At 40.7% G+C, this 144,179-nt stretch overlaps 2 protein-coding genes across 5 annotated transcripts in view; both read right to left on the bottom strand.

The window, feature by feature from the left end:
* The window catches only part of IRAK1 (interleukin 1 receptor associated kinase 1), a 41,126-nt gene extending 24,854 nt beyond the window's left edge, over nt 1-16,272 (bottom strand). The window contains exons 1-2 of the mRNA XM_042447644.1: nt 15,902-16,272; nt 9,293-9,460 (exon numbers count right to left, since the gene is read on the bottom strand). Coding sequence (XP_042303578.1) covers nt 9,293-9,460; nt 15,902-16,010 — 277 coding nt within the window. The 5' untranslated portion in view covers nt 16,011-16,272. The remainder of the gene's footprint in view (nt 1-9,292; nt 9,461-15,901) is intronic.
* A 6,578-nt stretch (nt 16,273-22,850) lies between these two features.
* On the bottom strand, nt 22,851-118,786 carry MECP2 (methyl-CpG binding protein 2). 4 transcript variants are annotated; one of them, XR_006102030.1, is made up of 4 exons: nt 118,509-118,641; nt 38,631-38,963; nt 27,004-34,987; nt 22,851-24,239 (listed from the first exon to the last, which is right to left on the bottom strand). XR_006102030.1 is itself a non-coding variant. In XM_042450189.1 (4 exons), the coding sequence occupies exons 3-4, from the start codon at nt 38,816-38,818 to the stop codon at nt 33,925-33,927; spliced, it is 1,251 nt and encodes a 416-aa protein (XP_042306123.1). In that variant the 5' UTR covers nt 38,819-38,963; nt 86,605-86,825; nt 118,509-118,541; the 3' UTR covers nt 25,377-33,924. The 4 variants fall into 4 exon arrangements, 3 of the variants coding, with proteins under 3 accessions (XP_042306123.1, XP_042306124.1, XP_042306122.1); XM_042450189.1 differs by lacking the exon at nt 22,851-24,239 and adding an exon at nt 86,605-86,825 and having other exon boundaries at nt 25,377-34,987; nt 118,509-118,541; XM_042450190.1 differs by lacking the exons at nt 22,851-24,239; nt 118,509-118,641 and adding an exon at nt 118,665-118,786 and having other exon boundaries at nt 25,377-34,987.
* Nucleotides 118,787-144,179: the final 25,393 nt, after the last annotated feature.

The raw sequence follows: 144,179 nt of genomic DNA, 5'->3' as shown, positions 1-144,179 counted from the left end.
TGGCGGGATCCAGGGAGGTCTTTTTCAGTAAGGGCTTCACCACAACTTCCTTTAGGCAGGATGGAAATTTGCCTTGCTGCAGTGAAGCATTCACCACTCCTTTTACCCACTCGGCCAGCCCCCCTTTAGCTGATTTCAAGAGCCAGGAAGGGCAAGGGTCCAGTACACACGTGATTGCTCTCACTTCTCTAAGGATCCTATCCACATCCTCAGGCTGCACAAATTGAAATGTATCCAATAATATGAGAAAAGCAGGCACTATGGTTACATCCACTGGACTACCTCAACTACAGCATCCAAGTCAGACTGAATCCGAGTGACTTTGTCTGCAAAGTGCCTTGCGAATTCCTCACAGCGAGCTGTCGAGTGGTCTTTGTTTTCTTCTTGGGGACCAGAATGTAAAAGGCCCCTGACAACCTATATGAATCAGGCTATTGGTTTGGCTAGCCCAATACGGGTTGAGTTTCCCTTATCTGGAATTCCAAAATACTTCAAAACTAAGCTTTTTTTCCTGGCTGACTGAGATAGCAACACCTTTGCTTTCTGATGATTCAGTGTTCACAAACTTTATTTCATGCACAAAATTATTAAAAAATATTGTATAAAATTACATTCAAGCTATGTGTATAAGGTGTATATGAAACCTAAATTATGTTTAGACTTGGGTCCCATCTTCAAAATATTTCATTGTGCATGTATATAGAAATACAGATATTCCAAAATCCGAATAAAATAAATAAATAAACAAACAAACAAACCCAAATATGTCCCAAGCATTTCGGACAAAGGAGACTCAACCTGTACTGCCCATTCTGGCTTCAACCTATAGTTTTGGTCAGAACTTTTTCTTGGCTATGGAAGTCTTTTTTTGCTAGAAATGAACAAGGCTTGAACCTGTCACTTGCTGTATTCAAAGCTTGTGAACTAGCTCTGAATTGTGAATTCTCCCCTTGAGAACTTTGTTGGTACTGGCTTATCTATTACTGCATGAATTAAATGATTTGCAGATTTTGGAAAGGTTACTGCTTTGGACTACAAATCCCAGGGGATTCCGATAGTTATAGTCACACATGTTCCTCAACATACAAAAGATAACATTTCCAAACTCTTTTCATGTGCCACTAATCAGTGCTGCATATTTCTAGAACACTTTCTCCCTGTAGTGGCACTAGGGAAGAGGCATACAGACAAGATAACCTAGACAATAATCTAATGAGGGTCTGAGTGCCCCTTACATTTTAGAGTCTAATAGCCTATCTCTATATTTTTTTTCCTAGGGCATCCACCATCACACCCAAAAAAGTCTATAGTGGTGTCTTGTCCACATCGATCTGTTTCTCCTGACCCCCCACCTTCTCTGCCTGCCCCAGATCCTGGTGGTAAAGTTGGTAGTGCAAGCAACAGAGTGAAGATAGCAACGTGGGAGCCCAAAAAAGGACCTTCCTCACCTGCCCCAGGTAAACTGGTCTGCTTGCCACACCATGTGCAATGGAGGTATTTATAGCATACAGTGATGACATGTTTGTCTTTTATTTTATTGTTACATACTATATTTGTAAATTCTTAACATTCTAAAGTAGCTAAGTGTTGCACAAAGTTAAAATATCAATAAAAATATAATAAGACAATGGTACTCAAACATTTTACCCTTGTCAACATTGTACTCTGCACTCAAAGTAGTACAGTCATCCTTCCATACCCATGGATTTGTTATCCATGGATTCAACCATCCATGGTCTTGAAACTATTCCCCCAAAAAATATAAATTCCAAAAAAGCAAACCTTGATAATGCCATTTCATATAAGGGACACCATTTTACAGTGCCATTGTATTTAATAGGACTTGAGCATCTACAGGTTTTGGTATCCATGGGACCAAATCCCAGCGGATACCAAGAGCCCACTGTTTATGAATAGATGAACTTGTTTATTCAATGTGCATATTTTCATTTGCAGATTCATATTTTCATGTGAAAATATTTTCATATTATCATATTCTATAAGGTGATAACATTGTTCAAATTAGAAAAGTAAGTTCAATTTTTAACTCAACACATTTGTAAATTTTACACATAAAACGTTTGAGAAGAGGATCCTCCAAGTCTCATCCCCCGCAAGGTTCTGCCCAACTGTTTGAAAACCACTGCAATGTGACAGTAAGAGAGAACTCAGATATCTTACTTGTTTCTAATATGAAACATAAATCAAAGACGAAACACACTATCTGATGGTCAACTTATGTTGTTGATGTTGTTCTGTGTTTTCAAGTTGTTTCTGACTAAAACAAACCTATCATAGGGGCTAAGCGGGTGTGGCTTGCCCAAAGTCACCCAGCGGGTTTCCATGACTGAGCAGTGAATCAAACCCCAATTTCCAGAGACCTACTCCTACACTCAAACCACTAGACCATGCTGGCTGTCCAACAGTATATACAGCATAGTAATATAGTCACATGCATAGCTAATACCAAATCTTTGGAACTAGAGTAATCTAAATTGGCATGATTTTTTTAAAAAAAGGTTTTCATGTATGTCTAAACCCCAATATAGTTGCCTTCTGAATACAGGAAGAGGATTCCATCAAGCTAGGCTACTGTACTATAAACCTTGCTGTTCACAGAGTAATCTGATCCCAACTTGTTTTGGGCTTTATGTGTTTAAATTTGATCTGGTGACAGACAGGCACCCAGTGTAGTTCCTTCAATGAAGGAGCTATATGATGTCTATTGGCCATGTCCACTGTCATTTAAGCCACTGCATTCTACACTTGCTACAGTTACTAGAACAAAGTTAAAGGGTAGCCTTACATAGAGTAATTTGCAATATCCAGTTTCAGGGTTACTGATGCCTGGACCATGGTTGCCAGACTGTCCTCCAGGACCAGCTGTAGCTGACACATCTAGTCAGAGCTGCCATCCACTGAGGTCAGTGGCACTGCGGGTGATAAAGATGAATCTGCTCCATTCTGCTCTCTATTGAAGATGCTTAGTGACCTTTGCCCCTGTTGGTCTGAAGTGCAAAATATATTTTGCCTTCAAACTAAAATAGGAGTGGGCAGGTGTGTTCTTCCAGATGATTTTGGACTGCCTTTCGAATAATCCCACAACACTGGCTATGTGGGCTATGTCTGATGGCAGATGTACATGAAAACATCTCCCATCAGACCCAGGGATAGGCCTGATCACCCTGATCTAAAGCTTCCTTTTGGGTGGGGGGACAGGTGAGCAATAGAAGGATTCAAAGTACATTCGTAGCCTGTTGGCATCTTTTTTCTGTTTCTTAGACTCCTTGGTAAGATGAGGTATTTTGTAGTTCTTCCGTTCTGTCTTTTCTGTGCAGAAATTGGCATTGGCTGCTGAGTTTGGCTTCCCGAGAGACACAAAGCAATACATATTTCTAGCCTTTAAGGCAGAGAAATCTATGTCCTTCTATTGGACTGCAGTTCCCACCATCCTTTACTGGCATTGCTATGTAGAGCTGCTGAGAGAGACAGTCTAACTGCATCTGGAGGAACACACATTCCCCCCCCCCCACCTTCTTGAAAGCTATGACGGAGGGCCTGATAATGCATTATCAATGCCTGATGAAATTGGCACCCAGCATGAAGTAGGTATCCAGTATGTACTGGTACATTCCCTCTGAACAACCAGATTTGATTTAGCTGTCATGCTTAATAACCATCAATAGCTCTCTCCTACACATATTTGCCTAATCACCTTTTGTAAAGTTACCCAAATCAGTGGCAGAGAATTCTGCACTTTGTGTTGCAGAGGTATGGCAGGTAGAGTAGAGACAGAACAATAGCGCTTAACACTTAATATTTATGTAGCACTCCCTAAGCAGTTTATAATGTGTAAGCCAGTTGCCCCCAACAAGCTGGGTACTCATGTTACTGAATTCCCAATATTGTGACTGCAGTACTGGCATTTAACTACTGTGCCACCAGGGCTCATCATACTTTTGTCAATTGACATCCCCTTGTTAATTGACATCCTTTGGAGCTATAGCTCAGGGGATAGGCTTGGCCAGAGAGCCCTGTTCACCTCTTTCTGACCCTCCGTGAGCTGCACTTGTTGTTTTCCTGCCTCCCCCTTTCCCCATAACAGTGACATTGCTCCTCTCCTAATGGTTGTGGGGTGAAAAGAAGAAGAGGATGAGGGAGGCAGTGACATTGCTCTTCTCCTAATGGTTGTGGGGTGAAAAGGAGAAGAGGATGAGGGAGGCAGTGGTGGCCACAGTATTGGCATTGGCTGTAGCATCCCCCCACATGCTGCCAAAACAGGAGGTGTCAGAGCATTCAGTCCATTGGCCCTTTTTAAAATATTATGCTTGCTTTCAGGACACCTGAGAGCAAAGGCACTTGGCAGGGGTGTCTGGGAAAACTGCCTGTGTTATCTTCCTTGTCTTCTCCATTTCTTTCTGGAGCTGATGGAAAGAAGAGCATTCCCCCACAAAATTAGGCATGCAGGAAAGGAGAGGAGGAAGAAGCCTATCTTGTTGTGGGGTTGTTGCCAAAGCAGCTTTTTGTGGGCATTACAATTTGCTGCCAGACTGGTGCAGCCAAAAAACCAGGCAGTTAAAATGGGTGGGCTTTTGTTGGGGTGGAGAACATCGGGGAGACCTTGGGGGTTGCAAAAAAGGACTTGGGGAAGTTGCACACAGCCCAGGGGCTGCCAAGCTCCAACTCTGCTAATGTTTGCCAATTTCATTGAGCTGCTCCAGGTGTTTTTATATGAGAGAATTGTCACATGTGAAACTGAACCACTCATCTGTTTCTGTCATGGAATCAGGAGTTCTGCTGCTGTCATTTAGATCCTGACTACATGAAGGGACTAAGATAGAATCGCAGTTTGGAACTCAGAAAGTTGTAAGTTCTAGTCTTCAGGTGTGTAAGAAAGCGTGGAGGAGGATCGAATTTGTGGTAGTTCCACAAGTATTGGGAATTGCCCTGTGAAGTCCATCTAGCATGTTTACTTTTAACTTCTAGCATATAGTCAGGGCCTGAAATTCTGGCCACAGATATAGTCATGATCACTCTGCCTGTGGGAGAGTGTAATTTAATTTATACAATATTTTTTAATAATTTTGTGCATGAAATAAAGTTTGTGAACACTGAATCATCAGAAAGCAAAGGTGTTGCTATCTCAGTCAGCCAGGAAAAAAGCTTAGTTTTGAAGTATTTTGGAATTCCAGATAAGGGAAACTCAACCCGTATTGGGCTAGCCAAACCAATAGCCTGATTCATATAGGTTGTCAGGGGCCTTTTACATTCTGGTCCCCAAGAAGAAAACAAAGACCACTCGACAGCTCGCTGTGAGGAATTCGCAAGGCACTTTGCAGACACTCGGATTCAGTCTGACTTGGATGCTGTAGTTGAGGTAGTCCAGTGGATGTAATCATAGTGCCTGCTTTTCTCATATTATTGGATACATTTCAATTTGTGCAGCCTGAGGATGTGGATAGGATCCTTAGAGAAGTGAGAGCAATCACGTGTGTACTGGACCCTTGCCCTTCCTGGCTCTTGAAATCAGCTAAAGGGGGGCTGGCCGAGTGGGTAAAAGGAGTGGTGAATGCTTCACTGCAGCAAGGCAAATTTCCATCCTGCCTAAAGGAAGTTGTGGTGAAGCCCTTACTGAAAAAGACCTCCCTGGATCCCGCCATTCTTGACAGCTATTGGTCAGTCTCTAAGGCCTGTTACAGACTGCCAAAATAAAGCTGCTTCGGGTCTCTTTGGAGTTATGCTGTTTAAATGATGCATGCATCCTAAGAATCCGGAAGCTGCACCAAATCTGCACTCCAGTGCTTAGGAATGGAGTGTGGCTTTGGTGTGACCTCCGGACTCTTAGGATGCATGCATCATTTAAATAGCATACCTCCAAAGAGACCCGAAGCAGCTTTATTTTGGCAGTCTGTAACAGGCCTAATATTCCATTCCTGGGCAAGGTTCTGGAACGAGTGGTGGCCTCCCAGCTCCAGGGATTATCTAGATCCATTTCAATCTGGCTTCAGGTCTGGCTATGGCACAGAGATGGCTTTGGTCGCCTTGGTGTGTGGCCTTCGCAGGGAACTGGACAGGGGGGAGTGTGTCCCTGTTGGTTCTGTTAGCTCTCTCAGCAGCTTTCGATACCATCAACCATGGTATCCTTCTGAGCCACCTCTCTGGAATGGGGTTTGGGGGCACTGTGATGTAGTGGTTCCAGTCTTTCTTGGAAGGGCGGACCCAGAAGATGGTGCTGGGGGACTCCAGTTCGACTCCTTGGCCAGTGGCCTACAGGGTCCCACAGGGTTCTGTTTTGTCCCCCATGTTGTTTAACATCTACATGAAACCGCTGGGACAGGTCATCTGGAGTTTTGGGGTGTGGTAACATCAGTATACAGATGACACCCAACTCTATGGACTCTCCTTTCTATCTGATTCCAAGGAAGCTGTCTCTGTGCTGGTGTCTGCTGTGAGTAATGGACTGGATGAGGGCAAACAAACTGAAGCTTAATCCAGGCAAGATAGAGGTGCTCCTGGTCAGTCATAAGGCAGATCAGGGAATGTCTGAGCTGGATGGGATTACACTCCCCCTGAAATCTCAGGCTCGCAGCTTGGGTGTGCTCCTGGACTCCACTCTGAGCCTGGATGCCCAGGTTTCAGCAGTGGCCAGGAGTGCATTTGCACAATTAAAACTTGTACGCCAGCTGCACCTGTTCCTTGAAACATCAGATCTAGCTACAGTGACACATGCTTTGGTTACATCCCATTTGGACTACTGTAATGCGCTCTATGTGGGGCTGCCTTTGGAAACTGTTCGGAAACTTCAGCGAGTCCAAAATGCTGCGGCTAGAATGCTGACCAGAGCCAGTTACAGAGAGCATATAACTCTTGTATTGAAACAGCTTCACTGGCTACCGGTTCGTTTCCGAGCACAATTAAAAGTATAAAGCCCTACACGGCTTAGGTCCAGATTATTTGAGAGACCATATCTCCCCATACGAACCACCTAGAGCCCTAAGATCCTCAGAAGGCTTTCTCTCAGTCCCATCACCATGTCAGGTTCGCCAGGTGAGGACACGAGAGAGAGCCTTCTCAGTGGCTGCTCCCACCCTGTGGAACTCCCTTCAATGGGAGACTAGGCTGGCCCCCTCACTGCTGGCCTTTCGCAGGTAGGCAAAGACATTTTTATTTAAAGAAGCCTTTTGAGATTTGGCAGGTTTGGTTTTATTGGGGGATGAGAGGGATGGTCTTGGATTGTTAATTTTAACTTTGTATATTTTAAATTTTATATTTTTAATTTTTTATATTTTTACAATTTTAATTGTACAATTTTAACTGTTGTGGTTTTTGTATGTTTGATGCATTGGGTCCCACTTTGGGAGAAAGGTGGGATAAAAACAAACAAACAAACAAACAAACAAACAAACGACAGCTTTCCATTTATATGCACAGAGGACCTTCAATGCTACCTGTAACAATTCCCACCTATGTTTGAACTGTACAGAAGATGGAGGTGTTATACATACACTGACATAGAGGTGTCAGTGTTCACTGACTCCTTTTTGTCCATTGAATTGTTCACCTCTGCTGTCTTTTAATTTGATATCATAGCTGAAGAATGCTGCCTGCAGGAGTTTACTGCAGGAGTAACAGCAAGCAAAAAACACAGTGTCAAAAGGTCTGGGAAAGGCTCCAGTGCAGGTACTTCAGATAAGACCAAACAAGTCAAACAAGGAAGCAATGCTTATCACAAAGGTGCATAAGATGGGCACTGCTTGATTCACAGGATGCTTACATCCCTAGCACAGCTTGTAAAACTGCTTTTTTGGACTATGAGTGACTCCGCACATTTCTTAATTTCCTCTCAGACTGAAGGATTCTAGGGTTGAAATCTAAAAAGTAACTTTCCCAAGTCTGAAGTCCTTAGTTTTATCCATGTGCTCTGTATCCTCAAGAAATGCATATTTTTGGAAACAAGGAATATGGGCATTCCAGTGGGTAACACCTCCCTCTTATATAGGGTGCATGCTTCCACCTAACTGATGTAACTTCTCAAAATGGTGAAAGGAATAGAAGAATAACAACTAAAATTGTTACAGTCAAAGAATCTTTGGCTTTCCAGATGTTTTGAGCCACAATTCCCACACTCCCTCAAGAAGGATAGCAAATAAGTCCTGCTAACTGGAGAGTAATGAAGTGCAACCCATTTGTAAAACACAAAGGGCTCATTCCCACTGGAGTTTGCTCCGAAGCAGGATTTGGGGCAAATGACTCTCATTCACATTTGAACCCACTTCTGATCCTCACTGGATCGATTCCAGGAAGAAAGAAGCAGGGCAAACACAAATAACCCGAGGTTCCTTGATACTGTTTTTTTTGTGGTTCTTTTCACAGGAATCGATCCTGAAGCGAGTCAAATAGGTGGGAATGACAGACTGGAATCACAGCTTTCAGGAGGGGAGGGACAAATGGCAGAGGGGTGTTTACCATTCCTCCTCAGTTTATGACAGATCCACCATTTCTCCCCCCTGTCAGTGCTGCGTTTGTATTTGGGTTTTTAAAAAAATTAAACTGAGCACATATTCGATTGATCGCTTTTGCAACTACGTACTTGCAAAGGCCTGTAGTTGCTAAAGCAATCAATTGCATATGTGCTCAGTTTAATTTTTAAAAAAACATTGTCCTCCGTTTCTCCCTTCCCAGGATGCCCCAGTAGTCCCCTGTTTCTCTCCCTTTCTGCTCCCAGAAGTCCCCCATTTGCCTTGCCTTTGCCAGAGTCCTCCGTTTCTGACCCTCTCTGCTCCCAGAAGTCCCCGGTTTCTCTCCCTTCCCAGGATGTCCCAGAAGTCCTCCGTTTGCCTTGCCTTTGCCAGAGTCTTCCGTTTCTCTCCCTCCCTGCTCCCAGAAGTCCCCCATTTCTCCCTTCTTCCCAGGCCTTCTTCCCCCCCTCCATCCTCAACTTGGGGGCTTCTCTTTCCCTCCCTTCCCCCTCCAGTCCTGCCGTCAAATGACTGACACTCGGAGCACAAATGGGAACAAGAATCATGCCAAAAAAAACCCTGTGCTTACTCTGGAGTAAGGTAAATCTTGTTTGTAGTGGGGACGAGGGACCTTTTGGGATTGATTTCTGACACGCAGCCAAGCCGGATCAAAAATCGAGTCATTCCTCCAATGGGAATGAGCCCTAGGTTGGGGAATAGTGTCACTGAAGAAGGCCCATAATTTGCCAAAGGGTGTTATATCAGAGAGAATGTGTGTGTGTGTGTGTGTGCGTGAGAGAGAGAGAGAGAGAAGACAGAATGTCAGGGCTCACATGAGGCGATGATATCACGTGCCCGGTAAAGCTGCAAGTCATCAAGGATCTGTAGTAAGTCAACCACATGGGCATTGCGATTCATCCAGGCCCACATAACGCTGTGTGTTGGTGCCTCCATCTTCTCATAGAGACGCAGCTCCACCTGATCTCGGACAATCCTGGAAGCTGTGGTGTAAGAGAGAAAGGCTTGTCATTATTGAGGCACATCATTTGCTTTACTTGAAATTATGTGCTGTATTAGAATGACAGTCACCTCCTATACCAAACAAAGGGGGAAAGTCTTCCTCCTGTACCCTCTTTCCTACCTGATGAGCACAGGAGTACTGAATTTGCTATACAGTATACTATGTGAAATGACCTGTTCATCTAGCTCATTCTATCTGTTGTGACGCGCATTGCATCTCCAGACTTTCAGACCAATGTTTTTCCAACAACCAGGTTCCTGATCCTTTAACAACAACAACAACAACAACAACAACAACAATAAATTTTATTTGTATTTCCTGCCTCTCCCTGTGGATCGAGGTGGAATTACAGCAAAGAATAAAAACCACAATATAATACAAAATATAGTATTATCTAAAAATACAGTCAGTAAAACAACAACAATATTACTACCAATCACTAAAAAGGCCAAATCATTGTCAATTTTCTGTGCTATCAAGTCAGAGTGGGAATGTTCCATAAAATCAGCTGTAAAAGGTTAGGTGGATAGGCCCGCCGGAAGAGATCCATCTTAAGTGCCTTTTTAAAGGCTTCTAAGGTGGTAATGAGACGGATCTCTTCCGGTAAGTTGTTTCATAATTTAGGGGCCGCGGCTGTAAATGCTTTATGGGAAATTGTAGTTAGTCTAGTTTTCACATGTTCCAATAGTTTCTTCCCTGATTTTCTAAGAAGGGTGGATCGTGTGGTTCCTCTGGGCCAGGTAGGGATGCAGTTGGCGTATCAACCGAAGTTGGTACCAAGCACTCCTGGCCTCCACATGAGATGACAGCTGTAGAGACGAGTCCAGGAGTACTCCCAAACTGAGAACTTCATCCTTTAGGGGAAATGTGACCCCGTCCAGGACTGGTTGGTAAATCTCCATCAATGGATCAGGTATCATGAGCACCTCTGTTTTCTCTGGATTCAGCTTGAGTTTGTTTTCCCTCATCCAGCCCATTCCCGACTCAAGACAGGCATTTAGAGGAGACATACTTGGTCAATGCAACAGTTGGAGACATAGAGAAATGGATTTGGGTGTCATCAGTGTACTGATAACACCACGCTCCATGTCTCCAGGTGATCTCTCCCAGTGGCTTCGTGTAAATGTTAAACAGCATGGGAGACAGAATGGTGCCTTGAGGGACGCCAGATGTCAGCTCTCTTTTATGAGAGCAACTGTCTCCCAGCATCACCATCTGGAATCTGCCTGAGAGGTAGGACTGGAACCACTGTAACACAGAGCCCCCGATTCCCAACTCTCTCAGGCGTTCCAGAAGGATGCTTTGGCCTATGGTATCGAAGGCTGCTGAGAAGTCCAAGAGCACCAGCAGGGTCACACTTCCCCTGTCGATGCCCAGACGGAGATCACTGACCAAGGCGACCATGGCAGTCTCAACTCCGTATCCTGTCCTGAAGCCAGTTTTAAATCAGAGCTGGGGAATATATAGCCCTCCAGACATTGGTGGCCTACACATTCCATTACCACTTACCACTGGCTAGGAACTGCAACCCAATAAAACTGAGAGCTACAAGTTGCCCCTTTTGCTTTGCAGCAACATATGCTCTCTCAGCCTTTTTCATGTAGCACTTTAGCTGCTTAAGCGTCTTGGGAAGCCAAGGCCCAAGTAATTGGGAACATGAAGCAAAAGTGCACAAAAGGTTCTGCCCAAAGCTCTGCGTCTGACTCAAGAGGTGAGAGAGTCCATGCTGCTGGCTTTCAGCCCTGATTCAATGCAAAGTTAAGACACCCATTCAAAATTAATGACTGGAAAGGGAAAGCAATGCCTGCCCCCTTGTCCAAGAGAACAAGCACTTCCCAATTTAGCCCTGCCTTGGATCTGACCATTTGTTCTGCCTGATTCAGGTTTTAGGCTGTACAGTCAGAACATGCCAGGTGCTGCTGTTCTGACAGACTGCACACTGATCAAGAAGTCTCAATAACACGCTTCCAACTGCATTACAGTATTTAAAATCTACACTAGACAAAGAATACCCTGCTCTTTTCCTTCCTCATCCATTTTCTTCTTCTTCTGAGTCATGTCTTTTTAGTCTACAAGCTTCCCTGGGCAGGGACTATCTTGTAGTGACAGTGCATAATTTTTTTTATCTAGCGTATAAGATCCTCTAGGAGGCTTTTTGGATGTGCCAGACTAGACGTTTTGACTGTGATTCAACTCTCCTGTCTTACTGGTGCTCTCACATCAAACTGTCACTGTCATTACTACCATCATTATTACTACTACTGTCATCACTACTCTTGCTGGAACTTGCGTCATGTTTGATCTTGGTGCCCTGCTGTCTTGATTAGTGTATGTATCCATAGAATCTTAGAGTTGGGCCATCCACAAGGGCCATCGAGACCATCTTGTCACCATGCAGGAATACACAACTAAAACACACTCAAAAGATGCTCATCCAACCTCTGCTTAAAGACCTCCAAGACAGTCCATTCTACTATCACACAGTAAAGGCATTCTTCCTAGTGTTTAAGTGGAGTTTCTTTTCTTGTGATCTGAATCCATGTTCTATGCCTCAGAGCAGCAGAAAACAAGCTCACTCCATCTTTTACATGACATTCCTTCAAATATTTAAAGACAGCTATCACTTCATTTCTCTGATTTCTCCAAGCTTAACAAAAATTTTGCTTCATTTCAGCTGCAGGAAAATTCAAAAGCGTTTGGACCAAAGGTGAGGAACATTTGGCTCTCAGGCTTTGGAATTATGTTCTCAGCTAGTATGGCTAATGTTAAAGGATTATGGGGAATTATAGCCCAAAACATATGGAAGGCTAAAGGTTACCCACCCTTAGTTTCAGGAGGCTTAGTTTTCAGTCAGAAAAAAAAGTTATAGTTTAAAACATAGGGTTTTATCCAATTGTTAGCCTAAACTAGAACCAACTGGGCTTAAATAGGTGTTGAATCAACATCCTCCCTTCATTCCATGAACCAAAAATAGCTGGGACTACCAAGTGGGTTTAACCATACGATTCGTCAGAAAAGAAAACTATCCATGAAATAAGATATAATGATGATGATGATGAAAACTATCCTATCTGAATTAGGTTACTGTTTCACAGCTTAGCTAATTTACAAGCAACTATTTTTTATTTATTTAAAAGAAACTATAACTAGTTTATAACTATAACTAGTCTTTATTTATCTGTTTGATCGGTATCCTGCTTCTCTCTCCAAAGTGGGACCCAAGGCAGCTCCTAACAAAATTAAACATACTGGCAGAAATAACACATCAAGTTGTAACCAAAGCAAATTAAAAGCCATTTCAAAATCACATCAATTGAAAAGGATAGTGTGTTGCCATCGAAAACCGCTTCTTAAGCAGCCAGCCAGTTCCCTTGTAAATAAAAATATTTTGTGCGATATTGTCAAAAGTTATGTAACACTGTCCAAAGTCTTTCAGAAGAAATTCATGTTGGCTTCTGAGTCAAGTGGCTTCCAAATGAAGGCTACATTCTCCCCCCCATTCATTGCAAACATAGAGCCCCAACTGGTATGTTTTAAAGCTGTGTATGATTTTTTATGGCAGAAGACCACACTGCTGCCTGGCAGGTTTTTTGGCCCAATATAAACTCTGTGGGGGCACTATGGGATGAACCAGCACTTCCTTACAGGGCTGCAAATGAACTCCCATTTTCACATCTGCCAACTCCACCAAATGCAGTTTAAACTGTACAGTTGGCAGGAGCAAGAGGGACAGCCCCCAGCAGTGGTTCATTTGACTGGGCACTTCCACCCAATTCCCACTGGACTGCATGGTCTCACAGGTGGCTATTATATGTGTGTTTGTGTGCGCGCGTGTATGTATTTAAACAACACAGAATTTTCTGTCAAAACCACACTTGTTTTTATTTTTATTTCAAAATTCCAATTCTGCTATTTATAGTTAAAGGTAAAAGGAAAAGGTTTTCCTTTGACATGATTGGGAATGTCAAACCAACTGTACGGGGCAGTGTTCATCTCCATTTCTAAGATGAAGAACCAGCATTGTCTGAGGACTGCTCTGGTGGTCATATGGCCAGGATGACTGCAGGGAACGTAGTTACCTTCCCACCAAAGTGGTTCCTATTTATTTACTTGCAATTTTACATGCTTTTGAACTGCTAGGTTGGCAGAAGATGGCATAGTGATGGGAGCTCACTCCCTCATGTGGCACTTGGGCCTCGAACTGCCAACTTGCAGACCCTGCGATCATCAGAACTGGTGTCTTAACCACTAAGATACCGCATCCCTTATGGCCACTGAATCCCATAATCCATGAAATTATCCATTAAATTATAATCCATTAAATTCACCCAAAGCTCATGTAGGCCAGTGCCCACAAAGATTTCGGTTGCAGTAAACCATTCAGTCTACAAAACCCCCCTTCACAGCATCCTATTACAGGTTGAGTCTCCCTCATCTGAGATGCTTGGGACCAGAAACATTTTAGATTTTGGGTTATGGAATATTTGCATATACATAATGAGATATCTTGGGGATGGGACCGAAGTACCACCCTAATCTTATCACCCTATTTGTTCAACTTGTATTTGGAACATATTATAAGAAAAGCAGGTTTAGACTCAGAAGTAGGAGGAGTGAAGATAGGAGGAAGGAATATCAACAATCATTCTAAGATATGTGAATAGCACCATGCGACTAGCAGAAAACATCACAGACTTGGAACAAATATTAAGGAAGATCAAAGAAGAAAGCGCAAAGGCAGGCTTGTTGCTGAACATAAAGAGAAGAAAAATAATGATTACAGAGGTTCAACCTAGACAATGAGGAAACGAAACAAGAAGACTAGGAATGGGAAGGGCAGCGGTGGGAGAACTAGACAAAATCCTAAAGTGTAAAGAGAGGAAGACCACATGCCAGATGGATAGACTCAATCAGGGAGGACACAGATATGAGTTTACAGACTGGAGATGTCTCATCTACAGGATTGATATGAGCTGAGATTAACAACACTCACAGAGAGAGAGAGAGAGGTGTAGTGCTCTGAGTATTGGACTATGACTCTGAGACCAGGGTTTGAATGCCAGCTTGGCCATGTAAACCCACTGGGTAACCTTTGGCAAGTCATACTCGCTCAGCCACAGAAAATGGCAATGGCAAACCCTCTCTGAAGAAATCTTGCCAAGATAACTCTGTGATAGATTCACCTGCAGGTTGCCGTAAGTCAAAAATGGCTTGGGAGGCATATACAACAACAAACAACAACGAGGCACCCGCGCTCTTTGACAGAGAAGGCTGAAGACCTTGTGAAACTACAAATCCCAGGATTGTATAGGATGGGGCTGCGGAACATAAAGTGGTGTCAAACTGCAAATTATTTCCATAGTGTAGATGTAGTGGTTTGGGTGTTGGACTCCGACTCTGGAGACCAGGCTTCAATTCCCGGCTCAGAGATGAAGCCCCCCGGGTGACCTTGGCCAAGTCATACTCTCTCAGCCTCAGAAGATAGCTGGCCATGGCAAGCCTCCTCCGAAGAAATCTCTCCAAAAACAAACAAGCAAACCATGACAGGTTTGCCATAAGTTGGAAAACGACTTGAAGGCACAAGAGCAAATCTCTATGGTGGTGGAGTGGTTTGAGCACTGGGCTATGGGAAGAAGAAACGTACGAAGAGGAACCCCAGATCATGGAAAGCCAAGTGAAGGCCATATGGCATAGTGGACTGCGAGTGTTGGACTATGACTCTGGGGACCAGGGTTTGTTCGATTCCTGGCGCAGCCATGAGCCTCCAGCCCCCAATACCTGGAGTCATGCTGCTCCTTGCTGGGACCAGGTTCCCTTCCATCTTCACAGCTCAGAACCAACAACAGTCTTGAGCTCCTTTTAACCCAACGAGGCAGTTCTTATAAAACCAGGCCCTGGTTTTATAAGAACTTATAATCTTAAGCTAGGCTGCATCCACACTACAGAAATAATCCAGTTTGAGACCGCTTTAGCTGCCCTGGCTCAATGCTGTGGAATCCTGGGAACATTTAGCCTTCTCTCTCAGAGAGAGCTCTGGGGCCACAATAAACTACAGCTCCCAGGGTTTCCTAGCACTGAGCCAGGGCAGTGAAAGCGGTGCGAGACTGGGTTATTTCTCGAGTGCGGATGCAGCCCAGGAGAGGGAGGCCGAGATCACAGCCTGCTTCAGCCCACTGCCAGCCTCCCTCCCCTCCTTCCTTATCGGCCTAGTTATAATTGAACTACTGGGTGTTGGACTGTGGCTCTGGAGGCCAGGGCCATGTCAGCCCAGGGGGGACCTCGGGCAACAAGTCACACTCTCTCAGCCTCCTCCTCCTCCTCCTCCTCAGGGGACACAGCAGCAGCAGCAGCAGCATATTACTATTATTATCATCATCGCCCTCTGCCCTCCCTTCCCCCGAGAGAGCGAGCGAGGACTGACCGAATCTGAGCCACTCTGGGCGTCCGAGGGCGTCCATGACTTCGTAGAAGCGGCACATGACGGAGGCCGGGAGCTCGTGGAGGAAGCGGGAGGACCGGGAGCCGGCCATCCCCCGATGGGCCTCCCTCCTGAGGCGCCTCCTGCTCCTGCTCCTGCTGCTAGTCCTGCTTCTGGTGGTGCTGGTGCCACTTTCTTCCCCGCCTTCCTCCCCCTCCTCCTGCTCCTGCTCCCAGGCCAGGCCATAGGAGAGGCTGGACCGAGGGGCGGGAAGACGGAGGGAGAAGGAGAAGAAGACTGGGCCAAGGAGGGAGGCAGGCAGACAGCAAGACTAATAGTACTAAGTGGGCCACTTCCTCTTTAAATGGACGCCAGCACGCCTCCTCCTCTTTCTCCGCCTCCTATTCTCGCGCCGCTCTGCGCCTGCGCAGCGGACATCTTGAGTGTGGCAATGCACGAAGCGGCCACCCAGATCTCGCCGCCATCTTGAGTGTGGCAAAGGAGGAGCGCTCCAGACAGAGGAGCAACTCAGCGCCGCCTGTTTAAAAAGCGTCTGTGCTCTTTATTATCTCAGCGTCTCTCTGCCTCCCCCTAGCGTCGCAAATGGGAGCTCACCGTGTAAGGGAGTGTTTGGAGGAGGCAGCTGTTGTTCTTGGTGGGTGGGTTATTTATTTAGTTTATAGTATTATTATTATTATTATTATTATTATTATTATTATTATTATGTAATATATCATGATATATATTATATTATAATATATATATATATAATGTATATATATTACATATATATATATATATATGTTATATATTTACTTATTTATTATTATTTTTAAAAGCAGCGTATTCTTTTATTTCCTTTTGTCTTCTTCATGTTTCTTCCTTTCTTCTTGACTTCTTACAGTTCCTGTTAACTTCCATATTACACCACTCTGGGTCCCTCTAATTTCAAATTATATTCAAATCCTCCCATTAAAAGCCTTATTTTTAATCCAAAATTAAGCAGTCTCCCATTATCTGTAGAAAAATAAGCACAGTATTCAAGTCTATAGAAATTATCGATTTCCTCTCAGAAAATAAAGCCTTGAATACAAAGGTTTCATTTTCTCTCTTTTTTTCCTGTTTTGTTTCTTTATATATTTATTTATTTACAACATCGGGTAAACACGGTGTAAAATACAACATGCAGTTAAAATACGCCCCAATAATTCCCTAAATTAAAAATTAAGAATCAAAAGAATTACAATAGTCAACAATCAATAATTATTTAACTTCTATGCTGCCTTCCTCCCAAGGCGGCTCACAAGATATTATTAAAATGTCACAATAAATGTCACGACTTGGCTTTGAGTCTTTTTCCTGGCAAGGTTTGTTTTAGATGAGGTTTTGGCATTCATTGCCTTCCTCTGAGGCTGAGAGAGTGTGACTTGGCCAGGGTCACCCAGTGGGTTTCCATGGCCGAAACGGGATTCGAACTCTGGACTCCAGTCATAGTCCAATGCTCACATCACTATGCCACGCTGGCCTCACAAAACAACAAATCCTAGGATTTTATAGGAGGGAGCCATGGCATTTAAAGTGGCACCAAACTGCATTATTTCTACCGTGTAGATGCACCCTGAGTTAGAATTGCATGTGATACGCCTTGGATTTTATTCAGAGACATAGTCTGGAAAATCAGGCTGCAGAGGAATCTTGTAGCACCTTTGAGATTAACTGAAAGAAGTTGGTATTGTGAACTGTGGTGGACTTCAGTCTACTTCCTCAGATGCATTTGGAAGCAGGTTCAAGTCTACAGAAGCTCACGCTACTAACTTCTCTCTTTCAGTTAGCTCAAAGCTGCTGCAAGATCCCCTTGCACTTGGATTTTATGTATACTAAATTTATAAATACAGTCAGCCCTCCTTATCCACGGATTGTTTATCCATGGATTCAAGCATCCGCGGATTTAAAATATTTTAAAAAAGTATAAATTCCAAATAGCAAACCTTGATTTTCCATTTTTTATAAGGGACACCATTTTGCTCTGCCATTATATTTAATGGGACTTGAGCCTCCACGGATTTTGTTATACATGGAGGATCCTGTTATCCCAGCGTATAACGAGTACCCACTTTAAATAGTAATATAAAAGATCGTGTACATTTATGAACGAAAGGAATGAAGTCGACTCAAGGGCAACTAACAACAACAATGAACTAAAGGAATGCTGTCAATTGGTGAAGCCATGGACTTCAAATGGAGGGTTGGCTATATCATATTCCCACCAATTAATGCATTTTGGGGCGCTTTGTGGCTTTATGACTCTACTTTTGGTCTCTACCCATTAATAAGTATTTCTGAGAATGCAACTTGTGGGTCTAAATGTTTACAACTGTGTTGTTAAAAAAAGCATCTAGGGGTAGCTGTGCTGGCCATATAGCAAATCCAATAACATCCAAACAATGAAACCCTTATGGGGCCAATCAAAATGCACAGTGACATGTTGCAGGCTTTCAAAGTCGCACTGCCTTCTTCATCAGGCAAACAGGAGAAAGAAGTTGAAGATCTTAGTCCTAGGCCTGCATTTTCTGTCTCTGGTCTTAGTTCAGATGGTAGGAAGGGCTAGAACCTCTCCCTTTTTTTGACCATGTGGTCACTGGGAGATTTTCAAAGTCAAGGAACTGTGTTGTTACTTAGCAGTAAATCTCACTGTGTATGTTGCATTTCTTGACCAATAGGCACAGTATTGGGTCACACAGGTAAGAAGTGAGATTGTAGCACCTTATAGTTGGAAGGGTCTTTGTGGGCCATCAAGTCATAACCACTGTGCAGCATTTGCAAAACTTTACAGGAGAGTCTAGAGGGTGTCTGTCATTTTCCCACATTTTCCCTCCAGATGTGCTGGACTACAACTCAGTTGCTTTGATTGTGAATTCCTGCACGGCAGAAGGGGGGTTGGACTGGATGGCCCTTGAGGTCTCTTCCACCTCTAATAATAGCAAGGAGCGAGTAAAGCAAAAGGGGTCTAATGAGGATGGGTCTTGGAAGGACCTTCAGTATACTTAAGGTCTGCAGGGACTGTCTGAAAGAATGGTGAACAGAAGACCAGATACTTTAAAAGATGTGGGGCAAAGCAAGCAGTGATTCAGCGCCGTGGACACACCATGGGGTGCTGTCCTGTTACAAAGCCACAACTCATCATTTCCTCGGGAGCTTGCAGGCAACTGCATTTATTTCCTGTCAAGTGGCTAGGGTGGCAGCTTTACAGCCTAGTTCCTCCACCCCGGAAGCCCTTTTAGCCCTTTCAGTATGACCCACTTCTAAAAATAAAGCTGTAGTATATGGAACCTGGTATGAATCATGTGTCTAAACCACTGGCGAGGGACGTGTAGCTCTCCAGATGTCGCTGGATTACAACTCCTGTCATCCTTCCCTGCCTGCTATGCTATCTGTTGCTGCCAGGAATTGAGGTCCAACATTTAGAGGAACATGTTGCATTCCCTATTCCTAGGCTAAACTCTTTATGTACCTTGTGTACCTTCACTGAACTCGTGTGAGTGATCTTGGGCCTCATTTGGAGAGCAGCAAGATATTAAGTCCACACACAGATAAACAGGGCAGAACATTAACGTGGCTTATACTGCAGCTTGTTTCAAACAGACTTTATCTTCAAGCATGGACAAATACAGTGGGCCCTTGGTATCTGCTAGGGTTTGCTTCCAGGATACCCCCCCCCTCTGAATCTGGCTCCCCTTCCTTTAAAGGATTATTCAGATGATGAAAACAATCCAGGCAGAATCTGGGTTGAATATTTGTTCTTCACATGCATTTTGAATGCATCTGATTAAGTTTCAGGGTATGTGTATATGCGGGTTGCCTAAAGCCTATTATTGATGTCTGGGTTTTTTTGCCCCATGTTTTACAGAAAGATTCGAATTGTCAGCTGCGTAAATAACTGAGGCAAATAGACCCGGGATAAACTGGGATAAAACTCTGCAGGTCTTGAACATGCTTTAAATACATCCACATCAGTGACTCCCAACTTTGAGTGCTGACAAATGTGAGCAATCAAACCCGCAGAGATGTGCTTCCACAGTGTACACAACAAACCAAGAATGTGAGATTATTTGCATAGTCATGCTAAAAAAACCTCCACAAATGACTTGCCTATGATGCAATCCTGAATTGAAAGGGCATTTTATGTAAACTTGGGTAGGATTGTGCTCTTCCATGATGAAAGTGTGCCTAACTGGATTTCTGTGCCAGTATGAATTATAGAACTAGTACTGGTGTACTGGCATTATTCTCTCTGTCCTATTCTCTCCTGACAATCAGCAAGACAGCTGCCAAGAACAGCACATTCTGAATACCATTAATGGGTATCAAATTACCAGTTCCTTAATTTAAGGTTGAACTCTCTCATTTGAAGAGACAGGTGCCGTTTGGATTTTCTAATGGCACAATCACATTTAGAAGTAGTTTAGTGACTTGTTAGTGACCAATACCCACCCTCAGTTTCTATCTACCACACTGACTCCCTCGCACTTATATCAGAGACATTCTTTCAGTGCCAGTCTCTGAGAACTAATCCTCATTTTTGAAAGCCATTAGTCTAGGTTTAAGAATGAGAGACCCTGTGGTTCCCAAGAATTACTTTCTTTTTCCAAGGCATACCACGAGGGGGAAAGGAGTGTGTGCGACAGATATCTGGCACTGTGATAGGGACACTGGTCAGCTGAAATAAATCCATGGAGAACATGTTTGTGGCCATGGTATCTTACCTTTTTAATACATCATGGGGTTATGCCATCTCAAGAGCAGGTCTCACACACCTCATTTGGGAGCAGATATGCATATATATGATCTGCAACTCTCTCTGCACATTGCAGTCTCCTGTAATGGCATGCATCTTTTAATAGGATCAGGGCATGAGTCCCATAAACAACTAAAATTATATCAGAGGTTTAGAGTAGCTTGCCTGTTTGCCAGATTTTTGCCCTGTTCCTCAAGATTAGAGACAAAGCCAGAAGACTAGTACCAATATAATAATCCATGTGCATATGTGTACTGGACATAGTCCATATGCACACAGAGGCACTGTACACATGTGGTGCACACATATTCTGCAAATCTACTGTATGTACAGTCATTCTCCCCACAGCTGTGCCCTTTAAAAGAACCATGGAATAACTGGAACCATTTGACAGTCCTGCACATGCTTTGGTCTTCTAAATACATATATATATATATATGTAGAACCAACAAGCTGGGAACAGAGGCCAAGCCATTCAGCAGAATGATTATCTACAGTCCCAGGGGAGGTCATGTTTCCAATGAACAGTTGCTGCAAGACTGCCAGCTTGAGGTCCCACAACTATGACATCTGCGAGTGGTATATCATTTGACAAGAACATGGCAGGGTCTTCTTGGTGGAATTCCCTTTCATGACAGCCTTGCCCCCTCTTTAGTTTCCTTCTGCCAGCAGGCAAATACTTTTTATTATTATTTAAATAGGCTTCTGGCTAGTATTGCTGTCAAATAATTGAATCATACAGTTGGAAAAGACCTCAAGGGACATCCAGTCAACCCCCCCCTGCCATGCAGGAACTCACAACCAAAGCACCTCCAACAGATGGCCTAGCCAGCTTGTTTAAAAACCTCCAAAGGAAGAGACCCCACCGCTTTCCGAGGGAGCATCTTCCACTGCAGAACAACTTTTACTGCCAAGAAATTTTTCCTAATGTTTAGGCAGAATCTTTCCCCCGTAGTTTGAAGGGTTTTTATTATAGGGAGTGCTATATTTTTATCATTACATTTTAAACTCTTTTAAATCACTGCTGTTTTTAACAGAAAACCTTTTTTAAAATCTGATTTTGTTATGAACTTTAGCTGCATTTTGTTTCAATCTGTGTAGGTCGTCTTGGGTCTCACGTTGGGAGAAGGGTGGCATATAAATAAAAGGAAGCAAGCAGATTGTGTTCTCAGTCACACTCCATAGTTAGCCAGGAACACTTTTGAATCCAGGTGTGTTTCAGAAACTGTCCTTTTGCATTATAAGAATTTCAGTGGTTGGCAGAGAGCACCTGTAGCTGTCAGACTATAACCTAACCCACAGCATTTGCTCTGAGAAAGAGGGGCCATCTTGTCATCTTTTTAGTTTTTTTCAGAAGTGCTTGGAGGTGGGCTTTGGTCTGATCTGGGAAGATGCTTTCTAAGTGAAGCAAAAGAGTCACCACAGTCATTAAGTGCATACTTGTTATGCCAGAACCTTTTTGGAATGTACTGTTCTGTGTATTTAAAATGTGTAAATGGGTTTGTAGGGGAGGAAGGAGGCTGGAACAAATAATTGTCCACTCCATAAAAATTCTCATTAATGTAAGAGTCCCTATCACCAAGGATCCTTCTTGGCACGTAGCTCACGGGTCTCTGAAGTACACAGGACGGAGTCCTCCTTCTGTATGGATTTTGTTTCAGGAGGTTAGTGCTTCAAATGTTTGCCAATATCTGATCAGTTCGTTCTCAAGTTCATTCCCTCCCGCAATAGCTCTCCACACTTTCACAGTATTCTAGATAGCATCCAAGAGTCTTGCTGCAGTTTCAGTTCCACTAGAGCTGAAGCAGGTAAGTAGTAAGTAGTGGTGCTTTTTTTCAAAAGGTAATGTACAGTTGGCCCTCTGTTTTCGCAGAGTCCCTTCTGACCTGCAAAAACAGAGGTCTGCACATATTCAAGCCCCATAGGCTTGAATGGGGCATGGGGCATGCACGCCATTCAAAATAGTGGACGTCGCCCTTCTGTGGATATTCAAGGGCACGGATCTCAGATCTACAAGTTAGGAGGGACGACTATATTATTTTATATTTTTTATTAGTACATGTACATTTGCCTTGGTTATTGTTGCTGTGTACTTTCAAGTTGTTTCCGACTTATGGTGACCGTATCATGGAGTTTTCTTGGCAAGATTTGTTGAGGTTTGCCATTACCTTCCCCTGAGAACAAATGACTTGCCCAAGGTCACTCCAGTGGGCTTCAAGGCCAAGCTGGGAACTGAACCCTGGTTTCCAGAGTCAGTCTGACACTCAAATCACTATGCCAGGCTGACTCTCCAAATTTGTCTTAAGCAAACTGGAAATGTGTTAAAATTCCTCCCAAGATTTCCCTCATGTTACAAAGTAAACAAGGGCCATAATACCCTGAATACATCAAATCCTATCTGATCTTGGAAGCTATGCAGGGTCAGCCCTGGTTAGTATTTGGATGAGAGACTACCAAGGAATACCAGGTGCTGTAGGCTATATTTTAGAGGAAGAAACTGGTATTCCTTGCCTGAGAAAATCCAACGAAACTCATGGGGGTCACTGTAAATCGACAGACTTGAAGGCACATAGACACACGCAGAAAGTAAACCCACACATTTGACTTCTCACTGGTTCCCACTGAGCAGTATTGACTGCAGCCTGGAAAAGGCTTGAGCAGTGAAAAAAGAATTCTGGCCCTTATTTACGATACTGGCACTTCAAAAGAAAGGCCCACATTAGTATTTCAGAACACCTGTTTCTTTCTCTTGTGCATTGTTTGCTAATTATTTGCATGACTACAGATTTGCACAATGGTGAGAAAGGGAATTTACTCCCTCATACATGATAATGTGGGCTCTGGTCTGCACTACCAACAGGACAACTACATAGAGGCATTTTCTTTCTCCTCTGCATCAAGAGGCCTTCCCCAAGTTGGACTACAGTTCCCATCACCCCCCACCATTGGCGCTGCTGGTTACGACTGTTGGGAACTGTAGTCCAACCCCTGGATAGCTACATGATTCCTACTGCTGCTTTAAATGTCAACCAACTAACAAGATTTTATAAGTATAGACTAGTCTTTTAACAGGCATGATAAACCAATGCTAGTAACTGTTGGGGAAGAACAATTCATTGATCTATATGAAAAAAGGATACATTAAATGTTGCCGATTTTCAAAACAAACCCTTTCAGTTGGATCTGACTGGGCTGTGCCCCTAGCCTAAAACATTTGTTCCCATAACTATGTTCCTGGAAATTGTGATGTTCTTCAGAAGTGTAGCGGTGGTAGTATTGGACAAGCTTCCCTTAAGGACTACACTGAACTCGAACTGAATCATTGCCCATCTGCCACACTTTTTGCAGGTGGCAAAGTGTTTGTCTTGATGGAATGGAACATTTCAGAAGCTCCTGAAATGAAACCTATCACAAGCTGCAGCGTAGGGGTCGTGTTGCTTAACGCAGATCTCACATTGTTTATGTGATGTCCCATCAAGTAGCATCGTCGCAGGGAAAAACAGTAGTTTTTGTGCCTCTTTGGTCATGTTTGATTTCACAGAATCCCTGTATAGGCAGAGAAAATGAGCAAAGCTGGAGAAATATCAACTGAAGAAAAAACATTTGAGAGTGCTTCCAAGAGGTCAGTCACCTTTCATAAGATCAAGGGCTGACATCTCAGCATTATGCAGGCATTTAGGTAACACTTGTCTTTGGCTTTTTCTTCTTGCTCCTCTTTGAAGTTATAGTACTGTTAGTATACAACGTGGCAGCAATGACCTTCCATATCACCCCAATTCTCCAAAGCACTTCAGCCTTTATCTAACTCACTTTAAAAATCCCCCAAAACCCCTAGGCTACGGTTTCTCAGATACAGCCCACTAGTGACATGGCAACCAAGGCTGGGTTGACGTCTGTGATACTGTCACATCTTCATTCTACTTAGCTTTATTTGGCTATTGCAATGGACAACAACCAGTTTGAGAATTGCTTTGGTATACAGTTTTGTAAGAAAGGTTTCCTTTAAGAATAAGTAGGTAACGGTTACCACACTGTTATCCATAGCACATGAAGTATTGTCGCATGCCTGTGAGTGTTCAGCATTTTGGACAGAGATCTTAAGGTGACAAATGCTTGTGTTAATATGTAATCTGGCACATTTGCAAACTGGCCAGTCCAAAGTTCAGCGTAACTGAAAGCTTGCATTCTATCTTGGGGGAAACGGTTTCAAAGGGCAGTATATTAATTCCTAAAATAAATCCTGGTGCACCACTAAAAACTGGCCCAGCCAACAAGAGGGACACTTTTTGACTGACTCAAAAACTCTAAAAAGACATCCTCGGCCACAACAGAGAAAAAAAATATTATATTTTAATGGCAGGGCAGAACATTTCTACCTTGGTAATGAAAGGCTCAAAACAAATCTGTAACATTTACATAAGTTTATAATCCAATTCTAGCACAGAATACAGTACTTACCAACATGAGATGCAACTAGATTACTGTGTAGAATGCATGCTGAGTGCTAAGACTGGGCCTGAACCTAATTTTTTTAACATAAAAATATAGTTTCTTTAAATGACCATACATATATAAAAATGCAATTGCCACAGCATCTTTGTTGCCAAAGGGAGAAAAAAATTAAATCAAAATTAAAAAAAAAAAAAAAGATGAGACACCCATAAAGAAAGGACTGTTTTCTTGTAAATTTATAAGGCAAACTTTTTATATAATAAATAGGATACAGGGGTAGGGAGGGGGATTGGTGGATTTCTTTTGAACATATACATGTACATTCAGACGGATTTTGTTATTTTCTTACTGAAATTATACAAATTTTCCTTTAATAAATTTCTTTTTTTTCTTTTCTTTTTTTAAATATAGTCAGTGCTTTGTCTTTTTTTTTTTTTTTTGGCTGTACACAAAACCTACAAAAAGAGCAATCGATTTTAAATGTTATTGAACAATCTACTCAGAGTTCTTAAAAGTAATTGTCCCAAAAACGCGTCAACCAAATGCACGGAAATATGGGTAGGGCTGAAGAATGCCAATGCCTTTAAAATTTCCTTTCAAAAAAGAGCAAATAGAATTTGCTACAATCCCCACTTCTATCCAAAATTTCTGTTTGGAGGATTCTTGATAAAAAACTTTTAAAACTCCCCTAACATCTGAGACTTGCTATGGTTGAAATAGACGTTCCCATCAATATGGATTAGTAGAGCAATCACTTTGCTTTAAAAAATAAAAGTTGGTGGGTTTACTTTAGAAATTGATGGGACGTTCATTCAACTCTGAATCTAGCAAAAGTTTCATAGGTTTCCTCTTTATTGCCCTTATGGCGCTAGGTCCTTCTGGGTTCTTATTCACAGCCAAACGAATATTCATATGAAGGAATCTAACCACCTCATACTTTTTTTTTGCTACATTGCCTACTGATGGTGGACTGTTAGAAATAGAAGCTGTACAAAATACCCTGGGAAAGCCTATTTTTAAAAAACAAAAACGAAACATACACACACACACACACAACAAAACCTCCACTTATCATATCCCCCCTTTAGCCTCCCTTTTCTTTGTACTGCCAATAAGACGAGACGAAAAAAATAAAAATAAAAAAATGTACACTGTTCCTCCCTTTTAAAATATATACATATGTTTGAAACACTCGAAAAATCTGAAGCGTTTGTGCCTGGAACAATTACTTTACAGAAATGTTCACGATACATACTTGTGGACCATTTATAAAACAAAAACGGAAACCACACACAGAGAGAGAACGGATTCACCAACATTCCTTCTTTGTCCCACCCCATACGGGTCGAGGTGGATAGGGAGATAAAACCCTACACACAAAACACCACAGTTTTGTTATGTTTTCCAGGAAGAAGAAGTAGAAGAAGAATAAGAAGGGGGGAAAAAAGACTACTGGAAAGAAGACAATCTCCCCCGCCCCCAAAATCTGTGTCTCTGGAATTAAAAAATAAAATCCGGGGGGCCGGAGGGGAAGGTACGCCACTAGCTAGTGTCAGCTATGTGGGGCTTAAGAGCTGTACAGGGTAGCAAGCACTCAGCATACATTGAATAACAGTCCTTGGAATATTTGGTCATATGGTGATCACTACTGAGTGGTGAAGCAGAAGGAACTTGGTTTCTTGTTAGCCGCATGTTGACTGATGGAAGCCGAGGGAGGGGATCGTCCCACCTCCCCACATTTTGAGGGAGGGGGTACTTTCCCAGATTTTGGGAGAGGGTTTGTTTGTTTTTTGCACTCATGAGAAGAAAAAAGTCCCAAAATGATTTTTTTTTTAAAAAATCAACTTCATCTACTTACTTTTTGTGCAGATAAAAGACGCACAACTGCAAATAAGCGCTGCCCCTCTGGTTTGGAAAAGGAACTTCAGACCCATGACTGGAAGAAAACCCCACGCAGGTTGATCTACAGATTGGGAAATCCTTTCTTCCCCCCTCCAACTTCCATTAGGAAGAATATAGGTGCACTCCTGCCTCCTCCCAAGTGTAAATCTGCTGTCTAGTTCTTTGCTTTTGGAAGAACGGCAAATTTAAGCTGCTACCTCCCAAGTGGGTATTGCTGATTTTGGCAACTTGCAAGCAGAAGCCAGCCTTGCGCACAGACAGCTCCCTTTCGTTCTCTTGTGGGATATGTTAGGGACTGACCATTGAATATCTACTTCCAAACCTTTGATCTAATGAATGCTAGAAAGGCCCTGTGCTACCAGCACTTGGAAATAAAACTCTTGGAAGCAAACTGAACACTCACACTAGCACATAGTATCAGGAGGAAGGTTAAGGGCAAATCTCCACCCAAAGAACTCCCTGCTCACCTTTTCAAAAGTTTAAAAACAGAGATGGATAAACCTCATGTCTCATGGGAGACAAAAGCTTGATCACATTCACTCACTCTGGCACACATACACATCTCACTCCAGGAATCGATGTGCCCTTTCTTTGTTCACCCTGGATTTTCTCCCCCACTTCTGGAACCACTTCTGCATTCAAGGAAAAGAGAATGAACCATAAAAGTGCAACACTGGAGAGAGGTGTGATGTCTTTGGAAATTAGATGTGAGCTTGTTGTGCTAAACTGAAGAAAGACAGGAGGCAAGGGCAGATTTTCAGTTGTTGTAGAGGGCTGCACTTTTATGCCAGCTGACATGCAAGGCACACAGTTAAGCGGGAGAGCTGGGGCACAAACTAGGTCCTGAAGACTGTGGGGAGAGTGGGGCAGAAAACACACCAGAACTTTGTTCACAGGGAGGAGGAAGAGTTCAGCTCTAGAGGAAGAGCAGTAGGTTCAACTGTGAACCAGAAGGATTTGTCCAATACCAATGCTACCAAGCTGCAGTGTTGTACTACCAAAGTGGTCATAAACAGAACTACAGTACATGCTGAGTGCATTGGTTAGGCTGACATTTTGTGGACATCCCATAACACTCCATGCCTTGTCCTCCCTTTCACCAACCCAAATCTAAACCCGTACCTTGCCCCCTAAGCTGACTTGAGTGGAAAAAATGTTTTTTTTTAAATGTTAGCAATACTCAGCCTCATTGGATTTCCCCTCACTGAGGGGGAAAAAAAAGAGGAAACCCCTTTCTAAAAGTGTAACAACACAGACAGAGCTAAAAGGCAATTCAGCTCTAACACAGAGAAAAATTACTGGCAAGCAGGTTTGATGGGTCCGTTTTATTTCCCCTTGTCCTATGATATCAAACACCAGGAATAATGGTCAAGAAGCAACATATAATAATTTCTCAACAGACCATATAATTCCTAGCTTATCTATTGTCCTTGTTTGGATGTGGCGCAACAAGCAGAAAAAAAGCACCCCCCCATATATAATGCAATATACAGATATATAAAATTAGACATTTTTTCTGTGTCTACTTGGTGCTTTAAAAAAACAACAACGTGCACACACACGCACACAAACAAACAAACAAACAGAAATTAAATCCCCAAACAAAACAAAACAAAACCAAAAGAGTTAGGCCTAACGTTAAACTCTACACATTTTTGGATAACTGAAACTGACAAGAAGTTTTATTTTCACTTGACACAGAAACATTGGGTGGTTCACAATGCTAGCAAGATATAAACCTCTTGCACAGTCTCTCAGACGCCAGGCACTATATCCACATTAGTCTCTCAGGCTGAGCTGGGTGGAAGTCAACAGAGCTGGGGGCATGGGTGGCATTCACTTCTGTCTTGAGACACAGCAATGTGTCCCTCCAAAGAAACGGACAGATTGCCAAACGACAACTGCTGGTAACTCACTCCAGAGAAAGTTAGCTCTAACAACATCATACGGTGTGTGTGTGTGTCTATGAGTGTGTGTAGCAGGAAGTGGCCAGCATTTTTTTCACACTCTGCTGTTGACTTTACTACTTCATTTCATCTATATCCCCTTCTTTGGGGCCTGAACTAGGCAGGAGAGTCCAGGTCTGGGAAGAGTTGCAAAACAGAGCAGAGAAGAAGCAACAAAGAAGTGCTGGGGTGGGGAAAATAGATATGTGGGATCCACACCTTTTGCTTGCCCATTGGTACAAAAAGCAATGTGCTCCCTGTCACTTTGTACCTGGCTTGCAACAACCCAAATGTGCCACCAAACATTTAGTTTGGCCCTTTGTTACTGACAGAAATCTATTCTCTTTCAGCCCTACATCATACCACAGCAGCCAGGGGGATAAGACACCTCTCATTTACCTGGAATGTAGAGTCACAAAATTGGGATACCGCACGGTTTTGCAAGCTTGTACCAAGTTGTATGATGTTAGCTCAGAACAAGGGTGAACAACCTGATTCATTAGGTATGTATTGTGCATCTTAAGACCCTTTTCATGTTTTCAAGTAAACTTACATGCCCCTTAAAGCCCATGGTGAGTATTTAAAACAAGGAACAGCTGGGGGGAGGGGAGGTTTTAGCCTCCCCCACCTGTGCTGGTCCCAATCTGGATCAGTATCTCACACACTTATTGGATAGTTGGGGAAGGGAAGGATATTAAACTGTTCAATACATATTTAATGTATTACATAGCTTAACCCTAAATGTTTCAATCTGGGTTGTACTATTGTGGAAATGGGTACTGGTGTTCTTCTCCAATGTGTTCCTGGCTTCACATTGGATGTATTTTAGGTCTAAAGATGACCAATCAGGGCGCACATGGAAGCCTTATTAGTTTTTTTTTAAAAGATATAAATTTGTATAATGTAGCCAGATCCAGATGGAGCTTGTCTCTTTCTCTCAGGCTTTATCCAAGACACCATCAGAACCATGCAGTCTGCAAAGTCTGTGGTTCCATGTTTCTTCCCAACTAAGAGAAAAATAAGAAAGGATATATTTTATCTCTTGGCTTTAAAGTGCATCATTTTCCCCATGAAGACATTTTGAAAGAAAAACAGGAGCAGGAGGTCTTTCGGTTACAAGAGCAACTGCCTGCCCCAGAAAGTCATATTGTTTTGTGGCATCAGGAGCAGCTGGAGGGACAGATAAAGAGTTGTTAAATCTTGACAAAAAGAAGGCTCCTGCACTTTTACAAAACTCCTGCAGCAAAGACAGCTTTGGAGCACTTAGTCAGGGGAAGCCTTATCTGTCTGCGACAGCAAAAGCCACTGCCTCACAGGTCCAAATGCAAAGTATTTTTTTTCTGCAATGTGAGTTCCTCACTTGTAGACTGAGATGTACTATTATGAGTCTTAGAAAGGTACTAGAATGCCTTAGACTTTATGGACAAGGGCATAAGTTCACATGGCAATGGCACATTTTTCAACATGTTTGCCCCAATCACATTTAAGAAAGGAAGTATGGGTCCACATTTTAGAGCAAAAGCTGCATGGAAATGATAGAAATGGATCCACCCCATGCCGGCCTACTTTTCCCATACCTCCTCTCCATAAGGTCTTTTTCCTAGCCAACCAGATTACCAGTAGCAGAGCTCAGCTGAAAAGAAAAGCACTGTACCTGTGTCTGATTCTTAATTCACTCCTCCAAGAGATTTGGTATATACACATGCCCAGTCTTGCACTGCCTTTCCCCATTCCCCTAATTTACATGAGTGTTAAACACTAGTCAATATGTGAAAACCCTGCAGGCTTTTTCCTTTGCTGTGATTCCAAATTTCAAAAGGCAGTGTACTACAGTTCCCAGTCATCCTAATCACACTGCACCTAATGCAACTGCTATTCATCTTATTGCTGGTTGTGTGCATGTGTGTAGGGAAAAGTCACATGAAAAGTGTTGGTAGTGGACAGGTCTGAATCCTATCCTATCTACTAATCTCTGCCCCCCTCGGCCCCCCTTAACTGAATAGAATTAATACATGAGGGAGCTCTACCCATGCTACAGGCTTGGAAGCTAGTGTAGAAACTGAGAGGCAAGTGATTTGCTCTGAAGCCGTTTGTACCAGGCATAAGGCCTCAGGTTAAAAACAGCCAAATGCAACTTTAGACCAAAAAAACTAAAATTTCCCCATCACCTAGTGGACAGTTGCTAACCTCCTTTCCATGCACCCCTAATAAATTTGTGACTTTTAAAAAATATCAAAGAAAAGCCCTTTGGGGTTTTTAAATCTATCACAAAATGATTTCTTCTCCAACTCTTTCTACCTCAGTCCTTTTTTTTGTATGCAATTGTTCACATTTTGCCCATGTTTCTACAACGCAATTCTCAAGACACCCACCTCCATCCAAATGAACAAATTCATTTTTTTAAAGATGGGTTACGTTTTTGGGAATGAGTGGGAAGGGTTATATTTCAGAATCCACTATTAGTAGTAGACTCCAGCTCTGAAACTCTGATTCAGTTCAAGTTGGGTAGCCTGGCTTTGTCCTTTGTAAACAAAAATGGGAAGACAGCCCTAATCTTACTACCACTGAGCAAGTCACTACACAAGAGGAGAAGAGAAAATCAACATTAGTCTTTGACCAGAGTGTAGGAAGCCCTGCAAAATAAGGAGCCCTGTCTGTTGCTGCAACGAAGACAGACTAGACCACCATTAGTCTGCGTGCAGTGAAACTGGAGTCTTTTATTAAGACCAGTGCATTCCTCCATATATAACCACTGCAAACTAAATATGTCCTTTGACTGTTCACCCACATGGAAAGAATTTTATTCTGACGTCAGGTGGGTGGGAGGAGAAAACAGGATGCCTCTATGCCAAGATATCTATCCAAGAATGAAAACAGACATGATTTCAAAGCCCCATTATCAGATTTGCCCAAGATTAAAAAAAAACATTTAGCTGTAGAGGACTCCCGATTTTATCAGAATGGTACTGTAAGAGGGATGGTGCTTAACCCTTCCTATTTTCTTGATCTAAATGTTGTTTCCCACTCCCCACTACATGGTGGGAGGGACAGATATCACAAGGGTACCTGTACATTTCCCCCAGCTGGACAAATAACAGCTACTAAGGACTGGGAAAAGCCTCCCTCCACACTGTTGCTCTGCCTAAAAGTGAAACCTTCTGGGTCTATGTTAAAATGGTGGTGGCTTTAAAAAATAATCTGTGTCCAAATCCATGTCTACTGGGGGTTTCAAAGACCTACAGGACAAGATAAGAGGTTTTGGTGATCCTTTGCCAAACTGTGACCCCTTTGAAACCACTGCTTCTATCTCTTGCCCAGATTCCAAGCTTGGACCCATGCTCCCCATCTTTTTCAGTGGGGTACTTGGTACTGACCATGATGGTGGTGGTGGCAGTGTGAAAATCCTCTCTGTGCTACATGTTCAGTTAAAAATAATAACAAGCAGTTTAGGATGGCTTCTGTCCCCTTCTTCCCCTTCCTTCATTTCTGCATTTTTTGTATTGAGGAAAGGAAGGAAGGAAGGAAGGAAGGAAGGAAGGAAGGAAGGACGGAAGGAAGGAAGGGAAAAAAAAGATTTTGAGACTAAGTCCCACCCCCAGAATACGCTACACTTCTGCTAAGCCCTGCTTTCCTGGGGAGTGAAGAGAGGTGTGCTCAACTGTCATGGAAGAGCTTGGTTGTCAACCAGAAGGAAGTCCTTTGAAATGAAAGAAAACAAACAAACAAACAAACAAACATACCAGGCTTCTCACTTTGGCCATTGCCATGTACCAGTCCCAGCACAGAAGTACAGGTAGTTTAACACACATTCAGCTACCATCCTGCCCCAATAGGAGAACAGGAGAGGTGAGCTAGTCTTCAGTCCAAATGCCCCATTTCCAATACGCACACAGGCACGCTCCAGACATCTTTCATGCCCTCGCTTCCTGACCAGTGTGCAAAGGCCTCCATTAGTGCAAACAGTGCCTTAACCTAACATCACTGATGAGAACTGGAAGAACGTCTCATTTTAACTCTTAGCGTGTGATGAGTGCACAGACAAGCACACACACACAGACACAACTACACACACTTCAGCACACTCCAGATTGCTTTAACGAAATCAAAGGCCCCTCCTTTCAGGATAGACATAGGAAAAGAGGACAGGCTCACAAAGCTGCTTCCAGATGCCTAGTGGTCTCTTAGCAGCAGAACTGTCCTGTGGGGGAGAAGGAAGTGGGCGGGGGGGAGAAGATATCCTTCCTAAGTGCTGGTCTAACTGGCAAATGGGGGGTGTTATAGATCTTCCAAAGCTCCACAACCCCCATTGCTTTCTCTCTCATGTGTACACACACGCACACACATCCTACTGAAAACTACAGAGTTCTGACTACGACTGGACAACTACATTACATGGCACTAGGGAGGTGGAGTGGAATACGCACACATGGCCCCCACAACCCCCCAATCTGTCCATGGGGCCTTGGTTAGGATGGAGGGCAAGCGGGATCAGGATGACAGGCCAGAGTTTGGAGTTACCCCCTCCCCTGCCAAACAGCTTGCCTTGTCAGTAGTATATGCAGCAAAGCATGGCAGAAGGGGCTGGGGCATATAAGGAAGGGCAGGAAGGGGGGGAGAAGAGGGTGCCCCCATTCTGTAGAAAAAGTGCAAAGTGGCTTCCAGCCCTGGGAGGCATGCCTCTGCACCCCACACTGTGCTTGTCTGTATTAAAAATGAGGGGAGGGGGAGACAGAAACATAGGAAGAATAAGGTTTCTTTTTTGAGGGGGGAGGGATGCTGACTGGTTGAAAGCTGGGGCACTGTGGGGAAAGGGGAGTCCTACCCGGCAGCAGCTGCCTGGAGTCTCGTCTTGGGCATGTGGGGCTGGGAGTGCTACCTATCCCTCTCTTTGTTTCCTCTGGCGCTCACTTGCTCACTCACCCCCCTCAAAGTCAGCTGACCCGCTCTGACACAGGCGTCCTGGTGTCCACGGCCTCGTCCCTGTTTGTGGGCCGGGGCAAGGCCGCGGAGGACGACACAGTGTCTTTGCGCTCGTGTTTGTAGGGCACTGCTGTGCCACCGGGTTGAGTCTTAGGTGGCTCCTTGGGGCAACCGTCGCTTTCTGGAGCCTTCTCCTCTTTACAGCTCTTGCTGCCACTCAAGTCCTGGGGTTCAGCTGGAAAGCTCTTGCTGTCCTTGGGGCTTTCAGGGGGCTGAGCAGGGAGGCTGCTCTGGGGCTCTGACGGTGGCTGATGGGGAGTGTGGTGCTGATCCTTCTTGCCAGGGGAGGAGGAAGGGGCAGAGGTTGGCACTGCATTGCCACCCCGCCCTTTGGGACTGCTCTCTTTGCTGCGGCGCCCAGGGCTCTTGGCAGCTGTTCGCTGTCCCTTGGGGCCCCACTCCCCTGTGTTGCTCGGGGGAGGTGGGGTTGGCTTGGCTATCTCTATGCTGACAGTCTCACGGGTCTTGCGCTTCTTGATGGGCAGCACAGTCTCCCGGACAGCCTGGACTACTGGCTCCTTGATGGTTTTCTTTTTGGCTTCAACCACTACAGCTGCCACGCCACTGCCCGGCTTACGCCCCCGCTTCTTGGGTACAGCTTGCGGGTCAGACTCAGATTTCCGCTTGCGCCCAGGGCGCTTGATAACCATGACTTGTGCTGAGGTGGTGGCCCCACCTGTGCCTTCCGCTTTTGCTGCAGCTATAGAGGACTGTAAAGGCATCTTGACCAGTAGCTTTCCCGAACTCTTCTCAATCACCCGCTTCACTTGTACACCTTCCGAGGCAGCTCCTCTGGGCTTGGCAGAGCTGCTGCCTTTAGGTCGGCCCCGTCCACGACCTGTGCCGGAGGTTTTGGGGGCTTTGGGTTTCTTGGGAGGCCTCTGTTCTCGCCGTGAGGGGCTCCCACGTCCAGTCACCGTGAAATCAAAATCATTAGGATCCAGAGAGGTGTCTCCCACTTTTTCAAAGTAGGCGATAAGCTCAACTTTGGAACGGAAAGCCTTGCCCTGGGGGCTGCAGTTACAAGCCAGATATATGAGAAAAGACAAAAAGGGAAAAATGGGGTGGGGAGAAAAAAAGAATTAATGGCATTTCACCACAGAAATACAAATCAGTTTACCATATAGATTAAAGAAGCCTCCATGTTGAAGGAAGACATGAAAACTCCTTAGTGGGCCATGCTGTATTTGCTTAGTAATAGCCGAATGATTCTAGACTGGCAGATTGGAAACAAATCCATACAACAAACAAGTAGCTTTAGGATTATTATTTTTTTAATCAGCTGCGAGTTGGAGCCTGCCTATTTCCCCCTTTGCTCTGTACCAACATGTGTATCTGGCCCCAAGTAAATCCCAATTGAAACATGAGAGATGGGATGATAGACTGGTTGCCTGCTTTGCTTTAGTTTACCCATGCCCCTAAGAACAGTTGATATGAAACAATAAAACAATTCTTTGGTGCTTTATTACTTAAAACCTATCCTTACCTTCTATTGTTAATTTTATTTAAAATCTGGCAAGAGAGAGGGAGGGAGGTGTACTAGGAGAAGGCATTCCACCTGCCAACCAATCTTTGGAAACAGTATGTGTGTTAGAACTGTGTTGATAACAATTCATTGCTGAATTTACCCATGTTTATCTCCACTTATAATGACTGCCAGATAACTGTCTTGTCCTTGCCAGTCTCTCTAGAAAATCTGCCGAACTACTGGCACAGGTTCCATCTCACCATCTCCAGTTGAGGAGCCTGGTGATTTTCTGCCATTCAGAGTAATACTGGGCTATGCATGTGACTCAGAGTGAGTCAGGAGAAGCTTTGTATATACATTCAGTCTGAGAAAGGACTAGGAGGGCTTTCAAATGAATGGTTCAAGCACAAATGCTCAGAAGTCATTATGTAGCCATTCCAACTTTCCCTTCTTAAAAGGTGGGCAGCAGGGGGGAGAGCAAGGAAGATGGCAGAAGCAGTGGGGAAAAACACTGTAGGGTTATGAGAAGAATCCTCCCACAAAAGTGTATTAATGGGGCAGAGTGGTTATAGGATAAAAGCACTGTCTGCAGGAACCTTGAACTTAATCCTGAGATAGTGTTGCTTTTCCTGATAGGCACTGATCACAGACTTTATGAACAAAGGCAGAGATAGGAACCTACTGGCTTCCTGATTTTCTTGAGCTACAGTTCTCATCAGCCCCAGCCCATCTGGCTAACAACTGGAACTTATGGGAATGGTAGTTTGTCTGACAAGCTAAAGGCTGCTCACTCTTGATGTAAGGAAGGCAAAAGGGTCTCCTTCTTATGCTGTCAAGGCAAGAGGGGAACAGAAATGCATTACCTTTTTTGACCATCAGAGCATGGCTGAAATTTCTCCCTACACACAGTGCCTGAATTTACCATTTGCTTTAGGCAGAAACTGGTAAAGTCTGTCACTTACATACAGAGGCTTGGAATATGGTAGGAAGGAAAACATGCTCTTGCACACAGAAAGTGTGATCAAAATCATGCTGCACACTCTCGAAGGGGCAAAAAGACATTAGGAGGGAGATGATGGTGGGGGACTCTACAGTTTTCCCCAACCAGTGACTGGGATTGCCCCACATACTTCTTGTTGTTATAACTGGAAAGACCAGTGGTTCATGGGGTAATTGTCCTGCACCAGGGCATGTGGCTTGGGGGAAAGAAGACAACTGGGCTTCCTCAACCTCTTCTATGGGCTGGATGCAGAACTTCTGTGGGCCAGATAAGGCCAGGGGGAAGGGTGTTCAAGTTTCTCCCCCTGTGATATAAAGGGACAAGAGCTGTGAAAAACCTTTTAATGCTTTGTCAACATTAGACAAAGATGAATTGCTAATGGTTTTTCTTTCTAATTCTACTTTTTGTTGTTGTGTGCGTTCAAGTCTTCTCCAACTTATGGCGACCCTATCCTGGGGTTTTCTTGGCAAGATTTGTTGGGGGGTTGCCTTTGCCTCCCTTTGAGGCTAAGAGAGTGTGACTTGCCCAAGGTCACCCAGTGAGTTTTTATGGCTGAGCAGGAACTCAAAGGTATGTCATATTGAGGAGGTAGAAAGCTTGTTTTCTGCTGCTCCAGAGACTGGGACCCGGGACCATGGATGCAAGCTACAGGAGACTCCACCTCAACATTAGGAGGAACCTCCTGACAATAAGGGCTGTTTGACAGTGGGACACATTCCCTCACAGTGTGGTGGAGTCTCCCTCTTTGGAGGTCTTTAAACAGAGGCTGGGTATGCTTTGATTGAGAGTTCCTGTATGGCAGGGGGTTGGACTGGATGACCCTTGTGGTCTCTCCCAACTCTATAATTCTATGATTCAAACCCTAGTTTCTCAGAGTCACTACACCACACTGGCTCCTGTACCACTATTACTACTACTACTTACTGTAACAATGGTCACCACCACCACACCTCAAATCTGGGAGGAGGAGGGACAAAGAAGGGGAATGACTATGCAGAAAACAATGTCAAGTGGATAATTAAAAAATGATGATTTCTGGTTAGACCATTAAAAACTAGTGAAAAATGTTGGTAATGCCAGACAAAAGGTATGGGTCTTGAATGGTCTTCCATGCTAACAGACAAAACTCACACTGCCTCCTTGCAAATACAGGACCAGCCCACTGGCAAGTCCGTTTTTAGCCCACCCTTCAGCCCTTCAGCCAGAGGAAAATTCAGAATGGTGATCCCTTCCAGCAGTCCAAAATGAAACTGGGGAGTTAATAAGCCTTTCAGTTGTGCTCATAAAAACATACAGTGGACTCAAATAAATGAACTAGGAGTACCAAGTTTAACTGTCTAAGATCACAACTTGCTAAAGGTCAGCAAAAGTAAAGTCTTGGAAATCAAGCCTTCAACTCTGCAATCCCACCTATTTGGGGGGGGGGGGTCCAGTGGCCTGGCTCAGATTTTGAAATACTGTTTTTGAAAAGCAATTGTGGTTGCGATGTTCCAAAAATAGTTATTGATCTAGTTTGGTTATAGGTCTAATTTCATTGTCTAGAAAATAATTACAGTGTGCCCGTGTCATACGTGGGCGCATTATATGTGGCTTTCAGTATATGCTGAAAGCTGCATCGGAAGAAGCACCTGCATGCGCCAGAAGGAGTAACGGCGCCACCATGAGACCACGAGCACGAGCCCCATTATTTCTAACGGGGCTGAAGCATACACGGAATTTCTTTTATGTGGGGAGGTGGTCCGGAACAGATCCCCCGCATAAGAGAAGGGAGCACTGTATTTGCTTTTCTACTACAAAAAGGAATTAAACTGAGCTCTTTTTAACTACAGTACTTACTGTAGCCTACCATCCTATGATTTAAAACTTAAGATGTTTTGCTACATCCTTGTAACCAAAAAGTAAATAAAACCAGTTGCCATTATGTCCTCTAAAAGACATTAAATGTTTCATGGTTATGCTCTACTTACTGCAAAAAGGAATTAGTTACTTGTAACAATGACACATAACTTTCAATTTGTGGTTTCTCAGTGGTGAGGGAAAGGATATGGCATGTGCTCAAAGGCCACACATCCCAGGGATGAACCAGAGTACAAATCTGGTTCTGTGACTAGACTATGCTAAAGACTTGCTCATTTTAAACCTTGGGGAGAATTGCCTGCTTAAAACACCCCAGCACCAATGCCACTCACTTGATAAGGTAGACATCAAATTTCCCTGCGGAGCGACCAGATTTCCTTTGCTTGAGCTTGCGAGTCCAGCCTTCCGGCAAGGTGGGGTCATCGTACATGGGCCCACGATCCCGGATGACAGAACGGCGCTGTTTTGGAGAAGCAGAAGCTTCGGGTACAGCAGGAGCAGTCCCAGCTCCTTCCAACATCTCTGCTTTGCCTGCTTCAGCTGGTTCAGCTGAAGGTTGCGCATGCTCATGCTGCTTTTCTTCTTTCCGTTCCTTCTTCACTTTTTTGGGTTTGGGGGACTTATCCTTCAGGCCTTGTAAGTCTTGGTCCTCAGATTTTTCTTCCCTACAGAAAGAAAAATAAGTCTTTATGATCATTAAGCATGCTGCAATGCAAGTTAGGAACAGGAGGAATGGGCAGACCAAGGACCATTCACCCACAGCCACACAAATAATGCGCATCCCCCTAAAGCACCATCTGCTAAGTAAATAATAAAAAATGCAGAAATCCTCGAGTATGAATAGATTATTGCTAACAGTGAGACAAACTGCAACTCAAAATCAAATTAAAACCTATTGAAAGTATCTTCAATAGTGCTAATATGAAGCTGCTGTACAGGGCACCAGCATGTTCTCATTTTGGATAGATGATACTCTTATACAAGATGTAGGGGGAAAACTTTTCCCCAGCAACAATTATGGGCAGTACAAGACAAATTCCAGTTTTTATCTCTAAGGCAAAGGTTGACAAAGTGCCACACCTAGGCTTCATAGCATCCCCAGTCTTTTTTGCACCTCTAAGAATTGTTTTTTAAATGTGACATCACATCACTCAAATTATGCAGCAAATCACTAAATGCACTACAGTGAATAAGGCTGCCAATTTATTTTAATATCAATAGTCAGTATAAATATAATTATCAACAGCCAGCACCAAAGTAATTATAAATGTAAGTACACAGAATGTTCATTTATATAAACTTAATAACAACTAACCACATAGAAGTGGGAGAGAGCGAGCAATGGTGTAGCATGTTGAGTATTGGACTAGGATTTCAGGAGACCAGGATTTTCCTGATCAGCTGTGGAAATCCACTGGGTGACTTTGGGCAAGTCATAATCTCTTTGCCTCAAAGGAAGACAATGACAACTCTCCTCTGAATAAAACCTGCCAAGAAAATCCTAGGACAGGATCACCATATGTTGTATCATCTTGAAGGCACACAATGAAAGGGGGAATTGTATTTGTTAATAATCAGTCGGGACATTTTAATGAATTTTAAAACATTTAACCAAATTATTTTTAATTAATTTAAGCTATTTTTTTATATAGTTATCTAAATGTTATGCATTTTAACAAACGTAACCCTTTTGCATGAACTTTACAAAATCCTACAGACTTAAACATGACACCCAGTCCCATAGGAGCTGCCTGCTCCTGTTTCAGCATCACCTTTGAAATGGAGAAATTCACAGAAACAAGTCCTGAAAATAGTTTTCAGATTTTTGAAATAATTTTTTTGATGCTTTGTCCCGCAGTGATATTCCAGTATTTCTTCCCCACTTCCTCGCCTGCTTTTAGAAAGACCAGACATTTACTGGCAGACTAGAGACTTGAAAATTAGAATGGTAGAAAAGGACTCTGATGGTTCATTTTAAAAGAACAGTATAACCACTGAAGACTGAAATTCTTGGTTCCACGTGATCTCAGTTCTTCTACTATTAAAGGTCATCTGGTACAAAGGATGGGAATCCCAGGTGCTGTATGCTCTATTTCAGAGGAAGGAACTGGCAGAACCACTCTTGCGTATTCCTTGCCTAAGCAAATGCTGTGAAATTCATGGGGTCACCATAAATTAGCAGGCAACTTGAAAGCACATAAAACATACTGTATTTCCCCCCACTCTAGACGTCTTTATACTGTATAAAATAAAAATATTTTGTGGGAGGGTTACAAATGAACAAGGTTTGCTATCACCCACAGAATCCCATGAACGAAGCAGGGCAAATGGACAATAAAAGCTTCATCTGGAATCAGCCCTGATGTCAGAATTTATTTTTCACCATCTCCCTTTCCTTCAGAAGGGGAAGGGAACCCGACAGCTGTGACAACCAGGACGATGGGAGGTGCCTGGGAGGAAGCTCCTCGATTCTTCAGGCTATAATTACTGCTGCAGAAATTCAAAACTGTTTGTAAATAAACTGGGGAAGCTGCATTTGGCAAATCACATTGCTTGCGTTCTCCAGGAGCGGAGACATCACACTCAAAGACCACAGAGAGGAGATGCTGCTTGTTGAATAAGTGGATGATGCTTTAGAAGAGGAAATAAGAGCATATTTTCCAAATGGCTCAAACAGTAAGCCATGAAAGAGAACAGCGTATCTCCATCAATACCAGATGAATGCAATCCTATTTATATTAATATCAGAGAAGGTGGCCCAGCAACACCAAGATCTATGAAGGAATACCAATACATTTTGTCTTTAGCCTTTATACAGTGGGACCTTTGTATCTGCAGGGGGATCTGTTTGCCCACCCCACCCCTGCAGATACAAAAAAATGTGGGAGGGTTTGCTGTCCACAGATGCTAAAATCTGCGGATGGCAATGATGAGGTCTCACTGTGCAAGCATTTTAAAAAATACTGCTTGAGACATCCCATGATTAATTTCCCAAGGCACAGGTACAAACACACACTTCTATCTATGAGATTAATTACACTGGGGATCTATTATAACTGCCAGAGGTAAGCTGAATATAGCAATTTTCTGATAAGGGGGTTAGGAGAGGCCAGAAAAGGGTTATCCCAGGAATGGCTACAGACAATCCCAGATCTCAGACACCTAAGCATGAGCACTTCCTCAATCTGAATTTATTTGGCTGTGCATTCCCTCCATTCTTTCAACTGTAGGGCAGGTACTATTTATTGTCATCATCTGGTTCCTTTTCTGTTGTTGTGTGCCTTCAAGTAATATCCAACTTATGACAACCCTAAGGTGAACCTGTCATGGAGTTTTCTTGGCAGAATTTTTTCAGAGGAGGTTTGCCACTGCCTTCCCCTGAGGCTGAGAGCATGAGACTTGCCCAAGGTCACCCCAGTGGGTTCTGTGGCTGAGCAGGGAATCGAACCCTGGTCTCCAGAGTTGTAATCCTACATTCAAACAACTATGCCATGCTGGCTCTGTCCAGTTCTGAAAAGCAAAAAATGCACAACTCTTTCATACCAAATGAGCTCCTCTCTTCCCAGACCAGAAGGTGCGTGCATTTCTCCTTCCCTGCCACCCACTGAGCCTATACAAACAGCACAATGAGGCAGGCTGAATGCTCTCCTGCTGGGTCAACTTGGCTGGCAGTGGCATCACCACGCTCAGCCTTAAGGGGGATTTATCTCATCAGGTACAGATGTGCAGTAATTAAGCCAATAATAGCTTGAAGCCAACCATTTCAGGCAAACAACGTAAGTGGAAGAATTACCATAGGAACACATTAAGAGACAAAAACCCAACATTGTAAAAAGTTGGTGATATGAGTAGAGTCAGTAAAGCAGGCCCTTGGTATCTGTTGGGGTTTGGTTCCAGGACCCCCTGTGGATACCAAAATCCGTGGATGATCAAGTCTCATTAAATACAGTGGCATAATAAATGGCGTTTCTTATATAAAATAGCAAAAGCAAGGTTTGCTTTTTGGAATAATATATATATCTGTGGATGCTTGAACCCGTGGATAAAGAATCTAGGACCTGTCCTGCACTTTAAAAATGGCTACACTAAGTTGTTACTTGTCGTCTACTCAGCTTTGGCTTATGGTAATCCTATGAATGGGAGACCTCCAAGATCCTCCCATCTTCAGCTTCAGATTGCTTAGGTTCCTAAACTCAGGGTTGTGACTTCTTTGATTCTGTCAATCAATCTCCTTGTAATGAGCTCTTCCTTTTTTCCTACTGCCTTCCACTTTGTCAAGCATTATAGACTTCATATAATGCTTCTCCAATGTGTCACACTATCTAATGATTTGTTTGACAGCCTCAATTCTGTCACCTAGTAAGAATTTAGATTTGATTTGCTCTAAGACTCATTTTTATCTTGGTCTTCGTTTCTGTAGAACTCTCTTCCACCACCTTACTACAAATGATCAGATTTTCTTCCTTTTAGTTTTGTTTAATGTTAAGCTTTCACGACCACGTACAGAAATTGGAAATACTATGGCCTGAATGATTCTGACTTTGGTATCTGATGATATGTCTTTATGCTCGAAAATCTTACCTAGTTCTTTTATGGCTGCCTTTCCAAGTCTGTGCCAGTATATAGGAAATTTTGAAGTGCTTGCCATCCACTTTAAAGCTAAGTACAGTGTTCTATCCACATTTGCTCTCGTGAATGTGAAAAAATCACAAATAAAAAAACTATTCTTTTTACCCAAGAGAACACCTCTCTAGGAATCTCCAGGTCCTCCAGTGCAACTCTATGGTCAATATCTGCCAGCAGCTGATCACAGTCATGCTGGAGGACCTACAAATGCCTACAGAACTGTTTTCTCTAGGAACATCTAAGTTTTCCACGACAACTCTATGGTCAACTTCTGGCAGAGTTACTGGAGGACCTAGAGATTCCTTGAGAGAACGAATTAATCAAAACTGCAAATAATCCAATTGGCAAAAGTCAAAGCCACAAATGTGGAGCATCAATTGTAAACCATCTCTGGTCATTATTTTTGCCTTCCTTCAACTGTAAACCCTACTTTTGCATTTTCCTCTTTAACTTTCATCAGCAGTGGGCCAAGTAATTCTACAAGTAATATGGTGTCATCTGCATATACTCACGCTGCTATCTCAAAACTGACTCAGACACAACCCACTTTCCGCCCACACCATTATTCCTCCAGACACAAATGGAGGCCCGTAACTAGTTTACCCAGGTGGCAGAACTGAAAAGTTGAACGTTAACTGCCACCTGACCTGGGTTTCCTGCTTGAGATCAGTTGTGGCATCTGCCAAAGCCAACCAGTTTTCAGTTCCTTAATGTATTGAGGAAACGGGCTGGGTGGTGGCAGTGGGGAGATAAAGCATGGCAAGTCCTTATCATAAAGTTAGTTTGGGATGACTGGGGAAATAACGCACAAATAGGAAAAGACCTTAACAGAGCAAGACTCAAAACCTCAAGTTCTGGGTGATGCAAACTCAGAGAGGTCTCTCATCTCCCTGAAACTGGCACAAGATTGCACAGGGCATGCTTATTTGGTTGTGAGCTCTGTTCCACTCTGGTACTCAAAAGAAATTCCTCCCACAGGCTTGAAGTCTGCCCACCTCTGCTCTAGAATGCCTCACAATCTTCTGTTCTTTCCATAAAAAGAACACTTTTCACACATCTCATATGCAGTCTAGCATCACCCTGAATAGGCAGCACCCAAGTGAAGGAACCTCTCTGTTACACTCTGGCAACACATAGAACATCCCAAGTTGTTCCAAGTCTAAAACAAATACAACATTAAATATTGATTGACAAACATACCGTACCCAACAGCAGAGAGACTGAAATAACCAAATACCTATACAGAATTAATACAAACTTATTAGTACAAAAATAAAAGGAAGCATAGTCTATAATTTATAAAGCAGCATTTGCTTAATATATAATTCAGCAGCCTTGTAAGTTTAGTAGGGTATACAGTTGCTTGATATCACTGAGGCACTAACAGTTTTCCTCATTAACATCTTGCAAGTTTGCATCAAGGGAGCAACACACAACGATGGAATGTGTGTGACTGAGCAACCTGTATTATACAGAGTTAACCTGCTTGACTGGGTTTGCATCTGCACTGCAGAAATAACTGCCATGGCTCAATGCTATGGAATTCTGGGATTTGAGGTTTTGTGAGATAGCCTTCTCTGTCAGAGAGCTCTGGTGCCATAACAAACTATACAGCCCATAATTCCATAGCACTGAGCCATGGCAGTTAAAGAGCCATTGTGCATCAGAAAGCTTCAGGAAGGAGATATAGGGAACTTCCGCTCATTGGAGATTACAAGTTTCCAGGATTTCCCCATCATTATTTTTTCTCTTTGAAGCCACTTCTGAGGCAAGCCAACTTCTAACAACTGGAAATTATTTCATTTCACTTTCAATTGATGATACAATGGTGATATCTTTATTAGACCAACCCAAAGCCACAAAATAACTTGCACCAGCTTTCAGAAAGCAAAGGCTTCTTCAAGCAAAAATGTTTTTAAAATATCATGCAGCGGAAGGGAATGTTAGTCACAGAGGCTATACGAAAAGGAAAAGTGGGAAGAAAGGGAAGAAATCTAGCAGCATCTTAGAGACCAACTACGTTAGCCTCAACAAAGCTGCTAGATTTCTTCTCCCACCACTTTCCTTTTTATGCTGAAAAGGACTAACACAGGTCCAAAATACACTGTAGAAATAATCCAGTTTGATACCACTTTAACTGTCCTGGTTCAATGCTGGGTAAATTCTGGGAACTGTAGTTTTGTGAGATATTTAACCTTCTCTGTCAGAGAGCTCTGGTGCCACAATAAACTACATTTCCCAGGATTCCCTAGCTCTGAGCCAAGGCAGTTAAAATGGCCACAAACTAGATTATTTCTTTACTCTCTGACAAAATTATTTATGTTGCTCTGATATGGTATAAAGGAAGAATTTGTCCACACTGACACCAATGCTAGCTCAATGGTAGGAAATTCTGGAAAGTGTAGTTTGTTGTGGCACAACAAACTTCACTTCCCAGAATTCCATAGGATGGAGCCATGGCAGTTAAAGCCATGTCAAACCGTTTTTTTTCTGCAGTGTGGATGCAAGCCTTTGAAATTAGGCCATATCTCCAACAGACATAAAATTAATTTGGGACAAAGGCAATAGAAGAAAGGCAACAAAATGTTGCTTCTCTATTTGAAAATATGAATCATCATGCTCCCCGTGAAACTACGCTTTCCTCTATCTATCATGAAACACAAGGGCTTTTTACAGGAAATGTGCAGTGGGTTTATCAGGAAGTCTACACTGTCATGCTTGGAGATATATGTTGCCCACACAGCCCCTTTCTTTATGCCAAAATGACATGTAGACTCTGTGACTCTTGACGTCATCGTGTCCCTTCCCTTGATCGCTTCTTTAGCATCCTTTCCTGCTGAGGAAGCTTGCAAGCTTCCAAAGCTAATGCAGATAGTGTTATGCTTTTTTTCTTTTTTAGTTAGTCTAAACTCCCCCTAGAAGCCAAAATGACATAACTGAGGTTGTTGTATTTTGGGCATATCATGAGATGACAGGACTCATTAGAAAAGACAGTAATGCTTGGTAAAATAGGAGGGCAGTAAGAAAAGAAGACCGCATTAAAGATGGATGGATTCTAACAAGAAAGCCATGGCCCTGAATATGCAAGAACTGAGCAGGGCTGTTGATAACAGATGACTTGGAGATCGTTCATCCATAGGGTTGCCTAAAGTCAAAGCAGACCTGACAGAGATTAAGAGCAACAACACAGGTATCAACGTAATATGGATAATGGAATTTGTTTTCTGGTCAATATGGCTACACCTACATTTCTAAGGTGGGAGGTGTGTCCACTAAGGTCTATTCTTCAAAAGCAAAGGTTAGGGACAGCAAAATCCCTACACTATTAAATATTATATTTTAATCTGCATTCTCAGCTCTATCATGAAGCAAATCAGTGGAATAAACTGGCCTGGGAGAGAATGGGATACTACTCCAGCCACTCCTACTACAGCAAGGTGTGCAGACCTACAAAGGTTAACAGTAGCTACCTCCAAAATCCCCTTTTCAGCCTTCAAGAACATCAAAACAAAGGGGGAAATGGAGAAAGCAGTAAGTTCAGCACCAGAATGGAAATCGTAAGAAAAGTAGAGGCTTGCAAAAGGAAAATCATCCCTAAATGCCTTTTGGAAGAAATGTTAAGGTGGCTTCTAGAAGGTTTAAAATGCCTTTGTTTACTTACATTTCAGAGGAACCAACTGTACGTAATGCACAACATGAATGCAACAGTATTCTGAAATCTATACATATCCACAACACAGAACTGAGGTGGAAAATACTGGTATATAGCCATTAAATTATTCTGGCTGAGTCTTTTGAGGAAGAGTTTGGGATTTCATCTCCCAAATGTTTTAGCCAGCAAGGTCAATGGTAAAGATATAGATAAATCAGGATGAGATTGATCTCCCTGCTATCATCACCATGCAAAGCGGTGCTTCTTAAGCTATCTGCTGTGGCGGATTGGGAGGGTTCTTTTTCCTCCAGTGAACCAGGGATTGGTACTATATTTGCGCCCACTGGCTACAACTGCTTCTTTCTTTCCAGGATAAGTACCACAGACCACCAACCAACAGGCAAACACTGGCCCACAGGCCACTGCTTTAAGTAGTACTGACATAAAGGATTTCTGACTACTTCAGAAGGAAATCGAATGGTTACAATTACAGGATTTACCATACCAAGATGTAGTGCCTGCTTTTTTTTTTAAAGAAAAGATGAATGTATGGAAGAAACAGACCTATTTATTAATATTAGCCACGTGGCATTTATGGTGTCTCATCTTGCTGTGCATTAGACAACATACAGAATTAAATAATCTAAAATACAATATTAAAACTACAAGGGCAGAGAGCAAAAGAAAATATGTTGATTTAGAAGACCTAACTGAGTGTTGACCTCAGAGGCAATATATGTTATCAGATACTGGGGGAAATAACAGGAAGGGTAAGAGCAGGGGTAGGCAATCTTTTTGAGCCGGGGGCCGGGTTGCTGTCCCTCAGACAACTGGGGGGCCGAAGCCAAAAAATAAATAATTAAATAATTAAAAAAAATAAATATATAAATAAATCAGGACAAATGTGGGACAAAATTTTCAAATGGAGGACACTTTTTTTTAAAAAAAATGGAGGACACACGAAAAAAATGGCTGATTTTTAAACAAATGTTAATATTAATGCATGTTTGTGAGGCGTCTATAGACAATTGCCCCCCAAAGGCCCCGGCGGCAATCGGCAGCAGGACCGGGCTGGGGCCGGTCCCAAGGCCTTGCCGGGCCGCATCCGGCCCGCAGGCCGCAGGTTGCCTACCCCTGGGTAAGAGACTTCAGTGCCCTGCTTAGGGACTTTCCAGGAACACTGGCCTGGTCACTGCTAGAAAGGGAATGCTGAACTGGATAGACTCCTTAGTCCAATTTAGCAGAGTTTTCCTCACTGAAAATTGTACTCTTGCATACAAGTACTACTGGGTAGAATCCAACTACAGTACTGTATTGTCCCTCTGCAGATAGGAAGATCTGTAGAAAGGCAGGGCTAGATTAGAGCAAAAGAGACTACTAATCTTAATCAGACTGGGAAGTTTTGTTTCTCATAACGGCTCTAAATCAGTGCTTCTCATGCTATCTGATTTCAGGGACTGGCAATTATCCCAATGAGCCAAGCACTAAATTTGTGCCCCTTGTTTTTCTTTTTCTTAGGACTTTTTCACACGGGGAAAATTGGAAGGTATTTTATGGTATTTCATGTAATTTCACAAAAAAAATCAAACAACGCCAAACGCAATCAGAAGGCAATCCAAACGCAATTGTGGGTCATCCCAGAAATGGCTGCATTCAGAAAACTACTGAATTTATAAATCCCTTTCCACAGTGAATTCGAAGTCAATTCGAATTTGCGTTAGTATGAAATGCATCTCTAGTTCAGCCATGGGATTCCCCCTCTTAGAAACAGACTACAATTCAAACACCCCATGATACGGTCTGGCATAAGTCTGAAACGATTTGAAGGTACAGAGCAACAATATAAAAACTCAGTTTAATGCTTTGGCAGGAAATGTTTCCAAACATGAGGAGGAGGAAGGGGTGGTGATTGGTCTTTTTGGCTGGCTTCCAGATGTGATCCTGTCCTCCCTGCACAGCTAATTCGAAACTGATGGGTATGTGCACATGTGATAAATGCATTCGCATTGCTTTCTCTTTGGAATGGATGCTGTGTTGTCTTTGTGTGCAATGAGCTGGTACGTAATTTTCGTGCATTTTCGAATTGGCCCCACTTTGTTCTTCTTTTGGGATGGTGATACATTCCTCCCATGTGAAAAAGTCCTTAGAAACTTGCCAAGGACCAGCAGCCAAAGCCTCAGGGACCATAACCAGTCCAAAGACTACCCCTTTGAGTAGCACTGTGCTAAAGCAATCCCTTCTCTATCTCTGCTTTTGTCGAGCAACTGACTTTGTATGTGCCCTTATCTGTACTGTATTGGTTTTAACATTTGTACGCTGGCGTGGAGTCCCTTTTTGGGAAAGGGTGAAGTGGACACAGACAAAAAGTCCTACCAGGGATCCCAGGTACCACCTGTTTGGATCCCTCCAATGTAATCCAAATGCTATTAACACATGTGAGCGTGCTGGTTGTGCCTGAAGCTTTGGCTCTGCAGATTTTCTACAGCAGCCTCTGCTGCTCAGATGGGCAGGCTGAGCTTCCCTCTCAGCTGAAGCCTGAAGTCAAGGTCATTTTGACAGCAGTTGGGGCAGGAAGGCTGCTTAGAAAAGGGAGCTGCCAGTTGCAGCTGCCATTATATAAGTGAGATGTAATCTGTACCAGGCTAGGGCATAGCAACAGAACACACAGGCATTAATGGTTCTGCAGAGTAAGTCAAAATGAGGGTTAAACAGTTTGGCCTGCAAGCCTCACAACCACACATCCTGTGCCTCTATCTTCATCTTCTTATCTGTAACAGACATCTTTGCTGGCTGGTTCCAAAATAGCTCCTGTCTCCAGATTCTGGGAATTCCCTATTCATACTTCCACCTGAACTTCAAGGTGTATCAGAGTCAGTCTCTGCTCTGAAGGACATTGCTCAGAAACTGGAAAGAGGTAAAGCTTTTATCTCCAGGCCTGATAGTACAGAAACCTCCTAAGGACCTCACAGCACTCATTCTACAAATGAACCTAGGCCTAGGGCAATGAACCATACTATACAGAGGCCAGCCCAATTCTCAAGGAGGAGACACACCTTCATCACTTCAAAGGAGAAACAAAGCTTTACTCCATATGTCTGCAGTCCAGTTCATGGGCACTTTTTTGTTAGTCTAATACCCACTTTACAGGATTTTCCCCATGGATTCATCACCTTAGCACCATACCTACCTGAAATAAACCACCCTCAAATTGTATGGATTGGATAGCCACACATTCTCATGCCCAAATTCAAATCGGTACAAAAAAGACATATGTGCATAAATCCATCAACCAACAGCCTTTACTGTCTACTTGTCAATATTATCACACATACCCCACACTCTCACTGGATGCTTGTTCCATCCAATATTCTTTCCCTCTTCCTATCTCAGGGTATCTTCTTCTTGCTGCACACTGTCATAAATTTTATGGGGGAAAGACAAGGGGGGGGAAGGGGGAGGACTCTGGTTCTTCTGGCAATATCAGGAGGTCTGGAATTTCACTTTGCAAAGCCAAAATGTCCTTTGTGGCCCTGACAGCTTCCCCTGTACTCCCAAATGTTTTATTTATTAGCATCCTTTCACTTCACCACTTTTGAATGCTGGAGGGTGAGATAGGGACACACATCGAGGGGTGGGTTGGGGCTAATGCCACAATAGGTCTCCTCACTCCAGTGTTTTATGTAGAGAGTAGAAAATCGGCAATCTTGGCTCCTGAGCATCGGACGCAGTGACCCAGACTTTCTCCCAAGTGTTTCCAGTTCCAATTGCTATTTTCCTAAAATGGCAGAGCCCGTTGTGTGAACCATAGGAACAGGGGTTTCTGACAGTGGTGGAGCAAGAAGAAGAGAGAATGAAATTTAAAGTTCCTTTCCTTAGATCACTCACAGGAGTGAAGAGAGAGAAAAGGGGGACATGAAGGAGAAAAGGACAAAACACATTCCATGTTACTAAAGCAGCCAAATCAAAATGGGTGTAGATTTTTTTGGTAGTGTAGACAATCCCTGGGCTGAAGGAAAGGGGACTGTAGGAAAAGTCAGAGGAAATTTACAAGACTAAGAGGAGGCCAAGATCCTCATTTAGGCCTTTAGAGACCAAACAATTTCATTTTAATATTCACTCTACCTCTTTTTAAAACACTATCCTCTCATCATTACTATTCACCTTTTCTAGAGCCAAAAATGTGACAGCCCAAAATCTTTGTATAGTGTAAAAAGAACCCAGTTTTTCACCCTCAGCCTTTCTTCTATATAATATGCAAGTACTGTAATATTCATTTGTCTTACAGGCATATTGGGGAGAAAAGAAACAAATCTTGCTGAGATAATGACTGTTTAACCACACAGTACAATTTTCAGTACCCTAAAGCTGTGTGGCATACTGGTTTGGGTGTAAGACTCTGGAGACCAAAGTTCAAATCTCAGCTTGGCCATGAAACTCACTGGGTGACCTTAGGCAAGTCACACACTTTCAGCTTAGGAGGAAGGCAATGGCAAACCTCTTCTGACCAAACATTGCCAAGAAAATCCCGTGACAGGTTTGCCTTGTGTGCTCGTGTGTTGTATGCCTTCAAGTCGTTTCTGACTTATGATAATCTTATCATGGTTTTTTTTTTTTTTTGAAAGATCTGTTCAGAGGAAGTTTGCCATCGCCTTTCCCCAGAGAGTGTGACTTGCCCAAGTTCACCCACTGGGTTCCATGGCTGAGTGGGGATCGAAACCTGGTCTCCAGAGTTGTATTCCAACTATGCTTAGGGTCAACCATAAGTCAGAAACTACTTGAAGACACAGAACAACAAGAACAAACTGCATCCTCTCTGAACTACCACTGAGTCTGCCACTGTTATGACTTCTTTGGGACTGCAAGTCTTCTGTCAAGCATCTTTCTTTCCAGTAAACCTCAATATCCTTTCTGGATGTTCTCTGCTCTAGCTCACCGCCACCAACTCTCCTTTTGGAACAAAAACCTAGAGGTGTCAATGGCCAGAAAAACAGCCTTGTGGAATCACACTTTACCTCTAAAACCGCAGTGAGGGGCAAGGCCCAGTTTAGGACAGCCACAATTAACATGCAGATGGGAAAGTGAAGAGCAGAATTGTTAAAGTGATGCAAAGATAGCAGCCATCGTATTGCAAAAAAGGGACAACACATCCATTGAGAGGTAATGTGATGGTCAGAATCAAACTTACGAGTTTTCAGCCAAGTCAAGAAGCTGATTTGCTAACCACGGTCATGGCTAACTGTTCAGATTTCTCTGGATTAGGTGACAGCACTAAGAAAAACAGAGGACTGTAGCAATATTACTCTATTATTTATTTTCAAAATGTATGCCCTGCCTTCCCAGAAAATATTAAAGGCAATTTGTAATACAAGAAAAAAACAAGCAAATAAATTAATCCAATTATAGAAAGAGGTTTTACGCTATAAACAGAAAGTTACTTCCCTGGGAAAATCTAGCACTTGTAAGATACTTCTTTAATAAGGGTTTTTTTTTTCATTTTAATTACTTTTTATTTACTTACTTTAATTTCTTTTTATTAGAGGCGGGATTAAAACTAGACATGGGAAGATTGTTCAGAAATCTGACAATTACCCCTGTTTAGCTCAAAGGAAACAAATACACATGCTTCAAAGACCCTAAAAAGGCATACAGGTTGAGTCTCCCTCATCCAAAATGCTTGGGGCCAGGAGTGTTTTGGATTTTTTTCTAATTCTGGAATATTTCCACATACATAATCATATATCTTGGAGTTGGGACCGAAGTCTAAACATCAAATTCATTTACGTTTCATGTACACCTTATACACATAGTCTGAAGATAATTTTATACACAATCTTCTTTAATGATTTTGTGCATGAAACCAAGTTTGTGTACAATGAACCATCAGAAAGCAAAGTCTTTATGTCAGTCATCCACATGGACAATTTTGCAATATTTTGAACTTTCAGATTAGGGATATTCAACCTGTATTGCCATCTTGTTAAAAATGCATGTGTTAAATCTAAATCTGTAACCACTGGAAAATGCAGGTACAAGAAAAAAGGGAATAATCAGGCTACAGAAATGTTAGCCTAGCCTAGATACTTGTCAGCAAAACAGAGATTTCCACCAGCACCACCCCAAAAAACCCCACACACTGCCAAGCAAACCCTCTAAAAGAAACAGCTTCTATAAGGAACATTAAAACAAAATGTATCTGTTCAGGAAAGCAAGGGGAATTCTCAGACTTAATACCATTTCCTTTGCAGCTGAAATGCTTACATCAGCCCTGGAAGAAATGATGTAACCACTTCAACTTAAATGTGGCCGTCATGACACTTTCCTTCTTGCATTTCCTAACTTGTTTTCTCTGGACTCACAAATGGGGTGTCTTTTAAATTAAGGCTATTTATTTATGATTGTTTAAGAATACACGCAAGTTTGAGGGATGGCCTCAGATCATATGGCACTGTATGGGATCACTTGTTTGACTAAATCCCAACCACAAGTACACACTCACTGCAAGAAGTGACAACTGACAGACATGTGGCTAGGAACAAAGCGCTGAGGGAACATTGCTATAAATATTTCCCACGCCAAAAGTCCCTGGATGCAGCTTCATATATACTGTGGAAGGATGCTACTTTCACTTTAGGAATAGTGCCATTCTATTTAGAGGGCCCATCTGCATTTTATTAGCGCAGAAAAAACAATACCATGTTAGTCTAATTTCTTAAAGTACAGTTTTAGCCTATCTTCTACATAGTGACATGCCCACGTTTCCAGTGTCCTTAGTGCCCAGAGTGCTCTCATTATGGTTTCCATCTCTTCAAACTCATAATACACACTCTCTCTCTCTCTCTCTCTGTGTGTGTGCGCGCGCGTGTGTGTGACATACATATCCAGCTGTTTCCACAGTTTTCTTAGCAATATGCTTCACCTGTCTATTATGACTACTTTCCGATGATTTTACAAAAGCCAGTCTACCTATTTCAAGAATGTACAACACTTAAAAATGTTCATCTGGTGGTACACAATGGTTAGAATCATAGAGTTGGAAGAGACCACAAGGGCCATCCAGTCCAATCCCCTGCCATGCAGGAAATCTAAATCAAATCATCCCCGATAGATGGCTATCCAGCCTCTGTTTGAAGACCTCCAAGGAGGGAGACTCCACTACACTCCGAGGAAGTGTGTTCCACTGTCAAACAGCCCTCACTGTCAAGTTCCTCCTAATGTTGAGGTGGAATCTCTTTTCCTGTAGCTTGCATCCATTGTTCTGGGTTCTGTTCTCTGGAGCAGCAAACAAACTAGCTCCCTCCTCAATATGACATCCCTTCAAGTATTTAAATAGGGCTATCATATCACCCCTTAACCTTCTTTTCTCCAGGATAAACATCCCCATTTCCCTGAGTCGTTCCTCATAGGACATGGTTTCCAGATTGTTAACACACACACACACACACACTAGGGTCCCTAGCCAAACTGATCTAATTTCATACAGGAACCACAACCATTTCGCAGCACTTTGGTCACATGTGTCATAAATCTCCTCTTCGAAAAAACATAATCTCGTACTCCTTTTTCATACATCTCACTTTTCTAACTAATAAATGCTGCTATGCAGCCATCTGAAAACAATGCATTTTATAATTTGCTGAAAAGCACAAACCCTTAGTAAAAAAGAAAAAGATTTAACAGCAGCCTTTCCCCAAACCCTATACACTACTTCCAGAATTTTCCCTTATGCTGTAGAGTTCTATTCCATTTCATTATAAAAGCTCTATTTTCTCAATCTTGAAAATTTAGTAATATTTTTTCCATTTGATACCATTCACGCTTCAAATATTCCATCCCACAATATCAAAACTCCATCTCTTGTCTATTTAAAAACATTTCATCAGTATATATCAGAGAATAAGGGAAATTTGCTATTTTCATTTTTTAATTATTTAAAAAATATTTTGATTGTTATTGTGAATAAATAACAAAGCAAATAAAACAAGCTATAACTTTACAGTGAGGTTATCGTGATATCATAATTAAGTCATATTTTCACTGCAGATAGGTAGCATTTCTGTTGTTACGCAGTTCACGAATCTGCACAGACGCCCTTAAGAACAGTATTCTGGCCGATCCAAATGACATATTCCCTAGGATCAAATGGCAGGGTGCACTCTCCCATGATAGTTTCTCAAGGGGTGCATTAACATCAGGCACTGATTAGTTTACCTTCTAGAGTGGGGAGATGCTTAGAAAGATAATTTTTAAAGCATCAGATTGCATGGAAGGGATGAGAGTAGAAGAGAAAGAAGCGAGTGTCAGGGTGTGGCGGAGAGGCTGGGCTCAGTGTGTGAGTAGTGGTGGTTTAGGAGGAGGTTAGAGAAAAAGTCAATGCTGCATATGCTCTCTCAATTTAAAGGAGCATTAAAGACCAGTCTCTTCCACCAGGCTCATCCAGGTGATTTTTAAATTGTGAATTTTAAATGATGAATTTTAGATGTAAATTGTTTTAATATATGTATATCTTATTTGTGTTTTAACTCATGTTGTTTGTTTGTTAATTGTTGTTGTCTCCTACCTTGATCTATAGGGAAAGGTAGGTAAGAAATAATATTTATTATTGTCGGTATCGTTATTGTTGTGTTGTGAGTTGCTTCATGCCCATTCCTCTGCCAACCCTTTACCAAAGCTGGCTGCTGTGTGCACATTCATAGAGCAGCTGGCTTTGGTAAGTGGTTTTCCTCTTCAGCAGTCACTGCCCCAATGATTTCTCCCAATGCATGCGCTTTGGGAGAAATGGCTGGAGCAACATTCAGTCACCACTCCAATATTTCTATGAAAACATGCACTTCCAGAGAAATGGTTAGAGCAATGGTCGCTTGCTCTCCCCAAACCATTTCACGGTGTTTTCCAGATTTTGCAGGGCATATGAAACGTAAATGAACATCATGTTTAGACTTGGGTCCCATAAGGTATTTCATCATGTATATGCAAATATTCCAAAATCCGGGGGGGGGGGGGGGGGAATCCTAAATCCCCAAACACTTCTGGTCCCAAACATTTTGGATAAAGTATACTCAGCCTGTATATGAATAAAAATGAGATATCTGGAGTTGTTTTGTACCACATACATATTCTTGACTCCTACCTAAGATAGGTATTAATTATATGTGGTCATCATAGTATTGTTCCTTACTTCTTTATGTCAGATGTTTAATGTTTATTACAACTGGCACTAAATTCCCCAAATTCTCCTTTATTTAACTTTTAAATCCATGATTTACTTGTCTCATAATTAATTTTGATATCTGAAATTCCTAACCCACCCCTTATTTACCAGGATACTGTTAATTCTTGTCTTCTTTCCACTCCACATAATCCTCTTTTAAAATCTGGTATTTTCCCTTATCATTGATAAGTGATATTCACAAAAAAGTTCATAAAATTAATTTACAGAAGAAACTATAGCACTGCTGTATATTATTACATAACCCTCATATAATCCTAATTTATATTCTTTACTCATAATCTGTTGTTCAAGCGCAACAGTAAAAACATTAAACATTCCTTTATTTAAATTATTAACACTTCTGAATTTCCTTTATTAATATTTAATATGTGTTATACCTTGCTTTTCAATTAATATTGGTTTCCAAGACTATACTCGGTTAAGCCTGTCTCTCAAAGAAGTTTAAAATTAAAATGTGTAAAAATGCAGAAAGAAGAGCTATCTTTAGTTCCAAGGGGAAAAGGCAGAAAGGGATTCAGATGGGACTCAGGAGCTGATTGTTAGTAAAATGTGGCCTACCAAAGACAGCTATCCCAATGATTTGCAGAATCTTCTAGTCCCTGGAAGATATTATAATAAATTAAGTCACAGTATCATGTCAATGATCCATTAACCAATGGGATCATGACTGGTACAGCTTCAAATTAAGACACAAGAAACTGGGCAGGTAATGAACAATCCATCCCTTGCCAGTAGAAGTCAATAAAACCCAAAGTGAGTAACTGCACGATCTAATCGACTTCATCAGTCATTGCCGTATACTCGCGCTACTGTAATATATTCATTCTGGCTTAACCAATTTGTAAACCATATTATCCTTACTGCATTTTATGGCAACAAAGTCCTCAGCTCTATTATTCTCCTCCCGAATAAGCGTTTTCCCAGCTACTTTTCAAAACTGCTGCCTATTAATTTTATTGGATGCCACTTATCTTTGTGTCTTGCCAGCAATGTTGTTGTTGTCATGCTGGCTCTCATACTCAAGATCTGTATAGTCATTTTTGTAAACCTTAACTAGACTGGATTTCCTAGGGATTGCATGGGCCACACTTATGCCAGGCAAGCAATACCATAGCACACCCTTAATTTGTCCCAGTTTTACTGGGACAGTCTCAATTAATCCTCTGTTCGCCTACTTTTTCAGATGCTTTTAAAATGTCCCAGTTTCTCACTCCTCCTCCCACATCCCTCCTTTGTTCTCCTCTTACTTCAGTTGTTACAAACTGAGTCCAATGTGCAAAAGTAATTTGCGCTCAATTATCACAACGGGGACAAAAGGAGGGGACATAATCTTGCCCTTCCCTGGGAACTAAGGCAAAAGCAAACCATTGTAATTCCTTCTATCTTGTTCTTTCTTATTAATAACTTTTACCATCTTAAACACACTTATATGTTGCTTGGCCACATGTGTCCTAAATCTATTAAATGTTAGAGGGTATGCCCTAAATATTTATCAAGCTCAATTTCATTTGTGTTTAAGCATACAAAATGCAGTTTTAAGACCATTTTTGTAGGTTCTTGGGTAATCTGTACATCTACACATTAATGGGTATTTCTTCTGGACTTTCAAAACAACCACTCGGCTGATTGCTGGTTGTTTCACTTAGACATTAGTCATAGCAATGGCCTATTAAAATATTTATGCATTAAACTGTTTTAGATTTAATATCAAAATGGCAATCCCTGGTACAGAACAACTGATTTACCAAGCCTTTGCAAACTGAATAGCTCAGATCTGCAGAGTGAAGGTGGAGGGGTGAAGTCAGGAAATAGGCCTGAGTTTGCTAATAGATCAGGCACGGTTTGACTGGTAGCAGAAGCCAAGAAGAGCACTGGTGAAGTTACACTGATCCTGAAAACATTTTGCAGTTACAGCTAATTTAAGACAAGGTGAAAGAATACTCTTACAGGCAGAGAAAGAAGTACTGAAGGAGTTACAAATGGGGTAGAAATTAACAAAATACTGTACTTATTCCCAGAAGAAAAAAGAGGAAGACCCTCTCTCTATATATATCTATATTCCAACAATGCATCACAATTATTTGGTGGGGTTTCCCTGATTTCCTGCCTTATGATGTGAATCATCAGAGTTCTTTAGTATTATGATATTTATTTTAAATATTTTCATATCTCTTTCAATGACCATACACTCCAGTTGGTAGATATACATACGGTAACATTTTTAAAAATAAAAATCGATCAACAAGCCAGGAAAAGAAAAGCAGCTACTGTTAAACTTTGTTATTTTAAAATCATGACACATTTCGACTAAATTAATTTCCATGACATGGAATTCCAAAATGAAGAAACTGCCACTGTCTCTTGTTTAGAAGAACAACAAAGCACCGTCTCTAGCAGGCCAGACAGCAGGGTGTCAGAAGTCAACCTAGAGTTTGAAAAAATCCTCTATTACTATGGTTTGAACACTGTTTTTGGATGGTTTCTCCCTCCTCACAAAAGGGACTTTAACACAACAGGTTACTTAAAATATATCATATATGCATACCTATGTAATTACCGTACATATTTAATTTCAGAGCACCTGAAAGGAGGATAATGAAATGTTTTGCCACAGTACAGTATATATTTTTGTTTTGCTAGTCAGCCTAATAACTCAGTCTCTTCCGCATCAGTTAGGCTAACAAAGTTTAAAAATCACTTTTCCACACTTTGAGCCAATCATAATAGTTGGGCAGCCTCATACAAGTGCAGATAGTCCTTCAGGTTATTTGCCCCAAGACATTTATAGCTTTAAAGTCATCTGCTAGCACCGATCACACTTTTCTATCCAAATTACCAGATTTCCTCACTCATAGTGTTACCAGGATTAGGCCTCAAATAATCCATGTCATCCATAAATAAATCATGAGTCACAATCTAAAGAAGAAAATGTTCACAAATATATACAGCTCCATTGGCTTTGCAGATTATACAAGTAAAATATCACCTCGAACTACGTACATGGGGATAAACCACAGCAAGGTAACACAGCAGTCGTTGCTTCTGAAAGTACAGCCAGAATTGGCAGAGAACTGCCACCCATTTCATTATTCTCATTTTGTAACTGAAGCACAGCAGGTCTTGCCCTGGGTTACGCAGAAAGCTTTTAAATTACGTTGTTCAATTTTGATTACCTTACAATTAGCACAGCTTATTCTGAAGAAATCAAAGAGGGAAGGAAATAGTTTACAAGGACAATTCCTTGGATTACAACACTTTAGGGTTATCTCTTCTAGGAGCCAGTCCAGGAGAAGTAAAACAGGATGTGCATATATTGTTCTTGGCATTGCTCTCTATATGGTGATTACAGTGGGCCTTTGGTATCTGCTGTGGTTTGGTTCCATGTATATCAAAATCCGTAGATGCTCAAGTCTCATTAAATACAATGGCATAGTAAAATGGTGTGTCTTAAATAAAATGGCAAAATCTAGTTTTGCTTTTGGAGATGTATATTTTTTTGAATATTTTCAAACAGTGGATGGTTGAATCTGTGGATAAAAAATCCGTGGATATGGAGGGCCAAGTGTACTACTTTTAAAGCGAGGAGACACAGAAGCATACATACAGCCACAAACATATACTACATGAAACAATGACTGCCTGCTTAATCACAACAAAGAAATAAAACATTTCAGCCTATTTTGCCATTCAATGGAATGTATCCAGCTCTGTGTGTTCATACACATGTGTGCCTTCAGGCCTCCCCTTTATGGCAACACCATGAATTTCATAGGGTTTCCTTAAGCAAGGAGGACTCAGAGGTGGATTGCCATTGCTCACCTCTAAAATCTAGCCTACAACACCTGGTATTTGTTGGTGGTCTTCCACCCAAGTACTAACCACAGCTGACCTGATTTAGCTTCCAAGATCAGATGGGATCTGGTGCCTTGCTTTAAATGGGGCTGCAATTCACACTGGAAGCACAAGATGGCACTGAAGACCTGAAAAACAAGGTTCATCTTCCCTAAAATAACATTATCCAAGAATTCAGGCCCAGCCACAGCGATTTGACCATTTTTGGATTAGATATCCTCCCCTGTCTTTTTATTTAAATTAACTAGAAGCCTCCCAAAGAAACTGCACCCAGGGAGAGGCCACTGAAATCCTCTTCCCCTTCATAGGTAGATGGGCAGGAATCAGGATAGAGAGGTGGAAACAAATCAGTGGAAGGATGAAACCTGGTCTCCCAAGTCACATCTAGTTTGGCCTGCAGCGGTGTGTTTCTTTTTCTGCTGCTGTGCTGGCTTCATTAACTGAGACACAGAAGAGAGAAAGATGAAAGGGGGAAAACGAAAGAAATGTTTATATCTTTGTGATATTGGGACTCCTCTGTTTGATCTTTTCATCCAGATCAGTATGTTTCTAGACAGACTGCCTCTAGCAGTACCAATCAAGAGACACTCTGCGGCTATGCCATCTTCCCCTTCTTAATAATTGACTTTTGACAGTGGCAGAGGTGGACGGGGGGAATACAACCAGAAGATATATAGGAGAAAAACATACATGGACTACAAGGACTGTCTGGAGACCCTCTAAAATGCCATGAACAAGGCATTTGCCCAAGAAATGCCACACGTGAAGGCACCCCTATCACAGAAAATTCGAAAAAGGAAGTACCTCAAATACGTTCAGACAAGCTTGCTAAACAGGCTTACCACTATCCAAAAAACAACCATAGCTCCAACCTCCCACTCTGAATTGCTTTGTAAGTTCCTCGTTTTAATTCTTTGTCTGTGTTTGTAACCCAATTTCACCTGTTACTCTGTCTGCATCTGATGAGACAAAACCATCAAGGAGCAGTGTTTATATACTGTTCGTTGCTTCAATATGCATATATATATATATATATATATATATATATATATATATATAATATCATGCATGATTATATATTATATATATAATATGCAGATACACAGATGAATGGACAATCAGTGATGAGCAAAAAGGCCACTGAGGCAGATCAGGAGCTGAGAAGCACTCAAGTCTCTCTGTGTATACCATTCTCCAACCTAAGTAAAGTGGAGGTGGTGGAGAGAATCTGAAAGAGAGAAGGCATAGACATGGAAGGCTGAGTGCCTCTTTCTCTGCTCCATCACCCATGATGGAAACAACGTCCTCTGGTTTCAATGGTCCATCAGTTTCAACTCAGCAAATATACTGTCACAGAGGGCTGGTCTGGACATGACACTAAAGCAGGATTTAGCAATACAGTATAAGAACAAGGCACAGCAAGCCTCATGCTTCCACCTTTCTCTTGAGGTATGCCTATAAGGAGCAGTCTGGAGGCTTCCAAATTTGATTAACTGCAACTAATTATATTCTAAGTGGACAAGCTGTAGGTATTCATAACTAAACTGTTTGGAAACAAGCCTACTTTCATTAATGGATTATGAAACTAGCGTGTTAAACAAACCATTGTTGAGCGTACCCATAGTTTACAATTCAAGCAACATACTATGTGCTTTTAATTTCACATGGCAGTGGAAACTTTCCATCTCCTTTCAGCCACCCCAGAAGACAGAGGCCCATGTGAGCCCAACTCTAACTGCTGCTCATCCTAATAAAACTTAGAGGTAGAGCATATATTGCATTAGACCTTGGACTGCAGCAAATAAAAATCAGGTAACAGGATTTACACTGAAATGCTGAATTAGTAACATTAGTTGAAAATGCCTGCCTTATTTTATTGAACCCCTTCCTGTATTGTTATGTATTATTATGTATTATTTATATGTATTATCCTATTATTTCTTAGAATGTATGCCATGGGCAGGTTTACTTTTACGTATTTTATTGTTTGTATGTACAGCGCTGTGTAAATCTACAGCGCTATATAAATAAAGCATAATAATAATAATAATAATAATAATAATAATAAAATTTATTAAAATTAGACTTTAAGTGATAAACACACACTACTGATAAGACACACATTACTAACAAGAGGACAATAACATAAAATATTACTAACAGGGGGTGGAAGTAAATTTTAAGGTATTTTCTCAAATATTCATATGTTATCATATAATCCTATACAGACAAGGTACAAATTATCTGAAGGACTGTATTCTCCCATATAACCCTGCTTGTTGTTCTGAGATTTTCTGGGGAAGACTTTCTCTCTGTCCCATCACTTTCAGCGGTACATCTGGTGGGAACATACAAGAGGCCTCTAGAAATCCCTTCCAAAAGATGTCAGACTGGTGCCCTCCTTGCCAGCTTTCCCTAGACAACTGAAGACTTTTTTGTTTTGGCAGGTCTCTGAAGACCGATTGCTCAAAGGGAATGGGGCTTGTACAGTGTGTTACAGTGGGTCCTTAGTATCCACTGTGCTTCGGTTTGAAGATGCCACGTGGACACCAAAATTCACGGATGCTTAGATCCCATTAAATACAATGGCATAGTGGTGTCCCTTATATACAGTGGCAAAATCAAGGTTTGCTATTTGGAAATTATGGTTTTTAAAAATATTTTCAAACCGTGGTTGCTTGAATCCGTAGATACAGAGGAGAGGGTTGATTGTATGTTCTTTACCTTGAAATCATCCCCCCCCTTTTTTTTTAAAAAAAAGAATAATCTCTGGCTTGAAAATATTTAAAATTGGATATATTCTCCCTCGGTTTCCAAAATTCAGTATTCTATTTATGCACTGTATGTAGGCCATGCTATTCAGCTCATTTTCCTTTGTTTCTCCATGATCTGGAAAACTTAAGCCCAAGTCACAATAGGATATGACTTATTTTAGCTCTTTAGGATTGTTAGACCTACCTGTTTCTTTTTTACTTTGCCAAAAACTGCTACTTTGGATATGGTATTGTTGATAAACAAGTCATCTTCTCCACAGCAGGAGCAAAACTTTCTTAACAGTCTTCACTTACCAACTTGTGCTTCTCAAAGTAAAATCATATCATCCACACAGAATAGAATGTTTACCACTGTATTTAAGATTTCTGAGCATGTGCCAATTCTGACTGTGCAGAAATAGATTGTCGTCAGTAATATAAAAAGGAATAAGAAATAGGACTAAAATACAGAGTTGCTATACACTTTCATCTATTTTGATTACATCAGAGAGGGCTAGATTTGAACCACCTGAACATGCTCAAACATGTTTCTGAGTAAAAAGTTTTCATTAACAACAAAATAATAAAATAAAAGCATGGCTTGGTACAAGAAAAGAAAGAACACAGATCAGAAGATACTGGTAAATCTCTGCCATCTTTTCCACTGCCTGTAGGGACAGCTGCCCTGAGCCTTTTGCCCATGTGTATTTTCAACACACATTAATCTCCTAAGTAAACAAGATTTGCCCTTTTTTAAAGCTACATTTTTGGCAACAACAGAGTCCTTCCCTCTTAACAAAGGGTGGCATTTAAAGCAGCACAGAGCAGAATACAGGACTTGTTCTCAATCAGTCTTTGCGCTATGCAAGTTCTTTTTTCAGAACAAGGTAGCTCATGTCTCTGTACAGAAGAAAAGATACAAGGACTGTTTATCTTTACCCACATGATAGGATGGCAAGCAGCTGGTAGGGTAGGGCAGGGCAATTTTTGAAACAGGTAAGTGTTTCAAGAAACCTCGTAGAAGAGCAAATCTCCTTTGAAACAAGGTGAGTGCTCCCAGCACAACTTGACTGAAAACAGAAATACAAAAACAGAACTACCTCTGAATTTGAATTGTTGGTGGCAATTCACCTTCTCCTGATTCCCAAAGAAAGAAATGAGACCTGAGACCTACAGAAGTTGCAGACCCCTGTACTAGAGGTATAAATGTTGATTAAAAAAAATGTCCTGCAGAGAAAAGGATAACCATTCTCATCCTCTCCTGTCTGCTAGTCAAAACCACACCTTCCCATTGCTGGGTGAAAAGGCTGTTCATATCGCAACTTAACCTTCTCTTCTCCAGGCTAAACATCCCCAGCTCCCCAAGTCGTTCCTCATAGGGCATAGTTTCCAGACCCTTCACCATTTTAGTCACCCTCCTTTGGACATTCTCCAGTTCCTCAACATTCTCTTTAAATTGTGGTGCCCAGAACTGGACACAGTATTCCAGGCGGGGTCTGACCAGAGCCAGTGCATTTTCTATTCTCATCATTTGTTCAGTGAAGGATTTAACATCGTTGGTGTGAGAGACTGGGTCGTATATGACCAGTGATTGTGGGAAATGAGGAGTCCCTACATCTGAGTTAGCAGAGGATGTGTGAGATCATGAGGACCCTTGTGGGGTTACTGGCAGAGATTTGTCTTCACGTCTCAGGGTGATCTTAATTGGGGCAGTGCCCAGATGACCTGTGCCTGAGTGGTGATGGTAGTAGGTGCTGGGTGCTTTGGAGAGGGTGATCCCAGGTGATTCATGTTTCGACAAAGAATCTCAGCATCAATGGGCATGAAGTATCCCTCCTTCTCGCTGTTGTAAATGTAATCAGGGTATAGCTGAAGAGCAGAATAAGCAGTATATTGTGGTAATTCCTCTTGGGGCAGCCTGACAAACTCTACCAGACGAACTCAAGGTTGAGGCATAGAGCGTCAGTCCCGAGTGCATTGAGCAGAAATGAAGTGCTCCAGGTTCAGACTTAGAACCCGTATCAATGATCTCCCCCTCTAACTCGGATTCAAGGTCAACATGTATCCAGAGCGAGCCTTGGGAACTCTCACATCCAAGGGAAGTCGGAGATGCGTCCAGGTGAATCCGATCTGGATCTGTCTCGAGAGCTACAGACAGGGTCTTTGGGTGTCTTAAACCTTCCATGCAAATCCGATTTATTGGTGTGGGAGGAATTTGAACATGCCTTTTAAGAGGCTGAGCTTTCGGAGGCCTTTTCATGTCTGGGAGAGGAGTCCTTATCTTCAGAATGATGCCGTTTGGATGCCTTCTTGGGTCTGGATTCCTTCGAACTCCGGTCCTGATCAGACTTTTCCAACTGTCAGGAGGTCTTTCAATTCGCAAAGAACAATAGAAGTCAGACAGTCCATGATTCGATCTATATGCGTCTGTCGCCAAGCCTGAGATCCAAAAAAGAGTAGTTTAAATCTGAAATAGAGGTCAAATCCTACTTTAACAAAGTAAGTGGATTGATTCTCACAAGCGAAGTCCCTTCTAAGCTGCTAATGTGGCGGATGAAAGGAACTGAGAAAGAATGGGAAGGCACAGGGCTTATATAGAGCTATCACCAAAGTTTCCCCTAGTAATTCCAGAAGTTTCCAAAGCTAACTGCGCAGGCGCAGAATAACCCATTTGTGTGATTCACAGAGACCACAGAGAATAATATGTGATAATGTCCTTAGAAATATAATTAGATTTTATTCAATTCTATGGCAGCAAAGCCTGGGCATTTTCCTTATGTGGAATTTCAGATTTTTCCACCAAGTATCCCTTGCAGAGTCTGATGTCCATACAAGCAATTGAATCCCACTTCCCTTACTTAGAGTCTTTTCCCAAACAGAGCAGGCTGACTGCTCACCTGCTAAATGAGCTGGTCATCATTCCCTTTTCTCTTACTGGCAGGCTCCACTACTTTGAAAGAGACACTTGTGCTTATTAAGTGAGAGACAGCAGCAGATCACAAGGTAATTAATTCAAAATAAGAAAGTTCAACCAGTGGAGGGGGGGAGGATTGCAAGGCAGGCAGACAGACACAACTCAGCCTAGATCTACTAGAAACCTTTTCTGCATGTAGAGTAATAACTCCTTCTAAGCAGTTAGAGTGCCAGCCTCCCAACCAGTCAAGTAGAACAAATTCTCTCATTTGTTTTTAAAGTGGTTTTTAATTAGCTGTATCCTTTGTATGTCTCCAAACATCCAAAGGCCATTCCTCTAAATCAGATTTCTCCATGCTGCTGCCAGGACATGTATACCTAAACGCACACTGAACACAGCTTCCCATTCTCTCTCGTGCTTTCTAGTCTACAGGAAAACAAGGAGATGCCTCTCAAATTTCTTCCCATTTTAGTTTTGCTGGACAGAATTCAAAATTTTACTTCTCAGACAAAACATACTGTTTTAAGAATGTATTTGTCAAAAAATGCCATCTTGACTACATCAGCAAGCAATTTCATTTATACTCACTGAAGAGGGGTGAGGAGACTTCAAGCTTGCAGGATTTACTTTCTTTTTTAACTAGAATACTGAGGTTAAGCAACTGAAGCAAAAGAATGGCTAAGATGGATGGATATATGCTAATAATTAATGACACCAGTTCTGAGTCATGAATTTATTATTAATACAATAATGCTCACAAGTCCTTTCAAATACAAAAATCCACTTCCAGTTTTCTTCCAAGTGTTCTTTTTCAGCAACCCATTTTAGGGAGGGATACAATACTTCTGTGCTGCTGCTGACACCGGATGAACTACTGCAAATCACTCAGAGATTTACTGATAAACTACTGAAACCCTGTCTAAAATACCTGGCCAGTTGTGCCATTTTCACTTACACTTTGCAAAATGAAGATTCACCTTTAAAATCTCCTGATGAAATGTGAGACAAACGAAGTAGAGCCCTCCACCTGTCCCCAAACAAACATCCTTCTGTCCATTGTGCCTTGTCTGCTTTGCCACATACCTACTATTACCACAGGCAGGGAAAGGAAAATACAATTGCTTGGAGGTCACTGAAGAATGGGTGAGAGAAGTCACAGCTGCATACGCTTTCTGCTCAGGAGGAGTTTTAAGGAAATTAAGATGGATGCTGCAGATTCCAACTTGGGAGGTTCAGATATGGTGTTGCTTCCCATTGCTTAGTATCTGTATATAAACTGTAGCAACTATAACAAATAATTTCCCACCTTAGCTTTTTTCCCTCAAAGAATGCTTTGAACTATTAAGACTTAATTCCAACTTAATAATTGGTTAAAGTTAACACTGGAAGCTCAGAATAGCCTGGGTTCAAGCAGCTCAAGACATTCACACCATCCTGCAACATGTTGAAAAAGAAAATTTAGGACGTATGAGGACAAGCAACATCACAGTGTGGTCAATATGGCGAAAGTTAGTAATGTGGAAGGACAGACAATTAAAAGAGGCTGCAGCAGTTTGTTTTTCCCTGAGCCTGCTGGGAAGGGCAAGATTTCACCCGTTCAATCCTCTCCCCTTGCTAACTGAGTGCCAGCTACTTTTCCACTTTGAACTAATGGAAGGAAGATGAGACAAAAGGAGTAAGTGGGAGGAGGACAGAGAAACCAGGATTTTAAAATCAGCCAAAAAAGTGAAAAGACAGTCAAGCCTTTTCCTGCCAGATTAGGACAGTTGGGAGCATGCAATCATTTTCTTGTGACCACGCTTGCCTTATTTTTTTTGCAAGTTCAGTGTCCATAGCTGCGACCAGGGGGAGGTGCATCTCTAAAAAGGCTTAAACATTTAACTTGTGGAGACCACTACCACCACCACCACCACAAACAATTTTTAATAATTAATGACTTCTTCCAGTGCATTTTCTGAGCAGAATCGTCACCACCCTGCTGAGATTCTGTGTTCCAACAGAGGACTCGCATGGCATATGGTATCCCAGACACAGCAAGAGAAGCATCAAAGGCAAACAGAACAAATATTGTTCCTTGTCCTGGACAACCAACACAAGGAGCCACTGGCAAGAAGCTCTGATTCTTAAACTACCAGTCTAGTTACGTCCTTCCAGTCTCAACCCCCAGTCAATATAAGGAGAAGCAGGAATCTACACAGCCACCCCTCCTTCATATATCCCCCAAGCACTTTCTGATCAATTGGGGGAGCCAGAATCAAAAAAGGCCAAGTGCCTCAAACCTTGTCTACCAGATCAGCAGCAATGACAAACTGGAATGAAAGACATGGAAAGGTAAAGGTATTTCCCGTAGACAAGGTTGTCAAGTCATGTCCGATCACAGGGGGTGGTGTTCATCTGTTTCTAAGCCGAAGAGCCAGCGTGGTCAAAGACTACTCTGTGATCATGTGGCCAGCATGATTGCACAGAACACTGTTTACTTTCCCACCAAAGTGGTACCTATTTATCTACTTGCATTTGCATGCCTTCAAACTGCTAGGCTGGCAGAAGCTGGGACTAGTGATGGCAGCTCACCCCATCGTGCGGCACCCGGGCCTTGAATTGCCAACCTGCTGATCTTGCAATCGACAGAGTCTTAACCATATGAGCCACTGTGTCCCATGGAAGATATGGAAGGCTCTCTTTATTAAAAGCAAGTCAACAAAAACACATAAAAGACACACATACGGTAAGAGAGGAGGAAGTGAAAGGCAGTTTATACAAGTTGACAAGGGAAGGCCACTGAAACACCCAAAGCAGACACAAACAACTTAACAGGTTGAATCTCCCTTATCCAAAATGCTTGGGAACAGAAACGTTTGGATTTCAGATTTTTTAATATTTTCACATATATAATGAGATATTTTGGAGATGGCACCCAAGCCTAAACATGAAATTCATTTATGCCCCCGCTCCCGTGGATACCAAAATCCGCAGGACCTTAAGTCCTGCTTTTCCCAATGGAAAATGTGGCCACGCTGCCATTAGGGACAACAGGGACTGTTCCTAATGGCAGCATGGCCATGTGCGCACACCGCAATTGGGGACAACTGGGGATTTGTCATTCGCAGATGCTGAAATCCGCGGATGGCAAGTCCACAGATAAGGAAGTCCCACTGTATTTTTAATTACTTTATACATGAAACAAAGTTTGTGTCCACTGAGCTATCACGAAGCAAAGGTGTCACTATCTCAACCACCCATATATACGATTTTGGAATATTTCGTATTACGGAATTCTGGATAAGGGAGATTCAACCTGTACTAGGAACTCTGATGCAAATATGCAGCACCCTCAAAGATATCTGGCAATATTGAAGGAGAAGGTTATTGATCTGGAAGGATGTAAATGGACAGGACAATCTGAGATTTGTAGGATTAAAGAAGTATGGAGAAGGATAAAACACAGTACTATTTGAATAATTTTACTCAAAAATATGCTAGCAGATTACTGGAGGACTCTGCACTGGAGATCAAAGGAACACATCATGTCAGGAGAAAGGCGACACCTCTATATCCATTCCCTGTTCTAATTCTTTCTCTGTGTTTCTTCCTTCATCTTTCTTTTCTCTTTCCTTAAAAAACAATTTCCCCCCTCATAGATATCCAAAAAATTGCACCATTTGAAATCAAGGAATACAAAATTACATAATATGGAGGCTAGAAGGGGGCAGGTTGTGCAGGGGTGAGAATTTGGGAAATTATAAAAAATAAACCTTTGAAAACTCATAAAATATTAACCAAAAAGAAAAAAGACAAATGTCAACTAAGGAAGCCAAAATGTAGAACTACTGCATGAACATTCTTTGCATGCATGTAAAACCCTAAGGAAAGGGGAGCAGCTAGGGATAGGAGACTCTGATCAGAAAAATAGCTGATCAAAAAAGTGTTAGTCATCTCCTCCCGTTTCTCCTCCTCTGCTGCTAAATTTGCTTTTCATTTTAGAAATAATGGTTTAGACTCTATTACATATGAATGGTATGCATGGGTATAATACTGCCAAGAGAAGGAAGTGAAGGAAAAAGGATAACACATCCCTCATTGAAAACTCAGGTGCGGCTCACACACATACACACACAGAACTCTGTGTGTGTGTGTACGCATGTGTGCAATTGGTACAGGAGTGCAGGAGCTTTCCACCTAGTTTTTTTACTTAAAAGCAAGACTGATTAAACCTGATGGAAAAAAAAAACCAGCTCACATAAAAAATAGATGTTTCAAGGAAAACAAGATCTGTAAGTCACTGAAAAATCGAGCATCACAACATAAGAAATGTAGCCTGGCTAGAAATGAGGGGTAATCTTGACTTTACCAGTAAACTTCTCCCTCTTTAGCCAGAGATAAATAGAAAGTGAGGAGTACAGGTATACCTCTGGGGTTATTCAGATGGTGAAAATAATCCAGGTAGGATCTGGGTTGAATCTTTGTTGTTCACATGCATTTCGAATGCAGATGATTAAGTTTTTTGGGGGCTGCCAAAACCCGTATTTAACCTGAGATAATTGAGGTTGGGCTCCCCCCCCCCGAGTTTTTCTAAAAGATGTGCATTCTTGGCTGTGTGAATAATTGATGCAAATAGACCTGGGATAAACTGGGATAAAACTCTGCCTTGAATGTGCTTGGAATACATTGACACCATTGACTCCATTTTTATTCAAGTGCTGGCACGTGTGAGCAACAGAATACACAGAGATGTGGTTCCAAAGCGTGAGCAATAAAACCAGAATGCGTGAGTGAGATTATTTACACAATCACACTAAAGAAATGGATTTGTTCCTAGGCATTCCTTCTTCAACAGAAAATTTGCTCCCAGTTCCTACACCTCAAAAAGAAAAGCAATTCTGACATGTTTGAGCAACCTTTTTATCCAAAACCAACAAAATGCATGTCTGAAATGAAACAAGCAGGTCAGGCAAGCCATGCATGAGTAAACAATAATATTTGAACCTTCTAGTGAGTACTTGAAAGCACCTTCCAGTAGGCATTATGGTTTTTTCTTTTTCTTTGCCCAGCCAAAACTTTTATTATGATTTTCATTTTGGTGGCCAAACTTCTGATCTATGCTTTTTAAAATATGCTGATGAGGCAGACTTAGATGCTCTCCCCTTTTCTTTATTTTGCTGTTCACACCTGTTAGTAAGGGATTCCAGAGGCAGCTGGTCTTCACATTGCTTGCTGTAGACCGGCACACACAGCTACCTAGGATCAGCAGGAGTAAAATTCTATTCTTTCCCAGCTCAAGCTTTATTGCATTGTTTACTGCAAACACATTTCTCCATGCTCACATCCAAAGTCTGTATTTCGCCAGCCCTCCTTTGCCTGCCAGTGTCTATGCTGCTATAAGACTTTAAACTAAACAGAGGATAAGGCTTAAGGAATACAAATTGGGGGCTGGGGGAAATGATGAGACATTGTAAAAAGGACCTTTGTTATCGGAGGATTTGTTAACTGAGGTATCTTAGATATGGAGGACTGGCAGTCTACTCACTGGTCAGTGAAAAGAAGGCAAGAGGCCCAAAACTCTGATTAAGCCCTAAGTGCCATGACCACAAATGCAAGCTAAATGAAATGCCATATAGAAAGAAATACCTTCTTTCTGCATCATCTGAGGCTGCATCTGCACTGCAGAAATAATCCAGTTTTGACACCACTTTAACTGTCATGGCTCCATGCTATGCAATTCTGGGAATTGTAGTTTTGTGAGATGTCTAAGCCTTCCCTCTCAGAGTGCTCTGGTGGCACAACAAACTACAGTTCTCAGAATTCCACAGCACTGAGCCATGGCAGTTAAAGTGGTGTCAAACTGGATAATTTCTGCAGTGCTGATGAAGTGTTATATACTTGCTTGAAGAAGCAGATAGTTAGAGTGCAAAAGCTGTTGGATAGTTAGTCCAGTCCAGATCAGTCACAGGTTAACTGAACAAGATGAAGGGAAAAGCTCAAGAGTTGGATCCTGAAATTGTTGCAGCAGATATGTAGACCAGATACATGAAGCCAGCAAGGAGTAGCCAATCCAAAGCCATGGACTGGTAAAGAGAATTACTAGTCCAAAAGGTAAGAGTACTACTAATCAACAAGATAAAATGGTTGTTAGCACCAAAGCTGCCAGGGAACTGCTGGGATATTTTATGGGCAGCTTGTTCAAGGCTACAGATGTCTAATTAGGCCATCATTGGGACTGACATTTCTCTCTTTGTGGCTCAACAAAGAATGGGGATGTATCATCTTTCGTGTCTTGGGCCTCTGCCATCTCATTCTGGGAGGCAGGGACCCCACCTGCCTCAGCCTCCAGCTCCCCAGACTCCATTATCAGGAGCTGCAGATTCATGGCAATCTGCCTCCTCCTCCTCCTCCTCCTCTTCGTCTGAGTCTCCCAGCAGTGATTTGTGACATAAACCAAAAAGAACTTGTTCAAAAAGATGAAATGGGTGGGACAATCTGTACACATGTCAGGGTGAGGGGGAGGAGAACAGAGGGAGAGATGATCAAAATCTACTGATAAATCTAAGTTCTGTCTTAGACCGTGGAGTAGGAAGATCTGCAACTGCCACCTGCTCAGTATATATTTATATATTCTCCTGGAATTTCAGATGCACTTATGATAAATATGAATCATGTCACTTTGGCATTCAAAAGAAATTCAAACATATTACCATTGTGGTACTTCATGTGTGAAAAACTGGGGGGGGGGGTATTAATTTTCAACATTATGGCTAAACCATTGCCAGGTATTTGAATGGGCTTGACAGGCAATAATTGCTTCTAGTACCTCTTAAAGCTCAGTTTTATCGTTCCTCTCTTCATCACTGTCTGATTAATCAGTTTTACAGAGAGGCAATGGTGGACAGGGTGCGTTTCTGTGTTAGTAACACCTAATTCTGTCTCGCCCATGAAACTGGTATTGCATGCCAACACAAAATTCAACATCGTTACATTCTGAAGAGGCACTCTATACTTCCCTATGTCATCATCAGTTTTCAGAATACTGTAAATTCTGTGATACAGTTTACAGAAGGGTTTCCCTACTGACCGTAAGAATTTAAAAAATAACTACTGATTACCTATCAATCATACTTGCGGGCATCTTCATTCTTAAGAGTCTTCCTCGCTGTTGCCGTTGTGTGTCTTCAAGTTGTTTCCGACTTATGACAATCCTAAAGTGAACCTATCATGGGATTTTCTTGGCAAGATTTGTTCAGAGGCACTTTGATATCGCCATCCTCTGAGGCTGAGAACATGGGACTTGGCCAAGGTCACCCAGTGGGTTTCATGGGCCACTGAGAGTCGTAGCTCAACACTTAAACCACTATGCTATGTTGGCTCTTTAGTCTTACTTGTACTGTCCACTTATTTCTCTTTTTATGTCCTCTACCTCACTGTTACTCAAAGTAATGATCCAGCCTATGAGCCATCAGCTGGTGGTCCACAGCAAGTTTCCTGCCATGTTACATAGTGCTGGTGCCACTTCTAGCACTGTGCATCAGTAAATATTGGCATAATATGCATGTACAAACATTTGAACTACAGTGGTGCCTCGGGTTACGAAAATAATTCGTTCCGCGGCCGCTTTCGTAACCCGAAAAGCCTTCGTAAGCCGAATTGCCATAGGCGCTAATGGGGAAAAGCCGCGTTTCGTGCGAAAAAGCGCCGAAAAGCACCAAAAATTTTCTTCGTAACCCGAAAAAACATTTGTAACCCGGAACAATGATTTCCAATGGGATTTTTTCGTATCCCGAAAATTTCGTAACCTGGGTATTTCGTATCCCGAGGTACCACTGTACTGGTAATAGGACCACTAGTCACGAATCAGCATGCATCAAAACAATATCAATCCCATTATGTTTCCATGCCCCAAAACAATATAAATCCCATAAATGTATGGACTAGGGAAAGTGCATGTAGTTTATCACACCAAGGCAAGTGGATGTTGCTTAGAAGAGCTCAGTTTTACAATGCTGAGCTAAAATATTAAGACTTACCCTTTGAAGTTCAGACTATGATCTACAGTAGCACCAGCTTAAAAGTAGGGCTGGTGAGGCAGAGGGCAATGCAATAAGCTGGTAGAGGAAGAGTGGTCACAGGAGGCAAAGCCAACAGACATAGGTTCTTTTTTTACTTTTCTTTTAAGCAATGTTAGGTAAAGGTAAAGACAGTCCCTTCACATGAATGTCTAGTCATAACCAGCTGTAGGGGGCGATATTCATCTCCGTTTCTAAGCCAAAGAGCCAGCGTTGTCCAAGGACTGCTCTGGTGGTCATGTGGACAGCATGACTGCACCAAATGCTGTTATCTTCCCACTGAGAAGTGGTACCTATCTATTGCACTTGCATGCTTTCGGACTGCTAGGGTGGCAGAAGCTGGGGCTAGTGACAGGAGCTCAGCACATCATGCAGCACTTGGTCTTCAAACTGCCAACCTTCCAATCTTCTGATCATCAGAACTGGCACCTTTACCACTAAGCCACCACATCCCTTAGGTACATTAAATTTAATTTTTCAGTTATTTCTTCAGAAACCCATGTTTCTTTCACCCATGCACAATAAAATCACAGTCTGTAAACAACATATAAGCCCAAATATAACCTTCCTTGGAGGTCTACCACCATGTTGATTGTTTGTATTTTCTGTTTTATTTTCTATTTCCCAAGTGGCAGAAAGATGCACTAGGATCTTTTGGTTGTGATTATTGCTTGAATAAAATCCAATATATATATATATATATATCAAACAGCAAAATCTGATGTGCTATGGTGCACATAATACAGTTCTTGCTCCAGAACTAGTGAATGGCAGTTAACACACACCAACTCACATACCTCCATAAAACATAATAATAATTTTTAAAAGAAGATTTGTGGCTGCAGAATTTCTTTAAAATGTGACTTCAGACAATACAAAATTTTCTCAACTGATTCCTAAAAACTAATCCTAATCCCTTTCATTCTGGGATGGTAACACAGTCAAGTTTGGGGTATATCTAAATGTTATTTTCAAACACACAGTCCCAGTCTTGCATCTGTCAAATTAAAATGAACACAGATGTTACAAATCACATACAAAGGGGGAGGAGAAGATCAGACTTTAAGGAACTTTTATTTATTTTATAGTCCACTTTCCCCTTAGATGAGACCCAGAGCAGGTTACACCATAGGTTAAAATAATATAGCAAAAAAGTCTGAAATATAAAAATTAAAAAAGGATTAATCACAATCCACTTTAAAGAAAATCTTTTTTAAAACAGGCAAAAGCAAGCATTAAGAACCAGCATACCCACTGCACAATGCCAACCAGTTAAAAGCTCTGCCAGACCCAACATCATTGCATATTTTCCAACCCTGCTGGAACTCCTGAATTTAGCAATTTAACACTTCCCTTATAATAATTCCACTCCAAATAAGAATTTAGATTTCTGATTCCCAACCAAAAGTGGTGGAATAGTTTACACTTTCCTCTCTCCAATTTTGCTCGCATTTCTCCTGTGCAACCACAAAGCCCATGAGCTCCACACTTAAAATGGTGTCACTACTGCCCTGGTAATTTAAAAAGCAGATCATTTCAGGTACGGATGCCACCACGTCTTCCTTGCTTTGTTGTAATGACAGGTACAGGTCATTTGCAAGCGCTTATGTTCTTCTATTGTGATTAACATCTGGTCAAGAACTAGACTAGGAGTAATACAATACAAAACAAAACTCATTCGAGACAGTTAATGTGGGAGGCATCTGTCAACTAACTTGGCACAAATAGCTTCCCACTTTAAGAGCGCAAGACACAAATGCACGCTCAACCTCCCCTTTTAATTACAGCCTTGACAGTTTTTGTTTTCAGCAAATTGAGTGCTGTGCAGTACCAAGCCTGTGATTTTATATAAAAATGATCCAGGAGAGCTTTCTAGAAATGCAAGACAAGGAGGCATGTCTGGCCCTGTTGAAAGACAAAGACCGTTTCCCTGTTTAGCTCAGCACCATATTGCTGCATTTAATCACTCAGACACCACTAGACAACGGGAAGAAGGGAAACCTCAAAGACAACAAATTTGGGGAAGTTAGTCTGCAGGGCAAGCACAGATTGGCTTGTTCTAGAACATAACACTACACATTTCTCCTCTATCAAACAGCCATCAGAACAACCATAATTAAAGCACGTGTCATTCACAAGGCCATGAGGGTTTCAATCATGCATGTCAACAGCTTTCTCAGACTTGGTAAGACAGTTGTTTCTCCCACACACACACACACACACAAAAGGGTGGAACCTAAATGAATAATTTTAGCAAAACAACCTCGATTTGAGCCCATCACGGACTATGCCTCTATAAACAAATATAAGCCTGTGCAGCAGCTAAAGAACAACACCCCAGATTGAAGTAGCTGGCATGGTAGTACAGTCAGCCTGTCATATCCACAGGGTTTTTTATCCACGGATTCAGGTATCCACAGTTTTATAATATTCCAAAAAGATATAAATTCCAAAAAGCAAACGTTGATTTTGTCTAGTTAGGCACACTATTTTACTATGCTATTGTATTTAATGGGACTTGAGCATCCACAATTTTTGGTATCCACAAGGAGTCCTGGAACCAAACCTCAGTGGGTACCAAGGGCCCACAGTATCATGGTACAAAACCCCTTGCAAGCTGGAAAACCTCTCTCCACTATTCTCTCCAAAGCCTATAGCTGTCCAAAAGACAAGAGGAATAAAAAGTGGATTTGATTGACTCTTTGATGCATCTTATGCATGGGATACTGCTGGCAAGATTTGCTAGTTTTCCCCTGCCAAATCATCTCCGGTTGTTTTGGACTTCATCTCCCAGCAGTCCCAACCAACATGACTAATAGTTCAGTTCCCAGGTGGAGTAACTGAAAACTCTGATGCATGACAAGTAGATGAGAAGGCCCAGAAAGAAATAAGAAAAACTAGGAAGAGGATGTTTTCCTCCATTTACCCCCAAAGCCTTATTTTTCTGGGTGGGGGGAATGACATATTATGGAATAGAATGATGAATAAAATGTTTAAAAACAAAATGTTCAAATATTTCTCTGGCAAACTTTTACGTAAGATTCTATAGCTGCGGTAGACAAAATGGTAGTCCACAGACCAGCGCCACTGACTGCTAGTTTTCAGGAAGGAAAGTTATTATTAATGGCATAAATATATTACTAAAGGCACAAATATAATGAAACAACCCCCCCCCCCCCCCCCCCCGCACTTAATGGCAGAAATATGGTTCTGGTCTATTATTTAAAAATATCAGTTCCTCCTCATCAAATACTTGTAGAAACACTAATGTGCCATATCAGTTCATTGTAATGCCTGGTCCTGGTTTATTTTTCTCTGTTCTTTTTATGGAAATGAGTGCTTTATATCTGCTTAAAAATACAGAGGACCAGAGGAAACAAGTAATCTTCCCTGTCTGAATAATGCTGATTATTTCTTCTGTTCTTACTTGTTGGGGGTGAGCAGTTTGTTTTTTGCTTGCTTCTTATAAATTGGTAAAACCAAAGAAGTCCCTTGATCCATTTGCAAGAAAAAAAATAAAATTTTAAAAGTCAACTTGACTTGCAATTATTTTTAAATAAACTGTATTTTTATTATTAAATCTTTATTGAACAATAACAGAACAAAATAAAATCAACAATACAAAACATTCAAATACAAACTGTTTTTCTATATGTAAAAACATTTAGGGAAATACAATACAATAATAATAGGATACATTATTACTAACGGATCTCTTCTGGCACCGATCTGCTCCACTCCTCTGATTATGGTTGTCCTGTAATTGTACTACTGTTATTAGTGATAGAGTTGGTTTTTTAACTGAAATTATTATTGCTGTTGTGTTTTATTGACTCTTTTTAGATGTATTTTAGGCTGTAATCCCGCCTCAATCCAATTGGGAGAGGCGGGAAATATAAATAAACTATTGTTACTATAAACCTACAACTATTTACCAACAAAACAGTAAGAAAGGGAAGGTAGTGGCTTTCAGCATACTTGACTGTGGTTCCAACATAATTACTGGTCTCACTCCACCCCACATCTATTTAATAGTTAAAATAACCACAAAATCATTCTATTAGCAATAAAACTAAAACTAAAGAAAAGATACAGTTTATAAAGCTTAATAAAACCTCTACCAATAAATTCATAATCTAAAAATAATATATGCTTTCACAGCTCCAAAAAATGAAAGTCGTAACGAACTGTAGTATTCTCTTTCCATGAATAGCACTCATATGGCCAAGTCACGCTCAGTTTTTGAACTGTGGTATAAAGAATATTGGGCATGGAAAAAATAGCTGCATTTTTTCTCATCGTCAACAAGAAAGGCTATCTTGACATGTTCCAAGTTGTTCCAAGAATTTCTGCACATTCTTCCCCCTCCCCTCTTTTTTAAATACGTCATTTTTTTGGCAAAAAAAAAATTGTGGAGAAACATTGTTCTGAGCTCCATCCATTTTTGCATTTTAAAAAAGTCATATTAATCCAAAGCACATTAAGTGTATGCAAACTATATTACAGGATAAAATTATGGGGTGTGCTAATGTTACATTGCACAAAAACTTTTTTTTTAACACAAATTAAAATTTGACAAATCCTGAAATGCGCATGGAAACAAGGAAGACTTGCATAAACCTGCTTGTGGTCCTGTCTCGGGGAAAGAAAACTCTTGACATTTTTAAATCCTCATACTCCAGAATGAAGATATGATTTCTATCCATAAAAAGTACCCCAGTGTAGAAGACAAATTCATGCATGGTGCTAACCACTGCAAATGATCAATGCATGTTGAATGGGACCTATTTCTCTGCAGTAAATATAGAAGTAAAGAGGCCATCTCACCCTAGCAGCCTCTTCAAAACAAAATCACAAAGAGGAGGAGGCAGCAGATGACTAGCTGATGCAGCAAGGATGTTTCTGAAAAATACTGAGCCATCAAGCTCAGGTTCAGAATTGGATAACATAATCTCTGATCAGATCCAATTTCAGACAAGTTTGGGAGCCAATGTATCTAAAGGATCCCACCCTTCCGCTGAATGTCACTATTGGAATGGTCTGGCTCATGTCAAGGGCCTTTCTGCCCTGAAACTGTGAACCTGAGCTGAGGGTGGAATCACACCATCACTATCAAATCCTATTTACATAAGAATATGGAGCATCAGGATGCTGCTCTTCTGATATGAAAAATGGAGTCTAAAAGGGTAGAAGAAAGAGCTGATGAACCTATCCCTCCAGCTAACAGGCTACCTCAAAACAGCTAATAAAGAGTTAAGAGTTTTACAGCAGCTGTAAGTAGCTTTTACATTCGTATCAGGTTGTCCAATGCCAGCTCCAAAACAATATTCAGCTTCTGAGAGCCCAAGTAATTCTAACCAGAACTCTCCCTATGCTGAGCTGAATCAAGGTCCACAGACCACTTGGTATGCTGGAGTGTAAAGGAACATCCTGAAGGAAACAATGCTCAACCTTGGCAGAAGGAAGGTGGTTTCTAAAATGTATGCAGCAAGGCATCCTGATTCCTATATTTTTCTTATAAGTAGCTGGTTTGGGTACAGAGATCATGCAATTCCCCTGCTCCAACATCTCCACTGAATTATGGTCTATTTCCAAGCACAATTCAAAGCACTAGTTATGACCTATCAAATCCATTATAGCTTAAGTCCAGGCTATCTGGCAGACCTGATCTCTCCACGTGAGCCTGTCTGGACTCTGAGATACTCAGGAGAGACCCATCTTTAAGTCCCAGCACCTTCACGGGTACACTTTGTAAGGACACACTCAGTTACTACCCTTAGGCTCTGACCTCCCTCCCGAGGCAGCACAGAATGAATGGCCCTGTCCTTGCTGTCCTTCAAACAGCAGGGTTTTATCCCAAAAGGGTTTAAGAGCTGAAAACCTCTGAAGAAAGAGCTACAAAAGGATGCTATCCTGTTTTAAACTGAACAATTTTTAAATTGTTTTTTATCATTTCCGAGTGTATGCTTCATATGGTCTTAATATTGTTAATTGTCTAATTCTGTTTCAATGCTGTTGTTTTGTATGTTTTGTTGCTATATTGTAATTATTTTAATTGGAAAGCTGTCTTAAGTACCAATCTTGGGGGAAAAGATGGGTATAAATAATATTAATAATAATGATAATAATTAGAGTTAACAAAGCAAGATTAATAAGAATCAATTTTTTAAAAATACTAAAATCGGATTTTTAAAATTTAAACGAGACATTTTAAATTATATTATTATATTATTAATTAAAAAAACAATTTGTAAAATAAAAAAAGTCTAGATCACAGATACCATGATTACTACTTACACAACTAGTACAGTTATGAATTATGGATGCTAATTATATACATGTTCTATTAATGTGTTAAGAACAGTTGGAGATGGGAGATAATCTGATCAGTCCTACTCTGAAGGTGGTATACATGAAGGGCATGCACATGCGTTGTATCTCTTTCAGCTTTGCCTCTCTCTAAGCACAAGATAGAGAAGGCCAATGAATACAGAATTTGAGGGAATTCCATAGATCTGAGCCAGGAGAAGGAGTCTGGATATAAATGCAAAGATCTATCAGTGTGGGGATTGTTCCTCTGAAGAACTGAAAAAATAATCTGAAAGTAATTCAGAATGACTGTTTATCATGCACCCGATAATGAAACATACACCCTCTGAATACATATTAAGATTATATCGGACATGTCTTTCTACTAAAAATTATGGCTAAATAGAATCTTACTATTGATTTAAATAGTAATTAAATAACTAAAAATGAGTCCTTCACAGAAATGATTTAAAATCATGATTTAAAGCAAATTAACCCTGTTGAAAAGCAATATACTGAGACAGTTTATGGGCTTGTTCAACTTATTACCCAACCCTCCAAATTCTCACTTGGTTTTGTTTAAAGTTCAGTACCTCAACTGTTCCTCTTCAAACAAGGTGAGGCAAAGATGCAGGATCCTTTCATCCCATACCACTGCCACTCAGGGTTGCTGTTCTCCAACTCACACTTGGGAGAAAAGGCTGAAGAGCTTTCTGTTTGCATCTTGGCTTGCAATGAAGAGCATCGCTGCAATAAGCCAAGGCTACTGGTCTTTCAAAGTGAGACCTTTAAGGTAGCTGCCAATCACATTCCTACCACTCACTTCTAATCTCTGGCTTGCCTTCACATTTGCTTATGATTGTAGTTTTATTTTGTGGAGTGGTTTAACAATAATTTTTGTTCACTTCGTACATATGTTGTCTCATTTGTCTTGATATTATAGTATAGTGGGTCCTTGGCATCTGCTGGGGTTTGGTTCCAGAATCCCCATGGATACTAAAATCCATGGATGTCCAAGTGCCTTTAAACAGAATGACATAGTGAAATTGTGTCCCTTATATAAAATGGCAAACACAAAGTTTGCTCCTGGAATTTATATTATTTTTGAATATCTACAAGCTGTGGATGGTTGAATCCTTCACAGAAATCCATGGATACAGGGCCAACTGTATATTGTCTATTGCATTTTCATTCATTTCAAGACACAGCGGAACCTTCATTTATGGGTGAGCTGGCAGGGTAGGACTTTTAGAAGGATATAAAATGGTGTTTTCTTAACCCCAGTAAAGCACTTGGATCCTTGTTATCAAATTTACCACTTTTTTCCCTGTGCATCTGGCTCTTAGAAAAAGCCAACCAAGTGTAGAGAGAAGAAAGCAACATAATAACAAAGCAAGTTTTCTGAAAAAAGTGTCTAGTCTTCTACAGTCAGCTCTCCACATTTGCTGGAGTTAGGGATGCAGGTGGGAATGAAAGTGGGAAAACCACAAATAACCTGAGGACCCAAACAAAAAGTGTGATCTGCAGATTCAACTCATGGACGCCTTGAAGGTGGCTGGATTCCTCTGCAAGGGAGAAGCAGGCACCTAGAGGAGATGGCCACCACCTTCACTGCTGCCCTATGCAATTTTTAACAGGGGCTTACAAACTTTGTTCACATTCTCTGTCTCATGAGGCTTGCAGTTCCTATTAAAAATGGCATACAGCAACAGTAAATCATCTGTGAATAATCAAATCTGCAAAAGTGAAACCCACAAATGTGAAGGGCTGATGGTACATAATTTTTAATACAGTGCATAACTAAAATAAGTATTAACAGTTTAGACAATTCAGAGGTTAGCTGACTGAAGGATGAGGATTCAGAAGACAGTAAATGATGGGTAACAGCTGCTAGGAGAAGAATTGTTGCTGCTGGATGAAAGCTAGTTAAGAAATAGTCTTGGACGGTCCATTTTGCAACATTTCCTGCCCTTTTCTCCCTGTGGTGTTTAAGATGACATACATGGCCTTCCAGGTGGCTGCTCATCCAGATACTTGACCAGACTTTGACCTTCTTATCTTCAGCAAGATTATCATATTTTATTAATCCATTTATACAACATTATAGCTCAACATTTCTGTTCAAAATGAGAGCTTACAGGGTCGCACAGAACAGAAAAAGCAAAAAACTTCAAAAAAGTTCTATTTGAGTTTAAGCTTTGTATTTTTTGAGGAAACAAAAATAATTAAATTGACTAAGTTAAAAAGAAGTTGTTAAAACAACAGAGAAAGGAGAAAAAGATGATGATGATCACCCTTTGTAGGTTTCCCCCCCCGATTTGGAAGGTAAATACTGCCAATATAAATGTTCAGATATCTTTAATTTGGAACCACCGATTTAGAGAAGATAGATAGATAGATAGATGTATATATACCAACTTATATTGTTTTTTTAATCAATAAAATTCTTTAATAAAAAAAGTTAAGCGGTCTGGTTATATATTTTTTTTTTAAAAAAAATCTGCTTGTTAGTAAAAAGATAAAAGAGCCTAGCATGCCTCTTTGAGGGGAATATTCCAAGGGAAGAGTGCCAACACCAAAATGGCCGTCTGCCCCATCACGACTAGCTTCATTTTAGAAGGCCATGTTAACCTCACCATTTTCATGTGGAGAACAGGCTTCAGATCATGCTGTGGGATAATTCACCACCTTGCTATGAGGCAAGGGATCCATGGGGAGAGGTGGGTGGTAATAATAATCATCATCATAATAATCATAATAATAATAATACATATTAGTATTACAGTATATCAAAGGCTCAGGCAGTTCCATTCAGGCGGTGGCAGATTTTGAGTCTCAGTGTTGTTTTTATTTTTAAAGTACCACATATAGTCATGTATAGTCGGCCCTTCTTATACACGGATTTTAATCAATGGATTTAAGCATACACAGATTGAAAATGTTCCAGAAAAGTATAAATTTACCTTGATTTTCCATTTTTATAAGGGACACCATTTTGCTCTGTCATTATATGTAATGGGACTTGAGCATACACGGATTTTGTTATCCACGGGGGATCTTGGAACCAAACCCCAGTGTATAACAAGGGTCCACTGTATAAGTCAAGAAATTTTAGTCAAAAACCTGACCAAAAAACCTGGGTCAACTTATCCATGGGTCAAGGTAGGTGAGCAAAAGACAAGAAAAGTAAACTCTATCCAGGTGTCCCCTGACAAAGGGGTGCAGCTGCTACTGGGAGTGTCGGAAGGGGTCCTTCACGAGCAAAGATACTCAGGTGCAGGATCGGGGCCAGGCTGTGCATCGCACCGCCCAACAAAGCAGAGGGAAAAGAAGCAACGTCGACAGAAAGCTTACACCAGATTAAAACAATGCGGTGAAGTAATAAATTTTATTTTGTTGGCTTTTATTCTGTGTAGGATGGAAACATGATTTCCAGACATGCGGTATAGCGCCGAAACAGCACGTGGGCAAAACGATAAATTCCAATGTACCAATGATTCATTTATGGATGTGTGACAAATGTGATTGTGATATTACAGTGGTACCTCGGGATACGAATTACCCAGCTTACGAATTTTTCGGGATACGAATAAATCCCATAGGGATTTATTGTTTCGGGTTACGAACGTTTTTTCGGGTTACGAAAAAACGCCGGCGCTGTTTTAAATGGAAATGTCAGCATAATTGCACGATTGTGTGAGTATGCAAAAATATAGAGTGCTATAGTGCTTACTGTTGTGTTAGTTTTCAGTTCTGCCATTATTGCTGAATTGGTCCTGGTGTAATAATCTCCCACGGAGAGAGAAATAAATGACTAGGGTCTTGACAACACCCATAGTCCCTAAAGTTAAAAAATGTAATACAATCAGCCCTCCTTATCCATGAATTTATTATTCATGGATTCAAGCATCCATGGCTTGAAATTTTTTTTTAAAAAAAGTATGAATTACAAAAAGGAAACCTTGATTTTGTAATTTGATATAAGGGACTTTATATTTAATGGGACTTGAGCATCCACGGATTTTGTTATCTACATGGGATCCTGGAACCAAACCCCAATGGATAATAAGGTCCCACTGTATTTTCTTTCCCTAATAGTATTCATATGGCCAAGTCACATTTAATTTTTGAACTCTGGTATAAAGAATACTGGGCATGGAAAAACAGTTGCATTTTTCCTCATCCTCAACAAGAAAGGATATCTTGATATGTTACAAGAATTTTTGCACATTCTCAACCCCCGCCTTTTGTAAACTTGTCATTTTTTCCTATTCTACTCCTGTGGAAGTCAGTTCCAAAGGTGTTTGCTAGCAGTGGGAAGGCCTGTTTTCATAACATTTCCACTGGCTTCTGGGGAACAACCAATGTCACTGGCTAGCTGGGCATTTACAGGAGAAAACACTCTGCTAGGAAAACTCTTTTAAGTATTTAGGTGTTTCTACACTAACCACAAAACCTTGAACTTAACTTAGTAGGAAGCAGGTAGCTAGTGCAGCACTTTCAGCACAAATGTAGAATTAGTGCCATTTTCTCTCTTTCTGAGTGTCTTTTAAGAAAAAGGGATTTGTACATACTATTTAACTGCTGCTAACCAGATGCAGCATTTGGAATACAGTACGATACAAATCTAAATATGTGCAAATTTAAAAGTAAATAAAAACGGTCTCTATTTCTAGAAACATGCACTTAAAAAACATTATTTATCTTTCAGAATCTACAAATATGAATCCCAAAGGACGTTCACATTCTGCTGTTCGTAAGCACTGTGAAAAACAGCTGAGCAAACAGTGCAATGTTCTAGATCCTTATCTTATACCTGATGTGTAACGGGAAGGGAAGATGATGAAAAACCTAAGATGCTGCATTATTCAACACAGAATCCTGGTTTGAAAATGTTCTAGTCGTAAGTACCAAGCTGCTCTGGCTCCAGATTTCTCCCACACTGGAGAAAAGCACACAGGGAAATATCTCCTCCTACCAAACAACTTTTAATGGGCAGCTGCAATCAGAATAGTGACTCAGTGGAAATGGCGTTCTTACTCCCTGGGTATCTTTTGAGTCAGCTCCAGTCCAATTACCAAGACATCTAAGTTTCCATTCTGACAAGCTATCCGAACTCAAGCTAGTCTTCCTTCAGCTGAGGTTTGGTGGCATCATTTATTTAATCACCGTAATATTACACATATAGAAGGCACAGAGATAAAAACAGCTGCTGTCAGGAAGGTCACATCACAAAAGTGGGAGACGGACCTCTGTCTCCACAAACTGAACCCACTCAGGTTGAAATGCTGCTGCAGAAGAACATGCAAGGAGTTCTTAAGATGGCTGTCATCGCTGAGTCACTATTCAAGCTCAACACATTTCACTTTAAAATGGAGTTTCATTCCCAAACATTACTGAAAATATAAAAAAAGCTACCAAAATGTTCATGGAAATGGACCAGACGTTCTTATATATTCACCAATTACATTCTCTAGTCTCATTCACAAAACTGAGGGCTCGTCTGCACCAGCGCTCTGTAACATGAATTTAAATTGCCACCTCCCCTGTGGCACTGACACAAGGAAATTCTGACTCCCTGTTCTGCATCAGACAGATGGTTTAAAAACTTAATGTCTATTTTTTTTGGGGGGGGGGGGCATAATTTTTTTGCCTAGTACAGTGGGCCCTTGGTATCCACTGGGGTTTAGTTCCAGCCCCGTCCATAACCACCCACTCCCCCCCCCGCGTATACCAAAATCCGTGGATGCTCAAGTCCTATTAAATACAGTAGCATAGTGAAATGGTGTCTCATATTAAAAAGCAAAATCAAGGTTTACATTTTGAATATTTTTTAAAAATATTTTTTTAAAGCTGTGGGTGCTTGAATTCATACATAAAGAATCCGTGGATATTATATAGTACGATAATGCATGGGTCACACCAATGCCATTCTGCAGGGACAGGGAAGGCCTTGTGCTCTGTCCCCTGAACCTCCATAATTCCTCTCTGACACTGAAAAGCTGCATGACTTTATTCCACCAGGAGAGCCATCCCTTTGGTTTGACTTTTTAAAACAACAGAACAGCCACAGGTTTGTTGATTTTACATTTTTGCTTTATACAGCCATGAAATAGTGCAAATTCGTGCACACCTTGCCCAACATGCCTTTCTGATGCTACACAACTTTCAAGAAAGTGACAAAAATAGAAACTGATAGGCACATTGGGAGACACAGGCCAACAGGAGCCCAAAACCAAAGAAAAACATTTGGTAAAACTGAGAAGCAGCAGCAGCATAAAGTAAAAGCAGATAACAGAACATAAGTCATCTAATTTCCCTAAAATATTTTTCCTTACAGCCAACATTTACAAAAAGGGTATTTTAGAATACATTCTTGTACTGCCATGCAGGCAACCAACAATAGTAAAGGCTCCAATGAACTCTATTTCCTTTGTGCAGTAAACCTACGCATCATAGTACCAGCTGGTTTCAAAAGCCCCCTCTGCTTCAAATGCAATTGACTGGGCAGCAATCGACTGCTGTTCAAGAAACCCAGCTCTACAGACCTGCTGGAAACACAAAACTGTGCAATTCTTTGGATCCTGGCCATTTAACTCTTGGGCACAGAAGCTGCCTGGGGTGCTTCCATATAAAAGTTTCCCTCTTTGCTAGCAAAAAGAAGACATTGCGTAGCTATGCTGTCTTTCTTTCATTAGCAGATCTTTTGTGGTGAAAAAAAAGACAGAAGGAGTGGTGGGACAAAAGTAGGACCACCATGAGTGGAGGGTGATTTGCTTTACTTCTACTAATACACCATGAATGCACAATACAGGCCACATTTGTAAATACTTTGCAAACAAGCTTGCAGTTAATGCCACTAACTGCTCAGGACCTTTTAACAGCAATGCCCTGGCATTAATAGGAGCATACCAAACCTTGTACACGTTCTGTTTCATGAAACCAGCTCTTCAGAACCAGCCACAGCCTAAGACTGATTTTCAAACTTTGGTCATCCAGATGTCTATTCCTAGAATTCTCAACTGCTGACATGCTGGCTGGGACTGCTGGGCATTGAAGTCCAAACATTTGGAAGACAAAAGTTTGAGAAGCACTGGTCTAGGACACAGTCACAGTTTGGAACAACATGAGTGCAGACCTGCAGAAAGGGATGGAGAAAATATAAGGAATGTAGTCAGGATCTCATCTCTTGTAAAGGGCCATATTCAGATAGCAATCCCATATGTCTGTGTGATTTTAAAACAAGATAAGGCAGACAAACCAAAGGCGGCAGGGAACTTGTGTGAGAATTTGCTTACAATTTTCTGAATCAATCCTTTCACATGCCAGTACAGTATTGTCACTTTTCCTCCCAAGAGCTCAGAGAAGCTTACACAGCCTATGGGAAAGGGCGAAATAAGGGACCAAGCATCCAATTCTGTACCAGACTCAGAAAACTTTTGAAATTTCATCCAAGGGAACAATTAAACATTACTACAGCTTCCAAAAAATGTCAATGAGATGTTCACTCCGTGGGGCTGGTGTGATGCTTTGTGGGCTGACCCATATGCATGCCAGGTCTGTGTACCAGTGCAACTGCTGCTTGGATGGTTTAATAAGGTTAACATTCAGTAGCTGCATGTCCCACCCCAAGGAATGCCAATATGGATAATTCAACAACCTCCATATAAGGGCATTAATGGGAAGGACAGCATTCAACCTTCAACTATCAAGGCTCATTTCCAGCAAAGACAATTCCACCCACCCAATCCCGTCATTACTTGTTACAAGACAGAAAAATTTGCTGAGATCTTCTTTCCACGGCAACATCTTACAACGGCAGTTTCCCAGTCCACGAAAGTCAAATCAGCTGAAAAATACAGTAAGAAATTAGTCCTCTTCACAGGACTGACTCCTTCTGCTGTTTAGAAAACAGACTGACAGCCCACGGACACAAGATGCAGAGTCTGGATGTTTGTTACAGAATACACACCATGAATTATCTTGATGGTTTGTTTTGAAAAATTATTGCAGCTTGTAAACAGGACTGCAAGATATGTACTAGAAGTGCAGCATTCCATTCAAATCCATTTTAACTCTCCTGCAGCCAGAAAACAAGATAGCTCCTAAAAAGCTCACTGTTTTTTACGATTATGACAATAAGGCACAGGCAAAGTACTGGCTCTAGAAAAAAAGGTCACAGCACATTTCCAATTTTGTCTAATACATCTTAATAGCTGTTAAAAGAAGGGGAGGAATCTTGCCCCCCTCCAGATGCTGATGGACTGCAATCCAGGGCATTCTTCATTATTGCTTATGCTGGCCAAGGCTGATGGGAGCTGCAGTCTAACATCTGACTGGTTACATGATGCCCACCCTTGTGTTAAAACAATCTCTAGCATTTCAGATTTTTATAAAACTCAACAGTCCTGGTGCAATTATTATTTTCCTTTTATTATATTAGTTTTCATTAGAAGGGGCAATAAAAAAGAATAGGATTATGTTTCTAGTTCCCACTATTACAAAAATCAAAATGGATGCATGATTTGAGCAGAGACCACAAGACCAAAACGCAGAAACACAAGAAGATGACAAGAGTGTACTCTTTAACTCCTGATTTGTAAAGCTTAATTCTTGATTGCCGAATGCCCGGGGTGATCAATGCAACAGAGGCTGTTTGATGAACAAGTCTTGCTAGTCCTTTCAAAGCAGGGAAAGCTTTGATAATATTTTGGGCAGAAAGAAAGAGCAGGAACCCGCATATTCTTCTAACCAATTAATCACTCGAGTGCAATTCTCTCTCTCTCTCTCTCTCTCTCTCTCTCTCATACACACACACACACACACACACACACACATCACTACCTCTTCTGGAAGCCTATTCAATTCCTCTCAAAGAAAAAAAACAAAAACAGAGGCAGAAAACACCGTGTGCTTTTTGTCTCCTTTCTTTGAAATTTCAAAGCCGAGGGAGCAACGAAAGCAGGAGTTTCATTTCACTGCTGCAAAGAGGAGGAGAATTTCAAATCTAGAACAAGCACATACTTTGGTAATTAGGAGAGCTCCAACCTAAGTTATGGCCTGCGTGAAATCACATTTATTTTAACCAAACAAAGATGTAAACACAGAGCTAACAGAATATCCTCAGCTGAACTTCAGCTGGAATGAGAGATATTTTTCAGTACAGTTACACCACCCTATACCAGCTAAGGAATGGGTTGGCTGCTCTTTGTGCTTCCTGATGCTTTCATGGGGAACAGAGAACAAGAATGACAGTATCACCCAAGTATAGGAACAGAACGCAAAACATAAAAGGACACAAACAAGGGCCTATCTAGTTCCATATCCCACGGCGACCAGTCAGATGATTTGAAGAAAAACCAAAAGCAGGATACAAAGTGAGCAACCCTCCACTACGTTCTCATCCATATGACTGCTCTGCCAACTGGTTACAACCAAAAGTACCATAAGTTTATACAGGCTAATTCTCCCTTATCTGAAATGCTTGAGACCAAATGCATTTTGGATGTGGGATATTTCTGGATTTTGGAATATTTGCCAGCCAAGTGTTTCTGCCTTGTGAACGAACAACAAAGAATGGTGCTGCCACCGGCTCAAAGGCAGAAGCTGGTGGCTGTAGGGCTCCACAGACATCCTCTGTACAGTAATCAAGTCCCTTGTATAAAATAAAATGGTGCAGTATTTGCAGACTGCAGAGACACAGGACACTGCATAGAGACAGACATGTGGACATTTCAAACACCTGCTTTTTAAAAAATGCATGAAAAATAGAGTGAACTTTCCAGTACCTGGAAGGAGACAAGCAAAACCAGGAGCTGGCTGGCGGGCAACAGGACCTAGGAAGAGCGGCCGTGGCCTGCACACTGATGTGTAGACCAAAATCCAGGTTGCTCTCTCTTTACAGCCCGCAAATACTACACCGTTTTCTTTTCTATAAGGAACATGATTACTGTACAAGAGATCTCTGGGGAACCTTCCCACCACCCACTTCTACCTTTGAGGCAGCAGCATTCCTGGTCATTTGTTCCAATCCTTCTCCATACTCACATTCCTCTCCAGACTCACAAAGGTATATACTACACTACTTGTGCTGTAGCTCCAAAGGTTTTAGGTTTTGGAGCATTTAAGATAAGGGAGATACAACCTGTACTGACATTCTGACTAATATAGAATCATAGAGTTGGAAGAAACCTCAAGGGTGATCAGGTCCAACCACCTGCCATGCAGGAACATAGAATCAAGGCACCACTAACAGATGGCCATCCAGCCTCTGTTTTAAAATGTATAAAGAAGGAGACTCTACCACTCTTTGAGAGAGCGTGTTCTACTGTCAAACAGCTCTGTCAGGAAGGTCTTCCTAATGTTTAGGTGGAATCTCTTTTTCTGGAGTTTGCATCCATTGTTCTGGTCCTATTCTCTGAAGCAACAGAAAACAAGCTTGCTCCATCCTCAACATGGCATCCCTTCAAATATTTTATCACCTCTTAACCTTCTCTTCACCAGGCTAAACATATCCAGCTCCCTAAGTCGCTTGTCATAGGGCTTCATGCTTTCCAGATCTTTCACCATTTTGGTTGCCTTCCTCTGGACACACTCCAGATTGTCAACATCCTTTTTGAACTGTGATACCCAGAACTGGATGCAGTATTCCATGTGACAATAAAGAAAGTAATAGTAAGGAAAAGAGTGCTCTGTTAATTTTCTAAAGGAGATAAAGCTGCCCTACCACCTGTATTAACTTTCACCGGGCTTTTATTATGTGTTGGCCTTGGCTCATTCACAGAATTCTGCAGTGGGCCCAAGAGAACAGCATCTCCTATTTGCAACTTTGCTGCACTTTCCCATTGTTTGTGGTACGAAAAATGCCAGATGAAACAATCTGTTAAGGTAGGGAGAGTACAGTGATGTCTGAATAACAATGCAAACAGCCGCACACCTAGAAACACCTGCCATCTATGGCATCTGCCACAGCTTTTATAGAACTTAACATTGGAAGGAATGGGAAAGAACCTCTTAATTCAGTGAGTGGCCAATGAGGGCAGATGCTGCAGGAGCACAGAATACTATTAATGCCGCTCTTTATTTTTGCAGTATAAGAGAAGTCTCGGGTCTGTGTTTGATCCACCGACAACAAAGTTTCCAAAATACCTCATTCAAAGGCTTCTCTATTCTTGTTCCCTAAACAGGACTCCGCACATCTATCTGATTCCTGGATTTTAGGTACAATTAAAGATAAAGCACCTAGAAGTTTCATGCATTTCATGTAGGTAACATGCAAGGAGAAACTATCCAGCCGGAGCTAGAAGGTTAAAAGCAGAATTTCGAAAGAATGTGTTACCAAGTAGATTAATTTAAATTGTCATTCAAAAAAAGTCTACTTAAAAAAATTAAATCAAGTTTAATAAATCATAGATTTCTTGAACAAAAGCAGATGCTAACTGCTTTAAATATAATTAAAATATAATTAACACACAATTTGTCAACCACTAACTAAACCTCTATAATACGCTGTTTTTGTTGTGTGCCTTCAAGTTAATTTCCGACTTATGGTGACCCTATCATGGGGTTTTCTTGGCAAGATTTGTTCAGAGGGGCTTTGCCTTTGCCTTCCTCTGAGGCTGTGAGAGTGTGACTTGCCCAAGGTTAAGAACAACATCACTGGATCGTCTTGTCCAAATGCTTTTCCCTGCATGGAATTTTATTTACTTACTGGTAACAGAAGCCAACTGTAAAAGTCCTGGATCTCTCTTTGACTTATGTTTGTACACACTGGCACAAGGACACTAAACACCACTTACTTCAAAACAAAGATCCACAATCCTGGATAGGGCTAGGTGTGCAGGATTCAGGGCTAACTGCCAAGAACGTTCCAGAAACAAAGCTAGCAATTACTAGGCAGTTTTCTCCATGAGCTGGAGAATAAACATCCATGCTCTTTAGTTGAAAGAGTCATAAATATTCATAATTTGCTTCCATAGGAAATATAATACATTGCTTATTACAGCATATTTGTAATGGTTGATCTCAGAAATCAAGTGTTTTCCCCCATGGATTTTTCTTTTACACAGGAAAGCAGGCTTTAATTCTGTTTACTTGACAGAAAGTCTTGTATTGAATTTGTTCAAAAATATTAAGAAATCCAATTTTAAAAATTTAAAGTCCATTTTAATCCCTTGATTAAGCCAACAGAGTGAGACTACATCTGTTTAGGAGTCTGGCATGATTAGAATTTGGTTGAAACACTGTATGCTGGAGAGTAGACCCATTGCAAACACGTCAGGGGATCTCATTTTGTACAGATGTGCACTGGTCACAAGATTTGGTTTGATTCCTCAGTTCAGACGGGAGGCTGCCCACTTCACTCTGAATTTCAACTCAGAAAGTCACATTTTTGTGCTTCCTACTTATGTAGCGTAGTGGTTTGAAGACTGGACTGCGACTTTGGAGACGAGGGTTTGATTCCTTGCTCAGCCATGAAACCTCCTGGCTGACCTTTGGAAAGCTACACTCTCTCAGCCTCAGAGGATGGCAATGGCAAACCCTCTCTGAACAAATCTTGCCAAGAGGATCCCACGATAGGTTTGCCTTAGGGTCACCATAAGTCAGTATGACTTGAAGGCACACAACAACAACAATGGCTATTAATGGGAATCAACAAACAACTACAATGTATTTTTGCTACTTCTCCAAACTGCCTACAATTTTCAGCCATATAAGGGGATTTCATTTATAAAACTGCCAACAAAAATCAGGGGTGGGGAAAACGCTTCCCACACCCCATTCCCTGCCCCAAACTAGTTAATACAGTAATAGATATCACATCACTTCCAGACTGGAAAAAAATGCATTCTTATAGCCTATGGTCTGAGGATGAAAATGAGGCCCTGCCTCTCTCCCCCAGTTGCCATTCCTGTTTTAAATATTGATACCAATAGCATTTTTATTTTTCGATGGAGTTAGATTAATTTTGCAGGATAGTCTGCCCTCCTGAGGGGATCAAGCCTACCAAGGTTCAGATGAATAAATAAAGGAAGCTTTCTGCAAATGCAATCTGTATGTTTTTAGGGGCTCAAAAGGAAAAAAAAAGATGCATTTATCTCCCCCGTGAGCAACTACTGGTATGAAAATGACACATAGCACAGAGATAATTTTATTGATAGTTTAATTACATTTCTCACTTTTGTATGAAGTGAATATTCAGTTTTGTTTGTTTTTAACTGTGGTAGGCTGCCTTAAATCCTGAAATAGAAATAAGGTGGGACATAAGTAATTATTATTGCAAGAACAGCATGGAATAGAGGTCTCCCATGTCTCCTGGATTCCTGGATTCCTTATCAGTCCTGCCGCTGAAAGAAAACTTAACCAAAAGGTATGGACACTGAAACAGCCCTATAACCTACTGCTTAAAACACAGGGATGGGAAACTCTCACTGTGATGGCAAGCCACATAGCAGGCATCTTCCTCCTCTTCTTCCATCAAATTGTCCTCATCCTTTTCAGAAGTAAGACCCAGTTCTATTAAGTGGGGGCCCAACATCACCCCAAAAGGGTGTATAGGGCTCTATGTATGTGCACCATTGCCACACCCACTCCCATAGTAACAATAACAATATTTTTGGGCCCCAATGCTCTCAAATGACCTCTAGGAGACAAGGGAGTCATTACTGCTATGCGTTTGGGCTTTTCTGAGCCATTTTAGACAAGCAGAGGCCACTTCTTGTTTTAAAAAAATGGCCTCTCTTGGGCTTAACTGGCCCATGGTGGGCTCAAAACGTGGTGGAAATGGCCTCCACTTCCCATGGAGGGCATCTGCAGACAAAGAAAGGTTTCTGAAAAGTTACAAAAATTTTGTTTGGCCCCTGGGGGAAGTCTCCAACACTTTTCATCTCCCTGCTCAAAGGTTACAGTTGCAAGAAATAGGTTCCTGGCCCGGTGCTGTTCAGTAAAGCACCAAATGCACTGATAATATTTGTTGTTGTTGTTGTTGTGTGCCTTCTAGTAATTTCTGACTTATGCCAGCCTTAAGGCAAACCTATCATGGGGTGGTCTTGGCAAGGTTTGTTCAAAGGGGGTTTGCCATTGCCTTCCTCTGAGGCTGAGAGAACGTGACATGCCCAAGGCCACCCAGTAGGTTTCCACAGCTAAACAGGGATTTGAACTCTGGTTTCCAGAGACATTGTCCAACACCCAAATCTCTACACCATGCTGTAGCCTAATATTTATTATCTGCCTTTTAGAGTGAATTGAATAATTACAATGGAATGGCTTTTGTATTTTACCTTGTTTTTTTATTCTGCATCCAGACAGGAGATGCAAAGCAAATCAAAGTGTTAAAAGGACATATAACATACATATACAATACATATTTGCTTATTACCGTAGCCACAATGTAGTGCCTTTGGGAGATACTGAAGGAAGTGATCTTCTGAGAAAGCTACACGTTATTGGCAAGCAAAGTCCACATGGAATAGTATCCCCATCTTTCCATATTACAATAACCTCTTCATATAAAAATAACTCACCCTTAATTACCAATCCCACAAATTAACATATTAAGAGATCCATAGTCGAAATACTGCCAAGGGATGGGGGTGCAGCAAACAAGACTGAGGTGCTGAAGAATAACCTTTTCTCCCATGACAGTTTCCTGAGCTAAAAGGCAAACAGCATCTGAAGGGGACGTTTTAAATCATAAAATTCAGAAAAGGGCAGCTTAATTCTAATGTATCTGACTTAGTTCTGATCAAACACTGCCCCATTCAATGCTTGTAAAGAATTTTAAAGTAAACAAGCTCATCCAATCACAGAATTTTGATTATTCACCTAGCTTGATATTTCAAGCTTACTTAATAAATCCAGTGACTAAAATGCACAGTCCTAAAAACGAAGCACAATGCAACAAAACAAAACAAAACCTCAACATTGATAGTTTGAGCATGCAATGCAAGTATATTAAAGTTGGACTATGTCTGAAGACCAGAGTTTGAATCCAGGCTTGGCCATGTAAATCTACTGGGTGGCCTTGGGCAAGTCACACTCTCTCAGCCTCAGAGGATGGCAATGGCAAACCCCCTCTGAAGAAACCTGCCAAAAAAAACCCCTGATGACAGGTTCACGTTAGGGTCACCATAACTCAGAAATGATGTGAAGGCACACAACAACAGCAACAACAACAACAACAACAGTATATTAAAGTAAAAGAGTGGCGAAATATTACTTTGTTCACTATAAAAGAGTGGCAAGGGAAAATGTGGAAAATAATATTTATGAACAAAATTGCAAGTCACAGATCTTCTAAAGAAACTGGTCAACTTTTGTCCAATATTAGAATTAATGTAGACTTTACATTGACAACCAGTTATTCACAGAAATGAATTAAATGTGATATATGTGAAGGTGAAGAACTGTGATAAGGAATTTGTTTTGTTTTTTTCTTCATGGTGTAACAGGTGGATTACTTATTTTGTGATGTATAATTGTGACACATGGAGTTGTTATCAATTATAACCCGTACAAAAATTTATTGTTGTTTTGTGCCTTCAAGTCACGTTTGACTTACAGAGACCCTAAGGCAAACCTATCACAGGGCTTTCTTGGCAAGAAATGTTACTGAATAATTTACTAAATAAAAAACTGCATAAACATGGATGACAGGGAAGTCTTGCATACTTCAGCAAGAGGAAGACTTTTTTCCTTCCACAATTTCCGAGTGCAGCACAGTCCTAGAGTGTCAATACTGACTAGACTATTTATAGATGGCACTTTTGCCCTTCTAGGCGTTGTTACTTTCATAAAAACATTCAACTATTATGTTGGAAGGGCTGCAAGGAATGTGGGATATTAACTCATATGTGGTTGGATGCAAGAATAGGAAATATTCTTCTATCAAAGATTCTTGAATGATCTGCTTTTCAAATAACTTTGTATTTTCTATAAAGACTCTTTTTATATAATGAACTTAGATAACTGGCAGCACTTCATGCAACCTTGGTGTCTCTTTGTTTCAGAATGTTGTCCCTCCGCCCCCTCGATAACTGTTCGTTTATATTGTTAACTTCTTCAATAAAACGCTTTAAACCAGAAAAAAACAAAACAAAACCCTGACTGGACACGACTGCAAGCATCTTCCATTATAATCTATTTTATTTCTGAAGGGAACCAAATGTTCCTGAATCTTGGGGTCGCTGCTGAGAGATTGTGAGTGTTATATTTTTCTTCTTCTAAAAAGAGTTACATAAGCATGTGTTTGTGTGTGTATTCAAGTCGCCGGCTGACTTATGGCAACCCTGTTAATTCCACAGGGTTTTCTTAGGCAAAGTGCACAAACACTACCATATGCAAACAAAACAAAACTAGCCATGCCAAAACAGTGCCATATTCAAATGGTGCCTGTGGCAACCACCCCATGACTACAATCCCAGGCCATTTCCAGGGTAGAGCTTGGATTTTCCAAAGTACCACTTAAAGCTCTACGAAAACCTGAAGAGCCAGTTTGATCAGAGGCTGTGGCAAAACACCAGAAGTGAATGTGAGCACTACAGGCAATGACAGCTCTGAAATAGTGCCTCTAAGTCTGCAAGATGCTGGCATTTGTACAAGGCCACCGCGCTTTCCCTTTATGCACCTCAGTGTCTCTCCTTTTTGCAGCTTGGTTTAAGAAGGGAGCAAGTGGCCGAAGTACATACGCAAGGTAGCGAGGAAGAAAAGCTTTCTTGCATAGGAGCATCTGAGCTGATCTGCCCCATCCACTGACTATTGGTGAGGTTTCAAAACGGCTGCTGCTAACTTTCCATTCAGTTCAAGCATAAAGCTTTCTTCTGTCAGAAAATCAGGTCACATTCGTTCACAAGCGACGTAAGGAAAGAACTCTGGCAAAGATTATGATGTTGTTGTTGACTGGGAAGGGAGGAGGCTTGTTCGCCTGCCCTCAAGAGTGAGCAAGGAGGGATCTGTCCTCCAATGTCTCGGCTGCTCTTGCTCACACAGAAAGATGGAAATTTAATCAAAGACACCCTTGCTTGAGACTAGGATCGCGGGGCACTCAGTGTGCAGAACCACTGTTGCTAGTCCCTCAGGCAGACAAAAAAGATTATCATGGTTAAAGAGCAGCTGATGACTCAAAGGCACGGCTATACTTGTTGCTTTGTGCTTTCAAGTCATTTACGGTGTCCCTATCACAGAGTTTTCTTGGCAAGTTTTGTTCACAGGGGGTTTTGCCATTGCCATCCTCTGAGGCTGAGAAACTGTGACTTGCCCAAGGTCATCCAGTGGATCTACACGGCCAAGCTGGGATTCAAATCTTGGTCTCCAGAGTCATAGTCCAATGTTCAAACCACTATGCCACGCTGGGTTGTTATGCAACACCAATGTATGCATGGTAGAGGAGCATGGCAAATACTTGGGATGGGGAAGATGCCTAGTATTTGGAAATCAAGAAGACAGAATACAGTGATATTTGTTTGGGACTGAAACTGTTACAGTATTCTCCCCTCCATAAGACAGTGACACAGTGGAGCCACTTTCCTCAATTATGGTTCCAATCAGCCAGGAAGCTTCTGCAAGTCATTTCCATGCCTGAAGCACAGACGTAGGGAAGATAATACACACTTCTTTTCTAAATCAATATGGATGTCAATGATTCAGTATTACTATGTCTGTTGTAACCAGACATACATAGAAAACTTCCCTATAATTAAGCTTTAAAAATGCTGAATCTCACTTAGAAGCAACTCAAAAGGGGAGGCTATAGAAGAGGCAGCCACTTAAGAAACTAGAGCACTCCCTCTATTCCTCAAGTTCAAATATGAGCACCATGACTTGGGAAATCAAAACAGCTCCCATCCACACATGAGAGAGCAAGTGGCACAGGGATGCCAAAGAATAATGTAGTACAAATAAAACCTGGGGGGGGGTCCATCCAAAAGTGTTATTAACTGTGGTGCATTTGTTTAGTGACAGAGGCTGGAAAAGATTTTTTTTAAACTGCACCTTCCAGAATCCCTCAGCCAGCACGGTTTGTGATCATGTGGAATGAGGAGTTCCAAAAGATTTAGATTCAGACATCATTGTTTTTAGTGGGATGATGTGAATCATCTCACTCACACATTCTGCTTGTTTGTTATTCACAGTATGGAACTGCATCGATGCACATCTCTTTGTTCACAGGTTGTTCACACATGCAAGCAGTCCATCTCCCCTGATCCAGGCCTTGGCGGTAGAGAAGAACTGCTGGCCCTCATCCCCTTCCCCACCACCACTCCCTTCTCCTTTTGTGTCGTGTCTTTTTAGATTGTAAGCCTGAGGGCAGGGAACCGTCTAACTAAAAGATTGTATGTACAGCACTGTGTAAATTTACAGCGCTTTATAAATAAAGGTTAATAATAATAATAATAATAATAATAATAATAATAATAATAATAATTCAAATAAAGATGAAGTCGGCTATGTGAATGCATTCGGAACATGTTCAAAACATGCAGAGTTTTATTCTGAGTATATTCGCATTGGTTATTCACACTACCGGTGATGCTTGTCCTTTCAAAAAACTTGGGGGAAAACCTGATATCAAATATCCCAGATTAAGTGGGGGTTTTTGGCAGCCCTTCCCCAAACTTAATTGGGTACATTTGGGGTGCCTGTGAACAACAGAGATTCAACCCAGATTCATCCTAGATTATTTTCACAGTGCGAATAACCACTTAGTCCAAAAAGTAACTTTCCCAAGTTTTGATTTATCGAAACTGAATGCTGACAGATTTCTAGGTGAAAAAAGTGAGAACTGGGTAAGAGCAAGGATGGAATGAGGCTTTATGGAACATCTGAGGCTGCAACATTTTGTTGCACCTTTAATGTGTGATTTCAGAAATGACCTTTATGGCTACCCCTTAAGAACCTCCTATTGATAATTTTTTTGTTTTTTTGTAAATTTCATTTTATATTCAGCAACAAAGTCAGCACATTCAACAAAACACAAAATCAGTTTTTAAGTATGTAATCAACAAAGATATGAAAACTTCGGGGGGGAGGGGAAATGGAAAAAATTCAAGGAGAAATCTGTTTTCCCATTTTTCCAGAAGTCTTTTTGTCCCCTAGAAAAACTGAAAAAAGGGATCACAGAATATTTTCTTTTAGTATGATGAATAAAAAGGTACCTGGGCCTCAAACTGCCAACTTTCTGTCCCATCATCAGAACTGGCATCTTAATCAATAAGCCATTGCATCCCTTATATGCAGTGTATGCATGTACAAGTATTCAAATAATAATAATAATAATAATAATAATAATAATAACAACAACAACCCAAAATCCCAAGCATTGTGTATAAGGGATACTCAACCTGCAATGTAATTGTGTTTAGGGTGTCCTAGAAAGAGAAGCTGCACCAAGGGTGGCTTGTATACAAAAATATGATAGAACAAGTAAGGTCTAGCTCATGTTTTTTTTAAAAAAGGATACAGAATTAACACTAGTGGCAAAATCCTGACAAATTTACCATCTCCACCCCTTCTTTTGTTTTAAAACTTAGTTCTCAACTATATATATGCACTGCAAAGTGCAATGCCTGCTAAAATCTCGAAAGCCAAAAGGGGGCTCAGTAGGATTTCCAGCGGACAGGAGGCAAGGCTTCAATGTCCTGCAGTTTACTGCCCCCTCCACATGACTAGCAAAGTCAAAAGAAATTATGCAAACTAAGCAGATATATTCAGATTTCCTTTATTTGCATGTTTTTTTTTTAAAGTTTCAGAATTCAGCTCCCTTTTAAATGACACACATGCACACAGCCACGGCAATAAGCCAATTAATACATCCTTCCCGACAGTTCAGGCAGAAATACAGTCAACCACCCCAGGATGCACTAATAAGAAACACAAATTCCTCTTTAATCTGCCTACAAAGACTTGCGAACCAAAGAACAAGTTGGCCTCGAAGATGCCACAGCAATTCTTTTCTTTGCCCCCCTCATGCTAACAGACTGTAAATTACTGCAAATAAAACAAGTACTGCCCAGAGAAATGCTTCTGCCCATCGGGAGAATGACGGCCCTGTTTCAGAAGCTGTGTCATCATATCAACAGTGCTGCAAAGCAAGCTTCAGTGACTAGCAGATCTCTGCTATGGATGCAAGCGAGAGGCAGGAAATAAAATGGCTTCAGAGTAAAGAGAAGTTCCAGAAATTTTGTAGAGGAAGATGTCTCCTGTACCTCAACCATTTTAAGAATACTATTTAGAACATGCATCAAAAAGATACTCATGAAATTTTATGTCAATATTCCATATATATTCTGAAAACCTAGAAACCAGAAAGAGCAATGCAATGCAATGTAGTGTTTCACCCTTATTACAAAATCAAAATGAGTTGTTAAAAGGTTAAGAGGGAGGCAAACATTATAAGAACATCTTCAAAAGGAGTGTTTTTCAGATAGCTATCCACATTACATCTTAATCAGTGTCTCTTCCTTTCTCAAACATGAAATCCAGACTTAACTGTTACTTTTGTGAAAAGCACCATCTTCATTCAAGCAGACAATTGTCAAAAATAAAATAATGGGCCAAAGGCAAGGAAAACAATACCAAAATAATAAAAATGACATTTCAGAAATATTTCAGAAACAATGTTAAAAAACAAAGTTTGCAAATTTAACAAGTTTACAGATAGTAGCATTTTATCTGCTTACATATATTTCGCCTTTCTGCCAACATGGAATCCAGAGAGTTTACAAGGTTAATATAAAAAAGAGCTAAAAACTTGATGAGGGTGGGAGTTAAAACATCATTAAGCAAGCTATCATATGATAACACCATTCATTTAAATAATACAAAGTTATAAATTTATAGAAGAATAAAAACAGAAATACAGCACATGCTCCACATAAAAAAGATGTCTCTGCAACCTATTAACAATCAAATGCCTTTTTAAATAAAAAAGGTCTTTACAGGTCTAAAATCTGAAAAACTCCAAAATCCCAAACATTTCTGGTCCCAAGCATTTTGGATAAAGGTGGCTCAACCTGTATCTGCCAACAAAAAATCAGTCTAGGCTCCTATGTAAGGGAATTTGCAGTAAGCTATTGTACACTTGGGTCTCCTTCCTCAGATGGCTCCATGGACCTGAGCAAGGAGACCAAGGGAAGACACAGACAGACGGGCAGAAAGGGCAGCTTGAAGCCACCCCTTTCAAAGACAGACTGGGGCCACAGCAAACACATGCTGCAGCCTCAATCTATCTTGAAGCTGGCTGAAAAAGGAGTGGTAGAGATCTGCTCCTTTTTTCGGCTAGCTCTTCTCATCCCCCCATGGTGGCTTCATGATGCTCCAGCAGTGTGTGGTGTATAAACGACCTGCCACAGGAGCATCATGAAGCCACCCATGTCTGGGCAGCCGGGCGGCTTGGGGGCACATGGTGTCTAAACGCCACACTCCCCAAGTTGCCGGGCACCAAGTCTGCAAAAGCTTATGCTATAACTTCCTTTGCACAGTTAGTTTCCAAGATATTACAAGATCTCTATGCATACTGATATTCCAACTAACACAATGATGTCTCTGAATTCTACCACCATTCAGTCATAGCAGCAAAGGAGCAGAGATGTCATGATGCATTTGTTGTTGCCAGTGCCAAAATGCAGTCACAGCCAGGCTGAGCAGTTCAGTCAGGGGGTCCTAAGTATAGATCCCAAGGAAGAAAGGTAGAGAGAGTGTCTCACAGCAGGTACACTTGAGCCAATCAGGAAGAATTGTATATGGACCATTATTTTGGCCACCATATGGGCCCACCAGCCCTTCTGGACCACGCTTTATTCTGGGAAGTCCATGTGGTCAATCCTTCGTCTTCTATGATGACCAACCAGCTTTGCTTCACACCATTTCAGCAAGATATGTTACCACTCTTTTATCCCTTCTGTCCATCTCAGTCACCTGTCCCACATTTGCATCTTGAGAATCCTGCCTCTTCATAATCCAGAGCACCTGCAGGAACCATGACAGAAGACTCTGCCTCATCCAAACCTCCCCCAATGCCACTCTGAAACCGGCCAAAAACAGATAAGGCAAAAGTGCTCCTAAGTGTCTGGCCAGCAGTGGAAACAGTTGGAGTGCCTGACATTTCATGTGTACAGCGAAGGATTTATTAGAAGAGATTGCTTCCCATGCTTCCAGATAGGCAAGACATTAACAGTTCAGAGATATAGTATTTATATGTGACTAAGTTGGGGGGGGGGGTTTGACAGAAATTTACAACTGTTATTCTGTGTAATATATTATACTTGCCTGTATTGGATGCTGACCTAGCACTCCTAGCTAGTGAGAACTGACTTTGGTAGTAGGTTGTGTCTGCAGTCTTATGGTAATGAACTAAGTTGGGATTCTAGGAAGAGAGGTGTTAGCGATGTGCTCGGTTTTTGGGAACTTTATGATGATAGGTGATAGATTTGTCCCACTTTTTCCTTCTGAGTGCAGAGTGCTTTTTCTCCTAGTTTCCTATTAGCTAAATTTTCCTTTATGATCCAAACATGTTCACAACATGGGGCAAGAAACCAAACAGCTACAGGTCCTAACATCTGATTGATGATCTCCCCGTACATAACTTATAGACTGGTCTCACAGTGTGCTATTAGAGGTTGCTGACTCAATACTACTTCCTATGCTCTGTCATGGTGATGTACACAGAGCTATCAACTATCATGGAGGTGTTACAGACCTTAACTGTTTTCCAGTGCCCAAGTCCCAGAACTCCCTTAACATTTTGTTTCTTTTTAGGCTTAAATATGCCTCAAGCCATAAACTACTATTTTTGGAACAGAAACCAAAATTGGAAGCAGGCCTCCAGCTTTGTTGTTGCTGTGTTCCCTTAAGTCGTTTCCAACTTATGGTGACCCTAAGGCAAACCTATCACAGGTTTTCTTGGCAAGATTTGTTCAGAGGGGGTTTGTTTTTGCCTTCCTTTGAAACTCAGAAAGTGTGACTTGCCCAGTGGGTTTCCATGTCTGAGCAAGGATTCAAATCCTGGCCTCCTACTCCTGGGTATTATTTTTGATATTAATTAAATTCCACACCAGTTGTATATGCCCACCCTGATCTACCTAAACTGGCATCATCATCACAATTAGTTTTCAATTGCTTCCAATTTAAGTCAGTGTGGGGGAACCAGATCCAGGGTTATTGGCCACTACGGCCCAGGGTAATACAAAATATGCCATTAAGTGTGTTCCTCTTCTGTGCCACTCATAAGTCTATCTCTTTTGGTGCCATTGCACTGTATATGTTCAACAATGGAGAATTATGTAACATTCCTCCATTTATACAGTACTGGCAATTCATCTGAGACTGCTACCCTTAGCCAACTGAGGTTGAGCATAATATTGCATATTCTGAACTACTTTATAAAAAGTACCTTCCAGTGTTTCAGTATCTCAGTAAGTATTTTCACAACATAGTTGTATCTGCAAAAGCTGAAATTAAGCTGTTGTCATCCCACAAAACACTCTATGCCATCAAACCTCCAAATATTTCTAATGGGACATTGACATGCATTACAGATTCCCTTTCTACATTCCACTTCTAGTGTCAATGTAAGTTCAATCTGCCGTACAATTCTGTCCCACTGAGGGAACCTTCTTTATGTTATGTGGTTCCAGCGAGGGCATGGAAATCCGTCAGCAAATCACTCCCATAATTCAAACTATAATGTGTCTACTCATGAAAAAGACAGATTTACGACAGGAACCCTCTGCCAGCTCAACACTATTTAATTGACTAAGTTCAAAATATGGTATGTTGCACAGGCATAATAAAGGGGTTCAAGAGCAACTTGTTAGCTGAAGCCAACGACTTTGAAGCTTCCCCAAAAGCTGAAACGAATACTACAGTTTCTTACACTATCTAAATGACAACAGTTGCTTTTTGAATCTAGGTACAGGCATTTTTGTCAATAATTTTTCAAAAGTGCATACATATGCTCCAGCTGGGCATGTGGCTAGAGATTCTGCTGAAATGTAAAAGCTGAAACACATGAGGTATATTTTTTACTGTTTCCACACAACATATTACCAATCACTGCCTCCCCCCCCCCCCCCCAATGCATTCCTATGTTTGGGGCCTGCTGACAAACCCCCTTCAACCTCCATCCCATAAAAACAGGATCAGAATACTGGGGCAAGCAGTGATTTATGTGGCATGTTCTAGCTCTGAGAAAATGCATGTAAGAAATACAATTGCATCATCACTCCATGTTCTTGTCCCCACTGAACACACAGGGAAAATAAATATATTTCCCCGCCAAAAAATAAAGATAATCACTAAAACACAACTATGACATGAAGAAAAGAGAAACCAAACACTGAGGTTACATTGTGCAAGGGAAAAAGAAATGCACTACCAGCTGAACCACAAACTGAGACGGGGAGCAAGCAGAGAAGGGTTGCTCTGAGCCCTCACTTCCTTAGTTTCAGTTTTAATCTGTGACATGACTCAGTGCAAGTGCTTATACATATCCTCCAAACAAAGATTAAACAATTTAGCCCTGTAGAATGTTTACTTTTAATAATAAACTAATAAAGCGTCATGGAAGGGCAGTTCTGTAAAGGCACAGTCACACCTTCAAATCTGAGATACAAATCTGCTTCATAAAACACACAACTGTTAAGAAAAGACATTGAAGGGATTCAGTTTCAGTATCTCTTTAAAAGATCTTTTTCCTCTCTCCTGAGTAAAGCGTAGCCATCACCGGAGGGCATCCCCATGACTTTAGGAATGCCATCAACAGCAGCCCTTGACATTATGTTACTGGCTCCCAAACTTTATGTCAGAAGGCCCACTGAAGTAGATGTAAGAGGAGCCACCAAGTTTGCTTCTTTATTTGCATGTTTGTCTCATTCACACAGAAAGCAGCAATGGGATGTTTAGCATGTTGGCAGGGAAAGACATACCTTTCCAAACCTTATCTTCTCATTCTTTAAAAAAAATGAACCAGAAAAAGGGTTTGAATACATTAAAGGTCTCCTCAAGTCTCTTTGAATTATAAAACCCACATAAACACAACCCCTGCTAAACCTTTTCTGGCCTTCAGTCCTGCAGCAAACAACACTATTAACATCTTCCACTTGTTTATTTTGATAACCTCCTAACAATCCAAAACATTTTAACTGGTTCCCCAAATGCCCCTGTTCCAACTTATTAATGAATGGGTCAAAAGACACCCTCATTTGTGGCAGTAGATGTTCGGGGAGAAGGGGAGGCAGAGGGATAAAGATGGCACAGCAATAGGAAGCTACAAACTACACATACAGCACAGTACGATCCTTTCAAATAAACAGACACCAAGGCCGGAAGCTTGGTGCAGAGTATAGAGGAGAAATTGTTAAGGCACTAGTCAGCCTGCAAAAATACAATCCATACAACGCTGCCAAAGCCAACTGAAAGCCTGGTTTAATCAAGCACACTTACGCAGCTTTTATTGCTTGCTTTCAGGCCGATCTTCCTCCTCTTTCAGCTGCCTGCCATGCACACTATATTCCTTCTCACCAACAGCAAACATCAGCTGCCATTCCAGTGGCCCAAACATACTGTTCGAAAAACAAAAATGCACTGGTAGGAAACATTCAGAAAATAGGCCTCTAATAAAGCATACTCTTAAGAACGGCAGCAAGATTTTAACTTTCAGCAAACCCCGCAAGAGTCACTGCAAACCTAAAATCATTGGAAACATCCAGTTATGCATTCTTTTTGAGTAAAATGCTGTGTAACAGGTAACTAAATACACCAGTACACATTGGTTGGGGAGGGGTGAGACACATATATTATCACATATAAAAGCAGCACAGATGTATTTTGCCATAAATATGCTTAGAGATCAAATTTCTGGAAATTTTGAAGCCATGGAAAAATGCTCCCACCCCATATCTTTCTCCCACTGCTAGAAAAACAGGGGGATGTGATATGAGCACCCTTTACAGATTAAAAGTCACTTTGTTATATATGTACACACACACTCACACACACACACACAAATATAAATATATGTATAAATATATGTATACAATTATGTACACACATATATAAATATATGTACACACATACACACACATATGTTTTTGCTTTTTGATGAACTCTATATTTATTTCTGTATACCAATTTGTTCTGGTATAATAAAAGTACTGTTTATTCAAACAACAATTACAAACTGAGTTTCCTTTTTTTTAAATCTTTATTTTTGTTACAAAAGGAGCTACAAGATCCTGAAATGGAAGGAATCTCTTTGGTTTTGCCACTTTATTAGGAGCAGGGGGAAACAAATACATAAGAAACAATCAACTTTAGTAATTTATAGAAAAATATTTCTTGTCCTCTAATTTTCCATAATGTCAAGCAGGCATAAAATATTAATTCCCATAAAACAAACAAAGAAAAGGAAACCAAACCCAGGCCTCACAAGTCCTAATCCCACACTGTAATGATCAGGTACTGTAACATGTCTTACATATGTGTTCCTGATACAGACCTTTTAGAAATAGTTTTGTGAGACTAAGCATATGAACCTTTCTTTCATCATTTTAATTGTCACTGCTCCGTTATACATTTTTTCCTTCCCCTGTCCTCAATTTCTCTGGGAAACAGACTCCCAGGCCTTCACATCTTTAAATAAAGTCTGAAAGCCCTGTGACAAGCAGTTTTCCAATATATGTACATGTAACAAAACAGCTATCTACATGATCTTTATAGTGTACAATGGACCCTTTCAAAAGGTTTTCTAGGTGAAGCAGGCTTTGGAACCAATATCTTCATAGGCCTTGGGAAACTGTCTTTATTTAGCCCATGCAAGCTTGCCAAAGAGCTTAAGTGACGTTTCAGACTCGGAAGATTTTCACCAAATTCTGGGGAAATGTATGAAAATACGGCCCTGATGCTGCTTCTTTTGCAATAATGATTTAACTGGAGTGGCAGTGTGGTATGACACTTTTGAAAATACTATGTACACCCTTCTTGGATCCCTTGTGGACGAAGCAGTTTAGAAATGTTTAAAATACTCACAATCAAGGCAATAACTCATGTTTTATTATAAAACAGCCCAACTACGTAAGAGAGGAAGGATTCCATTCTAAAAGAAAGAGATGTGAGATGCAGCAACTGATCTCCCAAATAGGTAAACCTACTTTTTCCTCATGACCAGAGCTTCAATATGAAAAATGACACCATCTAAGAGAGGTACGACAGAGAGGGGAAGAGCTTCCAAATAAATTCCCCTGTATGCCCCATTCGTTTCTGAAACAGTTTCTCCTACCCCTCTTTTTACCTGACAAGGAGTTGTTGTTTCAGTACTAAGATCTCCTGACATCTAGCTTGGCCATTGGCTATTGCGCTTCACCAGCTCTCATTAGGCACCAAAAGCAATGTTTACATTACAAGCCTGCCCAGGCTGGCAAAAGAATCAACCTACACTACATTTTATCGCTTTTAGATGCTAACATCACAGTTTTAGAACACAGGAGATCTCAACAGTACTGGCCCCAAAGTGTGAGCCACTTTCTAAATGGCATCTTCTCGAAGCCATGAGTTTCAAAACAGTAAACTCCTAAATCTTACCATGCCCTTCCCAGACTAACAGTTATGGACATCAGTCCAAGGAGCATGTGTCACATACGCAGAGGTGGGCGTCAAAACAACCCAGCAGGAAGGTACAAAATTAGACGTCAGGACCACAATCTCCTTGTAGTTGAACCTCTCAGGGACAAGCTGTAACATTTAAATGACCTTCTCTTCACATTAATTTTAAACTGTCCTGTAAAGACTGATGGCTGCAATACAGCTGTTCTTTTAAACACATTTCGGAGTCTACAGATATAGGGAAACGGTGGGGAAAGAGGCAAAAACAGCAGGAGAAAAGGAGAGAGGCAGGTGTTTAAGCGGTTGGATGTGCCAACAAGAATAACCACAGAACAAGTATGCCAACCAGCCACACTTACCACAGTTACACTCTTAAGGCGAAGCTGGACTCCAGGACACTTTGAGCCACAGCAGCAAAATGTCATCTCGTTGCCCAAAGAAAACATCTACCTTGCCATTGCTGCTCCTTAGGAATTTTTATTGATGTTGCTAAGCTTTGTAGCCTTTTTTGCTCCAAAACGCGTTAAGAACATAGTAGCCTAAACAAGCAGACGAAGCAGTAGGCAAACAAACATAATGAGCATATTTAGAACAGATCCCCAAAAAACTCAATAAACTAAAATCCCAACTGGACTAGGCATCAATGTCTCTTGGGCAGAAGGCCAGAGACTTCAAGCACCTGGTTACTCTCTTGCTTTTATTTAGTGTCTGTCCTTACCAACTTCAGTAGACCCCTGGCCCAACTTCCTCAGGTGGACTACTGTAGCGCTACAATTCAACTTCATGGAGCTATCCTTGGAGGCAGGTCAGAAATTTCAGCTTGTGCTAAAGTTTGTGTCTTTCCTTTAACAAGGACAAGCCGAAGACAGCATGGTCTGTTCCACCCAAGGTCCCACAGGACAGCTGAGCTATTCGTCGGCCTTCAAAACAGTCAGGATGCTGTATTTGTTATACAATCCTCCAATATTTGTTCCCGTGGTCAAAACCTTAAACACTTTTACGCAGAAGGCTTCAGCATTCATTACTAGATCAGTACACATTACCTTGCTTGAAATATGCCCTTTAATTAGTTGTTTCCCATTGCCTGCTAGCTAGTGACCCTTTAATGACTTGTTTCCTCTTTGTAGTCAGAGCAATCCCATCATTTGTCTGTTCGTTTATTATGTTCTATTTTTTATTAGCACAATTGCACTTTACAAAAGTAAAAAACAAAGGCACAAGTGCACAATCTTTTGGAATACAGAGGAAGCAAGGGTTTTTCTTTTTAATAAGCAAAACACTGGCTATGGACAAAGAGGCAATGCCAGTACAGTCAGCCCTTCATATCCACGGATTTTTTATCCATGGATTCAAGCATCTACAGCTTGATAATATTTTTAAAATATATGAATTCCTAAAAACAAACTTTGATTTTGCTGTTTTATCTAAGGGACACCATTTTACTATGCCACTGTACTCAATGGGACTTCGGCATCCACAGATTTTGCTGTCCATGGGAGGTCCTGAAACCAAACCGCAGCAGATACCAAGGGGCACTTTAAAACCTGGACATTTAAGCCAGAGTGGAAAGGTTGTGTTATCATCTACAGAGATCCTGCCTCCCAACAAGTGAATCAATATCTTTGCCACCACATCCAGGTCAAGGTGGCACTACAATTCCATTCAAAGACAGAATTGTCACCACAAGACTTGGTGATAGCTATTGTTGGTATAAAGAAAAGGACAACCTGGAAAGCACAGCAATGCAACAGCCTGGGAGCAATGTCATTTTGACTCTCCTTAACAACTAAATGAACAAATGATGTAAATCTGAAGAAAATGACTAGCATGGAAGCAAACAATACTACAGTGGACCCTTGTTATACGCTTGGGTTTGGTTCTAAGATCTCCCGTGGATAACAAAATCCGTGGATGCTCAAGTCCCATTAAATATAATGACATAGCAAAATAGTGTCCCTTATAAAAAACGGAAAATCAAGGTTTGATATTTGAAATGTATACTTTTTTGGAACATTTTCAAACTGTGGATGCTTGTATCTGTGTACAGTATAAAAATCTGTGTATACGAAGGGCCAACTGTATACCTATTCTAGCTCATCTGTTTGAGATTCATCGTAGGCACCAATTGTTAAAGACCTAAGTCATGCTTCTGAAGAGTATTTTCTTTCCCTTGTAACTAGGAGAAATTAGAAGATCAGGCCTAGTGAATCAAGTTTCCAACTTTATTTAGTGGGGGGAAATGCATTTCTCTCTCCCATCCTGAGAGACCAGAATCTGAGGAGAATGACAGCCTTGAGTCACAAGTCCTCACATCCTAATAGAGTTTGCCAAGGTAGCCAGGTCGCAAGCCTTTTTGGTCCCCCCACCCTTTCATTCACCTTTTCGTCATACTTTGCCTCAACCCACAAATTAGTGGGAACAATCTCACTTTGTATTCCCTCATTCATGGAATATAGTTTTTGGGAGCATGCAATAGTTGTGTTTCTGTAGTCAAACACACTCTTGGGAATCCCTGCCCAAAGAGATCCCCTGCATTCAATTCTGTTTTTGTCTTCTGACATAAGGCTACTCCCCAATACCAATTACAACACTGCAAGGCTATCCTATCCTATAAAATCTGCACAGATCATTCAGATTCTCCACTTTTTGCAAGTTTTCCCCCTTAACATTATATTTACAAATAGAAAAAGAAAAAAAGCAACTACACAATCAACTTTGCTATTTCACAGTAATACCAAGACTTTCCAAACTCATCAGCTCCATCCATAAGAAGTCTACGCTCATCATATTTTCTTCAAGATCATCAAGCCCATCATACACATCGGAAGAATGAGAATACCAGCTATGACTGGACCCATGAAAACTTGTCTAGGAAACATATCCTTGGCAATGTATTTAGAATCTTTCTACTGAAAATGTTCACACAAAAACAAATGTGGTATGCTGGTTACAGTATTGGACTGAGAGCTGTGAGACTTGAGTTTGAATTCCCACTTACCCATGAAGTTTAAGGGCATTTGCCTTCCCCACTACAACCACAGCTTAAGTTTCACACAGAACTGTTGTAAGGATCGAAGAGGGTAATTCCTAAGCGTCTTGGGAAAGGGCATATTATAAATGTTATAAATACACAAATTCATTCTATTTAGTCTTTAGCTTTCACTAATACATTATGTACTTGAATTTCCAAGATTCAGCAGTTTATGTGAATCCAATGTATAATTTTGGTTATACAGATGAGTTCTACACTTGGACACTGCTCACACTAAGCAGTTTGAAGAGTGAACTCCAAGCCATATTCTTGTGACACCATTAAGAGACAAACAGATCCACACACACATTCAACCATGCAGGATGAGAACACCTTTATCACATGGTACTCTTTTACAATTTTTGCCAACAAGGACTCATCCTCATATGAACTGAAGAGAGAACCTTTAAAGAAAATCATAAGGGTAAAACATGAAACCATCTCTTCAATCCCAAAGGTACAATGGGGGTTGGTGGTTAAATTCTTAAAAAGGTAAATGGCTAAATTTAAACCTAGATGGAAGTACCAGTTAGAAGACAAATTTGCCTTGCTGTGCACTGCAGGCTTTCAACACAATTCATCTAGCGATGTATACAAGAAATTATACAGGTTGTGTGTGTGTGTGTGTGTGTGTGTGCATATTTACAAAGAGAAACATCATGCCTCATAATAGTAATACAGTCCAAATATGTCAAGTCTGTAACAAAAGGGCATAGTGCCAGAGGGAGGCAGGATTATTGTTCTAGGTTTCACCCACAATAGGCAAACCCTATAATTTTAAGGTCTATGTACAAAGCTTGTTGAATCAGAACATTGGTACTACTAGGAAAAAGCTTAGATTTCATGCCCACAAATACAAATTAGAGATTTCAAGATTGGTTTAAACCATTCATACCATGGTGACCATAATCATGACTAGATTACTAAAGCCCCAACATATTTAGCTATTACTCACATTTAATCTCTCATTTAAACATTTGTCAAAATCTTAATTCCCAAACAATTTAGTTTGATTGCCAGAAGCTGCCACATGTATCCTACAAAACAGAGTTACAGTATAGGTATACCAGAGACCAGACTGCACCCACAACGGCATAGCTTACATTATACTTTTTTTTCTTGAACACAATTGATGTTTTAACTTCAAGGATTCAATATTTCTATGCCACAAAGACTTCAGTTTGTTTCTATGTACAAATTTGACATGCAAGCAAAAATAGTGACGTCTCAAGCTCAGTGCATTTGAAATCCATATTTGTGCATTCTGCCAGTGTCACACATTTTAGCCCAGAATCCAATGCAGTGCAAAGTTAGAAAAAGCTGTTTGTACAGCATTTACACCATAACCTGAGGAAAAGACTTAAGAGCCACAAGAGGCTGGAGCAAGATATTTAACTTGGAAACAGGAGTGATCTGGTCAACTAACTCACACTGCTCATTCATAGGAAGAATTTGCTAACAGCACAGACAAGTTGCTCTTGTAAATTACACAAGCATCTCTTAAAGTTATTTGCAGAGATTTCCACAACTATAGCTGCTAAGCAAGCAAGGTAAGAAGTCTCAATAGTAGACCATCTGAGCCACTTCTACTGGTATCCGGTACCAGATCACAGCTATATATGAGACAGTTGTGTATTAGTAGCTCAATAATTGTTGCTCCGTTACTGACTCATATCCTAGTGTGGCTCAATTCTACAATAATTATTAACAGCTGTATAACTAAACCTACAGCATACTATCCATGGAGACAGGCTCTTTACCAATTTATCACAAAATACAATATACAAAAATGAGGTAAATAATACATGTTACATTTGTATGTAGCAGAATTAATACAGAAGGGCAAACTTAAGAATTTAGCAGTTACAACCCCACTTATGGCATTAAATCATTTATAGGCCCTGAGCAACTAGGATTCTTCCAACTCAGGATTTGATGAAATGGAGTTAGAGTGTGAGATTAATAAGATCTCAGTAACAAAAGCTTTTTCAAACTACAGTAGGCTATCAGTCAACCCAGGAAATGGGCTCCTCTGAAATGGCACATGAATTTTGGAATACCCTCCTAAGGGACACACAACTGCCCTGTCCTTCATTCTTTCTGGCATGAAGTTACTTCTATTTGGCCAGACATTTTACTTTTCAAAAAAAACCTCATTCATTTATTATTATTATTATTATTTTGCTTAACAGGTGAATGGTTTTTATGCTTCTTACATTGTGATTTTTTAGCCCTATATCGTATTTGTCTTTTTAATAATTTTATGTAAACTGTTCTAAATCCCTCATAAATGAAAGCACTTTACAAACATTTTGAAATAAATTAAATATAGGAACCAGGCTAGTATGAGCATACACTGTTGTTATGTCATCTTAAACCCAGGGCTGGAACCACCAAAAACCGGTCAGATGGCTTGTTATAAAGAAGAACCTAAGTTCACTCCAGGTTAAAGCCAACATTTCAGTGAAGTAAGTCAAATCCTGATGGTCACCACACAAAGATAAAATGATCTGGTTATGATAGTGCTATTAAATCAATCTAAATGTCAGTCAAAATAGCGGGTTTAAGATGCGTAGCTGAGCACAGGTGACACCATAATATCATTGTAAACTATCAGAAAAGGAAAGGAAAGCAAAGAGTAAAAAACAGGATTAGGATCCTTGAGGAATAAAGACTATGAGTCCATGACTCCTCTGGTTTCCAATGGAGAAATGCTTAGCAAAATCACACAAGTCGTAAATAGTTTTTGCATTTTATACGCCTTCTGACATCATCAGCACTTACAAATTAGTGCTCACAAAAGAGCAATTTCATGGTCTTAATTTGTCTTTCCCACCCAGAACATATTAGAATTTTAATTTGGGGGGAAAAAACTATGTCCCCTGAAAGAGTAGATAGACTTCTCTGACAACAGCCTCATTCCCACTCCCTTTTAAACTGGATCACAAATCGGTTTAAATCGACTTAGATGACCATGGTTTGCACTTGAACCAAATCGCTAAAGCGATTCGGAGAGAGGGCCGTGCACTAGACCCATTTAACCTGCGTCTTTTTATGCTGATTTTTTCCACATCTTTTTGGATAAATTGATTCCACGCAAGTGTGAACCAGATGCAGAACTGATTTAAATTTGCCTTTTGGACGGCTGGAACGGGTCCATTTTGAATCGATTAATTTGTCAATGTGAACCACAAGTGAGTTATTTTATTTTATTTTGCAGCCAGAAAATGCGATTGGTGCAAATGTAGTGTGAACCACGCTGCTGAACTAATCCATTGATTCGGATCACAAAGTGATTTATTTGTAAGTGGGAATGCGGCCAACATTAGCCTACCTATGTAGGGCCAAAACACACTGGAGAAGTAATCCAGTTTGAGACCACTTTAACTGTCCTGGCTCAGTGCTGGGGAATCCTGGGAACTGTAGTTTATTGTGGCACCAGAGTTCTCTGACAGAGAAGGCTAAATGTCTCACAAAACTACAGTTCCCAGAATTCCCTAACATTGAGCCAGGGCAGTTACAGCGGTCTCAAACTGGATTACTTCTCCAGTGTGTTTTGGCCCTAAGACATTAATACAAGTTTGAAAAGCCGCATTCATTCAATATGGTATTACAATTTAGTACACTGATTGGTATGTTAACTCCCTGACCCAAAACTACCACTTTACAGAGCCAATTTTGCAGGATCTTTCAGCTGCAAACATGTGGTCTTTCTCTCACTTGTGAAAGTGCTTTAACATTTACCATTTTCGTTCAGTAATAACGGGGACTAGAAACACACAGCACCTTAGAAATCTCATGAATTACAAACATCTCATAAGAAGTCACACCCTTTGTTGCATGCCAAAGTCTTACTTATGCAATAAGCTAAGGCTTCAGGACATATATTTGAAGCATCAACTGGAGCCTGATGCAAAATAAAGTGGGGTAGAATTTTGTATGTAAAGAAGTAGCACAAATCCATAAGTAACATATGTTTGTTATATATTCACAATGCCTAGCAATGATGCAATGTTTGTGGATGATCGGATGGATAGAAATACCACCTATAAACAAGAAGTTATGACAAATAATATGCCTACCCTACTCCAGTGGCTCACATAAACACAGATCACTGGCATGAACTAGACAAGGATGTCACTGGCCAAGCAAGGTGCTGTCAAACAAGAGTGTAACAGCACAGGGGACCTGATTTGTCATATGGCAAGTAGAGATAAAATTGAGAGTGCTGGAGTCCTAAATAAGAAGCCTTTTGAGCAACTGTTGGATCCCAGCAGCTATAGAGTGGTATTATCAAAACATGATAGAGATATTAAAACATGGTTTCAGCACTAGTTTTGTGGACAAGACAAATGAAGACAGGATATACCTGCAATACCAATACAAACAAAATAATACAAAAGTGGCAAGGATCTTATATATAAACAACACACCTTGATTTATGCCTTATTTAAGGCAGAACAACAAGATGAATAGGGTAAATACTACATAAAAGTAGTGATAACGATAACATCATGACATTATAGCAGCTTCCACCAACTCAGTGTCCTTAGATATGTTGGACTACTGCCCATGCTAACTGGAGACAGTAAGTTCCTTTAGAGCATTAGTTCTGACTGTGGTCCACCAGACATTTTGGATTTCAACTCCCAGAAAGCATGCAGAGAGATCTTGCAGCACCTTTGAGACTAACTGAAAGAAAGAAATTGGCAGCATGAGCTTTCGTAGATTTCAGTCTACTTCCTCAGATGCACGAAAGCTCATGCTGCCAATTTCTTTCTTTCAGCTAGTCTCAAAAGTGCTGCAAGATCTCTCTGCATACTGATTCTACAGACTAACATGGCTACATCTTTGAATTCTCCCAGAAAGCATGGCCAATACTCAAGAATTCTGGGAGTTAAAAATCTGAAGCATCTGGAGGACCACAGTTTGAGAACTCTTGCTTTAGAGCACTGGCCAAAATTATGCAGGAATGTGAACATCAGTGAAAAGGCAAAAAGGCTGGCAAAACAGGGATGTGAGAAGTACCCTGTCATCAGATTACACTGGGGAAGACCATGGTATCCAAAAAGATAATGTAAGAAAAATTAAGACCATACCAGAACACTGCTATGTGCAGTTCTGCAAGAACACTGAACAGAAAACAAAAGCACTACGTGAAATCAAGTACCTGACATAAATGATGCACACCCCATGGACAAGAGGCAGCAAGGTGAAATATCCTAAATATTACACAAATGACTGGCATATACAAAATCAGAGGTCAGGTTAAATCACATGTCAAGCCATCTGAAGGGGAGGGGAGGGCAGGAGGCCAGGCCAGTTAACATTAAGGCTCTGGCAACACAAGACACAAAGACTGGCACACCTGGAAAGCTGTTGGGTCCACATTGTCTTCTGAATGGCCATGGATGTGATGTACTAACCAACTGTGTTAAGGTGAGTCACCACAGGGAGGTTTGGACTGCACAGGATGGTGACTGTCACTTCTCCTGCTCTGACCATACATAGCAAGGCTACCTTCTCTTTACCTTGATCTCCTTTTCTTGGTACTTAGACTTGCAGGATAGGCAGCCCAGAGCAACTAGTGCTCATATGATCTCATATATGGGCAAATGAGGGTCAAACTTGGTATACGGGTTCGTTCGACTCAAGCTTTCTAGTTCAGCTATAAAAATCACATGCAAGAGGGCAGGGATGAATTTCATCCGCTGCCTGTATTCTGCTGCTGATTTATTTTTCCCCACCCAACTGATGGGTGCAGGTGAGTGCCAAGTAGACTAATCCCATCCACCAGTCTTACCCAGGTGAGCAAGCGAGAGGTGGCTATTCTTTGCAAGAGCAGCTACCTTATCCTGTGCCCATCCCTTCACAGATCCACTGGGTGTCATGATGGTGGGACTGGGCCCAATCCTCCCTGCTACTTCACCAGAAAAACCAAGTAGATCAGAGCAGTTGTATGTCCACAGGAAAGTACCCAAGCCTCCATAGAACAAAACCTGCAGAGAGGGCAGTGTTGCCACTCCTTGCACCCTTCTCCTCTTGGTGGTGCATGGGGAAGGCCTGCTTGGTGAGAGAGACACCTGAAAGTAAGCCTCCTCACAGCTAATGTTGTGTGCCTTCAAGTCGTTTCCAACCTACAGTGACCCTAACGCAGTAGTTTGAGTGTTAGACTACGACTCAGTAGAGCAGGGTTCAAGCCTCCACACAGCCATGAAACCCACTGGGTGACCTTGGGCAAATTGCATATTCTCCACCTCAGGGGATGGCCATGGCAAACCTCCTCTGGACACACGTTGCCAAGAACCCCTCCCCTCCAAAGGTTGCCTTAGATTTGCCGTAAAGTCGGAACAATTTGGAAGGTAGGCAACAGCAAAGGCAAAACAATCACTGGCTTTTCTGAGCAAGTTTCTTCAGAGGAAGGTTTGCAACTGCCATCTTCTAAGGCCGAGAGAGTGTGACTGACTCAGGGTCACCCAGTGGCTTTCCAAGGCCAAGCAACAATGGCAAACCTGTCACGGCTTTCCTTGGCAAGGTTCTTCAGGGGCGGTTTTGTCTTTGCCATCACCATCTTCTGAGGCTGACAGAGCGTGACTTGACCAGGACCAAGCCAGGATTTGAAACCTGGGCCTGACTCCCACTACCTTTTAAACCAGATCACAAATAAGTTTGAACCAGTTCAAACGTCCCTGGTTCCCACTTGAATCAATTCACTGATGCGATCCGGTGAGGAGGGGCATGCGCTAGGCCCATTTAATCTGCCTCTTTTTGACGCCAATGTTTTCTGTGTCTTTTTGGATAAGTCGATTCTGTGAACCCAATGTGGCTTGGAATTGATTTAAATTTCCCCTGCGGCCAGCTGGAGCGGATCCATTTTGAACCGATACCTTTGTGAACACGAACCACGAGTGGGTTATATTTTACAGGGGGGGGAATGCGATCAGGCCAAATTTTAACCTGTTTGTTTATTTTAAACATTTAATGAATTTAAATTGTAATTTGACAATTGTATTTTAGTTAAGGGATGAGGGATGGAATCTTGATTTGTGTACGTTATGCATTTTGTGACATTTTACGTATTTGCTTATGTACATCATTTTTCAATGTATTTGCTTATGTAACTTTGTAAACCGCCTTAATCCTCTAGAAAGGCGGTACATAAATAAAAATTATTGTTATTATTATTATTATTACACTTGTCCCTCCACATTTGCAAGGGTTACGGGAACAGGGCCCTTGTGAATGTGGAAAAGCCCACAAATAACAAAAACGCCATGTTTTTACCTGAGAGGACACCTCTCTAGGAGTCTCTAGGTCCTCCACTGCAACTCTGTGGTCAACATCCGACAGACACTGACCATACTAATGCCTAGCAGAGTATTCTCTCTAGGTCTTTTCGGTGCAACTTTTAGTTAAAGTTGACCACAGAGTTGCACCGGAGGAGGGCCTAAATATTCCTAGAGAGGACGTAATAATAAAATCCGCAAATAATCAAGTGCACAAAAATCAAAGCCGCAAATATGGAGGGATGAGTGTGTTCTTAAACGCAGTGGGAACCACGCTCCGCTGTTGAATTGGCCTACCAATTCGGATTGCAAACTGGCTTTATTTTCTTTGGTAAATGGGAATGAGATCCAAAGCTCAAACCACTCCACCAGGCTGCCCCTCTCTCTGTGTGTCTTCCCCACAGGGGCCCCCGATATCCAATGGCCAATGGCACCCTTTAACAGCTGGGGCAGGCACTGAGGTAGACACCCCTGGCCCAAGGAGGGCCCTGCTGCCAGGAGTTAAGATGGCCCCAGGAGGGAGCTGAGGGCAGAGGGGCGTCAGCCAATGAGCGTCACCCCTGACCCCAGGGCCCCCTCCTTCCACCTCGGGGGCCACGCCCTCCGCCTCCCTGGCCCCCTCCTCCTCCTCCTCCTGGCGGGAGGGCTGGCCCCTCCCATTTCTGGGCAGAGGGGACGCCTGTGACGCACTCAGGGGCCCCGCGCGCGCAGGAGGGAAGAGGAGGGGAGGGCAGCCCGCGAGCGGGGAAGGAGCCAAGGCGAAAACACATAACCAACACCCAATGGCCGCAGACCCGCTGAAAACCTCTCCCTCCCATCTTTGACGATGCAGATGGTCTCGTCTAGGGGCCCCCCACCCCCGCGTCAAAGGCCTCGATGGTCCAGTCCAGGCCACCCCCTTCTCACTCACAATCTCTCCTCATCTCCGCTCGGCGCCGCTGCCGTCGCAGACGCCGCCGCCATTTTCTTCGCAGCGAAAAAACCCGCGAGGGGGGGAGGAAGAGGAGGAGGGGGGGTAAAAACCGAGCCGGAGAGGAAACCCAGTGAAGAATGAGGCCCCGCCTACCTCCGCTCTGATTGGACGCGGGGCCCCCATCGCTCAGGGTCGACCCCGGCTCGCGATTGGCCGGTGCGCTTCCCTCCGCGGCCTGTTCCTGGCGGCCGTTAGAATTGGCGGGAAGCACTGTCAGTTACAAAGGCTGCGGGGGAGGCGCGCGCGCTCTGTCCCCATTGGTCCGCGCGAAGGTTCGCTCCCCGAACGATAGGCCTTTGGGCGCTTCTCGGTCAGGGAGCGAAGGGGGCGGGGCCTCGCAGCACTCGCAATCTCAGGAGGGGTTCTTTTTTAAAATGTAACGGTTCTAACGGTTTTTTAAAAAACGCACCCAGCCACTCAGCCCTCGCGTTTACCTCAGCAGCAGAGCAGGCTCAGCCAAGGTGCTGCCTTCCAGTAATGCAACCCACCTTCGGAAGGCTGGGAAATGTTATGTCAACACCATTCCTTTCATGTGGCCCCCAATATGCCTATCCAGTCTTGCCACGGTCATGTTTCTTCACAATGTGTTCTTCACAATATATATATATATATATATATATATATATATATATATATATATATATATATATATAGTGGGCATTTGGGGGCTATGTGGCCCTATTCTAGAAGAGTTTATGGCATCTTTGGAGAATGCTGGCATGGAAGAGAGTGGGGGATATATATATATATATATGTGTGTGCGACCTTGCCATTCGACAACAACAATACCCAGATTGACGTGTAAATCGCTTCTTCTCACCCAACAGTATACATAGGCTTCTCTGAAGTTGCCAGCCACAGATGCAGGCAAAATGTCGGGAATAAACTCTTCCAGAACATGGCCACATAGCCCCAAAAAACCCCAAAAAACTATTTTCTCACTTTGTCCAGCAATCTCAACAAGGGGCTTTACCTATGCGTAATATTGAATGGCATACAGTATGGCTACACAGTCTTTGATAGGCCCAGCTCAGGTGCACTCTCTTGAACCACTCATACCAATGGCAGAATTAATTTACCACGATCAAAGGTTAGCCAAGGTTATGTAGCTACTACAAGGGAAGCCTGCCTTTGCTGGCATGTTTTTTAATGGGAAATAGCTGTGCTGCAGTTCTAGATGACGACAAGGAAAAAAAATCCATGCCTACTCTCCATTTTAGGCAAGGCCAACTAGAAATTTGGTTGCGTCTTAAAGACTACAGTTCACTGAAGGCTACAATAGTCGCCCGGAGATCCCTTGATATTAGGCAAGATAGAAATAACCGATAGCCCTGGAGCTATCCAGCACAGCCTTCCAAGGACCTCACCAACCTATAGCTCCCATATTTCCATAGAATACACCTTTGGGTACCCCCTCAGATATTATTGGAAATAATCTACTGTATTAGAAATATCTACTCTCTACAGCACCATATCAATAAAGCATAATAATAGTAATAATTTAGATAGCTTACACTGTAAAAATCACTTTACACCTCTATGTATGTGTGTCTTTATGTCGCCCATTGATTTATGACAACCCCATTAACTTCATAGGGTTTGCTTATGCAAGGAATACTCAAAGGTGGTGTTGCCACTTCCTTCCTCTGACATGTAGCCAACTACAGCACCTAGTATTTTCCCATCTGAGTACGAACCAGGTGTTGAGCAAATAAGTTTATTTCAAATCATGATTTTTAGAAGTAAAAATGTTTTAGCTATTTACCATGGGATATTAAACTTACTGACTACTGCAGATCAGCAGTTTCAAAAGAATGCCAGTCATTTAATATGAAAATCCATCTTTCAGTACTTTTACAGTGCAGTCCTACATCTATCTTCTCAAAGGTAATTTCCACTGAATTATGTAGGGCAGACTCTCAAACAAATTAGAATAAAATCCCACTTTTAACTTGATTCAGGATATAGTGGGGATCTGCTCCAACGAAGACCCACTCAGCAAGTTGTTTTAAAAGAGAAAAAGAAAATTGATGTGAGATTAGAAACAAACAAACAAACAAACCTAAGCAAAACAAAACCCAGAAAACTAGGCATTGTTGGCCTGAATATAGACTGAAATATTCAATGATTGGTGCAAATATAAAACCAAGGATTTGGAGTTTCATCCCATCCTAGAATCAAATAAATTTGTACACAAGAGAAAGAGAAAAGAGCAGGATATAAATAAATAAATAAATAAATATTTATTAAATAGCTGTTTGTGGAAACCCCTCTTTCAAGGATAAAGGTTAATAATAATAATAATAATAATAATAATAATAATAATAATAAAAACTTGCACTCTGTTACTGAAATCCAAAAATGCACTTCCTATGAGTATCTTGCGCTAAAAGAGGTGTAGCCATGTTTGTCTCATTAAAAAATGGTTAGCCTAAAATGCCACAGAACACTGTCATTTTGGCAAAAATAGGGAGATGGGGAAACCAATTTGCAGAGATGGTGACTGGCTTGAATTAGCAGAAACAACCCCCAAAAGCATGGTAGCTGACACTGTTCAAGATTGCAAGACAACCAGCTGCTGTCACTTGTGCAAAATACTCCTGCCTTCCTCTCCTAATGATGAGCTGTGTGGCCTAGTTAGTAGGTCTAGGAACTTACTGTGGAGAATGACTATGTAATTTCACTTTGGTAAATCATGCACTAGTACAAGTGACACCCAGCCTATCACAAGAGGGGGGAAAGTGTGGAAACAGAGCAGCATTACCTCCTACCCCTCTTTATGTGTCATATGCAACCACTACAGTTGTTTCTGCCCCCTACTGACTTCACTATAGAAGTGCAGAAATAAATAGAAACATTGGTGCTAGATTCTGTGCTATGTGGCCCCAGTTTAGAAGCTGTGAAGCAGTACTTTGTTTTCTAGGGTCCATACTATGTATCTCATTATCAACACTATTTACCTATTCTTATTTCTTAATCTAAAGCTGATGCTGTGGCATCCATAAGTTTGAATTCACAATTGGCTTACCAGCTCTGTTTTTTTTAAGTAGTGCATATTTTTATCTTTTTATTTTTTGAAACCAAACAGTGTCCATCAGATCTGTTATGTCTGACTGCAGTCCGTCCAAGTCATACTAATACTTTCCCTGCTACTATTTGTCTCATAACTAACTTTGCCAACATTTTTTTTTCTTATGAGACGTGGACATTCAGTATATATCCGAAAAAATTAAAAATATCCTACATGTGGAATTTTGTCTACATGCCAGATAAGGCCTCACATATTGAATCCTAGCCTTTGGAATACCTGATAAACACATGAGAGCCTTACAAGAAAAAATATTGCAACCCATTTTCACATCCACCCTAAAGCTGTCTTATTCTCATAAATACAGAACCATGTCTTTTCACATCCGTTTTGACTGGATAAACATGTCAGAGCCTCTCTGTTATTCTCCACATGATCACAATTTCCTACTGAAACTAGAGTCCTTTTCTCCCACCCATTATTTCTATAGAAATATGGCTGAGTCACTCAGTGGGCCCATATGATGTCAACACAATCACACAAGGCTACCTCTCATATACACATGCACAACACAGTCTCACTCCTTTATCAAAGCTGCACTGTCTCTGCACATGTTTGATGCACTGATTTGAATTTAAGCAATTGTCTTTCTTTAAAAAACCAAGCTGAATTTATAGACCATACCATTTCGTGAACTATGCACAGCTTAGAGCATTTTAATATATTCCCCCCTTTAGCCTATTTTCTAAAACTCAACCCATTCATAGATTTCCTTCTAATTGTCCTTTCTTTTATAGTATTTCATGCAAGGTGGAAAACAAGGGATCAATCAGAGGAACAGGAGAAAAAATATTTTCAAATATTTTTTGTATTTGTAGAATACAGCTATTTCAGTCTAAGGCCTGAGTTTACTAAAGTGTTATGACACCACTTACATATGCTTGTGTGAGAGTATCTCCTCGTGTGTGTGTGGACCTCCATTACACCAAAATTTAAGTGATTAAGAAACTAAAAATTTGTGGGAAATATTACTCTGAATAAATTATTTTAATTTGCTTTAAAGGCCTGCTAGTAAAATATAGCCTTTATGCTAAAACTACAAACCAGCATACTAACAGTACAATTCATTTAACCAAAGTGGGCTCTGTTGTGTTCAATGTTGCCCCTAACTAAATGTACATAGGATTTCAGTCTAACCACAGTACTACATATATCTGCTGAGAGGAAAGCCACACTGAAATGAGTAGGACTTACTGCAAGATAAATACATGTAAGGTTCCAGTGTATTTAAAAATTATATATATATATATATATATATACACACACACACACACACACACACACACACTTATATAATATAATTAGATAAAATACCAAATCCATCTTGTGATAACATTTTTATTAGCCAACCAAAAGGTGCAACATGATATATGCATTTGATCTAATGTAAGATATTAAGCCATAGTGAAATTCATTAGACACTTTGTTGCTGTTAACTGCTGTAAAGTCCACTTTGACTTACGGTGACCCTCTGACTGAAAGATTTCCAAGTCAGTCTTGCAGACTTCTTTGACTAACCATCTGGAATTCAGTCTTCCTCTTTTCCTACTGCTTTCTACCTTACATTCATCTTTTCTAGTGAGCCATGTCTTTTCATGATATGTCCAAAGTATGACAATCTCAGTTTATTTCTCGACTTTTAAAACATTAAAAAAAATCTCTTGGCTTCTAAGGAAAGTTCAGGCTTGATTTGCTCCTTAAATACATACTGCAGACCTAAATAAGGTCTAAATCAGTGAACACTATTTTTGTTTAACTGTGTTTCAGGTTAGAGTATTAGGGCATGATGATAATAACTGCATTAAATATCCCTGTCTCTGTAATTCAACTCTAAAATCTACATGAATTAACAATAATACCTTAGTATTATAAGATAGTATTTACAGTTGGTCTCAGTTTGTTTTTATATCTTAAATTTCATGTTATGTTCACTTTAAAAATTAAAAAGTTTTAAAGGCATTAGAACAGGCACAGAAATAGCAGAAGAGGCTCGAATGCACTGTCATGTATAAGAGCAGCTTAACCATTTTAATTGAATATAAAATACATAGATAAATTATGTGGAAGGACCATAGCCATTTCAAGTTTCACTTCAGATTGTAAAAATCTTTCATCATAGCTAATCAACAGGGTCCATCTTTTGTGTCCAGGATCCTTTTGCATGCACTCTTTACCACCTTGGTGCATTTTGTTAGCCGCCCTGATCTTTTGGAAGGGCGGGGTATAAATAAAAATTTTATTTTTTTTTATTTTATTTTTTAAAATATAGTAAAAGAATAAGGATATTGTAACCAAGGTTAAAGATTAGGTTATATAGCATTATAGGTTTTTTTTAATGATTTAATTCTGTATAACTATTTTCTGCTCACACTTATATAATTAGGAAATGTAGATATTATAAAACAAACCTGCAGCTTTATAAAATATTCTGTTGTTGATTCTATTTGGCATGTTCCAGTATATCTGCGGCTTCCTATGACTCATATAAGTGGCAATAATGCTAGCCATTTGTTAACTAATGATTAGAAAAATAACCTTTCATGGACTGTCTGTTTTCTCGTTAAGTGAAATTGTTATATTTTATTTATTTATATCCTGCCTTTTCCTTAACATTGGGACTGATGGTGGCCTACAAAAATTAAATACAAATAAAAACATTTAAAATGTATTATTAAAATGTTAATGAGCCATCTCTAGAAGTGCAAAAAATTAAAACATAGCTGTTTTAAAGGGGAGGGAAGGATGGAAAATGTACACCACCCAATAACAGTCCTTTCCTTATAAACAGACCCCAAAAGCCTGCAGAAACAGAAATTTCTTCACCAATTTAGGAAAGGTAAAGGAGGGAGCCAGTCTAACCTTGTTAGGAAGTGTGTTCCTATAGTTCAAAGTGTGTCTGTTTAGTTTCTGAATAAAAAGAAAAGCTCATAGATGCCCCTCCATTTCTTTTTTCTTTCTTTTTGTTACTAAAAATGTCACCATATATGCTCCTGCTAGAAATTAGTATCACTGAAGTTAACAGGATTATTTTCCATGTAAAGGTCCTGATCCAGGTAACTTCTTAATGTGCAAAAATAAGCTTTTATGAACAACATACATTGTCGGATGGCGATCCTGTACTAAGCTGACTGAGTGTATAAATCCTACTGAAGTCAACTCAGTAGGACTTTCTTCTGAGTTTATAGGATATTGCTGTTACTGTACTTTCAACAAAATGTCTCCCCACAGTCAAAAGTGTTTATGATCAATCCTCTATTCACTTACTTGAACTCTGGGTTTTACTTCTGAATGAAAAATTATATAATTATGCTATACATTGCTTGGAATGGAATATTTACCCACTTTAAATTTAAATGATCGGCCAACTTTGTTCATACTTTGATATTCTAGTAATGGTATTATTTGGGATATGAGTTAAATATAACATGTTACTGGTACACATAAAAGTGGATCATTTTTTAAGATGGGGGAAGTGTTCCTTTTGAAGGATTTTTAAAAAAATATAAATGTGTAGCAAGCTGCAATCCTATTCCTACTTAGCACTGAACAGGGAAAATAGGGGAAGATAACCTTTGAAAACAGAAACCATCAGCATTGTAGCAAAGCTAGCCAAGGAAAATTTTATTATTTGGGATTGAAATCTTGAAATAGTTCACCATCATCATCCAGAAACAGAAGAACTTTAATTTTTAGAGGAAAATAACAGAAAATAAATATTTATAACAATTATGAATTAACAATACAGTTCTCCAAAATTTCAAATTTAGAGCAATTCTTTATTTTAAAAGTAAATATATCTGATATTTTTTCCCTCCAGGCCTTCATATCTCTGTATATATTACATAATTTTATGTAATACTGCAAATTTGTGCATGTGGTTATACCAAAAAGGCTCAGTTGTTTACCTAAGATGTTTTAATGCTGATTATTATTTATATATCTCCCAAATTACCCATCATAACCTTTTTTCTATACATATCTCTCAAGCTCACATACTTAATTAAAATCTATGGGGGAAATCCTGTAAATAATACATATTATAAATCTTTGAGACATCTCGTAACCTTTTAAAATCAGTTTTGACACAGTACAGTACAAGATGACATAAACATATACACTTTTGGTATGAACCATTTTGAGCAAATGATGCTTTGTATACCTTATCTTCTGTTCTGCTTCCCATGTCTTTCTATGGTTAGGCACCGATAATTCATGTGCAAGTGCTTTTATGTTTCACAATCCAATGTACCGGTAACTATGCAGTCAGAGCCAATAATAATAATAAATTAAGCACAAAGGAGGAATAACACCATTGTTACAGTCCTCTGAGAAGTAATATATAGTGCTGGCAGTGTACATACACATACACACATATATTATGAACAGTAACACCATCACCAACTTGATTGTAATAAATAAAAATAAGGGGCCAGTTATACAAACAGAACAACAATATAAAGCATTTCTAGTGGCAGCCTTTAAAGCTGTGGTCAGTAAATTTTCTCAGTTGTGTTACAGTCACGTTAAACTATTTGAACTACATTACTCCAGGTAGGAGAGTTAAGAGGAAATGTATTTGTATATCTGAGTTAAGGTTTAGTCAGTTTATTTACACAGCCTGAATATTTAATGTGTGTGCGTGTTTAACAACATGTTAAACATGCTTAATAAATACAATGAGGATATATAATCTGAAACTGTCTGGTAACTCTACAGTTCTGAATTAATATGGAAATAAAACCCAGTGCAATATAAGCCACCAATCTTCAGACTCAGCAGGGTATATTACAAACTACTAGTATACAATAAAAATTGGGACAACATAGAAAATCAATTCTAGCACTAAAAATTGATGACCGATAGTACGAATCACAAAATTCAGCTATCAAAATGCAAAGCACAAAAATGTGCACTACTGAAGTATTATGTAAACATGAAGTAGAGTAATGCTACTGCAGTATTATTAGGAAAAAAACACAAAATATTATACACAAATCAGCAATACAATAGTGCAAAATATTCAGATTTTTTAAAAAATGAAACCCCCATCTATCAAATTAAGAAAAAGCTACTACTAAGACAATACCTAAAATATTAATGCAAAATGGAACATGCCAACCTGTTAGCATTATTCTTATTCTTATTATATTCATTTGTATCCCACTCTTTTCTCAGACCTAGGACTCAGAGCAACTCATAATATTAAAAGAACAGTACAATTAAATAACCGATATCCTGTCTGAGAAAATCTCAAAATTACATAATTATAAAGGATGCAAGGATTATTAAGAATTTCAGAAAAATGCAAATTACTGAAATAATGATATTTAAAAAAAACAAAAAACAAATGTGTGACATCTAAATCTCTTAAACTCATTTCTACTTGGATCAGAAGCACAGAAGTCAGTTTCTCTGTGATAATGCATCTATTAAGCAATTACACTTAACTCCCAGCCATTCTACATATTTGAATTAGAGTTAATTCAAAAGGACACAAAATAACAGGGTAAAAAAATGCAGATATAACTATGTGATGTCTGGATCACTGAAGCAAATACATTTCTACTTGGGTCATATACCGTAGTACATGTTAAATTGTTCTCAGTAGTTTCAGCTTCTACCTCCATATGTTCTAGTTGAGGACATTATAATAGCCAACTTCAGTAAATGGGGTGTGGGGATTGAAAGGTCTATGTCCAAGGTATTTAAGGTCTAAATTACTCCAAATGAGACAAAATTTCCCAGCAGACAACCCAAACACTTTTATGCTGATGCAACAATAAATGCAAAGCAGTCTTAATCCACAATTTTGTTCCTGGCATCACTTGATGGACCACGAGATACTGTTTGAAAAACAAATTATATCTTTAAAACATAAAGTCTGCTTATCCCACTCAGCCTATTTTTAGCTTTTCTTACTGATTTCAGTAGACACTGAACATTTCATAATGCAGACTATCAAAATGTTGCCTATGGCTCAGTGCACAACTCTGTTGCTCTTAAAAAGTGCAGTTATCACTGCCTCTTGGAAGTAATTGTCCAGCTGCAGTTGGCCCTCCACATTTGTGGCTTTGACTTTTGCGGATTTTATCAATTGCAGTTTTGATTAATATGTTCTCTCTAAGGATCTCTGGGGCCTCCAGCACAACTCTGCCAGATGTTGACCATAGAGTTGTGCTGGAGTACCTAGAAGTTCTTTGAGAAAACACTTCTCTAGGCATTTGTAGGTCCACCAGCATGATTCTGTGATCAACTTCTGGCAGATGTTGACCATAGAGTTTCACTGGAGGACCTGGAGATTCCTAGAGGTGTTCTATTAGGTAAAATATATATTTTTTTAATTTGTAGTTTTTCCACATTCATAGGGATCCTTCACTCCTAACCCCAGCAAATCTGGAGGGATCACTGTACTTACAAAACGTCCTGGCCAAGACAAAGAAGTTCTAGACATAGTTTCATATACCTTAGCTGACTCTGTTTTGTGGTACTCATCCATTGTAAATTACGTTTTATTGTATACAAGAAAGTATACAAGAAAGCAGTATACATTATTGAACCTTTCAACATTTCATTAGTTTCAAGAGTGCCAGTTCTTCAGATTTCACCTCCTTCTTTTGTATCTCTAGATCTTCCAACTTATGAACAGGGAAGAGATGATCTTCATGCTAGAGTACATACGTCCAATACAGTTGGCCCTTCTTATACACGGATATTTTTATACACGGATTCAAGCATCCACGGTTTGAAAATGTTAAAAAAAAAGTATAAAGGTCAAATATCAAACCTCAATGTTCCATTTTTATAGGGGACACCATTTTGCTATGTCATTATATTTAATGATACTTGAGCATCCATGGATTTTGTTATCCACAGGGGATCTTGGAATCAAACCCCAGTGTATAACAAGGGTCCACTATACATAGGTATGCAAAGGAATTTTGCAGCACCTTTGAGACTAACGAAAAGAAAGAAACTGGTAGCATGAGCTTTTGTAGACTTGAGCCTTCTGTAGACCCAAGGGAGCAGGCAGTGCATAGCCTGCCATTTCACATTGTGCAGCCAGTATGGCTCATTTTTAACCATTCCCTGTAACCATGCATGGTAGGCCAATTGTGTTTTTCTTAATATGAATATACTTGTTTTTCTTGTTAGTGATGTGGCTCTCTTTTGTACAAAATAAAATAAAATAAACTTTTATGATCTGTGTCTCTCTGTCATTGAGTCAAAGCAATGTGACTGATAGCAGCATAATTGACACATTTTACAAAAAGCAACAGTTATGACCAATTGATTAGAGTAAACTGCATGTGGCCCTACTTTTTTCATTTAAAAATAAACATCACATGTAGAAATTACCATCTCAAGTGAAAGACTAATGTAGAGGAGAGGCTTCTTTAACCCTTTCCCTTACATTGCCTTTCAGCCTTATATGGCAAAAGATAGTATAGGACACTTATACTTTGAGAGCCAACATGGTGTAGTGGTCTGAGTGTTGGACTACAACTCTGGAGGCCTGGGTTCAGTTCCCCAATTGAACATGAAACCCATTGGATGATCTTGGGCAAGTCACATTCTCTCAGCCTCAGGGGAAGGCAAAGGCAAATCTCCTCTAAACAACTCCTGCCAAGAAAACTCCATGATAAGTTCACCTTAGGATCACCATAAGTAGGAAATGACTCAAAGGCACACAAAACAACAACAAAACTTGTATTTTTGTAGGTCAATAGTTGGAGAGATTATTCTGAGGAAACCGTCGGCAAGGAAACATTAAGCAGTCTCGCTCTATCCTACCAGCAGTGCTCCACTTGGGATTCCAGTTTCCTGTGGCATTTTCCCCATAAAAACAAAATAATGTCAGGGGAAAAAGAATAATCTTAAGTACCATGGCTTGGCCCTAATACATCATGTTCACAAGCCAATGCAAAACGGTTTATTACAGAGTAAACAAGTAAATAGCACACATCACATCAAGAATAGCCTTTAGTAATGTGAAGTAAAAAAGCAATATTAGTATGAAAATAAGGATTTTACCATAGGGACTTTTGTCCCTATTTTCATATGTTTAATTTTTAATGGTGTGTAGTTCTAGTGTAACAGTCGTTGGCTCCCAGAAGGTATCTAAGGTTAGCAGAAGTGTTACTATCTCTCATTGGGACTGGGGGACATATGTTACACTTCTGTAATATTGATTATATCTTCAGCTTCTATACCATTAAGTTGTTATAGCTTTGAAATTAAAATTATTAACTTGCTATATGAAAACTATCCAAACACATGTCCTGAGGCCAATCATCTTGCAACTAACCTACATCTTATAGTTGTTATGTGAATAAAATGGAGGTAAAAGAATACTGTATTGAATTTTAATTTCACCACTCAACAGCATAACATGTGCATGACTGAAATTCAAATGAAATGCAGCAAAAGAGGAAACACCTAATTACAAGAGTCGGTTAATTACTGGTGAGTGCAACTCTTCAAATATTCAGTGCAAGTTGCTGAAATATGTTCTCCTAAAATACAATCCACCTAAATGCAATATTGCAACAGAGCTCCATTCAGGCTATATAAATAAAATAGAAATGCACAACGTGAAACACTAATATACTAAATGCAGAATTTTCTGCAGCTCTCTGAGGCACTGATTCACTACTGCTGCTACTGCTACTACTACTACTAATTATTATTATTATTATTATTTAATTATTTGTATGCTGTTTTATTATCTAATTGTATTAGTCTTATTTAATTAGTTGTATATTTTCTTCCAGAGCAGCTCCCAGACAAAGTCATTTAAAGAATACTATGCAATAAGATTTCAAAATTAAAATTATAATATAAAAGCTTTAAAAAGACATACACACATTTTTAAAAAATAAAGAAAACATCCCAGTTAAAAGCTCCCCTGCCTACACATTAAAATCCTGCTTTAAAAAAGCTCTTTGGCTTGTTGGCAAAAAAAATCATGGTCACCCAATGGGTTTTCCTGGCTGAGCTGGGATTCGAATCTTGCTCTCCAGAGCTATAGTCCAACGCTCAAATCATTGTACCAGTCTGGCTCTCCTTTGAAGTTGTATGAAGACTTTCTCTTGGAGGTTCTGTTCCTACTGCTCCTACTGGCAGGAGATTTCCCCTCTATATTTTCTTATTCTTTCTAGAATAGCATGTGGCACTGGAACTGAAAGGAACAGGGGAAAATAAGTAATAACGAGATGAGGAAGAAGTAGTTTTCAGTGAGAACAAGCAGGGATCTTAGATGCTTCTGCAAATAGAATAAGCCTTTCAGTTTCTGGAAGAGTAAGTCCAAAGCATTATTATATCCATGGGGTTTTAAGAATGTAATTGCTTTCATCATTGCTGTGAGGGGAGAACTGGCTCAAAAATGGACACTATAATATCAAGAACCAGATGATTGGTTTTAATCTGAAATTTGCTCTCCTAACAAATAAAGAAGGCAGAGAAATCAGTTTTAAAATTCTGGATTTTTATCTGTAGTAGAGCCTTCTCCTGGATTTGTGGAATGTCCATTTTAATCTAAAGAAAAATCTATTCTTATATAGATATACTCTATATATACTCTATATTCTTATATAGATTTACTCAGATAAGTATAATTATCTGAGGCTGAAGATTATTATATAGAGCGTTTTAACTATAATTGATGTATATATTTGATACTTCTTTTCAGAATATTTTCAATATATTTCTTTTTATGTGTTTTTATTTTTCCTTTATATTAAATAGCTATAGTACATATTGCATATGTACTTGTTTTAATAAACAAGCTGAACAATAAGCCATCATTTTAATAAAAGCATGTATTGCAAAAGCTGCCATTGTTAAGCATAAAGTATTTCTCATCTGCATCTTGATGCCTGCTGAAACGTACACATGCATAATCTGGAAATAAAGACCTAACTGAGCTAGAATAAACCCACTGAATCAACAGAAAATGAGTAAGTCAACACTTAAAGTAAGTTCCATTGATTCGATGAGTTTACTCTTGTGAGGACTGACAATTGGATTTTGGCTTCAGAATGATTGTTTTTGCATAAGCATGTTCAATCAATCTTCTGCTCATTTACATGAGAGTAAAAGACACTGAGTTGAGAACCAGTGTGACATAGTGGCTTGAGCATTAGATGACAGCTCTGCAGGCCATGAAACCTTGGGCAAGTTACATTCTCTCAGCCTCAGGGGAAGGCAATGGCAAACCTCCTCTAAACAAATCTTGCTAAGAAAACTCCATGTTAAGTTTGTCTTAGGGTCACTATAAATCGGAAATGACTTGAAGGCACACAACAACAACAAAAGTCACTGAACACAGTGGGGCTTAAGCTGTGAAAGCAAACATAGAACTGAACTGCATGATTATTATATTATTATATTATTATATTTTCCATGAAGTGATAGTTTTAGAAGGGAGCCCTGGTGGTGCCGTGGTTAAATGCCAGTACTGCAGCCACAATGTTGTGAGTTCAATCCCAGGCAGGGCTCCAAAGTCAACTCAGCCTTCTATCCTTTCGTAGGTCGGTAAAATGAATACCAAGCTTGTTGGGGGCAGTTGGCTTACACATTGTAAACCGCTTAGAGAATGCTAGTTCACTGATACTTGCAATGTACTTGCTATTGGTACTGCTATATAATTAAGTGTGCATATAATCAGCCATTTATATCTCACTAATTAAAATTACCGTCCCAGTTATATAAGGACAAGATTAGCCACATTTTTATCCACCTGGCTGTATTTAAATCAAATAGTATTATCATATGCATGCCTACTTAGAACTCAACCCCACTGAGTTACATAGGACTTATTTTCAAGTAAGTGTATATAGATTTGCAGCATAGGTATTGTATTTGCCCAGTAAGTATACATGTGATCCTGCACCTTCATATGCCCTCCACTATGTCCTGCACTAAAGTATTGCCCAGTTTTGGCAAGGGTGTTGTCTCTTATAATAAGATATTTAAATGACTGAGGCAGAAAATATTATTAATTCATATCATGGTGTCCAATCCTCTGGGACATTCTCGCACACAGGCTTCATTGAAATAAACAGAAACTGCAAGAGCATGGCTAGTTTGTCTTCTGTTGGACATATCTCTTTCCTCACACTTGGCTTCTTGAATGGTGTGAGGTGGTGAGTTGGCATATTGAAGATGAAAACATGGATTTACTAGGTCTTGCCGGTACCTTCTCTGGCCCTGATCTGGAATAGGATCTCACAAGTGTTCTGGCAAGAGTTCACAAAAGAACAGAAAAATTGTGTGAAATCAAAACACTGGACAGCTCCCTGTGAAACAGGTATCAGTAGCTAGATGCAAAGCAGTCACAGTGCCAGCAAGCTACCAATATTGTTGCAATATGGATGGGAGACCACCAAGAAGTTCCAGGAGCTGTAGTCTACCATATACACTCATATATAAACTGACCTCATCTGCAATTCAAGAGCAGGTTTGAGGGCCAAAATTATGGATTTTGATATGACCCATGAACATGTTGAGGGTAAAACATAGGGCCATGTAACAAAGGATGTAGAATCATACAATCATAGAGTTGGAAGAAATCTCAAGGGCCATCAAATCAAACCTCCTGCCATGCAGGAACTCAGAATCTAAGCACCTCCACCAGATGGCCATCCAGCCTCTGTTTAAAAACCTCCAAAGAAGGAGAGGGAGTGTGTTCCACTCTCAAACAGCTCTTACTGTAAGGAGATTCTTCTTCATGTTGAGCTGGAACCTCTTTTCCTGTAGTTTGAATCCATTGCTCTGGATCCTATTCTCTGGAGCAGCAGAAAACAAGCTTGCTCCATCCTCAATATGAAATCTCTTTGAATATTTAAACAGGGCTATCATATCACCCCTTAACCTTTTCTTCTCCAGGCTAAACATATTCACAACCCTACATCACTCCTCATAGGGCATGGTTTTCAGATTCTTCACCATTTTGGTCACCCTCCAAAATGGTGAAAGGTCTGGAAACCACGCCCTATGAGAAGAGACTTAGGGTGTAAAGGATGCCAAAGAACTTGCAACATTCCAGCAGGCATGTTATGCCGGCAAGCATAACAGTTGCACACACCCTAAACACTTGATGGATGAAGAAGGAACTACAGTAAATGGTGGCGGTGCAATGAATGGGGGAAGCGACCAGGCATAGGCAGGGCTAAGAAAACATGGCAAAAATAATGTAAAGGCAAATCAAAGAATATGGTGACAACGGAGTTTATCAGACAAGGGAAATTGGAAGTATAATCCAATGGCAATCTGAACACAATCATGGGGTTTAACGTTATTGCATGATAGACTACCACACACAATTTTGGGCAATGGCAAGCTATTTTCGGGCAATGGGAAGTCAGTTCGAATGCAATCCGAATTCACGTAAATTCGCTGAACTAGCGAATTCACGTGAATGTGTTCTGGCCCCACTTTCTTTTCATTCAAAATTAAGAGAAATTCCTCATGTGTGATAAACTCCAATGTTAGCAGTGATTATAACCTTTAACTCAAATGTGATAACTGATTGTTACCCAGAACAGCTGACAAACATACACAAATGTCTAATTAAAATCCTTCAAAACCTGATTCCTTTCAGCACTCCTTTGACAGAAAGCACCAAGGAGTCACTGCCACCACCATTTTCTCACCTAGAGCTTCAAAAGGGCCAGAAATGGTGCCATGGCAGAGAGAATAGAAAGAGTCGGTGTTTCTTATAGGTTCTCCTGGGATGGATTAAGCTCTTAGCTTTTGCCACTCTTCTCAGAGATGGGAATGATTTCCTTTTCTTGATAAGGGTTGAGCTACAGTACTTACACTGACCCATGGATAATGCCACCCAGGGTTTTTGGGTCAATTTTTTTACTAACATTTCTAGATTTATACATGAGTATACACAGTATATAGCGAGGAAGGAAATGGCTTAAAACCACCTCTGAATATCCTTTTTTTTAAAAAAAACCCTATAAAATTAATGGAGTCAGCATAAGTCATCAGGTGACATGAAGGCAGATAAACACACACATGTGCCTTCAAGTCACAGACAGACACATATTTGCCTCATATGATGGCCAAGGAGTTCTTTTTAGTTCCAACCCTTCTAAGGGAAGGTGTTGCCAGTTGAAAGTACAATTCTTTCTTTCTTAAGCATTGATTCCAGCATGTGTGAGGTAGCTCTTACTATCCTTGGCTGTCAGTTGGTAACAGCAGGGGTTTTATGAGGGAGAGAAGTCAAAGAAGGGTGAGATAGCTATTTTCTTGAGCAAAGCACATACTGGCTCCTTGGGCTATTCTTCTTCAAAAGGCTCCAGCAAGTCATGCATTTCTAGGGTGTTCTCTTGGAATAACTCCTGCCTCTTGTCTTTGTTTATTTCATAGGGCTTTGAAACTGAGCCCATGACAATCTCATAGTGAATTTCATACTCTACACAAACTGTATACAACAGAGCCCCAAATCTTTATTGGTTAATGAAATATTGCAATTTGCGTGAAGGAGAGGTGGAGGGCGATGCTTAATTCTTTTTCCTGTCACCTTTCTTCCATTCCGAATTTACACTCACAGACATTTCACAGAAATGTGAAGGCATATTTTGTGTCGTTGTGTTTCTGGAACTGTGCAGGAAGAAATTTAGTACATGAGGGGCAATTTTAAAACAACCAGCATGAGAAAGATTTAACATTTCTCACTATTTTATTTGAAATTGCTGACTCCTAAGGCCTGAGATGAACATACATACAGATTATTTATTTATTTATTTATTTATTTATACATACATACATACATACATACATACATGCATACTATATACAGGTACACACAGAGCGAGAGAGAAAGAGAGAGACAAGCATAGTACAGTATAATGGTTTAAGGGCTGGAATAGGACTCCAGGAGACCAGGGCTTGAATCCCCACTTGGCCATGAAAGCCCACTGGCAAGTCACATTCTCTCACCCCTTCATACGATGGCTATGGCAATCCCCTTCTGAAAACACTGTGTCAAGAAAAACCCATGATAGGCTTACCATAACACTGCAATGACTTGAAGGCATACAAAAGCTACAATATAAACAAAGTTCTTGTGTAACATACACTTTGCCTCTCTCTGTTAAACCAACACTGCAGCAGAGGGCACTATTATCCCATTATAGCTGTGGAGATCAGAGATATGCAGGGACAGTAGTAACAGGAGAGTATGTTCAACTGTACATACAGATGTGCATCCATTCTTGGAATTCATATTCCTGATTAGACCAGCATCAATTTTAAGGAGAACCATAGAAGGGTTAGCTTAGCAGAAGCTTTGAGAAGAATAACATGGCTTCTTTCCTAAAGCAAAACTACCTTTCTTGATATAGTCAGAAATACAAATCCTGTAACATTAGTCTAATTTACTGGGATCCTCACAGCATTTGGTTTGGAATATATTTAATGCATATAGTTCACATGAGCAAACCAAGAAGCAATAAAGTCAGTGACTTGCTCAACAGGACAAAAATTAAGGCTAGAAAGCCACTTTATATGATCACTCTAGCAGAAAGATGTCTATATTTTGTCTCCTTTGTGTTTTCAGGCAAATACAATCCCATATCCTTGTAGTCTGTAAAAGGCTAAAATACAAGAACTACATTGGTAGTATAACTATCTATGCATGGAACCCTGATGTTGATATCCTTCATAGAATTTAGCATCTGAGTATCTGAACTTTAATACACTCAGCCCAGTGTATCTATGGATTCTTTATCCACTGATTCAACCATCCTCGGCTTGAAAATGTTTAAAAACTAATAAATTCCAAGAAGCAAACCTTGATTTTGCCATTTTATATAAGGGACACCTCTGTATGTAATGAGACTTGAACATCCACGGATTTTGGTATCCACCGGGGGTCCTGGAACCAAACCCAGTGGATAGCAAGGGCCCACTGTACTACAATTCTGCAAATGTCAATCTAGAGCAAAGTGAGGCTTATTTCCAGGGAAGAATGGATACAAGATTGCAGTCTGAGTACTGCATAAGCTAAGTTCAGTAATAATATACAATCATTCGATTATGAAACAATTATTGAGCTTACATATAGATCTGCTAAAGGATCAAATGGTGCTTGAGAAGTGATCTTGGAGTATAGATTGATGAAAAAATGAGAAAGAATGTAAAGATTTTTCTCATATACATTTCTGTCTGCAGTGTTAAAGGAGGTTACTATCTAAGACTCCACACAATAAAGAATGATTCATCAGACTGATGTTGGAAAAGCTGTAATAATGTTGGCACACTGGAACATATGTGGGTTCATTATCCGAAATGATTCCATTTTAGCTGGAGGATCTTGATTGGATTAACAAAATAACTAATTAAAAATACACTCTCAAAGTACTCTATTGAAACTTCCTTTTGTAAAGGCCTTATAGCTCCCTTGCTGTACGGAGCAAGGATAAACAGTTAATAACCTCTTCAAAAAATTCAAAACAGTTAGCTCCTGTGCAGATCATAAGAAGTTCTAAATATACTGCTGCAAACTGAATGACAGGCAGCAGAATTTCTTTCAAGTAAAAATCAATAAGAATTATCTTCAGAGTGATCCACACTTGTGCTGGGGATTGATGAACCTTAACTTTGCATTTTCAGTAAAAAGGTGCCTCACGTTCACACGCACAGGACACTACAACAGAGACAGGTTTGGATGTGACCCCCACATGAGAGGGTTCCTGATTCCTGAAGGACACAATACCATCCCTGGCTTGGAATGTTATGCTTCCCTAGAACTGAGAACAACCACTAGCTGCACACACCTTCTATCTGCAAATGCTGGCACCTCCTTTGAGACATAGGTGTACCCTTCCCACTCCATGATTCTTTAAATTGTGAAATGGCAGTCCCAAACGTGTTGAACTACAGCTCTTGTTCTATCCAGCTAGCCATTGTTCAGATGGCTGGGTGGAGAGAGCTTGTAGGCCAACATATCCAAAAAGCTGTAGGTTGGAAAAGGCTTCTTTAAAAGATTATACGTTATGGTGGTAGTGGTGGATGCTCTCAGGGAATAGACTAAATTAATCCTTTTTTAAAATCCTTTAATAATGAAGAAAGTCTCTAATAGTTCAATTAATATGACGAGATAATTATCTTGGAAAACATACCATACAGTGGAGTTTATCACACGGGAGGAATTTCTCTTAATTTCGAATGAAAAGAAAGTGGGGCCAGAACGCATTCACATGAATTCTCCAATTCAGCATTCGAACTGACTTCCCATTGCCCAAAAATAGCTTGCCATTGCCCGAAATTGTGTGTGGTAATCTATCACACAATAACGTGAAATCCCATGATTGAGTTCAGATTGCCATTGGAGTATACTTCCAATTTCCCTTGTCTGATAAACTCCAGTGTGTTTTCTCCAGAACCAACATCCCCTTACTCATCAGTTGGTCTTTTGAACCGCAAGGAGGAATGCTCCCTCACCCTTACAATTTAAGGACTATGTGATAAACTGAAATCATATCTTTTATGTAGCAGTGCACTTCATATAAGTGCTGCATTTCAACGCTGATGAATATTTGGACCCTAATCATGCTTCCTGATTCTACAAGCAATATACATGTTGTAGACTTTTTCTGCATGTGAATCTAGGTGAGAAAGGGTGCATAGCGTGAAATAAGAAAGGGAAAAGAGGGGAAATCTGTTTGCTATGCAAAGGAGGAGAAAAATACATACTTTTGCATATATTATGGGGTCCAACATGATTTTATCAACTCAGGAAAGAGAACATGTACTTCTCCAATTCAAGAAATCTAACAGATTTGGTACCACAACAGACTACATGCTGCAAATTGGAGGATGTGAGGTCACCCAACAAAATGGATTGCTGAAAGGATAAATCAAAGGTATTACTTTATTTATTTTTTAAAAAAATTGGTAATTAGTGATGATAATTTCACTACTAATAAAGATTTCCTAGCTCCATGAACAATAACTGCACCATAAGTAATATTAATATGCAATAGAACATTCCACTTTCTAAATAGAAATGGACAATTTTGTGTTTGACGGAACTTCAACAGCAAGCAGATTTTATTTAATTTCTTTAATGTAAAGTTTTCAAAAATCAAACGCTGTTTTCTTCACATGACACAGTTTGTTTCATTGTAAATGAAAATGACAGCATCCTAAATGCTGTCTCCATTTTAAGTTTGCCACAAAATATTGTAATATATGGCCATGACAGAACTACAATTACCAGAACATGGATTTTTGTGTGTGCTGGAAATGGTGTAAACTGTGTGAAGTGGGTGTTAAATACCATTGTACTTTCTGCCATACAAACAGAAAGTAGCTAAACATAAATAAATATCAATAACATTGATAAGTTCTGTGATTAAAGAGCAATATATTAACAAATTTTACCAAGACAGAATTACAGGCCGTGACGGATTTATACTGTGAAAAAAGAAATGCTTTAAGAATTAGAGAGTTGCTCTATAAAATTTACTGTTTCAGGAAGCTAACATGAATGGATATCTAGGTTGTAATAAGTGTTTCGGGAAAGAGAAACTGTATTATGCCACATGATTCATGCATTAATCAGAAACCTTTTCAGTTACGGTAATATGCTAACAACCCATGAGTCTGACTCCTCTGTCTGTAAGCAATCAGACCTGGAAATATATGTATACATTTCTCCATGTTTTTCACATTTTCTCAGAAAGTTGATTTCATATATGTCTGGATCACATTATACACACACACACACACACACACACACACACACTTCCTGTCTCTGTCATATATATATATCAATATTTTGTGTGTGTGTGTGTATATATATATATATATATACACACACATATCCTATCACTAAAAATATGGTATACATTTCCCCCTGTAAAATTAGCTTGGCTGAATTGGCCAGCTGAAATATGATAATGATATTGGCAAGCCCATTGACTGTTCGTTCCTTTCCCCATTGATTATTATTATAGTGCATTTATTGGTTTATTGCCAAATTTCAATAGCAAGACAGATTGTCAATTTAAAAAAAATCTGGAGGACACAGGGGAGCAAAAAAAAAAGGGGGATTTGGGGGCTGTGGCAGATGCTTGATCATTGAGTATCAGAGTTTTCCTACCCAATAATCTGGTTTATCAATTCCTTATAAGAATCCGAGGCTGCTGCCACATTGTGGAATTAATGCAGTTGGCCACTACTTTAACTGTTATGGCTCCATCCTATGGAATCTTGGGAGTTGTAGTCTGTTGTGGTACCAGAGCTCTCTGACAAAGAAAGGAATTCATGAGAGCTCTCTGAGAAGGCTAAATGCCTCAAAAACTACAGTTCCCAGAATCCCAAAGGATGGAGCCAGGGCAGTTAAAGGTTTGTCAACCTGGATTATTTATGTGGTGCGGGTGCAGCCCAGATCTACCTAATCCAGCAACCTGTCTCACAGTATCTAGAAGCAGAATGTGAAAACAAATATCAATTCCAAGGTAGTGGTGATGGGGAACAGACATCCTTGTATATATCCAAGGTAGGAGTGTGTCATTTCATCATGCTGTTCTGTCATGTAGTTCTGTCACATTTTCAACTCTTTATTTCTTAAAGACATAACAGATGGAGAGTGACAAGCCATATGAGGGCAAGAAGGCAATTCAGAACCTGCTTTACCACCAGTTTGATAGGGAGAAAACATCTCTGCATGGATAAAAATTTCCCCCCTCTTTATTGTGACATAATTACACTCCTATAAACACTCCCAAAAGACTGGATTATGGCAACAATGTGATGGAACTATTTGTGGCATTTACCTCTTAAAATCTACTACCTATAAACTTAAGATAACATTATTTCCATCCAAAGTATATTGTATTGTTAAATGATGCTTTTATCATTATTGACTAGGATGTTAACAATAGCATCCCTGTACAACATGGCAATTATACTTTCAATATTTTTTTGAAACACTTTATTCATTTATTTATTTATTACCCACTTCTCCCCATAAATTGAGGCAGCGGATTAACAAACAACAACATCAGTTAAAAGACATTGGTTAAAACACACATCATTTTTAAAGAATAAATAAGATGTGCACATATTAAAACAATCCATATCTAAAATTCATCATTCAAAATTCATAATTTAAAAATAATCTGGGTAAACCTGCAAGAAGAGACTAGTTGTCAATGCTCTTTTAAATTCAGACAGCCTATGCAGCTGGTGAGTCTCTTCCGGCAGGTCATTCCACAATCTAGGGGTGGCTGAAGAAAAGGTCCTCTGGCTGACACTTGCCAATTTAGGGGCAAAACAGACTGCTCCAAAGGAGCGGCTTGAAGCCATCCTTGACCAGTCTGGATTGGAGCTGTGGCAACTGCATTCTGCAGCCCCAATCCACTTTGCTGCGGCCCCAATCCAGCTGGCCAAAAGAGAAGAGGCAAACAGCTGCTCCTTTTCGTGCTGGCAAAAAGGACGTTTTTTGGCCCTGCTGTGGTTTGAAGCTGGTGTGTATGGTTCTCTGGTGGCGTGCCATGTGTGGGCAGTCGGGCAGCTGGAAGCTAGCTTCTGGGCGGCTTCAGAGCATGCAGCTGTGGCACAAAGGGATGGTCTGTTTCGTCTTTTAGTCTTGGCTAACTGGAATAAATGTCTGCCAGAGGACCTGAGCATAAGGGGCGGATTGTATGGGAGGAGGCGATCATGTATGTAACTTGGACCCAAACCATGTAGGGCTTTAAAGGTAATAACCAACACTTTGAGTAATTATGACTTACAACTGAAACTGTATCATTAAAACACAGTTTCAATTGTAAGTTATACAAGTACATATTATAACCTTTAAATTGGAATATAGTGGTCCCTCCATATTCTCTGAGGTTAGGTGGTAAAGGATCCCCATGATGGTGGAAAAACCACAAATAATAAAAAAAATTATTCTTTTAACCTAAGACGACACCTCTCTAGGAATCTCCAGGTCCTCCAGTGCAACTCTATGATTAACATGTTAAGGAAAAAGCCACATGGGTTATACAGTAAGAGAAATAATAGATGTATGTGAGAGTCAGAGTGACTCAGCAGAAGCCAATGGAGAACCACACAGGTGTGAATGGTAATACAATTAACAAGTCCAGAGTGCCAAGGACAAGAAATGCATAGTGAATAATTGGACACACCTGACAATTGTAAAGTGGTCAAGGCTGAGATGATGAAATCATTAATTGTAGGATGAACAAAGAGAACCAATGGGAATGATGTACACGCCTACTGGGTGGAAACAGACCACAGTGGGTGGTACCATGCTTTGGCTATAATAATGACTATGGATCCCATTGTATTTTGTGGGTAGTAGAGTGGATAGTAGTAGTGGATTGTAGAGTGAGGAGTTGAGTATTGTTTGGAGCTGTGTATATAGTAGAATAAAGTAGATCTTTTATATAAGACTACTGAGTTGTCTGGTGTCTTGGGTGAAGCTACAAGAACCAGCAGGACCCTGGTGAAGAAGGGTGAAGACTTCTGTGGAAGCAAGAGTGAGAAGGCTTGGAGAGTTTGTCGGGGTCTTCAGCCTGTTCTCTGCAACTCTTGCAAAGATATAACAACTGGCCAAAACTGGTCAGCGTGGTGCACAACCAGGTGGTGAGTTCCAGGCCAGGTGAAGAGCCACAACTCCCATCATCCCTGTCATAACATCTGCCAGAAGTTGGTTGTAGAATCATGCTGGAGGACCTACAAATGCCCAGAGAAGTGTTTTCTCTAGGACCTTCTAGGTTCTCCAGCACAACTCTGTGGTCAACTTCTGGCAGAATTGTATTGGAGGACTTAGAGATTCCTAGAGAGAACATATTAATCCAAACCACAAATAATCAAAGCAACAAAAGTCAAAGCTGCAAATGTGGAGGGCAAACTGTATTACAATTATTTTTATTGAGGAGTTTAAAACACTCTGTGTCTGCTTTCTTGTGGAACTGGCCAAACCTGTTTAGAAAAGATTCATACACTGATTAGGACCATGAATCATTAATCAAAAATATTGAAAGCCTGGTATATAGTGGCTGCCATTGACACAAGGGATGGGTCTATACTGGCCAGAATGCTCCAGGCTATTCTTGGAGTATTTTGGCCCTATAGCTGCCTCAAATCCCCCCCCCCCCCAAATTACCTGGACATTCTGGAATGACACCAGGCATCTATCTTTTATATTTTTAGAAATATAAATGGTTTGCTGTTATAATGCAATAACAATGTGATCTTTAACCTTTGGATGTCACTAGTCAGACAACATTCCTGCAGACATCTCTCTATCACTTAACTGTGGAACCACATGCCACAGTGTTACTTTAATATACTGTATATATATATATTTAATTATCATTAATTTTAATCTTTGAGGGCAGTAGTAATAGTGTAAGCTGTGGTCTCATACTGTACTAGCATTATTACATCTTAATTAAAACATGTATTAAAGGGAAACCAAGTAAGATTCAGGAGGGGATAGAAAATTACATTGTTGGCATTGGAGACTACAGAACAGAATACAGTGGACATGTAAATGTGGTGAGAATGCAATACACAACATAAGCATTCAGGTATCTTTGTAAGTAAGACAGTCAGAGTGGCATAATGGTTTGAGTGTTGGACTATGAATCTGGGGGCCAGGGTTTGATGCCCAGCTTGGTCATGAGCTTGGGCAAGTCACATGCTCTCAGCCTCAGTGGACGGCAATGGCAAACCTCCTCAGAACAAATTTTGCCAAGAAAATCGCATGATAGCTTTGCCTTAGGCTCACAATAAGTTGGAAACAACTTGAAGGCACACAACCCAAACTCACATCTTTGTGAATACGGCTGAAGCGGCTGAGTAGTGTGATGAAGGCATCAAAAATGGTGCAGCTGGTGATGATCTGTTTCTATTCCTGTCTTACTTCTTCCAGTGCAAGATCAGGGCAGCGATGAGTGAGTTATACTGTAGTGACTTCATGCTGGATTTGCATTATTATGGATTTATTTTTTAAAAATATTAAAAAATAAATCAAGCATGAAGCATGAGGCAAAGCAAACAGGGCAGCGATGACATTAATGTAGATTTTTAAAAAACATGAAAATCATGTTATTAAAGTGCAAATGTAATGAAGGTGTGATACAGAGTGGCAACAATCAGCCAGCATTGCAAGCACAGCCGAAGTGGTTTTTGAATGGAAAAACCTGGTAATGGCAGGTTGTGAAAAGGAGCTACTACTGTATATGTTTTGCCCTAATCTGTCCCTTTCCCCCCTTCCTACTCATTAATTGTTCAGCAAGTAAAACATTATTGTTGAAAGCAGGATAAATAATGTCAAATAAGCAATTACTTGGAAATAATGCATTTCGATGCACAATTTTGTTTTTATAGAAGTGTAGCTTATTGATTGCATTGCCCAGGGCATTTAACAGAATACACCAAACTCTAGCTAACCTGCATTTTCCAATACGAGAACATCCTTGGTAAGTTAATGCTTTTTTGCTTTTGTTCCTCCTTGCCCACCTTGGCCCCATCCTTGGAAC

The sequence above is a fragment of the Sceloporus undulatus genome, chromosome 2 (genome assembly GCF_019175285.1).
Source record: "Sceloporus undulatus isolate JIND9_A2432 ecotype Alabama chromosome 2, SceUnd_v1.1, whole genome shotgun sequence".
Taxonomy (NCBI): domain Eukaryota; kingdom Metazoa; phylum Chordata; class Lepidosauria; order Squamata; family Phrynosomatidae; genus Sceloporus; species Sceloporus undulatus.
Note: the sequence above shows the minus strand (reverse complement) of the source record. Positions and strands in the feature narration are given on the sequence as shown.

What these genes read in the sequence shown, in the direction of transcription:
- MECP2 (XM_042450188.1), bottom strand. Translation starts at nt 118,561, where the DNA reads ATGGCGGCGGCGTCTGCGACGGCAGCGGCGCCGAGCGGAGATGAGGAG. An exon ending in AGCGGAGATGAGGAGAGATT is followed by an intron (nt 38,964 to 118,508) that starts GTGAGTGAGAAG and finishes TTCTTTCTGTAG; the next exon opens with GGAAGAAAAATCTGAGGACC. An exon ending in TTTGATGTCTACCTTATCAA is followed by an intron (nt 34,988 to 38,630) that starts GTGAGTGGCATT and finishes TTGTAACTGCAG; the next exon opens with CCCCCAGGGCAAGGCTTTCC.